Raw genomic sequence first — 144,179 nt, 5'->3', positions numbered from 1 at the left:
CGATGCTCCGCGGCTTCAGAGTAAAAGAGAAGATTTTCTTGCAGGCCAAGTCTTCTGGGCCATCAAAGTAGAGGGATTTATTTTCAGAATCGGAACTGTATACTTTGCGCTTTATTTTGTCAAAGTACCACACTCCATTGTCTTCGGTGACACGAAAGACCCCAGGCTTCTGAGGTTGGTCTTTCCCAGAAACCAGCTCCAGAGGTTGCCACATCTGGAAAGCTATCCCAAAGCCTCCATCTATAATGTAGGCTTTACCATCGATGACCACTTTAAGCAGGAGGTGATTCATGGCATCGTCGTATCTGTTTTCGTGAGGGACATAAACGTGAGCTCCCAAGAGAGTGACAGCATACCCCATTGTCTGAAAGACCCATGATAAAAGGAGGTTGTTCTCAAGACACCATCCACCCCGGTGGTTCTTCACGATCTTCTTGTAGACGGCCTCCAAGCCAAACTCAATGGTTTCCCCACAGTGGATGGTGAGATTTTCAAATGGTACCGACCGGATGTGGCGCTGGAGGATTGCTGTCGAGGTTTTCAGATCCAGGGGTCTTGTAAGACCCTTGTAAGAAATCCTTGCAAAATATTCCTTAAGTTTCATGTTGCTGTGCTGTGTTCCTCCTGCTGAAGGGGTGAAATGAACAGTTAGATTAAAACGGTCCCTTAACACATTGCACACTGTTCTGTTTCATAATAGTTTTAGTCAAGGACATTTTTTGTAGCAGGAACTCCTTTGCATATTAGGCCACATACCCCTGATGTAGCCAATCCTGCTAGAGCTTACAGGGCTCTTAGAACAGGGCCTACTGTAAACTACAGGAGGATTGGCTACATCAGGGGTGTGTGGCCTAATATGCAAAGGAGTTCCTGCTACAAAAAAAGCCCCGGTTTCAGGTGTTTTGCAGTGAAATCCTAATGTAGCTCATTTACTTTAATGGATTTATGTAATTATTTGTTTCCACCCCATTTTTCTGCTCAAAAAGAAGACCCAAGGGGGCTAACAGCTATGAAACATCCTATTAAAAATACAGGCATCAAATAATTGTTCATTTAATAGTAGAACAGTTTCCAGGGGACAGGTCTGAGCAGATAGAAAGGCTTAGTTCCCATGTGAGAAGTTCCCTCCAAGGGAATTGTGAGTTCTCCTTAATTCCAGAACATGCAGTTTTTTATTAGCATCATGATAATCCCCAAAGATGTTATTGATAGGGTCTCTGGGATACACGAGTTTCTATTGTACCTCAATAGCCTCCTCTCCCCCAACCCATGATCTTAATTGGGCAATGCTCATGCAAGGAGTGAGAAGAGTTTGGAACTCATGTGTGGTTGTGTTAGTGACCTTGAACTGAGAAGGCCATGACTCTGTTTAGGATTATTCTGCTGATCTCACACTCAGGGAAACGAATGTGGATTCCCAAAATGCCAGTTCTCTAGGGATGATATGTTTCCATGTGATTCTGTTCCAGCTTGACTTGGAAAATGTCTACAATGAAATATAGAGGGGAAGGGAATCAAGCCTAGTAGCACATTAATGACCAACAAAATTTCCCAGGGTATTGGATGGAAGACCCCAAGGAAGTCCAATTTTGCTAGAAAAATATAGAGGGGGTGGTGGAAATCAAGCCCAGTAGCACATTTAACAACTAACAAAATTTCCCAGGGTATTGGATGGAAGACCCCAAGGAAGTCCAATTTTGCTAGAAAAATATAGAGGGGGTGGTGGAAATCAAGCCCAGTAGCACATCTAACAACTAACAAAATTTCCCAGGGTATTGGATGGAAGACCCCAAGGAAGTCCAATTTTGCTAGAAAAATATAGAGGGGGTGGTGGAAATCAAGCCCAGTAGCACATTTAACAACTAACAAAATTTCCCAGGGTATTGGATGGAAGACCCCAAGGAAGTCCAGTTTTGCTAGAAAAATATAGAGGGGGTGGTGGAAATCAAGCCCAGTAGCACATTTAACAACTAACAAAAATTCCCAGGGTATTGGATGGAAGACCCCAAGGAAGTCCAGTTTTGCTAGAAAAATATAGAGGGGGTGGTGGAAATCAAGCCCAGTAGCACATTTAACAACTAACAAAATTTCCCAGGGTATTGGATGGAAGACCCCAAGGAAGTCCAATTTTGCTAGAAAAATATAGAGGGGGTGGTGGAAATCAAGCCCAGTAGCACATCTAACAACTAACAAAATTTCCCAGGGTATTGGATGGAAGACCCCAAGGAAGTCCAATTTTGCTAGAAAAATATAGAGGGGGTGGTGGAAATCAAGCCCAGTAGCACATTTAACAACTAACAAAATTTCCCAGGGTATTGGATGGAAGACCCCAAGGAAGTCCAATTTTGCTAGAAAAATATAGAGGGGGTGGTGGAAATCAAGCCCAGTAGCACATTTAACAACTAACAAAATTTCCCAGGGTATTGGATGGGAGACCCCGAGGAAGCCCAGGATCACTATGCGGAGGCATACAAAGGAAAACCAGCTCTGCCCTGACCTGGATAGCTCAAGATAGCTTGTAATCAGATCTCAGAAGCTAAGCAGGGTCCATCCAGGTTAGTAATCGAATGGGAGACCATCGAGGAAGTCCAAGGTTGCTACACAGTCCAAGGTTGCAAGGCAGTGGCAAGTGATGGCAAGCCACCATAATCAGATCTTAGATGCTAAGCAAGGTCAACCCTAGATAGTAAGATGGGAGACCACCAAGGGAGTCCAGGATTTCGACACGTAGGCAGGCAGTGGGAAACTATCTCTGAATGACTTGAGACATAGTCTGTCCAAATGTCTTCTATTTTAACTTTGAACATCTTCTGACCATCCTAGGCCCAAAGGACGTCCAGCTGGTGGAATCAGCTCCCTATGGAAATTCGGGCCCTACCGGATTTACTACCCTTCTGTAGGGCCTGCAAAACAGAGCTATTCTGCCAGAGCTATTTGGTTGGGGCAAGCGGGTGTCCTCACCTTACTGCTCCCATCATATGACAGACCACCCTGCTCTGACGAACTATTCGGATGGCTAGATATCGGGCCTACAGCTATGACATCTATGACTCTCGTGATATCTATATCTTAAATCTATAAAATGCGTTGTACCACCCATGCCGCATATTCTGATTGTTTGTTGATTGTCTTACGGTTTTTATTCTTGGATTTTTACTGTTTTATCGTGATTGTGATCCTCCCTGAGCCCATTATGGGGAAGGGCAGACTATAAATCTACTAAAATAAATGATGGATGGATGGATGGATGGATGGATGGATGGATGGATGGATGGATGGATGGGTGGGTGGGTGGATGGATAGATGGATAGATAGATAGATAGATAGATAGATAGATAGATAGATAGATAGATAGATAGATAGATAGATAGATAGATAGATAGATAGATAGATAGATAGATAGATAGATAGATAGATAGATAGATAGATAGATAGATAGATAGATAGATAGATAGAATACAGCAGTTACAGGATTCCTGTAACTGCTCCATGATTTTGCTATGTGACTTACTGAACACGGGGTTTGAATTCAGGCTAAATTTTCCAGTGGAACTTTCCTGCCTTTCCACTACCCCTCCACCTCATCCCAGGGATCTCCACAAAATGCTACTCCTGAGGGATTGGAGATCCCAAGGTATGAAGAGCAGGAGGTCTCACAACAGCCAAGGGGAATTGGCAGAAATCGCCTCTTCAGTCTGGATCCAGGTCACGGTCTGCAAATCTGGGATGGGTGACATGCCCCGAAAACGGAAATGTTCAGAATATTCGTCAGCTGACCTCGCTTCGTTTCTCACTTGGTAACTTGGCTGTATATGCAAAAGGGAATTCCGGTGCTTGTTTTTCAGATGTTGCTTGTTTTCAACTTCGCAGTCCCTAGAAGATTCCTCTAGGGCAAATGCTTTGAAATTGCTCCGTCAGCTCTTATTCACCTCTTGAGAGCTTGTTTCTGCATCCTGCTCAGATTCATGTTTTAATCAGCAACTTTGTCACACACACCCCTTCCAAAATTATGCCCTAAGTGTTGCTGGTTTTTCAACACTTCTCCCCGCCCCCCCCACATTCATTTCTAATACCCCAGGGTCCTCAGCTTCTTCAGCTAGGGTAAGCAGTTACACAGCAAAACCAGATTCCTGCACCTTGTAACATAAGAGCCCCATGGTGCAGAGTGGTAAAGCTGCAATACTGGAGTCCTTAGCTCTACTCACGACCTGAGTTCGATCCTGGCGGAAGCTGGGTTCAGGTAGCCGGCTCAAGGTTGACTCAGCCTTCCATCCTTCCGAGGTCGGTAAAATGAGTCCCCAGCTTGCTGGGGGGGGGGGGGAAGTGTAGATGACTGGGGGAGGCCATGGCAAACCACCCAGTAAAAAGTCTGCCGTGAAAACGTCGTGATGCGATGTCAACCCAGAGTCAGAAATGACAGGTACTTGCATAGTGGGACTACCTTTACCTTTTTACCTTATAACAGCTGGGTATGGGAGAAAATTTAAGCGGTCATTCTTAACGTTGCATAACAAACTGCAGCTTCAAAATGCCCCCTCTTCTACCCCCATTCCTTAAATCTATGCCTTGCATACTGTTCCTCTAGTTGGTGTAGTGGTGAAGTGTGCAGACTCTTATCTGGGAGAACCGGGTTTGATTCCCCACTCCTCCACTTTCAGCTGCTGGAATGGCCTTGGGTCAGCCATAGCTCTTTCAGAGGTTGTCCTTGAAAGGGCAGCTGCTGTGAGAGCCCTCTTCAGCCCCACCCACCTCACAGGGTATCTGTTGTGTGGGGGGGAAGGAGATAAAGGAGATTGTGAGCCGCTCTGAGACTCTTCGGAGTGGAGGGTGGGATATAAATCCAATTTCTTCTTCTTCTTCTTAAACTATTTTTCCAGTTCTTCTGCTCCCAGCTTCTTCCAGACTCCTCCCTTGTGCTCCGGTTTCACCTCTAACACAAAGTAGCTGAATCCATGGCCCAAACTTGCGAAATTCCCACTCAGCAATCCCATCGAAGGTGTTGGCAGCGGTTTCCAGAATTGTTTTTTTTTTTTTTTGTCTCTCTCTGAGCTTGTCTTCTGCCTGCAGTCTTTGGAGCTGCCCAAGTTCGATTTAGAGCAATTTAGCAGAAGCAATGTCAACCCATTGCGTAATGTTTGTTATATAAGGGGAAACTATTTTTTTTTACCTGAAAATATGGTCCCCCCCCTCCCACCAGAGGGTAAATTTAAAAGGTATCTTACCTGTGGAATGCATCCTAACAGGTGAAGTGCCCTAATGTCCCTTCCTCGGTTCCCTTTATCAACCGACTTGGATGACTGTTGTTACAGAAGGGGCACCGTTTTGAGTCTTGTGCCTCTTCTGGGAGTTTGTCTACTATTCCGTAAACACAGCAACAGTTGAGAAGGTAGAGTCCTGCAGTTCTACAAGGACAAACCTAAAAGAAAGAAAGATATATATGCAGCTAAGCCTGCCCACCCCACCCCCAGTCTGAAAATCTTGATGAACTGGTTGTTCTACAGGATTATCTCAGTCTCATTGCTTTTATTACTTTTATTTCTGACTCAAGTTCCTTTCCAAGGTCCAGATCTGAGGGAATATTAGGGCAAAGTATCCTTGGTGGGCCCCTTGCTCTGGAATAAGAGTCACGCAAACTTGGATCCGCTTTGGTGCAAAATAACGCGTGTTTCAGAGCTGGAAAATAGAAAACACTCAGGTGCGCTCGCTCCTGGTTGCACACCGAAAACCCCTGCCGGTTTGTGCCCAGGGATGCATGCACAAACGTACGGTCCTGAAAGTGGTTTTTCTTGACAAGGCAATCTACCCTCATGCCTCCTAGAGGGCCAAAAGAGAAGGCAAAATGACAAGCGGATTCTTCTGCGTCATCGTTATTTTGAAAACGTTAGGGAGATGTCAAATATTCAGGCGGGTAAAATGAGATCTGTGTGAACGACGAACAACAAACGTTTGAAACAGTTCTGCAAGACACAAGTAAGATACTTACGCTCAAATGATTTGTGTCATGTTACACTTGCATCTAGGAAGGCCCGAGTGTGTGCTCTTTGGAGCCTAGGAGAGCTAGTTGGTGTAGTGGTTGAGGGTATGGACTCTTATTTGGGAAAACCGGGTTTGATTCTCCGCTCCTCCACTTGCAGCAGCTGGAAGGGCCTTGGGTCAGCCATAGCTCTTGTTGGAGTTGTCCTTGAAAGGGCAGCTGCTGTAAGAGCTCTCTCAGCCCCACCTACCTTATAGGGTGTCTGTTGGGGGGGGGGGGGAAGGTAAAGGAGATTTTGAACGCTCTGAGATTTGGAGTATAGGGCAGGATATAAATCCAATATCATCTTCCCTTAACGCAGAAGTCTTCCATAGAAGGGGGGGGGGGCAGACTGTGAGTGCACATGCTGCCCCGTCTGCACAGATCTAGGAAGGTAAGAGCAGTGGGGCTGCATGTGTGCTCCTCTGAGCCTGCCTTCCCTTGCAAGGAAGGTGAGAGTGGTGGGGCAGCACGGTGGCATGTGTGAACATATAAAGCTGGCTTATACTGAATCAAACCCTGGATCCATCAAAGTTAGTCTATTCAGTCTGGCAGTGGCTCTTCAAGGTCTCAAGCTGAGGCTTCCACGCCTTTTTTGCCTGGACCCTTTTGAGTTGGAGATGCCGGGGATTGAACCTGGGACCTTCTGCTTACCAAGCAGATGCTCTACCATTGAGCCACCGTCCCTCCCCTTGAACAGCTGAGGTTTTTCACACCTATTTGCCTGGACCCTTTTTAGTTGGAGTTGCCAGGGATTGAACCTGGGACCTTCTGCTTACCAAGCAGATGCTCTGCCATTCAGCCACCGTCCCTCCCCTTGAACTACTGAGGTTTTTCATGCCTATTTGCCTGGACCCTTTTGAGTTGGAGATGCTGGAGATTAAACCTGGGACCTTCTGCTTACCAAGCAGATGCTCTGCCACTGAGCCACCGTCCCTCCCCTTGAACTACTGAGGTTTTTCATGCCTATTTGCCTGGACCCTTTTGAGTTGGAGATGCTGGAGATTAAACCTGGGACCTGCTGCTTACCAAGCAGATGCTCTACCATTGAGCCACCGTCCCTCCCCTTGAACAGCTGAGGTTTTTCACACCTATTTGCCTGGACCCTTTTTAGTTGGAGTTGCCAGGGATTGAACCTGGGACCTTCTGCTTACCAAGCAGATGCTCTGCCACTGAGCCACCATCCCTCCCCTTGAACAGCTGAGGTTTTTCATGCCTATTTGCCTGGACCCTTTTGAGTTGGAGATGCTGGAGATTAAACCTGGGACCTTCTGCTTACCAAGCAGATGCTCTACCACTGAGCCACCGTCCCTCCCCCTTCCCAGGCTCCAAGGACACCCCGCCGCTCTCACCTTCCCAGGTCTGCCTGATGTTGGGCTGGTGGGGGGCCCTGGGGCACCAGAAACCCTGGTTCCAGCCCTTCATCTGGGTATGCCATAAGGTTACTAGGGCTCCCCTCACCACTAGCAGGGGAAATGTGGTAGAGTTGTCAGCTCCAAGTTGGGAAATTTCAGGAGATTTTGGGGTGGAGCCTGGGAAGGACAGGGACCTCAATGGGGCACAATGCCACAGAGTCCACCCTCTAAAGCATCCATTTTCTCCAGGGGGACCTAATCTCTGTATTCTGGAGATGAGTTGTAATTCCATGAAATCCCTCGGCCCCACCTGAGGCTGATACCCCTTGTATGTCACTGTCCCACCACCCAATGCAGAAGAGGCCAGGATAGACTCCATGACATCCGTCTGCTGTGACTAAAACAGGAACAATGGCTGGAGAGTGATTCCAGTTGCCCTGTTTTGGGGCTTCCAAGTTATCTTGTTCTTGCTTGCCTATACCACCCCTCCTCAATACTGACCATAGGGTTGCCAATCCCCAGGTGGAGGCAGGGGATCCCCTGGTTTGGAGGCCCTCCCCCCACTTCAGGGTCGTCAGAAAGAGGGGGGAGGGGAGGGAAATATCTGCTGGGAACTCTATTATTCCCTAGGGAGATTTATTCCCATAGAAAATCATGGAAAATTGATCTGCGGGTATCTGGGGCTCGGGGGGGGGTGCTGTTTTTTGGGGTAGAGGCACCATATTTTCAGTATAGCATCTAGTGCCTCTCCCCAAAATACCCCCCAAGTTTTGAAGAGATTGGACCAGGGGGTCCAATTCTATGAGCCCCAAAAGAAGGTGCCCCTATCCATTATTTCCTATGGAAGGAAGGCATTGAAAAGGTGTGCCGTCCCTTTCAATGTGAGGGCCAGAATTCCCTTTGGAGTTCAATCATGCTTGTAACAGCCTTGATCTTGGCTCCACCCCTAATGTCTCCTGGCTCCACCCCCAAAGTCTCCTGGCTCCAAAGTCCCCAGATATTTCTTGAATTGGACTTGGCAACCCTAACTGACCACTTGGGCTTTTTTTGTAGCAGGAACTCTTTTGCATATTAGGCCACAGACCTACAGGGCCTACTGTAAGCTCCAAGAGGATTGGCTGCATCCGGGGTGCATAGCCTAATATGCAAAGGAGCTCCTGTTAGAATTCCACCCAGACTGGACCAAAGTCACCAGCAAGCTTTCCCGGCAGAGTGGAATTCAACAGCACATCTATTAAAATTGGAACACTTTCCCTATGAAAAAAGATTAAAACGCTTGGGGTTCTTTAGCTTGGAGAAACGTCCAAGCTAAAGAGAAATGTGACACAATAGAGGTTTACAAGATTATGCATGAGACAGAGAAGGTAGAGAAAGAGGTACTTTTCTCCCTTTCTCACAATACAAGAACTCGTGGACACTCCATGAAATTGCTGAGCAGTCGGATTAGAACAGATAAAAGGAAGTCCTTCTTCACCCAAAGGGTGATTAACACGTGGAATTCACTGCCACAGGAGGTGGTGGCTGCTACAAGCATAGACAGCTTCAAGAGGGGATTGGATAAACATCTGGAGCAGAAATCCATCAGTGGCTATTAGCCACGGGGTATTGATGGAACTCTCTGGAGCAGTGATGCTCTGTATTCTTGGTGCTTGGGGGGGGGCACAGTGGGAGGTCTTCTAGCCCCACTGGTGGACCTCCTGATGGCACTTGGGTTTTTTGGCCACTGTGTGACACAGAGTGTTGGACTGGATGGGCCGTTGGCCTGAACCAGCATGTTATCTTCTTAAGATACAGAGATTATTAGCACGGCCCCTGCATAAGAGTGGAATTCAAACCTGTGTCTCCCAAACCCCAGTCCAACCTTTGAATCATCACACCACAGTGGCTTTCAGTTTTAGGCAGGGGTCATTGCATAGAGAAAGAGGTGCCAGAGCTCATTAGCACAACTCATTTGCATACGCCACACACACCCTTGACATCACCGGAAGGTGTACACAATTTTATCAGCTCAGCATCTACCTTCAAAGGCTTCTTGAATCAGAATTTTCATAATAAAACCTTACTCACGTCCTACTTTTTGAATTACTTTCTCCCCTGTGGCCACAGTGGCATGATGAAGATTTCCATCTGTCTGCTTGATATATTTTGGTTATTTTTCTCTTTTCTTTGCAGTGGGGGGGGGGTGGGAATAGGAGAAAGTTTGTCAAATTTTGGACTTCAGCAAAATTCTCAAAGGGGGTTGGAACAATGGAGTCCAGAAGCAAATTTTTTGGGGGGTGGGATGAAAGAAAGAAAGAAAGAAAGAAAGAAAGAAAGAAAGAAAGAAAGAAAGAAAGAAAGAAAGAAAGAAAGAAAGAAAGAAAGAAAGAAAGAAAGAAAGAAAGAGCACAATAAAATTTAGAGGTCCTGGGACTCCACTCCTGTGGAGTTCTGCCCTGTGTGAGCTCCTGGTTTTAGGTATCCAATGCCTGCAGCATCCTGCTGTATATTTACCCAAAACGGAAACTGTACATTTTCCTCCTCCACACAATGAATCCCTTCCCCAAAAATGTGCACTTTTCTCAAAATGATTTGCATGCCAACAAAGGAGTATTACGCGTAGATTATACATATCAACATATAACATATACTGCACATATAACACACAGTGTGCATGCACGACAAATCCACAAAGCAAAGAGAAAAGAGCGGAGCGCTGAAGTCATTGATAAATGTAACATAACGTAAAAAGAAATGAGCAGTTGCTTGTCCCCAGTTGAACTAGAGAACTGTTGATGATAGACATGTCGTTCACACGCACGTGAGCGCTGGTTATATCTGCAAATCCAATATCCAAAGGAATCCAATATCAATAGCTGGCAAACTTTCTAAAAAAAACACTGGGAAAAAAGAAGTGCGTGGGCAGACGAGATCAGAAATATTAAAGACTGATGAGTTTGCAGTGATTGCTTGTGTTTGGCTCTATTCCCAACTGCTTTCATTAGCAAGTATTTTTGTACCATTGGCAAGCCCTCATGGCTATTGCACGGATTGCAAGCTTATTCCCGAGACTACTTCAGTTGTTCAGCCTGGTTAACCACAAAAAAAGCCAGATAAAATAACTGACTGCGTCAATGTAACTATGGATAAATGGTGAGGGCAAACCACGACCAAAACTATCGCCTATATGCATAGCGTTTATACGCGTCTGTATGCATACAGGTTGGCGGTATATGTATATACCGGGGATGGCCAAACTTGCTTAACGTAAGACCCACATAGAATAAATGTATGAAGATTTTGTACGAAAATGGCTTTTTATGGTATATTCTGTCTTTTGACCTTATATGTGGTTTTTAATTGTTGTTAGCTGCCCTGAGCCTGTTAGGGGAGGGTGGGCTATAAATATAATTTTTTAAAAAAATGTCAGAGTTGCAAGACGTGAACATCAGATGTGTGAGAGCTGGAAGGAAGGAAGGAAAATAGATGGGAGAGGGAGGGGAGGTAGAGGTGGAAAGAAAGCATCTTTAAATGCATTCTCTAAACTACTGGCTGGCTTGAATAAATGATTTAAAGAGAGAAATGTCTTCTCCAAGCCAGCTGACAGGGCAGTGGGAGCTTCAGAAGCGACACAATATGTGTGAAAGAGCTGCATTTCAGCCAATCCTGTTATATCTTTTTTTTTGTTTCATTGATTTCCCTCTTTTAACCCTTTCTAAAGCCTTTATTGTGGAGGGCAGGCGGTATGGTATAGCCTGATCTCATCAGATCTAAGAAGGTAAGCTGAGAGACCACCAAGGAAGGCTCTGCAGAGGAAGGCCATGGCAAACCAAACCACCTCTGTTTAATCCCTTGCCATGAAAGCCCCTCGCTGGGGTCACCATGACAAAATGACCCCTGCTACCAATAGATGGCGATCTGTTGTAACACAGCTGTTGAATCTCCCAACCCTATCTATCTATCTATCTATCTATCTATCTATCTATCTATCTATCTATCTATCTATCTATCTATCTATCTATCTATCTATCTATCTATCTATCTATCTATCTATCTATCTATCTATCTATCTATGTGTGCCATTGATGGAACAATAACACATGCTAGGGAGTCGACCACAGTAGGCGCAACAAGCCAGGGAAGGCCAGTGTAGATGGTCTGCTGACAAAAATATATAGAAGGATGGACTTGAGCTGGTCCCTAGTGGAATTTCTTCCAACAGTCTTTTATATGGCATTATCAATAAATCCTCAAAACATTTATAAAATTCGATTGGCAATCTATCCAAACCGGGTGCCTTGTTATTCTTTTGTTTTTTTCATTGCCTCTACTATTTCTTGCATTGTTATTGAATTTCCTAATAATTTCTTCTGATATTTGCTTTAGTTTACATTGTTCTAAATATTTTTCTCGCATGAGTTCCGGCACTACTTGTCCTCTATAAAGTCTCTGAAATTTTTTTTTTTTACGGTTTCTTCTATTTGGGCTTTCTGTGACACTTCCACCTGATTTTCGTCTTTTAAGGATCCAATAATTTTCTTCTCTCTTTGCTTTCTCAGTTTATAAGCGAACCATCTGCTGGTCTTATTTGCATTCTCAAAATAATTTTGTTTAGTCCACTTTAACTTCTTCTCCAAAGAGCCAGTTTGGTGTAGTGGTTAAGTGTGCGGACTCTTATCTGGGAGAACTGGGTTTGATTCCCCACTCCTCCACTTGCACCTGCTAGCATGGCCTTGGGTCAGCCATAGCTCTGGCAGAGGTTGTCCTTGAAAGGGCAGCTGCTGTGAGAGCCCTCTCCAGCCCCACCCACCTCACAGGGTGTCTGTTGTGGGGGAGGAAGGGAAAGGAGATTGTGAGCTGCTCTGAGACTCTTCAGAGTGGAGGGCGGGATATAAATCCAATATCTTCATCTACCTCACAGGGTGTCTGTTGTGGGGGAGGAAGGGAAAGGAGATTGTGAGCCGCTCTGAGACTCTTCGGAGTGGAGGGCGGGATATAAATCCAATATCTTCATCTCCCTCACAGGGTGTCTGTTGTGGGGGAGGAAGGTAAAGAAGATTGTGAGCCGCTCTGAGACTCTTCGGAGTGGAGGGCGGGATATAAATCCAATATCTTCATCTACCTCACAGGGGGTCTGTTGTGGGGGAGGAAGGTAAAGAAGATTGTGAGCCGCTCTGAGACTCTTCGGAGTGGAGGGCGGGATATAAATCCAATATCTTCATCTACCTCACAGGATGCCTGTTGTGGGGGAGGAAAGTAAAGGAGATTGTGAGCTGCTCTGAGACTCTTCGGAGTGGAGGGCGGGATATAAATCCAATATCTTCATCTTCTTCTTCAATTCCTCCGACAATAACAAATTAATTTGATGTTGTATCATTTGAATCTTCATTCTAATTTCTTCTGTACTTCTTTCCTTTTGTAATTTTTCTTGTTTATTTAAACTTCCGAGTAGTTCATTATACTTCAGCATGATGATGATGATGATGATGATGATGATGATGATGATGACGACGATGACGATGGTGATCATGGTCTTTTTGTTGTTGTTGTTGTTCAGTCACACAGTCGAGTCTGACTCTTTGTGACCCCATGGACCAAGTCACACCAGGCCCTCCTGTCTTCCACCATCCTCCGAAATGTGCTCAAATTCATGTTTGTTACATCAGTAACGCTGTCCAGCCCTCTCATCTTTGCCGTCCCCTTCTTCTTTGCCTTCTGTCTTTCCCAGCATCAGGATCTTCTCCAGGGAGTGCTCCCTTCCCCTTGGGTGGCCAAAGTATTGAGCTTCAGCATCTGACCTAAGAACTAAGTGGTCTTGGTTAGCATCAAAAGGAAAAGTGTAGCTGATTGGCTCTATGAGGAAGCATTCCCATGCAAAACATGATCCAAAAGTAAATAGGCAGGTAAAGGACAATTACCCCTGGAGCCTGGATTTTCAAGGAATTTGGATTCCATGAGAACTGAACAAGAGGAGTGAAGGAGTAAGCAGTTTCTGGACATTTCATTTTTGAGCCCTGTGGATCCTTTTCCTTAGTGATATTTTTGTATACTGTGTTTTTTGGTATTATTTCAAACAAACAGAGACAACAAAGAGAGACTTTATATGATTTATATCTTTTATTGTGTGGTTTGTTGTACACAGTTGCTGGTTGCTTTTCTTCTGTTGTATTGCCACTTTCTTTGGTAGGACAAAAATAGATAGAATGATAATCCGTCTCCAACAATTTTATTTATTTATTTATTTATTTATTTATTTATTTGTTTGTTTGTTTGTTTGTTTGTTTGTTTATTTATTTATTTATTTATTTTATTTAGAATTTATATCCCGCCCTTCCCACAAGTGGCTCAGGGCGGCTTCCAGCATTAGATCCAACATAAATTAAACAATATTTAAACATGTAAGGGAATAACTTTAAAACAGATAAAACAGATAAAACCATAAAATTAATAAATATTCCAATATATACAGAGATCTGGCAGGTTGCATTAAAATTCTCAAGCTAGGTGTAGGCTAACCGGAAGAGGGTTGTTTTACAGGCCCTGCGGAACTGAACAAGGTCCCGCAGGGCCCTCACCTCTTCCGGTAGCTGATTCCACCATGTAGGGGCCATAACAGAGAAGGCCCTTTCTCTTGTAGTAGCTTTCAAGCGGGCTTCTTTCGGCCCAGGGACAGTAAGGAAGTTTTGTGATCCCGACCTCAGTACTCTCTGGGGAACATGCGGGGAGAGACGGTCCTTCAGGTAGACAGGTCCCAAGCCATATAGGGCTTTAAAGGTGATGACCAGCACCTTGTACCGGACTCGGTATATCACTGGAAGCCAGTGCAGAGTCCGAAGACCCGGCTGAATGTGCTCCCACTTTGGGAGGCCCAATAACAGCCGGGCCGCGGCATTCTGCACCAGCTGCAATTTCCGAGTTCGGGACAGGGGCAGCCCCATGTAGAGGGCATTACAGTAGTCCAACCTCGAGGTGCCATAGCATGGATCACTGTTGCTTAGGTCGTCGCGCTCCAGGAAGGGGGCCAACTGCCTTGCCCGCCTAAGGTGAAAAAACGCGGACTTGGCAGCGGCTGCTATCTGAGCCTCCATCTTTAAGGAAGGCTCCAATAACACCCCCAAGCTCTTGACCTTGTCCGCCGCTATCAGCGGCGCACCGTCAAAGGCTGGTAGGGGGGATTCCCCCTCCCGGGCCTGTTCTGCCCAAGCCCAAGGAAGGTTCTTTGGACTTTAACGAAGTGAGTTCCTTGGGGCTGAAGGGACCAGCGCCTTTGTTCTGTCTGGGTGTGTCTGGGATCATCCGCCTTCTTGCTTTCCAAGAGCTTTTGGTGATGGTGGAAAGTGCACAACTGACCATAGGGTTTTCAAGACAAGAGACAAAGAGAGATGATTTGCCATTGCCTGCTTCTGTGGAGCCACCTTGGACTTTCTTGTAGCAGGAACTCCTTTGCACATTAGGCCACCCCCCCCCCGATGTAGCCAATCCTCCAAGAGCTCACAGGGCTCTTAATACAGGGCCTACTGTAAGCTCTTGGAGGACATGGTACATCAGGCCTAATATGCAAAGGAGTTCCTGCTACAAAAAAGCCCCGGTGGTCTCCCATCCAAGGGCTGAGCAGGGTTGACTTTACCTAGCTTCTGAGATCTGATGAGATTGAGTTAGGTTGGGCCACATTGGTCATTTGTAATCCTGCTTTGGCACTTTCTGAGAGCCATTCAGGGGTAGTGGTCAAGTGCATGGACTGAGAGAACCGGATTTGATTCCCCACTCCTCCACATGCCAGTGCTGGAATGACCTTGGGTCGGTTATAAATCTGTCAGAGCTGTTCTGGAAAGAGCAGTTTCTGTCAAAGCTCTCTCAGCCCCAGCTACCTCACAGGGTGTCAATTGTGGGAAGGGGAAAAGAAAGGGGATTATAAGCCACTCTGAGACTCCTTTGGAAGTGAAAGATGGGTATAAAACCAAACTACTCATCTTCCTCCTCCCTCTTCTTCCTCTCCTCCTTATTCCCTTCAGCAGGAATCATTTCAGGTCTTCGCTGCTTACTGCCAAAAATGCGGTGTCATCTACATATCTCACATTACTAATGTCCTTCCAGCATTTTCACACCACCTTAATCTAATCTAATCTAGTTTCCCTTACAGGTTCTACTTATGAATTGAAGAGATAGGGAGATAACATACCTTCTTGTCTGGCACCTTTGCTAATAGGAAACCGTTCAGTTTCTTCATGTTCTGTCGTAACAATGGCCTCTTTTCCAGAATGCAGGTTGCGTATCATACAATCAGATCTTGCGGCATGCCCATTTCTTTTAAACCGACTGTAGCTTTTCATGACCCACATGGTCAAAAGCTTGCTGATCTCTATGAAACACAAGCTGAAATTCACTTCTATGCTCCACCAACCAACGCAAATTTGATCCAAGCGGGCAGCCATGTTGGTCTGAAGCAGCTGAACAAAGCAGGCGTTAAGTTTCACCTTTAAGACCAACAAAGTTTTATTCAGAACATAAGCTTTTGTGTGCTAAAAGCACACTTCTTCAGATGAGGGGATCGGGTACAGTGAATTTGCAATATGATCTCTAGTGACTCTTTCTGAATCCAGCTTGAACATCTGTTATTTCTCATCCCGTTATGTAACAATTTGAACATCATTTTACTCGTGTGAGAAATTAACATGGTGATCCCATAGTTGCTGCAGTGTTTGATGTCTCCTCCCCACCCCCACCCCCACCCCACTCCGAACTGGACTATTAATTGGCCAGCTCTAGACTTCCAGCCTGTGAGCCACTGTTTTGTTTTCCGTATTTGTTGGCATATCCTTCTAAGATTTTGATGGACTCCATTTCCTATGGCTTGTGTTGTGTATGTGACTCGTGAATCTGGAATACTGTGTAAAAATCTGGTCACCACACCTCAAAAAAAGATATTATAGCATTGGAGAAAGTCCAGAAAAGGGCAACTAGAACGATTAAAGGGTAGGACACTTTCCTATAAAGAAAGGTTAAAACGCTTGGGGCTCTTCAGCCTTGGAGAAGCGTCAACTGAGGGGTGACATGATAGAGGTTTGCAAGGATTATGCATGGATCGTAGAAGGTAGAGAAAAGAAGTACTTTTCCTCCCTTCTCAAAATACAAGAACTCGTGGGCATTCAATGAAATTGCTGAGTAGTCAGGTTAGAACTGATAAAAGGAAGTCCTTCACCAAAAGGGCGATTAACATGTGGAATTCACTGCCCACAGGAGGTGGAGGGCAGCTACAAGCATAGACAGCTTCAGAGGAATTGGATAAACATATGGAGCAGAGGTCCATCAGTAGCTATTAGCCACAGAGTATAGATGGAACTCTGTCTGGGGCAGTGATGCTCTGTATTCTTGGTGCTTGGAGGGGCAACAGAGTGCTTCTATTGCCTGGCCCCACTGGTGGACTTCCTGATGACACCTGGTTTTTTTTGGCCACTGTGTGACACAGAGTGTTGGACTGGATGGGCCATTGGCCTGATCCAACATGGCTTCTCTTCTATGACACAGAGTGTTGGACTGGATGGGCCATTGGCCTGATCCATCATGGCTTCTCTTATGTTCTTCTGTGACAAAGAGTGTTGGAGCTGGATGGGCCATTGGCCCTGATCCAACATGGCTTCTCTATGTTCTTATGAATGTTCTTCCTCAGGGTTCCTGCCTGGCTCATTGGTGCCTGGAGGACTAAGCCTGGGGAAACTCTAGAACAATGGGCAGTAGGATTAAAATCCCTGCTACCTGGTCCAATCACAGGCACGCTGCTGGTTCAAACAATCCAATGGCGTCCAGCGTAGGAACCCAGGACTGTATATCGTTGGCCCAGTTAAGCAGTTTAGTTCAGTCGTTACCATGCTGTACTGGATAAAGAGAGCTATGATCACTGCCACCTCACCTCTTCTATGCGTTGAACCCACTATATCAGGGGTGGCCAAAGTTCCTTACGTAGGAGCCACATAGAATAAATGTCAAATGTTTGAGAAGCCACAGCGCAGCCACAGAGGTTTGAGAGCTGCAAGATATGAAGGGAGGAAGGAAAGGAAGAAAGAAAGCAAAAAAAAAAAATGAGGGGAGGGGAGAGAGGTGGAAAGAAAGCAACTTTAAATGCATTCTCCAAGCTGTTGGCTAGCTTGTTGAATTGGCTCATGGGCAATGGGGGCTTGGAGAGCCACATAATATGTGTGAAAGAGCCACATGTGGCACCTGAGCCACAGTTTGCCCACCCCTGCACTATATTATAGTTTGGAAGAACTCTTTTGGTATCTCATCTACTCTACAAAGCATTAGTTTGGAAGGAGGCATCGTTGAAAGGAATGCCAAAAGGAACAAAAAGGCTTCACTCACTGGTGGAAGATGGCAAAAAAAGGCGGCGGATGACACTCCTTGGAGAGAGAGTCCGAGAACATTGGTGCTGTGACCAAGAACGCTCTCCCTCAAGTCTGCCACCTGCCCTAATTTGAAAGGCAGGGGCAAGCCAAAGTAGGGCCTAGGGTTGCCAAGTCCAATTCAAGAAATATCTGGGGACTTTGGGGGTGGAGCCAGGAGACTTTGGGGGTGGAGCCAGGAGAAATTGGGGGTGGGGCCAGAAGACATTGGGGGTGGAGCAGGAACAAGGGTTGTGACAACCATCATTGAACTCCAAAGGGAGTTCTGGCCATCACATTTAAAGGGACCCGCACACCTTTTCAATTCCTTCCTTCCTTCCATAGGAAATAATGAAGGATAGGGGCACCTTTTGGGGGGGCTTATAGAATTGGACCCCCTGGTTCAATCCTTTTGAAACATGAGGGTGGTTTTGAGGAGAGGCACTGGATGCCTATGCTGAAAATTTGTTGCCTCTACCTCAAAAAACAGCCCTCCCAGATACCCACGGATCAATTCTCCATTATTTCCTATGAGAATAAGACTCCATAGGGAATATTAGAGTTCCCAACAGACATTTCCCATCCCTGCCCCCACTTTCTGATGACCCTGAAGCGGGGGGAGGGCCTCCAAACTGGGGATCCCCTGCCTCACCTGGGGATTGGCAACCCTAGCAGGGCCTCCAAAGATTATCATAATGGTCAGGCAGATTCATAAGGGATTAGACCAGGGTGTTGAACTCATTTGTAATGAGGGCTGGATCTGACATAAATGATACCTTGTTGGGCCGCGCCGTGTGTGTCATAAAATGTAATGCCAAGTAGTGGAGATATAGACATTATAAAGGACACAGACAAATACAATTAACAATTTAGGAAAGAAGATGATGAAGATGATATTGGATTTATATCCCGCCCTCCACTCCAAAGAGTCTCAGAGTGGCTCACAATCTCCTTTACCTTCCTCCCCCACAACAGACACCCTGTGAGGTGGGTGGGGCTGGAGAGGGGCTCTCACAGCAGCTGCCTTTCAAGGACCACCTCTGCCAGAGCGATGGCTGACCCAAGGCCATTCCAGCAGCTGCAAGTGGAGGAGTGGGGAATCAAACCCCGGTTCTCCCAGATAGAGTCTGAACACTTAACCACTACACCAAACTGGCTCTCCCCCAAAAAAAAACCCTTAAAGCATGCTTAAAAGATTAGCACACTTGCAAGATTTTGTTTATTTAACAGTTTCTAATAACTGACACCTCTTGCTCTGAATTATCCCTCAAAATCTGGAGACTATGTCTGCACTGTAGCAATCTTGAGTATGTGGTTCAAGTGTGTGTCTGCAAGTTGCAAGCCTAATTTTGGTTCATTGACATTCCTTACAGAAAACTCATGGTCAATGCTTTGAGCCTAAGACCCAGGGGGGAAACATGAAATGGCTGGGCATTGTGAGCTTTTGTACATAAGTTGCTTCGTGTGCTGGTCAGCCAGTGGAGAAAATAGAGCCTTTGATCTGCAGCTCCTGTGCAAGCCTGGCAAAGCAAGCAGTGATGCAGAAGGAAGCAAAAGAGAGAGAAGAAAGCAGATGAGAGTGAGTTGCTCATGGGCCTGATGGGAACCTTCCGGAGGCCTGTTCTGGCTCTCACTCCCCTTCAGGTATGTTGGTCCCAAACTATATCAAGCTTTGAGGGTTAAGACCAGCACATAGAATCATGTTCCCACTAGGATCTTTCCTAATGTTTCATTCCAGAGAGCCGAGACAGAGTCAAATTGCCTGAGGTATGAACTTCTCAGAATGATCAATAATATTAGCGAAATTCAGTGTGTGTCTTGCAGCTGTTTACAGATTGCCAAAATTCCACCAATACTTTCTATTATGTGCTTTTTTTGGAATGGAATTCAAGATCTAGTCAGCAGTGAAACTTGTTAACAGATTTTGAAAAGACAATATACTAGAAGAAAAATTACAGAAGCTTGTTATCTCTGTTTTTTTTTTATCAAGGTGTGTTGTTGCAAGAAGAAGAAAAGTGGGGCATAAAAACCTTCCTTTCTTTCTTCTTCTTTCTTTCTTTCTTCTTTCTTTCTTTCTTTCTTTCTTTCTTTCTTTCTTTCTTTCTTTCTTTCTTTCTTTCTTTCTTTCTTTCTTTCCTTCTTTCCTTCTTTCCTTCTTTCCTTCTTCTGCTTCTTCTGCTTCTTCTTCCAATTATTCCCTTGCAGCATAAGCAATTTGCACCATGTTGAAAGAAGAAGATCCCAAAGGAATAATATCAGGATATCTGATGAGTCCAAATTCTGTAAAGTATCAATTAACAATTACAGGCTTACTGTAACCGCTGGCAAGAAGGCAATCGCTAAAAAAATTGGCAAGATACCAAACATTCTTATAATTAAAAAATGGATGAAGAAGGTGTGGCAAATACCTAAACTGAGTGAGTGTGTTCATTAATGAGATGGTAGACAAGGTAAACTCCCGTGTGCACACGAAAGCTTATGTTCTAAATAAAACTAAGATGGTCTTAAAGATGCAATTGACTCCTATTTTGTTCTTTTGCAACAGGAAGTGCCTTTTGAAGGACGTTTCAGGTCTGGCCTTACCAATCGGATGCTATTTAAAGAAACAGATGTAGTCATACTTTGTACATGTTGCATACAATGTTCCCTTTAAGCTGCAGAGTATTGTGAGCAAAAATTCTACTTTGTGAGCTACTGGTATTAAACTTGTGAGCTACTGGCATTTAAGTAGTGAGCTACTGCATAAATTAGTGTGCTTCGGGGCCATTTTTCCTGAGCTAAGACAAAAATGTGCGAACTGGAGGTTAAAAATCTGTAAACTAGCTCACACTAACTCAGGGCGTTTTCCCACATAGCTTACCTCGGAGCGACGTCCCTCTTCACCGCGCAGCGTCTGCGTGGATTTCGCACCAACTGCTCCGCATAACCAGGAAGAGCTGCGGCTTTTGCGTCGCAGATGTAAACTGGTTTTTAGCGGTTTACATCTGCGACGCAAAAGCCGCGGCTCTTCCTGGTTATGCGGAGCAGTTGGTGCGAAATCCGCGCAGACGCTGCGCGGTGAAGAGGGACGTCGCTCCGAGGTAAGCTATGTGGGAAAACGCTCTCAGTTTAGAGGGAACACTGGTTGCATACCCCTTTACAAGTTGTACGGAGAACAGTTACTATGTCGTGCAGCTTTGTAGATGTTCTTCATAGAAGATTGTTATGTATTCAAGATATACCATCACGTTGTTATGGTCAGTAAATATAATTTATCACTTTACAAACTATAGTACATAGATCCAGGTGAGCAGCCATGTTGGTCTGAAGCTGCAGAACAAAGCAGAGTCAAGTAGGACCTTTAAGACCGATGAAGTTTTATTCGGAATGGAAGCTTTCGTGTGCTTTAAACCAGTGGCCCCCAACCTTTTTTGGCTCCAGGGACCAGTTCTGTGGTAGACAATTTTTCCACGGGCTGGGGGGGAAGGGGTATGGTTTTGGGATGATACAATTCTGCACTTTATTTCTATTCATTTGGTGTGGTGGTTAAATGTGCGGACTCTTATCTGGGAGAACCGGGTTTGATTCCCCACTCCTCCACTTGCAGCTGCTGGAATGGCCTTGGGTCAGCCATAGCTTTTGCAGAGGTTGTCCTTGAAAGCGCAACTTTGGGGGAGAGCTCTCTCAGCCTTACCCACCTCCCAGGGTGTCTGTTGTGGGGGAGGAAGGTCAAGGAGATTGTGAGCAGCTCTGAGATTCAGAACGGAAGGGAGGATATAAATCCAATGTCGTCTTATTATTACATTGTAATATATAATGAACTGGAGACCCATGGCGCAGAGTGGTAAAGCTGTAGTACTGCAGTCAGAGCCCTCTGCTCACAACCTGAGTTCGATCACAGCGGAAGCTGGTTCAGGTAGCCGGTTCCAGGTTGACTCAGCCTTCCATTCTTCCAAGGTTGGTAAGATGAGTACCCAGCTTGCTGGGGGGAAATGTAAAAGACTGGGGAAGGCAATGGCAAACCACCCCGTAAAAAGTCTGCCGTGAAAATGTTGTGAAAGCAATGTCACCCCAGAGTCGAAAATGACTGGTGCTTGCACAGGGGACTACCTTTTGTAATATATGATGAAATAATTATACAACTATAATGAAATAATTACGTAGAGGATGGTGTGGAATTGTTTTCTGTGGTCCCGGAAGGTAGGACCAGAACCAATGGGTTGAAATTAAATCAAAAGAGTTTCCGGCTCAACATTAGGAAGAACTTCCTGACCGTTAGAGCGATTCCTCAGTGGAATAGGCTTCCTCGGGAGGTGGTGGGCTCTCCTTCCTTGGAGGTTTTTTAAACAGATTTTTTTTTAAAGCAATGAAGATCTTGTGAATTTTAAGGGAAGTGTTTGTGAGTTTTCTGCATTGTGCAGAGGGTTGGACTAGATGACCCTGGAGGTCCCTTCCAACTCTATGATTCTATGATTCTAACTCACAGCTCAGTTGCTAACAGGCCACCGACTGGAACCGGTCCACGGACCGGGGGTTGGGGACTCCTGCCCTAAGCACAGTTCGTCAGACAGCAGGATGGAATGGCTAGCAGTCCTAAATATAGAGAAAGCACCCCCTTTCCCTATATTTAGGACTGCTTGCCATTCCATCCTACTGTCTGAAGTGTGCTTAGAGCACAGGAAAGCTTACATTCTGAATAAAACAATAGTACAGTTATTCAACGTGACGTTAGGGGGAGCTTTAATCACAACATTTGTCCATGTAGTTTCACTGCATTGCGCTATGAGCCATTTCTGTTAGGGTTGCCAGGTCCAATTCAAGAAATATCTGGGGACTTTGGGGGTGAAGCCAGGGGATGTTGGGGGCGGAGCCAGGCTCAAGGTTGTGGCAAGCATAATCGACCTCCAAAAGGGAGTTCTGGCCATCACACTTAAAGGGACTGTACACCATTTAAATGCTTTCCCTCCATTGGAAATAATGAAGGATAGGGGCACCTTCTTTTGGGGCTCATAGAATTGGACCCCTTGGTCCAAATGTTTTGAAACTTGGAGGGTATTTTGAGGAGAGGCATTGGATGCTATGCTGCAAATTTGGTGCCTCTATCTAAAAAAACAGCGCCCCCCCCAGAACCCCAGATACTGCAGATCAATTCTCCATTATATCCTATGGGAATCAGTCTCCATAGGGAATAACGGAACGCCCAGCAGACATTTCCCTCCCCTCTCCTCTGCTTTCTGATGACCCTGAAGTGGGGGGAGGGCCTCCAAACTGGGGGATCCGCTACCCCCACCTGGGGATTGGCAACCCTATACAGGGCCCACTGTAAGCTCTTAGAGGATTGGCTACATCCGGGGGAGGGGTGTCGCCTAATATGCAAAAGAGTTCCTGCTACAAAGAAAGCCCTGATTTGAACATGAGGCTGAGACATTCTTGAGATATAAATTGTTTATGCGTTCATATTACAAAGTTTGATATTAGTGTGACACAGTTTTTATTCATTGTTGCTAGCACTGGGAGGCTAAGCAAGCAAGCAAAAAGGAGGCACACGGCTGTAAATTACTGGTAAATCGATATAGTTGAACAAAGGGCTTTTCAGAAAGTATTCAAAAAGTAACAAAATAGAAACATTCACAAAGTGTAACAATACACGTGTATAGTATATCCGATATTCCAACAAGACTCGTGTACAAACCGCAAAAGAAGCGGACACAGAAATCTACATTGTATATCAAAATCCACCACAATTCTCACAAAATTCATATTAGGACTCAGTCCATATTTCAGAGATAGCAAGTGGGTAAGGAAGTTGCAAGAGACCCCCACATGTTTCAATGACGGGGCCGCACGCTGGAGCCGGCCGTTTCACTGGTCTGCTTTGTCGGATATTCCGATTGGGGGAGCTCCGCTTCAGTTCAATTCAGAAATGTTTCTTGACATGAGTTCTAGAATCTTGGCTCCTCCCAAACGTCCGGCTGAAAACTCTATGGAGGTCACTAGAATTTGGCTGTAACCCTCCCATTTTCTCAATGCCGACACTGGACATTTCAGAGGACCAACTCAGTCAGGCGGTTTTTCTTAATCTGGTTCCAAAAGGCCTTTCCTTCTCAATTCTAGCTGGGGGGGTGGAGGGAAGGGGGCAAATTGAGGCATGTAAATGGAGAAATCTCTCACCCAGCCTCCGATCTTCCTGGTTGCCCTTTACTAAATGAGATACATTTCCTCCCCAGCATTTCAGAGACGAAAATGGCAATGCTTTGATGTAAATGTTAATGGCCCTCATTTCCAAGCTCAGAGCCGCTGCTTAATTCTTCGTGGAGACACAATGCTGACGGATCGCTCTCTCTGCCTGGCTCACACGCCCTTTTTAGGTAGGGTTGTCAACTCCAAGTTGGAAAATTCTTGTTAGGGTTGCCAATACGGTGGCCAAATTCCCCATGGCCTCTGGCTTTGTGTGCATGGTGCGATGACATAACCCGCAAGTGATGGCATGATGACATAACCCGCAAGTGATGGCATGATGACATCACCGCAAGTGATGGCATGATGACATCACCGCAAGTGATGGCATGATGACATCACCGCAAGTGATGGCATGATGACATCACCTGCAAGTGATGTCATCATACCAGAGACATTGCGTGCTGGCCATTCAAGGCATTTCTGGGAAAGCTCTATGGTTTTCCTGGACACGCTAGCATTTTGGAAAGTACCGTAGAGTTTCCCCTCCCAAAATGCTAGAGTGTCCAGGGAAAACCATAGAGTTTTCCTGGAAATGCCTAGAGTGACTGGCATGTGCCGGTGCCGGCACACCGAAATCACTCACGGGTGATGTCACTCGTGCGCCAGCAACATTGGGGGAGGTTCTCCCCACTGGCCCAATGTGGACTGGTGGCTTGGGAACCTCACAAGTGGGAGAACCCCCACCCAGCCTGGGACTTGGAAACCCTAGTTGCCAACCTCCAGGTAGGGTCTGAAGATCCTCCACTTTTACAGTTGATCTGCAGCTGACAGAGGCAGGCCTGTAGCTAACCAGGGGCCCACAGGGCCTGGCCCCCAAACAGTGATACAGAGTTTTGGACTGGATGGGCCATTGGCCTGATCCAACATGGCTTCTCTTATGTTCTTCTGTGACACAGAGTGTTGGACTGGATGGGCCATTGGCCTGATTCAACATGGCTTCTCTTATGTTCTTCTGTGACACAGAGTTTTGGACTGGATGGGCCATGGGCCTGATCCAACATGGCTTCTCTTATGTTCTTCTGTGACACAAAGTTTTGGACTGGATGGACCATTGACCTGATTCAACATGACTTCTCTTATGTTCTTCTGTGACACAGAGTGTTGGAATGGATGGGCCATTGGCCTGCTCCAACATGGCTTCTCTTATGTTCTTCTGTGACACAGAGTGTTGGACTGGATGGGCCGTTGGCCTGATCCAACATGGCTTCTCTTGTGTTCTTCTGTGACACACAGTGTTGGACTGGATGGGCCATTGGCCTGATCCAACATGGCTTCTCTTATGTTCTTCTGTGAAACAGAGTGTAGGACTGGATGGACCATTGGCCTGATCCAACACGGCTTCTCTTATGTTCTTATGTTCATCCCATGGCCACCCCTCCCCCCTCTGCATGATTTAAATCACACAGGAGGAGCACCCAGGAGCAGCTGCTTCCCCTCCCACGCCATTTATAAGGCCAACAAACCCTGTGAATTAGATATGTGCGCTCTAAATCACACGGGAGGGGTCTCAAGAGCAGTCACCAGCCTCCTGCATGATTTAAATGGCCCACTCCTCCCATGACCTACTGGGGCCCCCTCCCCCCGCAGCTCCTAGCTATGTGGCTGGACAGAGATCAGCTCCCCTGCAGAAAATGGCTGCCCTGGAGTGTGGACTCTATGCCGTTGACTTATGCTGAGTTTCTTTCCCTTAGGGTTGCCAGGTCCAACTCAGAAAATATATGGGGATTCTGGGGGTGGAGCCAGGAGACTTTAGGGGTGGAGCCGGAGCAAAGTTGTGACAAGCATGACTGAACTCCAAAAGGGAGTTCTGGCCATCATGTTTAAAGGGACTGCGCTCCTTTTAAATGCATTCTCTTCATTGTAAATAATGGAGGAAAGGGACACCTCCTTTTGGGGCTCATTGAATTGGACTCCCTGGTCCAATCGTTTGGAAACCTGGAGGGTTGCTGAAAATTTGGAGCCTCTACCTTTAAAAAAAGAGCCCCCCTCAGAGCCCTTTCCGCCTCCTCTTCTTTTCCTTTTCCTTCTTTTTCTCTTCCTTTTCTCATTTTCCTTCCCAAGAGATGCCTGCCCAAAGACCGAACTTGGTGCACGGGGATGGATGGAAGGAGATGGTCTTTCAGATACGATGGTCCAAGGTGCTGAAGCACATTAAAGGACATCACCAGCACCTTGGCTCTGACCTGGATAGTCCGAGCTATTTTGATCTCGTCAGATCTCAGAAGCTAAGCAGAGTCAGCTTTGACTAGTATTTGGATTGGAGACCTCCAAGGAATACTAGGGGTGTGCCACAGAGGCAGTCAATGGTAAACCACCTCTGAAACATCTCTTGCCTTAAAAAGCAAGTTTAGGTTGCCAGACCGGAAGCCGACGGAGTTGTTTTAAAACGGGCAGCTTATTTTCCCAGTAACTAGGCCCTGACAACAGTTAAGCTATGCATTCTGGGCTTGTGGTTTCTGGCTAGGGTTGCCAATCCCCAGGTGGGGGCAGGCGATCCCCCGGTTTGGAGGCCCTCTCCCCACTTCAGGGTCGTCAGAAAGCGGGGGGAGGGGAGGTAAATGTCTGCTGGGAACTCTATTATTCCCTATGGAGATTTATTTCCATAGAAAATAATGGAGAATTGATCCACAGGTATCTGGGGCTCTGGGGCCCCCTGTTTTTTGAGATAGAGGCACCAAATTTTCAGTACAGCATCCAGTACCTCTCCCCAAAATATCCTCCAAGTTTCAAAACGATTGGACCAGGGGGTCGAATTCTATGAGCCCCAAAAGAAGGTGCCCCTACCCTTCATTATTTCCTATGGAAGGAAGGCATTGAAAAGGTGTGCTGTCCCTTTAAATGTGATGGACAAAACTCCCTTTGAAGTTCAATTATGATTGTCACAGCCTTCATCTTGGCTCCACCCCTAATGTGTCCTGGCTCCACCTCCAAGGTCTCCTGGCTCCACCCCCAAAGTCCCCAGATATTTCTTCAATTGGACTTGGCAACCCTATTTCTGGCTTGTCTTGAAGCAGAGCCTCATGCAGTGTGTGTTGCAGTACTCCAACAGTGAGGTGACCAGGGGTCATTTTGTAAAAAAAAAAAGGTGGTGGAGCTCATTAACATAACTCATCAGCATATGCCCTCCCCCCCCCCAGCCAAAAGCAACTGGATGCAAAAAAGGAGAGCCCAGGCAAGCGAGGCCTACTTGGGCTGGTTGAGATCCAGCCAACCCAAGCAGGCCTCACTCTCCTGGGGCTCTCCTTGGCTGCCTCCCCGCCCCCAGTCAAAAGGCCAGCAAACCACCTGCTGCCCAAAATAACATAAAAAAGTGGAGAAAGAATGATGCGGGCTTCTCCAGGGGTTAATGAGGGCTGCTGGGTGTGTGGCAAAGCTCCTGGTGGCCAGCTGGATGCCCGCTATCCTAATCCAGGGATTGTTATGCAGCTGCACCTCCTGTTCAATGGACAAGGTAGGTGGGAAGGAGGAGGAGGGGAAAACCATCAGAAAAGGTTCAGGAGCTGCGCTCCTGTGAGCTCCTGCTGAATCTGAGGCCTGGAGGTGACAGAAGTAGGCTTCCCAACCAGGGCGGGAGACCCCAGGATTTCCAGCCTCTTTCCCTGCTCCCCAAAAAAACGGAAGCAGGGGGAGGGGGGAAACGGCGCCAAGGAGCATGGCGAGCCGCCCCATCTCGGAGCGGGCAATGTCGCTACGCAGCTGCCCCCTCTTCTCCGCTTCACCGTGGCTGCTCCTCCGAGATGGGCTCAGGCTGGGCCCATCTCGGAGGAGCAGCTGGGATGGGGCGGGGAGGGGGTGGTGGCGGCGCGGTTGCATCGCCGGCTCCGCCTCTGAGGTGGAGTCAGGGGGGGTGGGGGCGGGCCAGGAGCGTGGTGGGCCGCGAGTCTGGGTCCTTCTAGGACCCGGACTCGTGGCTCGCCGTGCTCCTGGCCCGCCTCCACCCTCCCCTCCCCTTCTCTGGTTTCGCCTTGGCTGCTCCGTGGCTGCTCCTCCGAGATGGGCTCAGGCTGGGCCCATCTCGGAGGAGCGGCTGCGGTGGGGCGGGGAAGAGGCAGCAGCAGCGCGGCAGCGTCGCCCGCTCCGCCTCTGGGGTGGAATCGGAGAAGGGGAGGGTGGAGGGAAGGAGTTCAATTGTGCTTGTCACACCCTTGCTCCTAGCTCCACCCCAGTGTCTCCTGGCTTCACCTGCAAAGTCCCCAGATATTTCTGGAATTGGACTTGGCAACCCTAGACAGAAGCCAGGATCAGCATGGCCAGATCAGCTGAGTGTGGGAAAGAGAGAGCTGGCAGAGGAGAGTGATTTATAGGGTGTGAAAAGTGTGATGTGGTTTGAGGCCCCCTGGCCAACGCCCAACAGTTCCACTTGCAGAAGTTTGGCAAGTCAATTCCTGCTCACCGTTCTGTTCTTAATTGAATAGTTCTTCTTATTAAGAATCCATCGACGCCGGTCTTCAAAGCTCATTTTATCGTTTAATCCTAGCTTGTTGACTGCTCCCATTATGGTTTCTTTCACGCACAACGAATAACACGCTTTTGGTTTGCTTGAGCAATCCTTTGCCCTTGCGAATGATCGCTAAACTAGATTAAGAGAGCGTTGAAAACGCATCATCTGATGTATATGAAAGCAGCCTAGTACTACAACTGTATGTCTTTATGCAATGAGTGGTTAAAAGGTGAGATTCGTGGCCAGAGGATGTAGTGACAGCCACAGGCAAAGACAGCTTTAAAAGAGGATCAGACAGTTTGTGGAGAGGACTATTGGTGTCCAAGAGCCAAGATGACCAAAGGCAGGGGAGGAATTCTAGCAGGAACTCCTTTGCATATTAAGCCACGCACCCCTGATGTAGCCAATCCTCCAAGAGCTTACAGGGCTCTTTTTTGTAAGCTCTTGGAGGATTGGCTACATCATGGGGGTGTGGTCTAATATGCAATGGAGCTCCTGCTAGAATTCCACCCCTGATTAAGGCAACCTCCATGTTCAAAGGCAGTAAACCTCTGAGTACCAACATTAGCAGTCAAAACCAGGGGAAGGCCTCTACGAACTGTAGATGGACCTCCGGAGGAACTGGTTGGTCACCATGTGAGAAAGGATGTTGGGACTTCATGGACCACTGGTCTGATCCAGCAGGGCTCTTCTGATGTTCTTCCACTATCATTCTTATGATGAAGAGTGGGAGTGATAATAAATAATATTCTCTTTAGATAGGTAGTGCCCTAATTGATGGGGATGGGGCAGTCAACAAGATGTTCATGATAAGGCCTACCTTTTGCTGGTTCATTGACTGAGCGTCACAGTTTCACATCGAGAGCCCGTTTGGTGAAGTGGTTAAGAATGCAGACTCTAATTTGGAGAACCGAGTTTCATTCCCCACATGCAGCCAGCTAGGAGACCTTGGTTCAGTCACAGTTCTCGCCGAGCTGTTCTCTCACGAGCGCTTCTCTCAGCCCCACCTACCTGTGTCAGGTACCACTTGGCCTCAAACTTTCCTTTATTGTGTCCGGCCAACTTGGCTAACCTGCCTTCTCAGCTTGTGAACTTCCTGCCAACCTTTGTGGGAAGCAGGGCCGGCTCACCCACTAGGCAAACTAGGCAATTGCCTAGGGTACTGAGAGGCGGGGGGCGGCAAATTGGGCTCTTCCCCTCCGGGTGCCCCAGGCAAGCGCTTAATCTGCCTCCCTGCCCCGGCCGCTAGTGCCCTATGGCCCGCCACCGCTGCCCCCTGCCACTGCTGCCCTCTGCCACCACTGCGACACTCCACTCGCTCCCCTCTTCCTGCTCGCCATGACTAAAACTAAGCTCTGCCGACTGCGCAGCCCGTGCCTGTGCGTTTTGTTAAGAGACTTTAAGAGGGTTTCGTTTTAGTCGCGGAGAGCGGGGGGATGGAGCGAGCGAATGGAGGAGGGAAGGGACTGTGGCTCAGTGGTAGAGCATCTGCTTGGGAAGCAGAAGGTCCCAGGTTCAATCCCCGGCATCTCCAACTAAAAAGGGTCCAGGCAAATAGGTGTGAAAAACCTCAGCTGTTCAAGGGGAGGGACGGTGGCTCAGTGGTAGAGCATCTGCTTGGTAAGCAGAAGGTCCCAGGTTCAATCCCCGGCATCTCCAACTGAAAAGGGTCCAGGCAAATAGGTGTGAAAAACCTCAGCTGTTCAAGGGGAGGGACGGTGGCTCAGTGGTAGAGCATCTGCTTGGTAAGCAGAAGGTCCCAGGTTCAATCCTCGGCATCTTCAACTGAAAAGGGTCCAGGCAAATAGGTGTGAAAAACCTCAGCTGTTCAAGGGGAGGGACGGTGGCTCAGTGGTAGAGCATCTGCTTGGTAAGCAGAAGGTCCCAGGTTCAATCCCCGGCATCTCCAACTGAAAAGGGTCCAGGCAAATAGGTGTGAAAAACCTCAGCTGTTCAAGGGGAGGGACGGTGGCTCAGTGGTAGAGCATCTGCTTGGGAAGCAGAAGGTCCCAGGTTCAATCCCCGGCATCTCCAACTGAAAAGGGTCCAGGCAAATAGGTGTGAAAAACCTCAGCTGTTCAAGGGGAGGGACGGTGGCTCAGTGGTAGAGCATCTGCTTGGGAAGCAGAAGGTCCCAGGTTCAATCCCCGGCATCTCCAACTCAAAAGGGTCCAGGCAAGTAGGTGTGAAAAACCTCAGCTTGAGAACCTGGAGAGCCATTGCCAGTCTGAGTAGATAATACTGACTTTGATGGACCGAGGGTCTGATTCAGTATAAGGCAGCTTCTTATGTTCACAGAGGTGGCGGTGAGGGGCGACCGAGCGGCGGGGGTGGGTGAGCGAGCGGCAGTGGGGGGCGAGCGAGCAGAGCTCAGTGGGGGGGGGCACCGGGGGGGGGCACCTACCTAGGGTGCTATTCGCCCCCAAGCCCGCCCCTGGTGGGAAGCCTAATGGTTGACTGGGTTAGACCTTTGGCAAGACAGCTCTCCTGTATTGTCAGCACTGCTGGGCATTGCTGTTGGGGTGTGTGTTTGACTTCTCCACTTTTCTTTCTTCTTTTCTTTTTTAATCTTTTTCAAATATTTACATACCACGCAGGCCACCCCAGCTCCAAATAATACCTGGATGTGAGCTAACAATGGCTGACACATTCTGTTTGTTATCCTCAGCAGTGCCAAACTAGGCTGGATGCCTTCTCTTACTCAGGGCTTTTTTTGTAGCAGGAACTCCTTTGCATATTAGGCCACACACCCCTGATGTAGCCAATCCTCCTGCAGCTTACAGTAGGCCCTGTCCTAAGAGCCCTGTATGCTCTTGGAGGATTGGCTACATGATGGGGTGTGGCCTAATATGCAAAGGAGTTCCTGCTCCAAAAAAAAGCCCTGCTCTTACTCTCTTTTTCATCTCAGCTAAGGGAGACCAAGCAGCTCAATGACAGCTAGGATTGCCAGTTCCAGTTCAAGAAATACCTGGAGACTTTGGAGGTGGAGCCAGGAGACATTGGGGGTGGAGCCAGGAGACTTTGGGGGTGGAGCCAGGAGACTTTGGGGGTGGAGCCAGGAGCAAGGTTGTGACAAGCATAATTGAACTCCAGAGGGAGTTCTGGCCATCGCATTTAAAGGGACCGCACATCTTTTAAATGCCTTCCTTCCATTGGAAAGAATGAAGGATCGGGGCACCTTCTCTGGGGGCACATAGAATTGGACCCCCTGGCCAATCTTTTGTGAAACTTGGAGGGTGTTTTGAGGAGAGGCATTGGATGCTGCAAATTTGGTGTCTCTGTTTAAAAAAACAGCCCCCCCCCAGAGCCCCAGACACCCACAGATCAATTCTCCATTATACCCTATGGGAATTGGTGTCCATAGGGAATAACGGAGTGCCCAGCAGACATTTCCCTCCTGCCCCCCACCCCCGCTTTCTGATGACCCTGAGACAAGGGAGGGCCTCCAAACTGGGGGATCCTCTGCCCCCTCCTGGGGATTGGCAACCCTAGTTTTTCAGGAAATGTGTGAGGAATTGTTGGGCAAAGAAAGCAATCACATTGCAAGATTCTCTCTCTCTCTCTCTCTCCCCCCCCCTCCCACCCCTGGTCCTTTTCTTTTGGCCCTGTCTGTTATAAGGGACATTAAGCCCTGCTGTTTTCCGCCCTTGTTTCTTTCTTCTTTTTGATTGATCACAACTGGTGAGAGGATACTGACAGCCATGAGGTGACCATTCACCGCAGATCTCTGGGTCAAAAAGGCAAGGCTTTTTTTTGAGCAGGAACGCAGTTGGCTTGGTGTCAGGGGGTGTGACCTAAAATGTAAATTAGTCTCCCCTGGGCTTTTTCTACAAAAAAAAGCCCTGTGTGAAACAATGGTGACATCAGGGGGTGTGACCTAATATGCAAATATATTCCTGCTGGGTTATTTCTACCCAAAAAGACCTGTCGAAAGGAACAGTTTTGCAAGGGGAACGTTCAGTTTTGTGCCCTGTGAATGCTCAGAGGGCAAACTAACATGACCTTTGGAGGTAATTTAGTCAAAGGTTATTGAACAAGCTTGCCCTTCTAGCTGCCCTCTTGCAAAAAATGGCAGGATGTCAACTGATATGTTGATCAATTAAATAGGGCTGCCCGAGGCTGTTATTTTTGACAGGAAAAGCCCACCAGGAACTCATTTGCATATTAGGCCACACCCCTGACGTCCCCATTGTTTCACACAGGGCCTTTTTTTGCAGAAAAAGCCCAGCAGGAACTCATTTGCCTGCTAGGCCACACCCCCTGACATCACCATTGTTTCACACAGGGCTTTTTAGTTGTTGTAGAACACACCCAGCAGGGACTCGTTTGCATGTTAGGCCACACTCCTGATGCACAGCCAGCCACAACGGTGTTCCTGTGGGCTCCTGCTAAAAAAGAAGAAACCCTGGAGGGCCAATCTCCAGCTGGAAGAAGGGGGTCCTCTGCTTTAGAGTCCCTCCTTCCTGCTTCAGGGCTATCAGAAAGTGGGGAAGGGGTTGACTGTCCACTGGGCACTCCATTATACCTAGGGTTACCAAGTCCCTTGCAGCCTCTGGTACCTATTGTACAATAGAGTTTTCCCTCCCAAATTGCTAGAGCGTCCGGGGAAACCGGAGAGTTTTCCCGGAAGCAACTAGAACGGCTGGCGTGCGATGTCGCCGGTGCGATGACATCACTGCAAGTAAGGACATAAGAACATAAGAGAAGCCATGTTGGATCAGGCCAATGGCCCATCCAGTCTAACACTCTGTGTCACATAAGAACATAAGGGAAGCCATGTTGGGTCAGGCCAGTGGCCCATCCAGTCTAACACTCTGTGTCACATAAGAACATAAGGGAAGCCATGTTGGGTCAGGCCAATGGCCCATCCAGTCTAACACTCTGTGTCACATAAGAACATAAGGGAAGCCATGTTGGGTCAGGCCAGTGGCCCATCCAGTCCAACACTCTGTGTCACATAAGAACATAAGGGAAGCCATGTTGGATCAGGCCAATGGCCCATCCAGTCCAACACTCTGTGTCACATAAGAACATAAGGGAAGCCATGTTGGGTCAGGCCAGTGGCCCATCCAGTCCAACACTCTGTGTCACATAAGAACAAATGAGAAGCCATGTTGGATCAGGCCAGTAGCCCATCCAGTCCAACACTCTGTGTCACATAAGAACATAAGAGAAGCTATGTTGGATCAGGCCAATGGCCCATCCAGTCCAACACTCTGTATCACAGTGGCCAAAAATTTATATACACACACACTGTGGCTAATAGCCACTGATGGACCTCTGCTCCATATTTTAATCTAACCCCCTCTTGAAGCTGGCTATGCTTGTAGCCGCCACCCCCTCCTGTGGCAGTGAATTCTACATGTTAATCACCCTTTGGGTGAAGAAGTACCTCCTTTGATCCGTTCTAACCCGACTGCTCAGCAATTTCATTGAATGCCCACGAGTTCTTGTATCATGAGAAAGGGAGAAAAGGACTTCTTTCTCTTCCTTCTCCATCCCATGCATAATCTTGTAAACCTCTATCATGTCACCCCGCAGTCAACGTTTCTCCAAGCTAAAGAACCCCAAGCGTTTTAACCTTTCTTCATAGGGAAAGTGTTCCAAACCTGTAATCATTCTAGTGACATCATTCTAGAGACATCATTGCTCCGGTAATGTCAGGGAAGGATCCCCCCCACCGGCCCAATGCAAGCTGGGTGAATTGGGAACCTCCCAGGTAAATCACAGCCTCACCAGTACAGGTCAGCAGGAAAACATCAACTAATGGAAATAAACAGTCTGCTGGGATAGAGACGTGGCCATCAACGGCACTCCATCTTTCCTCAGAGCGCTTAGACTTCATCTCCATAGATTTGCTTTTTTTCTTTCAAGCTATTAAACAGTCAGCTTAATAACATTTGATTATTTATGCCAATTCCGGCTGCTGATCTCTTTTCTATTTTCCTTCCACTCAGAAGTGTGGGGGGGGAGTTAAAAGCTTTTCGGTTAGTGGTTATTTCTCAACTTTTCCCCAGTATCGTTCACTCTTTTAGCATAAACTGTTATCACGCCTGAGAGGTTGTACGAAGGGTTTTTAACAGGGAATTGTTACAAATGCCAGTTTCCTAGATTCTTTGGGAAATGCCGTGGCAGTTAAATTGGCACAGAATCTGCAGGACTTTTTTTGTAGCAGGAACTCCTTTGGATATTAGACCACACACCCCTGATGTAGCCAATCCTCCTGGAGCTTACAGGGCTCTTCTTACAGGGCCTACTGTAAGCTCTTGGAGGATTGGCTATATCAGGGGTGTGTGCCCTAATATGCAAAGGAATCCCTACTACAAAAAAAGCCCTGAGAACCTGTATACATGTAATATGCAGATTAAAAATTATTTATCAACTTAAATATTTGTAAGACAACTTTTTCCTTCCCCTCCCATCCCCACAACAGAAACTCTGTGAGGTAGGTGGGGCTAAGAGAGCTCTTTTGGGAACCGTTCTTGAGAGAACAGCTCTGAGAGAACAAATCACTGAATACTGATTTGGTGCTATTTGGGGCAACCATATTCGACTCCTAAATACCATCAGAAAATCTGATTTGGCTGTATTCAGAGCTGAACACATCTGAAGCAGCAGCTATTTGGGGATTTATCCGACCAAACCGACTGCACACCCCTAGAACCTATATACGTAAGCAAAGTTTATACACAGTTTTAATATTTACAACTTGATGATTCTTTGATTTCATATTATTTAAGCTCTTTTTTGGAATGGACCTTGATATTTCCACACATAAGATTTTTTCCCCTCCCCACCCCCCCCAAAAAAAATTATGATAGCATCAGCTCCATATTCCTTTTTCAAAGACTACTGAAATTTATTCCCGACCAATTTGAATATTGTTCTCCCATGGTGCAACCTTCAACAACACTATCGTGTCACCATCCTTATTTCATGAGTATCTGTTTCATTTCTTCTCCTCCCTGAGACAAAAACAAAAACAAGAAGTTGTCCCTATTTGGATATTTGGATAATTTAGCAGATTTTGCCCAGACATAGGAGCATATGAAGCTGCCTTCTACTGAATCAGACCCTCAGTCCATCAAAGTCAATGTTGTCTACTCAGACTGGCAGTGGCTCTCCAGGGTCTCAAGCTGAGTTTTTTTCACATCTGTTTGCCCAGACCCTTTTTTTTTTAGTTGGAGATGTCGGGGATTGAACCTGGGACCTTCTGCTTGCCAAGCAGATGCTCTATCACTGAGCCACCATCCCTCCCCTTAGACATATGAACATATGAAGCTGCCTTCTACTGAATCAGACACTCCTTGGTCCATCAAAGTCAATATTGCACAGGGTCAGGAGCCTGGGAGTGCTACTGGAGCCTTCCTTGACAATGGAGGCCCAGATAGCTGCCACTGCCAAATCCGCCTTCTTCCATCTCAGGAGGGCGAGGCAGTTGGCCCCCTTCCTGGAACGTGGTGACCTGGCAACTGTGATCCATGCAACGGTCACCTCAAGGCTGGACTACTGTAATGCCTTCTACATGGGGCTGCCCTTGTACTGAACGCGGAAACTGCAGTTAGTGCAGAATGCAGCGGCCAGGCTGTTAGTGGGACTACCACTGTGGGACTAACACGTACAGCCTAGGCTGCGGGAGCTGCACTGGCTGCCGATTGTGTACCGAGTTCGTTACAAGGTGCTGGTTATTACCTTTAAAGCCCTATATGGCCGAGGACCTGCCTACCTTAGGGACCGCCTCTCTCCATATGTTCCCCAGAGAGCGCTGAGATCTAGTTCCCCAAACCTACTACGAATCCTTGGACCAAGAGAGGCCAGATTGAAAGCAACAAGGGAGCAGGCCTTCTCCACAATGGCTCCCAAATGGTGGAACCAACTACCAGAGGAGGTGCGAGCCCTGCGAGACCTAAATCAATTCCCCAGGGCTTGCAAAACCACCCTCTGTCAACTCGCATTTAAGATGGCACCCGGAGATGACACCTAGCCATCCTATACACATTCTGAACTGTGGCACTTTAATTTATACTTGATAAAATTTTAATTGTTATTTAATGTATTGATGGATTTTAGTGTAATCATGGTGTAAACCATGTCATGTGAGCCGCCCTGAGCCCGCTTCGGCGGGGGAGGGCGGGATATAAGAATAAATTTATTATTATTTATTATTATTATTATTATATTGTCTACTCAGACTGGCAGTGGCAACCCAGGGTCTCAAGCTGAGGTTTTTCACACCTATTTGCCTGAACCCTTTTTAGTTGGAGATGCCGGGGATTGAACCTGGGACCTTCTGCTTGCCAAGAAGATGCTCTACCACCGAGCCACTGTCCCTCTTCATAGAAGTGCGATACTGAGTGCAGTAAATAAGTCTCCCGAGAAGGAGATTGCAGACAAACAAACAAACTTACATTTGTTCAAGTAGATCCAGTTCACATTCAGGTTGCCATCAAAAAGAGAAAGAGAGAAGCCTAATCTAAAGAGTACTTGTCTGGCATTTTGTGTGGGAATCCACAGGAGAGACCTGCAGAGATGAGTCTCTCTGTGGAAGGCCATGTGGGGAAAGTGAGAAGGCAAACCAAGATGGAGAAGAGGTCAGAGGGCAGCTCCCAAGAAAAAGAGAGGCATCCCATTCATGGAGATAACACATGTAGACCCTTTGAGTGGTGTGGTGCTCCCTTCAATGTCGAGGCATGCTGAATCTCTCTCTCCAACAGTCTCTTCAATAAGGAGCCATATGTGGGATCCGTTGATCTTCTTCGAACCGGGGGGAAGCAGCTTTTGCCACGCCTTTGTGGCAGTTTTCAAGCACCGTCTTGAAGACTGATCCCAGCGACTTCCCTTGCCAAATGAGAACAGACAGTTCTTTGGAAGTGGCAGGTTTCATTTGCATTCAGCCTGTTTAGTAATTTGCCAAAAAAAGACCTTTAACTTCTTGCGTCTTCCTCAGGTGGTAAATCTGAGCCTGGCTGAGAGCCACCTAACTTGCTCTCTGCAGTGTGAAATGTACCACTGGCAAAGATTTAAACTGTTTTCTGTTTCTTTCTGTTTCTTTCCGTCTGCTTCCCTTTTATGAAATACACATCTTTTCCTCAACACTTGAGATTTCCACAATCCCGGTGTGTTGGGGCTTTAATTTTGGTTTTATTTTACAAAATTTATATCCCTCCTTTCCTCCAACTACAGAAGCAGCAAACCAGAGATGGGAGCAGGGGTGGAATTCTAGCAGGAACTCCTCTGCATATCAGGCCACACCCCCTAATGTAGCCAATCCTCCAAAAGCTTACAAAAAAGAGCCTTGTAAGCTCTTGGAGGATTGGCTACATCAGAGGGGTGTGGCCTAATATGCAAAGGAGCTTCTGCTAGAATTCCACCCCTGCATGAGAGTAGGCTTCCCAACTTCCCACTGGGCCCCCTAACCCATCAGCATGGAGCGGACTGCTGAGAGTAGGCTTCCCAAACCCCCCGCCCTGCCAGGGGACCCCCGAATTAGCAGCCTCCTCCCCCGCTCTCCAAAAATCTGGAAGCAGAGGGGGGGGAATGGCGCGGTGTCTCTTTCCCTGCCTCCCTCCCTCACAGGCTTCTCCCTTCCTCCGGGTCACAAAGACCCACCCACCACCGGCCTGCTATTCACTCCAGTCCGGCCTCCCTTCACGAGGTGCATGCTGGGACTCATAGTCCTTGCGTCCTCTCCGGCTGCCAGGTGGCGTCTCCTCGGGGAGTCTGGCCGGCAGGGGGGAGGGAGCTCCGCCCCCAGAGGACCATGTGCATTTCTATCTCGGGAGGCTTCAGTTGCTGATTGAAAGGCTTCCTCTTGGGATGGTGTGTCTGTGTTACTTTGAAGAAGTTGACAGGAACTCGTGAGTAGAGAGGCCAATCCCTCGCTTCAGAGTGGCCAGAAATGGGGGGGGGGGAGTCTGCTGAGCACTTCATTATTCTCTATGTGGAGATTGATTCTCATAGGTTATAATGGGGAATTGATCTGGAGGTTTCGGGGGCTCTGGGGGAGCTGTTTTTTGAGGTAGAGGCACCAAATTTTCAGTATAGTATCTAGTGACTCTCCCCAAAGTATCCCCCAAGTTTCAAAATGATTGGACCAGGGGGTCTAATTCTATGAGCCCCAAAAGAAGGTGCCCCTATCCTTCATTATTTCCTATGGAAGGAAGACATTTAAAAAGGTGTGCGGTCCCTTTAAATGTGATGGCCAAAACTTCCTTGGAGGTCAATTATGCTTGTCACACCCTTGTTCCTGGCTCCGCCCTGATGTCTCCTGGCTTCACCCTCAAAGTCCCCAGATATTTCTTGAATTGGACTTGGCAACCCTAGCTGGGGGGATCCCTGCCCCCAAAGAGCTCTGTAATGTGCAGCAGCACACGGCCAATGACATCACCTGGAAGTGACATCATCATGCCAGGCACATTGTGCGAGGACACTCTAGCAATTCAGGGACAACTCTATGGTTTCGCACGAGGATGCTCTAGCAATTTGGGGTGGGGAACTCTATGGTATGGCAGCCGGTGGGGACTTGGCAACCCTAGATGGGAGGTGACATCAGTGGAAGGCCTCAACCTCTGTTGTTGGCCCTCCAGAACACCAGGTTGGCTACTGTGAGGAACAGAATGCTGGACTAGAGGGGTCACCACCAACTTGACCCTGCAGGGCTCTTCTGATGCTCTTTTGTAGTAATTGCTAGGAAATAATCTCAGATGGAGTTGATGCACCTACTGGACTGGACAGGACCTGAATTTCCAAATACATGGGAAGATTAACTGACACCTCCCTACAGCTTGGCCTAACAAGAAAGAACAATTTGAACTCTTTCAAGTGATGTGCAATGGAAGAATGGTATGTACCCTCCTACAAGTTTCTACCAGTCTCATATTGCGGCAGCTACGCCTTTCTCAATCCTTACTTGCAACGCACATTACTGCATCCACTTTCTCCAATATTACAGACGTTCATTCATAAATTGGGTCCCAGTCTTTCCACGCTAACGGGCAATGCCTCGCCCAAGTTCAACAGCTGGTTCCATCACAGCTGGGACAGAGAAGGTGGATGCAATAATGTGCGTTGCAAGTAAGGATTGAGAAAGGCGTGGCTGAAACCGGTCTCCATTTTTCTTCTCCGTGATCCTACATGAGAAACTGAAGGTTACATTTCCAACAGATATTGAAGTACAATGGACTATTGATGACTGGGACTTTTATGAATATATATTTTTGTATACTTTTGTATTAATGATATTGATTTTTACATTGCATGTGAGTGCTACTCGATTCTTTGTTTCTTTTCCTGCTTGCAGCATTAGATACTGAGGTCTATATTAGCACAGATTGGCCTGTCTTGCAGTTTAGGTATCAGCAGGGGTGGAATTCTAGCAGGAGCTCATTTGCACAGTAGGCCACACACCCCAGATGTAGCCAATCCTCCAAGAGCTTCTGAAAAAGAGCCTTGTAAGCTACATCAGGGGTGTGTGGCCTAATATGCAAAGGAGCTCCTGCTAGAATTCCACCTCTGGGTATCAGTCAGAACTGAACCACCTTTTGTCACTCGCATGCCTTTGATGCTTCAAGTTTCTGCGACCGGTGATCTCTTCAACCAGTGCGAATCATCTTCACAAGCCATCCAGTGCCCGTACAAAATTATTTTTTGTTGCCTGGAAGTCGGCCGACTCTGCACGTGAAAGTTTTAACAAGATTGCTGGCAATCCAAAAATAAAAGACACAGGGACTGTTATTTTTTTGTTTTTTTCTTTTTGGTACAAAAAAACCTCCCCCCCCCCCTTCTTACATTCGTCTGTGTTGAGCAAGCGAGCATCACACATTTATATAAAAAATCAAAATAATTAGATCACATTTGCTCTGCTTGGTTCCTTTTCCCTTCTGTCACACTTTTAATTAAATCGTTACTATGAGAAATATCTCCTCGGGGCTGTAGCCTGTGGATATGCTTTAAATAAACTTGTAAAGATGTTTTCCCAGATTATGGGGAAGCTTTAATTATGATTTGCAGCACTTGCTGTGAACAGTCGAAAGTACATCGTGATCATCTGGATCCTGCAATGCATTAAAGCGATCCACTTGTAAGGTGTGCTTGTGGTTTTCCTCTGTCTCGCACCTAAACAACAACAAAATACCCCCGATAGAGATGTTCTTTCACTGTGTTAATTAATGTGCCCCAGGTGTATTTACCTGCCATAAATATTCAACATTGAATGAACTGATTAACAATGAGTGAATCACCACTATCATCAAGATAGCTTCAGAAGGCAGCTGTATTTAGGTGGAAGTTTAGTAGCACACCAGGCCTCATTTTGGGCAGAAGCTCACAGGAGCGGAGCTCCAGAACCCCTCAATGTTTTCACACTCCCCCGTCCCCTAAAAAATTACTTGCTTCTGGGCTCTCTCATTCAAACTCCCTGTGAGAATTTTGCTGAACTTTAAGATTTGCAAACCAAGAGGGAGAAACACAGCGAGGTTAGGAACAGGAGAGAACTGTGTTCTACTAAAGAATAAATTAGTGATGTGAAGTCATTTCTGAACAATGCTGAAAGCCTTTGCTTCTGGATATACTTCTGAAAACGAGATGCAATCAATGCAGGATGTCTCATCATCTTCAGTGCTTAGCACTACATAGCTTATAATGTACAATATACATTTACATAAAGGCAATTGCCAATTTGCAATTTAACGAAACAGTCCACTCAGAATGAAGACTCCAGAAGATGCAAAGTCCTGATAGATGCGAAAAAGTCTCTTCAAATCAGTAATGATGTTGCCAATGAAGTCAAGGTTACTTTGCAGAAAATTAAGGCAATGTCTTTATACGTGTAGCTGATATGAAGTGCAGCAGATAACACGTTCCCTAGGTTTACAAAGCCGTGTTTCGGTGTCAGCCTTCATCTGATCATTCACTTCATATTATCTGGTGCTCACAGCAGTATAAGTGCAGTTAGTCAGTTTCTCCAATGGGGAAATAACCAAAACATATAAAGCAGACAGATCGAAATCTTCCTTATGCCACTGTGGCCACGTAGGAGAGAGTAATTTTAAAAGTATGATGAGTAAGATTTTATTATGACCATGATAATTCCAGAAACATTTGAAGGTAGATGCAGAGATGATAGAAATTAGTATACCTTCTGGTGATGTCAGGGGTGTGTGACAAATGCAAATGAGTTCTGCAAATGAGTTGTGCTAATGAGCTCCAGCACCTCTTTTTCTACAAAATGACCCCTGAGTAGCACCTTAAAGATCAACCAGGTTTTCAGGGTATGAGCTTTTGAGAGTCAAAATTCCGAAAATCTTGTTGTTTTCTACGATGTCACTGGACTCAAATCTAGCCATTCTGCCCTGACATCTACTTTGATCAGTGTGGACTGAGAGCTGGGACATGCATGAAAATCTAACTCCTCTGATGTAGGGGAATCAGTTTGGTGTCATGGTTAAGTGCACAAACTCGTATCGGGAAGAACTGGGTTTGATTCCCCATTCCTTCACATGCGACCGCTGGAGTGACCTTGGGTGAGTCATAACTCTCCCAGACCTGATCTCTCAAGAGCAGTTCTCAAAAGAGTTCTCTCCATTCCACCTACCTCACAGAGTGTCTGTTGTGAGGAGGGGAAGGGAAAGGAGATCGTAAACTGCTCTGAGACTCCTTGGGGTAGTGAAGAGCAGGGTATAAATCCAATCTCCTTCTCCTGCTGTTACAATCCTTGCAAGTAACATATTTAAAAATCGAACATACTCTCCTTGCAATACCCCTCTTTTCCAGCGTTTGGCACTCCATGCTATCTAACTGCTGCGTGGTTCGTTGTTTTGTTTGTCGAATCATATGTGGATCTGTGCAATTGCCCTCGCTCATCATCACCAAGATAGACGCTGCAGGAGCATTTGGAGAACTTGCTGAATTGCTGGGGAATTCTAGTTCCTCGGCATTCCTGTTCAGTGTTCGAGTTCCTGCCAATCCCATCGGGAAGGCTAGGGAGCGCAATCCTAAATAAAGCTATATGCTCTTAAGTCACGATTTGAGGGTATACCTGTGCTTAGGGTGGCCCTCCAAGTAGTGTAGCTTTTGAGGAAAATAGGAGTCAGTTTGGCCTAACAAATGTTTAGAGCAGGGGTGGCCAACGGTAGCTCTCCAGATGTTTTTGCCTACAACTCCCATCAGCCCCAGCCATCGGCCATGCTGGCTGGGGCTGATGGGAGTTGTAGGCAAAAAAAAAAACATCTGTAGAGCTACCATTGGCCACCCCCGGTTTAGAGTTATCCCAAGCAGGGTTTTTCTTGGTGGAGGGCTGGCGGGGGCCATTTTAGCACAGTGGAGCTTACTTCCAAGGAAACTAGCTAAGTGGATCAGGCTGTGTGAAGGAATAGAGAAGTTGCTCTTGTTTTGTTTTGACTGAGCAGCAGAGCTCACCCTTTAGAAATGCTAATGACCAGGGCAGTTTTTCAAGCAAGAATGCACAAGAACGTGGTTCCGGATGGCTTGGCGTCAGGGGTGTGCGGCTTAATATGCAAAGGAGTTCTTGCTGGGCATTTTCTACATTGTGTGGAACAATGGTGATGTCAGGGGTATGTGGCCTAATATGCAAATGAATTCCTGCTGGGGGTTTTTTCTACAAAAACCCTGTGTGAAACAATGGTGATGTCTGGAGGTGTGGCTTAAAATGCAAATGCATTCCTGCTGGACTTTTTCTGCAAAAAAAAAAAAAGCCCTGCTAATCGCCTCCCTGGCCAGAGACAGTGCCACCCAGTCAGACTTCCAGCTAGAAGCTGTCAGCTAGCAAGAAAATGAAAACAGCTTTTACCTACCAAAGGGTTTTTCTCCCTGTCAGTTTCTCTGTCTCTCCTACCAGAGCAGATCTTCTGGGCAGGCTGGACAAATTAGGGAGGGGGTGTTCCTGATGACAGCTCTCTTGTAGCTATGGGTCTGGTCATCCCACAAGTCAGGTCTCAGTTGGTTTGCTTTATTTTATTTTATTTACTTTAAACTTATATCCCACCCTCTCCGCAAATGGACTCAGGGAGACTAACAACGACCAAACAGATTACAAGTTAAAACCACTAAAACAATAAAAAACTAAAAGCTATAAAATATAACGTTATAGTGCCCATGGAACAGAGTGGTAAAACTGCGGTACTGCAGTTGGAGCCCTCTGCTCAGGACCTGAGTTTGATTCCAGTAGAACCTGAGTTTAAGTAGCCGGCTCAAGGTTGACTCAGCCTTCCATCCTTCCAAGGTCGATAAAATGAGCACCCAGCTTGCTGGGGGGAAAGTGTAGATGACTGGGGAAGGCAATGGCAAACCATCCTGTAAAAAGTCTGCCATGAAAACATTGTGAAAGCAACGTCACCCCAGAGTTGGAAACAACTGGTGCTTGCACAGGGGACTATCTTTTTACCTGTTATTTGCAACTTCTGATGGCATTCATGGTTTCTTCAGTGGGCCGGTTCAATTTCTATTCATTTCTTAATGAGTGTATCCATCAGTGGTTCTTGAGAAGTTATCTAATTTATCATAGCTGGTATTTGCTCAGTTATAAGGGTGGCAGCACTCTCCACTCTGTCATAGGCTCAGGGCTCTTTTTCTAGCAGGAACTCGTCTGCACATTAGGCCACACTCCCCTGATGTAGCCAGTCCCCCAAGAGCATAGAGGGCTCTTAGTATAGGGCCTACTGTAAGTTCCAGGAGGATTGGCTACATCAGGGGGGCATGGCCTAATATGAAGAGGAGCTCCTGCTAGAAAAGGAATCCTGCATGGACTAATCAAAATAGTTCTGTTTTACGGGTTCTGCAGAATCGGGAAAGATCCCGCAGGGCCCATGTATCCTCCGGAAGGATGTTCCACAGCATCGACGCTGCCACTGAGAAGGCTCTGGCCTTTGTGGAGCTCAGTCTGCCCTTCCTTGGTCCGGGGATGAAGAGAAGTTTTTGCTCTCCTGATAGGGCTGCCAATCCCCCTGTCCGGGTGGGGAATCTCCCACCTGGGAGGTTCTCAACCTGCCGGCCCACATTGGGCTGGTGGGGGGGGGGGTCCTCCCCCTGTGTCGCTGGTGCGATGATGTCACCCGGAAGTGATGTCATCATAATGGTGGTGCCCCCTTGCGGGGCTGCTCTAGGCATTTCTGGGAAAACTCTATGGTTTTCCTAGATGCTCTAGCCATTTGGGAGGTAAAACTCTATGGTACAATAGGAACCATAGAGTTTTAACCTCCCAAATAGCTAGAGCACCTGGGAAAACCATAGAATTTCCCCAGAAACACTTAGAGCGGCCCCACACGGGTGCTGCCATTTTGATGACGTCACTTCCAGGTGACGTCATTTTGTCGTGCGCACATCTTACACGCGAATGTCTCCCGCCGGGGGATGAAGAGGACTTGGCAACCCTATCTACCGAACGCAGTGCTCTTTGGGGGGCCTATGGGAAAAGGCAGTCTCATAGATAGGCAGGCCTCCAGCTATACAGGGCAGCCCGTATGATTTTCAAAGCAAGAGATGAACAGAGTTGGTTGCCCATCGCCTGTCTCTGTATAGCAACCTGGGACTTCCTTGGTGGTCTCCCATCCAAGTGCTAACTTGGTGCTGCTTAGTTTTGGAGAGTTTATAAGATAGTCACTTCCCCCCACAGATGTCTTGCGGGCCCATGCCCTTCACAAATGTAATAACAAGGCCCCCGATTTCTCCTTAACCAGGGCTTTTTTTGTAGCAGGAACTTCTTTGCGTATTAGGCCACACACCCTGATGTATCCAATCCTCCTGGAGCTTACAGGGCTCTTAGTATAGGGTCTACTGTAAGCTCCAGGAGGATTGGCTACATCAGAGAGGTATGTCCTAATATGCAAAGGAGCTCCTGCTACAAAAAAAGACCTGTCCTTAACAATGTGAGTTTTCCCCTCTATTGAACTCTTTTAACAAGTCCACATCTCCCACCCAAGTTTCCTTTATAAATATCATTTATCAGTTCCTGTTTGTTTGCTGTTTTCTTTAACCTGAAATTAAAAAAAACAACAACAAGAAAAACTCTTTTTTAAAACAATATATAATCCCTTTGCTTGCAATCGTTAGAACAGAACAGAATGACTGGAAATGCCCTAAGTTATTGTAATAATGGAATCATGCGCACAGATAATAAGGGGGGGAGGAATGTATTCAAGGTAGCAACGGTATGGAAACCGGTGAACAAATTCCAGCATGTTACTAAAATGTGTCTCTTTATTTGTTCTCCCTCCTCATCTTTCATCTTGATTAATTGATGTTCTTTGCCTTTGGTACAGCTATGCCTTTCATCCGTAGCGCCTTTTATCTCAGCATCTCCAACGTCAGAAATCAGGAGTTTAAAGTCTTCCATTATGTCGTTCCTCTGAGAACGGAGAGCGCCGGTCACATGTAGCGACGGAGTCTATAAGGCAGCACGGAGCAGGCAAAGTCACAAAACAAGCATGTGCTTTCGGAATCAAACTACTCGGAGGCTGAGCCGCATCCAGTCGTAATAGCGTGGCCGTGACTAATCCGAATTGGGAAACTGAGGAATTGCAGAAAATTGTGAAGGGGTGTGACGGAACAGGCCCCCTTGGACTTGCAGACCCTGCTGTGCCCACCTTTCCTTGGCGCTGCCAACTCCTGGCGGGGTTTGCCCAGGGCTCTTTTTCTAGCAGGAGCTCCTCTGCATATTAGGGCATGCCCCCCTGATGTAGCCTACCCTCCAAGAGCTTAGAGGGAGTACAAGGCCTACTGTAAGCTCCAGGATTGGCTACCTCAGGAGGGTGTGGCCTAATATGCAGAGGAGCTCCTGCTAGGAAAAGAGCCCTGGCAACCGTTTGCCGCTTCCTTCCACTAAGGTACTCATGGCCACTTCCTGCTCGTTTAAGGCATTTCTCACTTGGAGGAACAGGACCCCCGAGATTTCACACTAGGCTTGTTCCAGGTGGAGAGCGCTTTTGCTCCCAGCGCTTCTCTGCTGCGAGCTGGTGCGCCGCTGTTCCACAACAAGTGATAGCCTCTTACAAGCAGTTTCTGCTTGCCGTGGGAAAGCCATGCGCCAACTCATAGCTCCGGGGCAGCTTGTACGAAAACCGAGAAAAGTGCTGGGGGCAAAAGGGCTCTCCACCCGGAACAAGCCCTAGTGTGAAATTGGTCCCAGTTTCTCTTCCCAGTTCTGAGGCCTGGCCTCTGCGTCTCCCGCTCCCTAATGAATGGTTACCATGGAAACCAAAGACAACTTTGGGGCTCCCCTGGAAAAATAGCCATGTGCACCCCGTCTGCTTTCCTCCCAATCCGATGGCCCCTCTTGCAATAGTGTGTCCAGTACTGGCCCCTAGGGCACATGATGCCCCAGGCAGGCTCCCCGCCCGCCACTGCCGTCGCCCCTCTCCCTCCCTCCACAGCTCTGTTGCTCCTCCCCCCCTTCCGCCGCCCTGAGGCTTAGCCCTACCAGTGGCTGGCATCGGATCGTTCTTTGAAGAGAGCGCTGGAGGAGGCTTCTCCCCCCCCCCCTTTCCGGAACTGGAAGTCAGAGGGGAGCGAAGCCTCCTTCAGCGCTCTCTTCGAAGAATGATCCAATGCCGGCTGCGTTGAAGTCGGTAGGGCTGAGCCTCGGTGCAGCACACGCCTTTGCTCATACCGGGTGGGTGGGTGGAGTGTGGCACTGCCCTGCGCTGTGAAAGGGAAGGGAGGAGGCAGGCACTGGTGGCGGTGGGGGGGAAGAGGCAAATTCAGGTGCTTGTCTCGGGCACTGGGGGGGGGGGGAGCCCAATTCAGCCACCCCCTTCCTGGCGCCTTCGGCAACTGCCTAGCGGGCGAGCTGGCCCTGAGGGTGTCCAAGATGGTGGGAGAGACTAGGTGCTACAGAGACTGAGAAGCAACCTCCAAAGTAAAAAAAAAAGAGATTTATTGAAAAGAAAACTCTTATTATTGTTGTTGTTCTTGTTGTCAACAAGAATAATAATAAAAATTGTGGATTGCCCAATCCTTGTTCCTGCGGCCCTATTATGATATTGTAGGCAAGATGAAAAAGATGGGGAGGGACGGTGGCTCATTGGTAGAGCATCTGCTTGGGAAGCAGAAGGTCCCAGGTTCAATCTCTGGCATCTCCAACTAAAAAGGGTCCAGGCAAATAGGTGTGAAAAACCTCAGCTTGAGACCCTGGAGAGCCGCTGCCGGTCTGAGAAGACAATACTGACTTTGATGGATCCAGGGTCTGATTCAGTATAAGGCAGCTTCATATGTTCATACAACCCTAATTATTTCTGGTACAGTGTATCTTTCTTCTGTTTTCTGCATCTTTACCATACCTCATTTTTCTTGTTAATCCTGAAAAGATTTATCTCTTATTCGAAGGACAGCATCTCATTAGAGAGATATTGTTGCTGCTTCCTGGTTGTATAATTTCATATATTTCTAGGAGCATTGAACATATGAACATATGACACTGCCTTCTACTGAATCAGACACTCCTTGGTCCATCAAAGTCAGTATTGTCTACTCAGACTGGCAGCGGCTCTCCAGGGTCTCGAACTGAGATTTTTCACACCAATTTGCCTGGACCCTTTTTTGGAGATGCCAGGGATTGAACCTGGGACCTTCTGCTTACCAAGCAGATGCTCTACCACTGAGCTACCATCCCTCCCCAAACTAGCAATGTCACTAACAATGACACTGTGGAAGACCAGGGTTGGTGTTCATTTTCATTGGTCTCACACGCCCCCCCCCCCGCCCCGATCTCAAAGCTCCAACAAAGAGTTGGTCAACCTTCTTAGCATACGTTACAAGTTGGGTCCACTCTATGACAAAGGTGTCATTCCAGAGCTCAAAGCATTCCTCTGAGAGCCAGTTTGGTGTAGTGGTTAAGTGTGCGGACTCTTATCTGGAAGAACCAGGTTTGATTCCCCACTCCTCCACCTGCTGCTGCTGGAATGCCCTTGGATTAGCCATAGCTTTCTCAAGTTGTCCTTGAAAAGGCAGCTTCTGTGAGAGCTCTCTCAGCCTCACCCACCTCACAGGATGTGTATTGTGGGGGAGGAAGATATAGGAGATTGTAAGCCGCTCTGAGTCTCTGGTTCAGAGGGAAGGGTGGGGTATAAATCTGCAGTCTTCTTCTGCCATGGCTGAGTACAGTTCCACATCCAGACTATGAAAGTGAAAAGCAGACAACAGCACAGTCCCCATTGATTCTCAATGTACTATAGCTATAAAATCCCAATATTTGGGCCATTCGTTAAGACTTTACTGAATGGAAGCAAGAAATAATTAGCCTTTTTAATTAGCAAGATGCTAAATGACAAAGGAAACCATAGCTGCATTTTCCTACGTCTGTGTGAACTTACACTCCGTTTTCTAACCTGTTTCTTCACAGCATCTCCCCGGCTCATTTCAATGTGTTACCTATTGCTAGGGTTGCTATTGCAAGGAGGGCAGAATTTGGGTGTGGCGGGGGGAGGGACTTCAATGTGGTATGACGCGGAAGAGCCTCCCTTCCAATTTCCTAGCCGTTTTCTTCAGGGGATCAAAAAACAAAGAACAAAAAATCCATGAAAAAATTACTAATGACACTCATACCCTTGTTAGAATTAATTACACAAGATTTTTAGTATAAAGTTCATAAGCAATTCATCAAAATTCTTAGAAAGAAGTTCCTTAAAGTAGCCACAAAGCTATAAATTGATTGGAACAGAACAAAGTGTTAGGAAAAGTCCAAAGTCCTTATTTCACATATTCCAGTCGGAGTAGTCGTTCCAAACAACCCTCACATAGCCGCATATTCTACGCATTTCAATGTAATGCATCTTCATCCAGGAGGGAAAGGTTTGAACAGTAAAGTTAAGGAACTTTTTTTCTAAGAATTTTGATGAATTGTTTATGAACTTTACACTAAAAATCTTGTATAATTAATTCCAACTAGTGTATGAGTGTCATTAGTAATTTTTTCACTGGATTTTTTCTTGGTTTTTGATTGCCTTCTTGTCCGTGATTCTCTCTTGCATTGTATTTTCTTCAGGGGAACTGATCCCTGTCACTTGGAGATGATTTGTAATCCCAGGAGACCTCCAGCCACTACCTGAAGCCTTGAACCGTTTGGGAGCATAAGCCCTAATTGAGAGAGCATCTTGTGGAGACTTCGGGTCCCTATGTATTTTGTCTGAGTAGTGCAAATTGTGCATTGTATAAATATTGTGGAATAGCCCTCGTTGGTAAAGACTTGAAACAGGTGAGGCAGAAGTCGATGACCTGTCCCGGGGAATTCCAACTCCTTTCTGCTTCTGAAAACTGAATGCCTTTGCATCTACTGGAATTGGCACCAAGTCCTTTTGGATAGAAGAAGAAGAAGAAGAAGATGATGATGATGATATTGGATTTATATCCCACCCTCCACTCCAAATTTCAGAGTCTTAGAGCAGCTCACAATCTCTTTTATCTTCCTCCCCCACAACAGGCATCCTGTGAGGTGGGTGGGGCTGAGAGGGCTCACACAGTAGTTGCCCCTTCATGGACAACCTCTGCCAGAGCTATGGCTGATCCAAGGCCATTCTAGCAGGTGCAAGTAGAGGAATGGGGAATCAAACCTGGTTCTCCCAGATAAGAGTCCGTACACTTAACCACTATGTCCAACAGGAAGGAAGGGAGGGAGGGAGGAAAGGAGGGAGGAAGGAAGAAGGAGGAGTAGGGGGGAGGAGGAGAAGATGAAGATGATATTGTATTTATATCCTGCCCTCCACTCAAAATCTCAGAGTCTCAGAGCGGCTTACTATCTTCTTTATCTTCCTCCCCCACAACAGACACCCTGTGAGGTGGGTGGGGCTCAGAGGACTTTCTCAGCAGCTGCCCTTTCAAGGACAACCTCTGCCAGAGCTATGGCTGACCCAAGGCCGTTCCAGCAGGTGCAAGTGGAGGAGTGGGGAATCAAACCCATTTCTCCCAGATAGGAGTCCGCGCACTTCACCACTACACCAAACTGGCTCTTTCAACTACCCTTTCAAGGACAACCTCTGCCAGAGCTATGGCTAACCCAAGGCCATTCCGGGAGGTGCAAGTGGAGGAATGGGGAATCAAACCCGGTTCTCCCATATAAGAGTCAGCACACTTAACCACTACACCAAACTGACTTTCAGACAATTGACACTTTTTGGTGTTCTTTATTACGGGACTTGTTCTCTTTATTGCATTGTAAATGTATACAAATATTAGCCATTTGTCACTATAACCTTTGGCTTGTGCTTGTGTTTGTACTACCTGAAGATTGGCAGCCCTATCTATTGCTGATCTTTTTTTGAGGAGTTGTTAACAGGGCTTGTGGTCGAAAGACTTGTTCTTGTGCTCTCAAGGTACCTGAAACCCTGACACACTTTTTTTCTTCATGGGCAAATTCTATTGCAGTTTAAAGAGCTTCTCTGATAACTCCCCTTCTTGTTACTTTTCCCAACCATTTGGAGAACTATCATTTACTTTAATCATCTGTTCAGAAATGAAAAATCACTTTGACAAACTGTTATTAAGAGAAGAGGAGAAAATAATTAAGAAAGTTTATAATTATATTCTGCAAATTAAATTAGAAGATGAAATGGTTAAAAACTCTATGGTGAAATGGGCGCAAAATTTACAACGTAATATCAGCCTAGAACAATGGTCCAATTTCTGGAAAAAGAATTATAAAGTGATAAAGCCAATCAATTACAGGGAAATTTTTTTTAAACTATTCCATAGATGGTATCTTACCCCGGTACAAATAGCTAAATTTAACCATGCAATGTCACCTGTATGTTGGAAGTGCAAAGTAGATATCGGTTCATTTTATCATATGTGGTGGAACTGTAAAGTGGCCAAAACTTTCTGGAAAAAGATACACTGTATGATAAAGGAAATATTAACTAGAGATTTAGTCTTCGAACCAGAAGTGATGTTATTATCATTTACTAAGAACACAGTTCCACAAGCAGATGAACACATGGTGATTTATATTATAACTGCGGCGAGGATAGTGTATGCTAAATACTGGCGTCAGGAGAGGGGCCCGGACTTGAGTGAAGTTACCGAAAAAGTCTTGGATGCCGCCGAAATGGATGTACTTTCAAACATGTTAAAAGGAGAGTCCAAAGATGACGCTGTTAGAAACTGGGGCAAGTTTTATGAATGGTATCAGAAAAAAGAATGTACTTCTATCACTGATAAAACTGAAAAAATTTAAGAAATGATTTGCCGTATTTATAATTTGTTTTCAATTTCATAGAGTAGATAAAAAGTTATGTAATGTAATGATTCAAAGTTAAATATTTTCTGTATCTAAGTTAAGATAGAAGCCGCTGACACCCTCCTCAAGGAAGTTTAATCAACTCTATTTATGTAAACACTATGTGTATATACTATGTGAGTATAAGTTGATGAAGTGGGTGTATTATTGTTATTGTCACTGATACAAATAAAATGAAAAACTATTACGCAAAAAAAAAAAAAGAAATGAAAAATCACATCTCTCTGGCAGTTGCCATATATCTCAGCTGCACTAAAAATTCGAGCTACTGCCATTCATTCTGGGTCTTGTTAAATACACAGTGGCTATTTTATTTTAATCCTGGGATTTTTTTTGTAGCAGGAACATCTTTGCATATTAGGCCGCACCCCTCTGATGTAGCCAATCCTCCTGGAGCTTACAGTAGGTCCTGTACTAAGAGCCCTGTAAGCTCTTGGAGGATTGGCTACATCAGGGAGGTGTGGCCTAATATTCAAAGGAGTTCCTGCTACAAAAAAGCCCTGCTTTAAGTCAATATTTTAAATTATGTGTTCAATACTCACTTTTCCCTAAACTTCTGAATGTTTCATTTTGTCATGTATTTCAATTTTTGTTATATTCAGGGGTGAAATTCTAGCAGGAGCTCCTTTGCATATTAGGCCACACACCCTTGATGTAGCCAATCCTCCAAGAGCTTACAAAAAAGAGCCATGCAATCTCTTGGAGGCTTGGCTACATCAGGAGTGTGTGGCCTAATATGCAAAGGAGTTCCTGCAAGAATTCCACCCCTGGTTATATTATTTTGTCCACAAGGCTATGCACTATGTAAACTTCCTTGTAGAAACCGAACATTTCACAACATGCTCTTGAATGTCAGCTCACTTACACACCTGACACCACGCTTCTTTTGGCTGTCAACCAAGTCCTGACCATTCGAAATGTTTTTGTCAAGTTCTAAAGTCTGATGTGAACTTCCTTCTCTTGCTGAATGTTCCTAGAGAGGCCGCCATCGCTTGGCAACAGTGTCAATGGCACAAACCTAGATAAGGGTGTGAAAGCGGTCAAATTTCAGGAAGCTCTTACATAAGTGCCACCTGGCATGCAAAGCAATCTCTCGAATCATTAACTTGGGTTACCGTGACCTGGACAAAGTACTGATAAGTCACAATGACATAAATACAGTGGTTAAATTTCTCTCCTTCAGCACAGCAAAACAAACCTGGGATCTGTGTTGATGTCTACTTGAAAAACATTCCCTCACGAACCTGTCTATAGTCATAAGATCATAAGAGAAGCCAAGAGAAGTCATAAGAACATAAGAGAACATGGGATCAGGCAAATGACCTGTCCAATCCAACACTCTGGGTCACACAGTGGCCCAAACCCAGGTGCCATCAGGAAATTCACCAGTGGGGCCAGAACTCCAGAAGCTCTCCCACTGTTGCTCCCAGGCACCAAGAATTCTGAACATCACTTCCCCAGGCATAACAAGATAAGAGAACCCATGTTGGATCAGGCCAATGGCCCATCCAGTCCAACACTCTGTGTCACAGAAGAACATAAGAGAAGCCATGTTGGATCAGGCCAATGGCCCACCCAGTCCAACACTCTGTGTCACAGAAGAACATAAGAGAAGCCATGTTGGATCAGGCCAATGGCCCATCCAGTCCAACACTCTGTGTCACACAGTGGCCAAAAAAACCAGGTGCCCTCAGGAGGTCCACCAGTGGGGCCAGGACACTAGACGCCCTCCCACTGTTGCCCCCCCCAAGCACCAAGAATACAGAGCATCACTTCCCCAGGCATAAGAACATAAGAGAAGCCATGTTGGATCAGGCCAATGGCCCATCAAGTCCAACACTCTGTGTCACACAGTGGCCAGGTGCTATCAGGAGGTCCACCAGTAGAACCAGAACTCTAGAACCCTTCCCACTGTGCCTTCTTGGGCCCCTCCCACTATTATAATATCCATATGAAAAAAAAATATTTTTAATATAACTTTAAAAAATGTCAATGTCAATTCTAGGCAAAATGCAGTAGATTTTTTGTGGACCCTAATATTTTAATATTCTTATTGATGTGAGGGGGAAAAATCAAAACATTTTCTTCAGTCCTAAAAGCTTATTGTCTTCTGCTTTAAAATGAAATTAATTTTTTTTGTGGCCCTCTAAAAGTATTGTGGGCCCTCGACACTGTGCCTAATGGATTGAAAAAGGGAGGGGAATCTGGTGTGGAAAGAAATGATCACAAGATACAGTGAAGCATTTGACTTAGCACTAGCCGTAATCCAAGGGACTGGCAGTGAAACGGGTTGATTTTAACAGGGGTGGAATTCTAGCTGGAGCTTCTTTGCTTACAAAAAGAGCCTTCTAAGCTCTTGGAGGATTGACTACATCAGGGGTGTGTGGCCTAATATGCAAAGGAGCTCCTGCTAGAATTCCACTCCTGATTTTAATGCTGTTAAAGGCCACACACCCCTGATGTAGCCAATCTTCCTGGAGTTTACAAAAAGAGCCTTCTAAGCTCTTGGAGGATTGGCTACATCAGGGGTGTGTGGCCTAATATGCAAAGGAGCTCCTGCTAGAATTCCACTCCTGATTTTAATGCTGTTAAAGGCCACACACCCCTGATGTAGCCAATCTTCCTGGAGTTTACAAAAAGAGCCTTCTAAGCTCTTGGAGGATTGGCTACATCAGGGGTGTGTGGCCTAATATGCAAAGGAGCTCCTGCTAGAATTCCACTCCTGATTTTAATGCTGTTAAAGGCCACACACCCCTGATGTAGCCAATCCTCCTGGAGCTTACAAAAAGAGCCTTCTAAGCTCTTGGAGGACTGGCTGCATCAGGGGTGTGTGGCCTAATATGCAAAGGAGCTCCTGCTAGAATTCCACTCCTGATTTTAATGCTGTTTCCCAGTGCCAGGGGTCCCATATGTGGTACCCATAGATGTCAAGATGCCAAGAATGTTTATAAAATAGAGTCCAGTGGCACCTTTGAGACCAACAAAGTTGTATTAATGTGCTCATAACTTGGATAAAACATTGCTGGTCTTCAAGGTTATCCTAGACTTGAACTTTATTCTATTGCTTCAGACCAACACGGCTGCCCACTTTGATCTTTTATAAGATGATGCATGGCTGGTCTATGTCTCCAGAGAAACTGGCTAAAATGTATAAAGACCCTTGTAGTTTACGCTGCAATTGTGAGCAGCACGAAGGAACGTTTTTGCCCTATGTGGTGGACATGCAAGAAATTAAAAAAAAAAAAATTCTGGATACAGACACGATTATTAATTCAGAACATTTTAAAGACTAACTCTAAAGAGAGTGCGGGAAAAAACCCTCTGGTTTTTCTGCCCACCTCCTTCTGATCTTCACCCCCTTCAAGCAAGGTAAGACAGTCAACTACTTGGCACCCAGTCTGTAGGTATGTGTCTCACGGTAGTCTGAGGGAGAGTTGAAAAGGTCAACCACAAGAGAAAAGTCACGTCAAAGGAACCGCAGAAGCAATGGTAGCCCTTGTAAAGGTCAGATATCCTTCTAGATGCAGAAATAGAAACACATCTTTTATTTAATAACTGTTTATATGTACAGCATGCTCACCTTGTATTTAAAAGCATTTCGTTCACGGGTGGAATTCTAGCAGGGGCTCCTTTGCCCATTAGGCCACACACCTCTGATGCAGCCAATCCTCCAAGAGCTTACAAGGCTCTTTTTTGTAAGCTCTAGGAGGATTGGCTACATCAGGGGTGTGTGGCCTAATAGGCAAAGGAGCTCCTGCTAGAATTCCACCCCTGGTTTCAGTCATTCTTTAATAATATTCTTTAAGACCATTTCGTTCATTCTAAAAGACAAATTATTTTGTATGAGGGTTTTTTTCAGTATTCCCTCAAATTTCCATTTTTTTCCATTGGAAGGCCTCAGAAAAGAAACCAAATTCCCCCCAACACACATTTTCCACCTGAATTCCACCCCCCCTTTCCCCTGAGCCTTAACATCTCTAGCTATTGTATCTATTATGTTTTAAATAAACAGTGGAGTGCACTTAAAAAGTCAAGATCCTCTTCCTCCCCTTGACTTCCATTGGCTGAATGTGTCTTCTCTTGATTTTGAGAAAGATGCCACGTCTCCTCGGAATCCTATGATTTTTTCTCCTTTGTCTCTGTGGCTCTGAGAGCCTTCGGTGTAACCTGAACCCTTCCAATGTTGCTCATGCAACGGTCATAAAACCAGAGTGGGAAAAAGTGGAAGATGAAGAGGTATTTATAAGCATTCTTGCCAGGCGTGTATAACCCATGGGGGCTTTTTGCCAGTAACGCATGTAAAACATCTGAGAGGACAGGTGACAAATCAGGTTTAGAGAGATTCGGTAGTCTGGACAGCATGTTCTTCAGCGCAAGGAGGTACTCTTCGCCGTAATCTTCCTTCACCTCTGGTGTGAGCTTCTCAAGAAGATTCTGTTCTAACTTGTTCCACTGCTCAGGTGTTCCCTGGATAGCTGGAAAAATATTATACAATTTATGAATGTCTGGACTCCTTTATGATCGATCCAGGTGGGCAGTCGTGTTGGCCTGAAGCAGTAAAACAAAGCAGGAGTCAAGTTGCACCTTTAAGGCCAACAAAGTTTTATTCAGAATGTAAGCTTTTGTGTGCTAGAAGCACACTGATGAAGTGTGCTTCTACCACATGGAAGCTTGCATTCTGAATAAAACCTTGTCGGTCTTAAAGGTGCAACTTGACTCCTGCTTTGTTGGGCTCCTTTATTTTATATTCCATTCCATTCTAGCAAAGTTAAATACGGGCAGGGCTTTCTTTTTAGCAGGAACTTGTTTGCATATTAGGCCACACCCCACTGATGTAGCCAATCCTCCAAGAGCTTACAGGGCTCTTATTTCAGGACCTACTGTAAGGTCTTGGAGGATTGGCTACATAAGAGGGGTGTGTTATGCAAATGAGTTCCTGCTACTACAAAAAAGCCCTGAATACGGGATAAGAGAATATGACAGAAAGGAGAGATAGAATTTTTGGATAACATTTTCTCCAGGTAGTGGGTTGAAAATAAGAAGAGCTCTGCTAGATCAGGCCAGTGGTCAATCTAATTCTGCATTCTGTCTTACATGGTGGCCAACCAGTTCCATTGAACAGCCAACAATGAGGCATGTGGCCAAAGCTTTTATAAGAACATCATAAGAGCCCTGCTGGATCATACCAGGGGCCTATCTAGCCCAGCATCCTGTCTCATACAGCGGCCAGCCAGCTCCTATGGACAGCTAATAACAGGGCACAGAGGCTGAGGCCTTCATAAGAACCTCCCTGCTTCATCAGACCAGTGTTCCATCTAGTCCAACATCTTGTCTCACACAGTGGCCAACCAGTTCCTCTGGAGGGCCAACAACAGGGCAAAGAGGCTGAGGCCTTCCTAAGAACACCAGTAGAGCCCTGCTGGATCAGCCCAGTGGTCCATCTAGTCCAGCATCCTGTCTCACACAGTGGCCAGCCAGTTCCTCTGGAGGGCCAACAACAGGGCACAGAGGCCAAGGCCTTCCTATGATGTTGCCTCCTGGCTCTGGGATTCAGAGGATTAGTGCCTCTGAATGTGGAGGTTCCCCTCAGCCACCATGGCTAGTAGCCTTTGAGAGACTTATCCTCCATTAATCTATCCTGTCTCACACAGTGGCCAGCCAGTTCCTCCGGAGGGCCAACAACAGGGCACAGAGGCTGAGGCCTTCCCCCAACTGTTGCCTTCTGGTACCGGGATTCAGAAGTTGACTGCCTCTGAACATGGAGTGGCCACTGATAGACCTATCCTCCATGAATCTATCTAATCCCCTTTTAAAGCTGTCTGTTAAGAAAGAATACAGAGGTGAATTGCCATTGACTGCCTCTGCAATAACAACCCTGGACTTCCTTGGTGGTCTCTCATCCAAGCACTAACCAGGGCCAACCCAGCTTAGCTTCTGAGATATGGTGAGACTGGGCAAGCGCAGGCAATTCAAATCAGGTCATGAATATCCAATCTGACCACTGATATTGCCCACTAAGGCAAGCAGCAGGTCTTCAGAGCTTCTGATCGTGGTTTTTCACATCACTTCCAACCTGATCCTTTAAACTGGAGATGCTGGGGATTGAACCCATGGCCTTCTGCATGCAAAGCTCATGCTCTACCACTGAGTTGCTGCCACTGTAATTACAGCTCTCAAACTAAGTGTGTATGATCTGAAAGGGAGACCACTGGAAGTTCTTCCTCAGTGAATTTACATCTGTTCTTATCAGAGCTTTTTTTTTGCTGCAGGAACTCCTTTGCATATTGGGCCACACACCCCTGATGCAGCCAATCCTCCAAGAGCTTACAGCAGGCCCTGTAATAAGAGCCCTGTAAGCTGTTGGAGGATTGGCTGTGTCAGGGGGATGTGGCCTAATATGCAAAGGAGTTCCCGCTACAAAAAAAGCCCTGGCTCTTATAAATGATATCACACCTCTCAAATGTAAATCCAGTATACCCTAGATTCCTTTTTAAAAATTTATTTCATACTGATATGGGGCCATGTGTTTTTGGAATATGTGTAGACACTCAGCCACTCACATCACTAGTTCAGCTGGGAGCTAATCCACTGGGGGGAAACAAACTGATTACCGCTGACTTCGACATGCTAATATAAACTTGACCTTCTGCGCTACGCCTAAGATCAGATTCACAATGAAAAATCCTGGGTCCCGTTTTCCATCTGTGCTGTCTGATGTGTACGTGCATGCACTTAGACCAAATACACACATTATTAAAGAAGTCACCTGAATGCACAGTCACACATACAGGTGTGCCAATTGCCCACAGGTACCAATCGGCCACAGCAAGGCAATTACTTCCAAAAGCATAACATGGGACAAAATGATAATAATGGACACTGCAATCCCAGGGGACAGCGGAATAGAAAAGAAAGAACAGGGGAAGATCGTGAAAGACTAAGACCTATGAATAGAGTTAGAACATCTATAGGAGAAGAAGGTGACCATTGTGCCAGTTGTCATTGGATTCCTTGGAGCAGTCCCAAGAAGTCTCAAGAAACACTTGGATATTTTGGGCATTGAGCAAATCACACCAGCCCAGCTTCAGAGGGCAGTGTTGCTTGGAACAGCAAGAATCCTGAGAAGATCTATCTGCAATTCCCAAGAACTGGGATAGATCTCGAACTGCAGAAAATCATCCAACAGTCAAATATTGGACGGTGACAATTCATAATAATAACAATAATAATAATATGCCACACACACAAGATGAATCCAGCAATTGCATCCCCTTATACACATTCCATTTAGCCTGTGATGACAGAAAGTCATCAGAGATTGAAAGAGATCACGTCAATCAGTTTCCCAAACAGCATCTCATAATTTTGAGGACGTTGTCTTCACCTCTCAAGGGAATCCTCCACCTCCAGCTACTGGTATTTACAAGAAGAAAACAAACTCTCGGGGCCCAGAAGACGAATGGAAGGAGAAATTAAGGCCCCTGTCAAGGATGACTGACGAGCTTCTATAAATGTCATCCGACACATTTTACGGCGAAGACAAAACTCCACCTGGAATCCTAACCAGCCAAAGTCATTTCTGAGCATCCCTACGGGTATCGCTGCGGGCCATTTGCAATTTCTGCTGGAGAACATTGGTCTCGAAGGAGTTTCACCCCACCACAGGTGTTACAGAACAATATGAAATGTCAAGGACTTACATGTTCGGAAGCCCGACGGATGAACAGCAGCTACTTTGACACCCCATTTGGAAAGCTCCTGCCTTATCACTCCGGTGAACATAGAGAGGGCTGCTTTGGATGCTCCATAAGCTGCAAACCTCAGCATCGGGATACCTCCTGGGGGAGCAAGAGGGACACAATTAAGCTTTGGACTCCTTCGTCTTGCCAGGCTGGTGGTTTAAGGAGGAGGAGGAAGAAGATATTGGATTTATATCCCACCCTCCACTCTGAATCTCAGAGTCTCAGAGCGGCTCATAATCTCCTATATCTTCTCCCCCCACAACAGACACCCTGTGAGGTGGGTGGGGCTGAGAGAGCTCTGACAGAAGCTGCCCTTTCAAGGACAGCTCTACCAGAGCGATGGGTGACCCAAGGCCATTCCAGTAGGTGCAAGTGGAGGAGTGGGGAATCAAACCCGGTTCTCCCAGATAAGAGTCTGCACGCTTAACCACTACACCAAATTGGCTCTCAGCCAATTGATACTTTTTGGTGTTTTTCATTACGGGACCTGTTCTCTTTATTGCATTGTAAATGTATACAAATATTAGTCATTTGTCACTATAACCTTTGGCTTGTGCTTGTGTTTGTACTACCTGAAGATTGGCAGCCCTATCTATTGCTGATCTTTTTTTGAAGAGTTCTTAACAGGGCTCGTGGTCGAAAGACTTGTTCTTATGCTCTCAAGGTACCTGAAACCCTGTGAGGTGGGTGGGGCTGAGAGGGCTCTCACAGCAGCTGCCCTTTCAAGGACAATCTCTGCCAGAACTATGGCTGACCCAAGGCCATTCCAGGAGCTGCAAGTGGAGGAGTGGGGAATCAAACCCGGTTCTCTCAGATAAGAGTCTGCACACTTAACCACTACACCAAACAGGAGAATGGTAGGGGTCCCTAAATTGGCACCCACGAATGCCATAGCACCGGCTCATGCCTTTCCTGGTGTGCCCGAAGTGTTAGAAAACATGTGGGGGTTAGATAGAGGCTCTGGTCCAGCAGGGTTTCCGATTGTCCACTAGAGGTAGGACCGGCTGTGTGGATTAAAATAACACTGTGTCAGCAGTAGTCGCCATCACAATATTGGTTTTATTCTCTCCTGCTCCCACTTCCCAGTGTATTCTGCAATTAATTCTCTTCTCCCCTGCATTTGGGCTTCCTCTATGCCTCTGGTTCCACCTGCCGCAGCAGCCGTTTTGTGGCTGGCTCGAATTAATATAATAATAATAAATTTTATTTGTATCCCGCCCTCCCCACCTCGGCAGGCTCAGGGCGGCTAACAACATTTCATAAAAACATACAATAATATGCAGCAGCCATTGAATGGATGTCAAATATTGGGTCGTGACACTTGGATATTCGGACACTTCCCTGTGTCCGAATTCCAAAGGTGCTCACCGGCTTGAAAAGGCTAGGCCCCTTGGGATATAGCATCATTGAAGATGGTGCCAAGATTAAATACAAGGCAATGTGGGGGGGGGGGCGGTTTGGACTGTTTGCTAGTTTTTTTGTGTGTGTGTTTTTTTTAAAAAGCAAAAAAAAATTGCCAACACTCAGCCAACATTTGGCAGTAGGGATGGGCACAAACCACATTTTTGCAGTTTGGTTTGTGGTTCGTTGCTGAACCACAGACAGAACAAGGAACCATTACAACAGTTCACGAACTGAACTGGCTCGTATCGGTTTGTGAGCCACTTAAAGTTTAAGCGCTCCTGCTTTCTGCTCCCCGTGGCTTTTTGGGGGGAGCAGAAAACAATGGTTTGAATGGCTCCAGCCATAGCATTCCTGTAAACAAAACTATGGCTCTTAGATTCTCATTTTTATTGTACTGTATACTCTCTCTGACATACAGAGCCACTCCAGCCCTGACCCTTTCCCCCTTGTCCTTCCAATATAATTTATATCCAACAATCACTGTATCCCGCTGGTTATCCTCATCCCACAAAGTTTCTGAAATGCCCACGTCTATGTTCTCTTCGAACACTACACATTACAGTCCTCCCATTCTACGTCAGACATGTCTAGCATTTGATATAAACAGCTATAATTCCAATTATATAGTGAGTTCGGCCAGCTTGAGGTAAGCAAGAACATTTATTGAACAAGAGCAGAACTGAACACAAACAGGCCACCCCACTCCTTATATCCATTTGGCCTGAGTTAAACACGCCCCCTTATGTGAGCAGCAATCCACCCTATTGGTCTCTCCAGGATCCTTCATTTGCATTTCCTGAGAGAAATGCCTCATATCTTGATTGGCCAGTTCTAAAAGAATGGCCAATCGGAATGTAGGCATCAGGGCCCTGGAAGGCAAAGAAGTATACTTCAAGGTCAACTAACCGACATAACAAACCAGCAGTTAAAATAATCAATACACAACAATTCTCCAGATACATTAGGCCTACAACCTTCCTCCTATGGCCTCTAGACTTTGTCTAGACTTTGTCTGGACCTTGTCAGGCAGTCCAAATTGTTGGCCAATTCTCATTGGCCAATTCTGCTCCATTTTCCTCTTGAAGAGTAACTGCTACCTCCTCCTTTCTTAGAGATGAGCTATCCCAAACCAGAGATGTTTCCCCCAGGATTTAGTTTTAAAAACTCCTCCGCCACCTTTTTGATTTTAAACGCCGGAAGCCTGATTTCTTCTTGGGACAAGTTCCTGCTTCTTCCAAAAAGCATCCCAGTGCCTAAGAAATTTAAACCCTTCCTCCCTACACCATCAACTCATCCATGCATTGAAATTCCTAATTTGTGTCTGTCAAGCTGGCCCTATGTATGGAACAGGATATATATATCACACAAAAAATCTGCGTGTTAAAATTTAATTAGTTGAGGGTTATAACAGTAAAAAAGAAGAATTTAAAAGATTATTATTTAACCCTTTAAACTATTTTTAAAAGTCATTTTAAAATTTGTTAAAAGATTTACATAAGAACATAAGATCAGGCCAATGGCCCATCCAGTCCAACACTCTGTGTCACATAAGAGAAGCCATGTTGGATCAGGCCAATGGCCCATCCAGTCTAACACTCTGTGCCACATAAGAACATAAGAGAAGCCATGTTGGATCAGACCAATGGCCCATCCAGTCTAACACTCTGTGTCACATAAGAACATAAGAGAAGCCATGTTGGATCAGGCCAATGACCCATCCAGTCCAACACTCTGTGTCACAGAAGAACATAAGAGAAGCCATGTTAGATCAGGCCAATGGCCCATCCAGTACAACACTCTGTGTCACATAAGAACATAAGAGAAGCCATGTTGGATCAGGCCAATGACCCATCCAGTCCAACACTCTGTGTCACAGAAGAACATAAGAGAAGCCATGTTAGATCAGGCCAATGGCCCATCCAGTACAACACTCTGTGTCACATAAGAACATAAGAGAAGCCATGTTGGATCAGGCCAATGGCCCATCCAGTCTAACACTCTGTGTCACATAAGAACATAAGAGAAGCCATGTTGGATCAGGCCAATGGCCCATCCAGTCCAACACTCTATGTCACAGAAGAACATAAGAGAAGCCATGTTGGATCAGGCCAATGGCCCATCCAGTCTAACACTCTGTGTCACATAAGAACATAAGAGAAGCCATGTTGGATCAGGCCAATGACCCATCCAGTCCAACACTCTGTGTCACAGAAGAACATAAGAGAAGCCATGTTGGATCAGGCCAATGGCCCATCCAGTCCAACACTCTCAGTCACAGAAGAACATAAGAGAAGCCATGTTGGATCAGGCCAATGGCCCATCCAGTCCAACACTCTGTGTTGCACAGTGGCCAAAAAAAAAAAAATCTCTCTCGGCTTGACTTCGCGAATGAAGATTTAAGAAGGGTGCAGTAGTCCACGTCTGCTGCAGGCTCGCTGGTGGCTGACAATGCGGGACAGGCAGATCCGGCCACAGTGGCTGCAGGGAAAAGTCTGATTTGGGGTTGGTGCTGTAGCAGTACGATTCTTCCTCAATCTCCTTTTGTCCTCAAGACCAGCTATGCATGCGTTCTTAAAGGAAGAGACAGCCTGGTGGATGGTGTGCCTCCATGCTTTGCGATCTGAGGCTAGGTCAGACCACTGGTGATGGTTGATGTGACAGGTGCCAAGGGATTTCTTCAAGGAGTCCTTGTACCTCTATTTCGATGGCCGGTGGAAAGTTCGCCATACAGAGCAATCTTGGGAAGGCGGTGGTTTTCCATCCTAGAAATATGACCTGCCCAGCGCAGCTGCGTCTTCAACAGCAGTGCCTTGATGCTTGTAACCTCCGCCCTCTTGAGGACTTCAGTGTTGGTCACAAAGTCACTCCAGTGGATGTTGAGGATGGTGCGAAGGCAGCGCTGATGAAAGCGCTCAAGGAGTCGCAGGTGATGACGGTATAAAACCCACGATTCGGAGCCGTAGATGAGGGTTGTCATCACAACCGCTTTGTAAACATTGATCTTTGTGCCTTTTTTCAGATGCTTGTTGCTCCACACTCTTTTGTGCAGTCGGCCAAATGCACGGTTTGCCTTTGCCAGCCTGTTGTCAATCTCCTTGTTGATCTTGGCATCTGAGGAGATGATGCACCCCAGGTAGCTGAACTGCTGGACTGTCTTCAGAACTGATTCACCCACAGTGATGCAAAAATTATACACACACACACACACACTGTGGCTAATAGCCACTGATGGACCTCTGCTCCATACAGTTTGGTCTATTTGTCTTGCTTTTTGCATTCTTTATAAACCTGGGAACAGAACCTAGCCACCTGTCTTCTTGTAATCCTCATGTTGTTTTTTAAAGATCTGGAAGCTGCAAGGGAAATTTGAGGGAGTCGTGGGTCAAAATGTGCCTGTGCAGCAACTGGTGGGGAATTGATCGCTTGAGCCGGGGAAAGCAGAAGTTCAGGGGTGGAGCGACTGCTAGTGAGGAATCAGTCTAAATTACTGAAGCTGGGGGTGGGGCTGCTACCTCACAGAGTGGTGGTGTTGGTGGGAGTTAGGATCCCCCCGTCATGAGTCTTGTGGTATTCACTTGTTTCTTATTGTTTTTGGACTGCAAGAATAAATGTAATTCAGAAATGGAGTGTGCCACAACAGTCGGTATTTGGAGGGCTATGGGATTATGGAAGCATTATTGACAACTCTGGACTCCCCAGTTTTCCCAATGCGAGAGCCCCAAACAAGCAACATTAGATAAAAGTTGGATAACAGTAGATTCCTGTCTTAGAAACGAAGAACTCTACTTAGGATGGTACTATTGTTACCTTGTCAGTGGCCTGTCTTGATTTATCAGCCATTACAGGTCTGAATCAAATCTAAATTTTCTTTCATTAAGTTAGAGATTTTAATTAGAGAAATCTGTACGCATGTGAGAATGCAGCATAATGAGATTGCACTCAGCAACTATAAAACCTTGTTGAAAACATTATACGATGGGAACATCCATAAATCAACCATCTAGACCACTGGAACACCTAATTGTTGCTATTAGATCTGTGCAGCTTTCATTGTTGCCTTTCATTTCATTCACACTTTTAAAATGCTACTTGCCTGCAGGTGATGCCAAAATTATGCACTCATTTAAATTGGGAAATATTTGGAACCAAGGAAGCAGGGAGAAAAGATGGCATGCAAAAAAAAAAAAAAGTGTTAAGGTAAAGATGGTCCCCTGTGCTAGCACTGAATTGTTACCGACCCATGGGTTGATGTCATATCACATTTTTTGGGCAGATGTTTTTTGTTACAGGGTGGTTTGCCATTGCCTTCCCCAGTCATCTACACTTTACCCCCAGCCAGCTGGGTCCTCATTTTACCAACTTCAGAAGGATGCAAGGCTGAGTCAACCTTGAGCCAGCTACCTGAACCCAGTTTGCGGCAGGATCACACTCAGGATCACACTGAGCAAAATAAAGGTGGGTTCGTTTCTCACAAGAAGAAGTGAAACCAAACAGGAAATATTGAAACTGAACAAGTAAGCGCTAGAAAGTTGCTAGTTCAAATCTCGCTTCAGCATGAATTGATTTCTCCACCCTCTATCTGCAACAGGAGAACGTAAAATTGACTTTAGAGGGCTGTCATGACTGAGATAATTCGTACAGGGCACTTGAAATAGCAATATTTCACTTCTATATTACAGATTTAATGCATCTCACCCATTTAGGCTGTGACACCTTCCAAGTAATAATTCATGGGAACACAAAATATCCGTACACTGCTTTAGATCGTTCAAAGTGCTTCCTGCACGTTGATTATTCCTTATTTATTTATTTCTTGAGCTTTCTATCCCACCCTCCCCTGCAAGCAAGCTCAGCGTGGGTTACAGTAATCAATGGCTAATAAGATGGCTAAAAACAGTTCTGCATTTTAAAAAAAAATCAAAATATAAAAATTACTTGATAAACCAAGATGGCGAGGTAGAAACCAATAGAATCAAGAAGTCCCATGGGTGTACTGCAAATGTACACAAACGCCTGCATATCAGCGGGTGGGCAAGTTCCATCACCTATCATGTAGCTGGTACAATGTACAGCATAGGCAGGTCAGAGCAGGGGAGACCGATATAGCCAGACACCTGTTGCCTCAACCCAAGGCCTGGTGGAACAGCTCCATTTTACAGGCCCTGTGAAATTGTACTAGGTCCCATAGGGCCCTGGTCTCACTTGAGAGCATGTTCCACCAGGCCAGAGCCAGAGCTCAAAAAAGTTCTGGCTCTCTCGAGGTTAAATAGATGTCTTTGTGGGCCGGGGATTACCTGGTGATGTAGTACTGAAGTATAAAGCTCTCCGGGGAATACATTGGGAGAGACGGTTCCAACCAGCCACAACCTCCAGAATTCTGGATCAGGTGTAAGGGATTGAATTTGTTTGTCCATCAACAGATTCAGCTGGACATCATCAGTGTACTGGTAACCACCCAGCCCAAACCTTGGGGTATGGGGCAAGGGGGCACATTGGGAGAGGATCGCCCCCTGAGAGATGCCACATACCAAGGAGTAACAAGGAAAAACCCTCTCGTCCAGCTAGGGTTGCCAATCCCCAGGTAGGTGCAGGGGATCCCCCGGTTTGGAGGCCCTCCCCCCGCTTCAGGGTCGTCAGAAAACGGGGGGAGGGGAGGGGAATGTCTGCTGGGAACTCTTATTCCCTATGGAGATTTATTCCCATAGAAAATAATGGAGAATTGATCCACGGGTATCTGGGGCTCTGGGGGGGGCTGTTTGTTGAGGTAGAGGCACCAAATTTTCAGTACAGCATCTAATGCCTCTTCCCAAAATACTCACAAAGTTTCAAAAAGATTGGACCAGGAGGTCCAATTCTATGAGCCCCAAAAGAAGGTGCCCCTATCCTTCATTAATTCCTATGGAAGGAAGGAATTGAAAGGGTGTGCTGCCCCTTTAAATGTGATGGCCAGAAATCCCTTTGGAGTTCATTACGTTTGTCACAGCCTTGATCTTGGCTCCACCCCTAATGTCTCCTGGCTCCACCCCCAAAGTCCCCAGCTATTTCTTAAATTGGACTTGGCAACCCTACCTCCAGCACTACTCTTTTCCACCGACTATGGAGAAAGAAGATTAGCCATTGCAAGGCTATCCCCTGTATTCCCGTGTCGGCGAGGTGGAGGGGTCATAAAATCATAATCAACCACGTCAAACACTGTCACTAAGTCAAGCAACAACAGCAGTGCTGACCTGCCTCAATACAGGTGTCTCTGGAGGTCATCTGTGAGACTGACCAGTGCCATTTTCATCCCATAGTTAAGGTGAAAGCTAGATTGGAATGGGTCCAGAATAGAGGTGTCATCCAGAAGAACCTGGAACTGTTCAGCTGCCACGCATTCAACTACCTTGCCCAGGATACTGGCCAGTAGCAGGGCCAGCCCTAGAGTTTGCAACACCCCAGGCAGACTTGCCAGGGGCCATGCCCCTGCAGCCCACTGCCCCTCCCCTTTTCTCTTCCTGAGAGGCCCACCTGTGCCATGCCCCCTCCCTCTCTTGTGTTATTCACAGCACCGCAATATGGCACCGTGCTCCGCCCCCGGCACACTTAGAGGAGTAACAGCAGCCTTCTCCTTGCCCACTACTTCAACGGGCAGTCCCGCATTCTCAAGAGAGCGCCGACAGGGGTCGTTTTGTAGAAAAATAGGTGGTGGAGCTCTTTCAGGGAATGTTATGCAGCTGCACTTACTAGTCAATGGACAAGGAGGTGGAACTCTCAGAAGGAGGAGGAGGAACTCTCAAAAGGAGGAGGAACTCTCAGAAGGAGGAGGAGGAACTCTCAGAAGGAGGAGGTGGAACTCTCAAATGGAGGAGAAACTCTCAGAAGGAGGAGGTGGAACTCTCAGAAAGGTTCAGGAGCTGTGCTCCTGTGAGCTCCCACCGAATCTGAGGCCTGGTGCCTGACGAGGCTTTGCTCCCCCCTCCCTTCCGAGCACTCTCTTAAGAGAAAATGTGGTACTGCCCGTCCAAAGCCAGTTTGGTGTAGTAGTTAAGTGTGCGGACTCTTATCTGGGAGAACCGGGTTCGATCCCCCCACTCCTCTACTTGCACTTGCTGCAATGGCCTTGGGTCAGCCATAGCTCTGCCAGAGGTTGTCCTTGAAAGGGCAGCTGCTGCGAGAGCCCTCTCAGCCCCACCCACCTTACAGGGTGTCTGTTGTGGAGGGAGAAGATATGGGAGATTGTAAGCCGCTTTGAGTCTGTGATGCAGAAAGAAGGGGGGGTATAAATCCGCAATTCTTCCTCTTCAAATGGGTAAGGAGAAGCCTTCTATTGCTCCTCTGAGCACACCCCCGGAAGGGCATGAAAGGTGGTCTGCCCCCCACCACCACTGCTATCGCTGCCAAAGGGAGCCAGCAAGCTGGCAGACAAGCGGAGCATTTACCTGGGGTACCAGGAGGCGGGGGAGCCCAATTCGGCACCCCCCTCCCAGCACCACTAGCACAAATGCCTAATTTGTCTAGTGGGTGAGCCAGCCCTGGTCGGTAGTTGGCTAGAATCACAGAGTCCAGAGTTTTGTTTTTTTCTCTCTCAAGAGCAGCCTCCCCACCACCTCCTTTAAAGCACCAGAGAAAATCCCTGGTGTCAAGGATGAGCTGATAATGATTATCTCCAATCATCTTTACAATCTCCCTGTAGGTCTGTTTTCACATTCACGCACAGCAGAGATAGGCCACCAAGATTTCACAAATAAACATAGGAATGCACTTACAACAGGCCTGCTCTTGTACCGAGAACACACCCCTTTTGCTCTTACAGACTGCTGAACGCTCTTCACCTGCAGGCTAAATTCATTCATTCTGCCTTGTTCATCTGCTGATATTAGATTAAGTAACCCCGACACAGTCCTAACTGAATACTGCTGTCTTTCGCCTCAGCCCTTTTGGAGGCAAGTAGGGTTGCCAAGTCCAACTGAAGAAATATCTGCGGACTTTGGGGGAGGAGCCAGGAGACTTTAGGGGTGGAGCCAGGAGCAAGGGCGTGACGTCACCCCAGAGTCAGAGACGACTGGTCCTTGGACAGGGAACTACCTTTACCTTTAAGGGAGTACACACCTAAAAACACATGACGGTGCCTTATGCTGAATCAGACCCTTGGTCCATCAAGGTCCATATTGTCTACTTAGAGTGGCAGCAGCTCTCCAGAGGTCTTTCATGCCACCTCCTACCTGATCCTTCTAACTGGAGATGCCAGGTATTGAACCTGGGACCCTCTGCATGCCAAGCAGATGCTCTTCCACTGAGCTGTGGTCCCTCCCCTCCAAGTTGAATGGACCCAAATTTCCTGCCCATTGAAACTCAGAACAATATATTGAGTCCATCTCTTGACTTGTTTATGTTTTTTTCTGTTTCCATTTCTATTAGTTACATTCCAGGATTCTCAGCTGGTTCTCCACTACGCTTTAGTAAATCCAAAATGTTGCAGACGCTTTTGACAAACCCGTTTTTCTCCCCCCTCTCGAAACTGATAAATGCGTATGCCATTCAGCTCCGTGACTGGATGCCTGCCATGTCGGAACCAGAGGTCAAAGCTGCTGAAACAAGATGACGGAACGTTTTTTAACATGTTCGCTATTGCCTTGGCTTCATCAATCCCAGCTGTCAGAAAAGAAACCAGGCTATCTGACAACAGATCAGAACAAAGGTCCTCGCTTACTGAATCACGGCAGATCAAACCGACTCATGTTTCCACTATAACAAATGTCTTTACAAAGAGGTGGGGTCGTTAACGATGCATGCAGAAAGCATCACATTAGGCATCTCAGAGCATGGCCATGGTGTGGATGTGAACCGAGGCTCAGTTGGCACAGGGCGAGTTTTTAAGGGACGCAATTTGCGAGGATAGCAATTGCTCTTTATCGAAGTCAATGGAAAGTTGAACAGCAAAGAAATCAACTCATTAACGGTTTGTCCATCCAAACTGCTTTTACATAGTTGTGTATAAAGTCTCTCTGAGTTGTAGCACGCTTATGGCGACCTTGTAGGGTTTTAATGGCAAAAGAGGTACAGAGGTGGGTTGCTATTGCCTGCTTATACATATAAAATCTGGGCTTTCTTGATTGTCTCCCACTAAAATACTAATCAGGATCAACCCTGCTTAGATTCCAAGATCTGACAAGATCAGACTAGCCTGGGTCATCCAGGTCAGATCTTTAACATAAGTAATAAACTAGTGAAGAAGAAGAAGAAGAAGAAGAAGAAGAAGAAGAAGAAGAAGAAGAAGAAGAAGAAGAAGAAGAAGAAGAAGAAGAAGAAGAAGAAGAAGAAGAAGAAGAAGAAGAAGAAGAAGAAGATGATGATGATGATGATGATGATGATGATATTGGATTTATATCCCGCCCTATACTCTGAATCTCAACATCTCAGAGCGGTCACAATCTCCTTTACCTCCCCACCCCCCTACAACAGACACCCTGTGAGGTGGATGGGGCTGAGAGGGCTCTAACAGCAGCTGCCCTTTGAAGAACAACTCCTGCAATAGCTCTGCTTGATCCAAGGCCATTCCAGCAGCTGCAAGTGGAGGAGTGGGGAATCAAACCCGGTTCTCCCAGATAAGAGTCTGCACACTTAACCACTACACCAAACTGGCTCTCTATGATAATATAGTATTTCAGTTCAGAGGGGTAGCACTGTCAGGGCAAATGTTAAGCAACAGCAAGGTTGAGCACCAGCCAAGACCCATGATCAAGTAGAGGGCCCACCAGTCGGAGATGTTTCCTTCTACCAGGAAACAAGGAATTATCCCAAAGGCCATACAACATTGTAGGGCTCTTTAGAATGGTCTCTAGTGTCTGGCTGATGAGGGTAGGGATTGTCCTGTAACACATTTTTGTGGTTCATCGCTGAACCATGAACTGAACCATGAACCCATACAAACAGGGAGGTTGGTTCATGAACCAACCCGTTTCGTATAGGTTCTTGAGCTATTTTAAGTTTAAACACCTACTTTCTGCTCCCCACAAAAAGCCACAGGGAGCAGAAAGCAGAGGCTTTAATGACTGGAAACTATTTAAAACCCTGTTTTTCATGACTTTTCACAGAGAACAAAAAGCAATGGTGGGTATTCCCTTGCTGGACCCTAGGTTTAGGGATTCTTTACATATGAGTACCGTATAACCTTAGAAGAGATTCATGTGGCAATTAATTCATTAAAAACAGGCTCTTCACTTAGTTTAGATGGATTCACATCAGCGTTTTACAAGCATTATAAAGATATTTTGCTCCCACCCTCCCAGTCTTCTTCCTTTATTTAATGAGATCATCGAAGGATCCCATTGCCTCTTTCTTGGCTGGAAGCTAAATTAATTTTTATACTTACATCAAATAAAGATTCCACATCTACAGAATCTTATCACCCAATTTCATTGATGAATACCGACTATTTTTTTTTTACTAAGATATTAGCTTTCAAATTGAGAGTTTGCATTCAAACATTAGTAAGGCCAGATCAATCTGGATTTATTCCTAAATGTTTAATTGTTGACACAGTTAGGAAGGTTGCGAGTCTTCTGTTTCACTCCAAAAATGAGGGGAGAAAAGAATTAACATTAATAGCTTTGGATCTTTATAAAGCCTTTGATTCAGTTTAATTGGGATTATTTTTAAAAAGGTATTTTTAAAAATTAATTTGAAAACAAATTTAATAATTCCATTTTGGCTATTTATTTGCCATACAGTGCTAGCTTAAAAATAAGTAAGTTTCTGGCTTAGTAAATATTAATTGTGGTACCAAACAAGGATGCTCACTCTCCCCTCTGCTTTTCAGAGCCGGTTTGGTGTAGTGGTGAAGTGTGCGGACTCTTATCTGGGAGAACCGGGTTCGATTCCCCACTACTCCACTTACAGCTGCTGGAATGGCCTTGGGTCAGCCATAGCTCTGGCAGAGGTTGTCCTTGAAAGGGCAGCTGCTGTGAGAGCCCTCTCCAGCCCCACCCACCTCACAGGGTGACTGTTGTGGGAGAGGAAGGTAAAGGATTGTGAGCCGCTCTGAGACTCTTCAGAGTGGAGGGCGGGATATAAATCCAATATCTTCTTCATCTTCTTCTTCATCTTAGCTTTGGAAACTTTAGCAAATAAAGATCTAATCAAAAATTAGAGGAACTAAACATGAAAAAAAGAATATCTGTTAACGATGTATGCATATAATACATATCTCATAAATTTGACAGTAGCTATACAACCTTTAAAGGAAGATATTTTAAAATTCAATCAAATTTCTGGCCTCAGGGTAAAATTTTACAAAATTTAATATGCTATGTTGTAATATTCCATCTACAGATCAATTGAAAGCCTCTCATACTTTTAATATACTATTTGTATATAAATGTTTTAGATACTTTGGAATATCCATCCCAAAAAACCTAAACAAAATGTATCAATATAACTCTAAAACAATGTGGACACAGATAAAAACGGATCTGATTAGCTGGTCAAAGCAGAAAACAGTTGTTTCCCTCTAAGCTGCAGAGTCTTGTAAGCAAAAATTCTGTTTTGTGAGCTACTGGCATTAAAGTTGTGAGCTACTGCATAAATTATTGTGCTCTGGGGTCATCCTTCCTGAGCTAAGACAAGAATTTGTGAGCTGGAGGGTAAAAATCTGTGAGCTAGCTCAAGCTAACTCAGTTTAGAGGGAACACTGGTTGTGGCTACTCAAGTTGCAATGATTAAAGTATCATTTTTTTCCCAAAAATTATCTTTTTTATTTCATTTGTTACTTCTTCATATCTCAAATAAAGTTAGACTAGCCCACCTAATGAAAATAGTCACTAAAAATTGCTGGAGGAACTAGGAATGCTTATTCATATGTGGTGGTTTTGTCTAGTTATTTTAATAGTAGTCAGGATGCTTACTGCTCAGTACTCCAATTTTTTCTGCATTTGAAACTGTTATTTTCCCCCTGAGACTGACATTGCTGTTACTTTTTGTCCCAAGAAAAAAAACTGATATCTTGATTGGAGCAGGTTCGTTCTAGATAGCTAAACAAGATTCTGTAGATCCATGTTCTGCCGAAATGACAAATGCAGAGTCAAGATTCTATCTAAACGGATTTCCTAGGATAGATGGCATGCTAAATTAAGGAATATAGCAGAACTTGAAAAATTAGCAAATAAGATTAGATTAATTCGAGGAGAAAAAAAGAAAGAAAGATGATTTAAGGTAACTTGGAATAGTTTTACAAAAAAATTTTTGGGAGGGGCGTATTTGTGTGAGTGTGCCTGAAAGTTGTGGTGACCTCTGGTGATTGACCCCCTACTGGGGGCCTGGAGGATATTCAGAGAGGTGGCTGAATAAAGCCTACCTCTGTCCTCTTGACTGCTGGTATTCCAAGGAGGTCTCCCATCCAAGGACTTGCCAGAATTGACCCTGCTTAGCTTCCGAGATCTGAAAAGATTAGGCTTGTCTGGGCTATCCAGGTCAGGGCAGTTTTACAGTTTATTTAATGGGAATCTCCAGACCATAGCTCATTAAAGAGTTTTCTTTAATGGATGGAGACCCTTTACCTGAAAATTTGAATAAGGCATTGTAGTGGAAATTACATGAGGAGATAACTGATAAGCCATACAGCCCTTCTCCACGTGAATGGAAGTCCCAGGGCATCAGGGGGTTAAATCCTATACAGCACTACACAGAACAACACCTGGGATAAAAGAGCTGGGTAGATAAAAAGCAGGCAACTTTGGTGAGAGGGGCAGATGGCTTCAGTGGTGGCTTCAAGGGCAGCTTCAAAAGATGGTAGCTTCAGATGGCAGAGGGAGAACGGCTTTAAGCACAGAAGACAGTGGGGGGGGAGAGAAGAGGCCTTGGTAAGGGAGGACAGACTTCTAAGCTGTGTGCAAGCTGTAGAGAAACCCTGCACTCTGGCCCTTTTTCCTGGACAGACTGCTAGCCTTCTGAAGTAGACTTTTCTTTCTCCTTATAAAGCTCACTGGGTGGGTGAGGGATATTTTTACTGTTACTCATTGTTAAAGCTGAATAAAGTTGCATTCTTTGGCCACAATTTATTGCTTGTAGGAATTGATAGAATTATGAGTAATACAGGCATTGAATAGTTGTATTAGTTATAATAATTACATACTATTTCAGAGAAACAAGTTCCCTCTTCGCAACATGTCTCCCACCTTCTGACTGAGGCAGAAGGACTCAGAGATCTCCATTCTGACTTGAATCTGATAAAGGGAGGTTCTCAAAAGCTTATAGCCTCAAAATCTTGTTGGTCTCTATGCTGCTATTGGACTCTTCTCTGGGAGAATCAGGTTTGATTCCCCACTCCTCCACATGCGCCTGCTGATGTGACCTTGAGTCAATCACAAGTTCTCACAGAGCTGTTCCTCTTAAGAGCAGTTTCTGTCAGAGTTCACTCAGCTCCACCTACCTCACAGGGTATCTGTTGTGGGGAAGGGAAAGGAGATTGTAAGCCGCACTGTGACTCCTTCAGGTAGTGAAAGGTGGGACATAAATCCAATCTATTCTTCTTTGTTGCGGTTGTTGTGTTATTCTAACTTTTCCATGTTCTCCCTCCTCCCTAGGTTTCTCCAATCTGTATGTTGAGAAAGGTCATGGTACACTGGAAGAGCCTCTGCTTGGCATGCAGAAGTCAACCCCTGGCATCTCCAGTTAAAAGGACCAGGCAGGAGGTGATGTGAAAGATCTCTCTCTGAAACCTTGGAGAGCTGCTGCCAGTCTGAGAAGATGAGACTGACCTTGACAGAGGAAGGGTCTGGTTCAACATAAGGCAGTGTCATGTGGGATCCTGCATATATGTTCCTTTTCAGCCACTTCCCCATCACTTTAGTCTACTTTACACTATTTACATGTTATGGATCACTTATATAAGAACATAAGAGAAGCCATGTTGGATCAGGCCAATGGCCCATCCAGTCCAACACTATGTGTCACACAGTGGCCAAAAAACCCAGGTGCCATCAGGAGGTCCCTCAGTGGGGCCAGGACACTAGAAGCTCTCCCACTGTTGTCCCTCCCAAGCACCAAGAATACAGAGCATCGCTTGCCCCAGACAGAGAGTTCCAACAACACGCTGTGGCTAATAGCTACTGATGGACCTCTGCTCCACATGTTTATCCAATATATGTCACTGACAGGGAAATAACAGTATCTGTTGTGTCAAATGAAGGTGGGAGGAATCATCATGAAGCAGAAGATGGTGAGAAAATAGCAGTTCAACTTGCACAAGTCAGAAATGGGATTTTTTTTTTCTTTAAACCAAAGAGCAGGGCCATAACATTCACTTGCATCCCTACCTGTCAAGGAGACAAAATGGCTGAGGTCTACAGGAAACACATAAATGACAACCATTATCTTTAAGAACTGCAGGAGCACCTCTCTTTGACTCACCCGCCATGCTCGATATATTAATAATCCTTCCTTTGGCTTTCCGGATTAAAGGCATGAATGTCTTGGACACTTCAACGGGACCGAAGAAATTCACCTCCATGCATTGCTTGTAGTTGCTCATGGGAAGCAATTCGGCATCAGCGGGGAACCCCAATATCCCTGCATTGTTGATAACGCCCCAAAGACCTGGCCAGAGCAAAGAAAGACCTGCATGAAACCAGCCAGTACCTCACTCCTTCAGTAAATCAAGTCTTTGGCAAGCAAGTCGGCCCTTGACTCTTCTATTTATTTTTCCCTTTTATGTATTTTGCCAGTAAATTGACCCTTCTGCTTATCCACTTGCTGGATTTTCATAAATCAAAAACATGAAGCAGCAGCACAAACCTAGTTGGTGAAGGGGGGGGGGGGAGATTTGCCGAGAGGAACATTCCACCAGTATACATTCAGTGAGTATTAATGGATTAAGGGGGTTATGAGACCCATCCATATTTGGGAGTCACGGCAGCAGAGGACAAGATAGCACTAAGAATTCATGATGGATGGACCGAATTCATAGCCAAATACAGTACTCGACAAGTAGCAGCAACCGATATTAGGCAGGCATGCAAACAGACTGAGTCAATCTCAATTGTCTTTACGTTGCCTCTTCGCACATTACAGAGGACGCCAATTGAGTCTGGGGTCCCCACCTGTGCGCCAGATGTGCAGGAAATGAGAAGAGCTCACAGCTCAAGGGCTACATCTAGAACAGGGTGGTCCATACTCCACGACGTGTGGAAACATCAGAGAACTGTCCTGTCAGATTTTGATTCGAAAATGTGAATCTTGAAATCTCCGGTTAAATTTCAGCGTTGTAAACACACAAGTGGAGTTTACTTTCTATATTCGGGGTGGCTGGGCGGTGCAGAACAATCCTGTATTACAGTTTTCAATGGCTAAATTAATACACTCAATTCAGAGCTGCAAACCTCCAGGAGGGGCCTGGAGATCTCCCCAAATTACAACTGATCTCCATGCGACAGAGATCAGTCCCGCTGGAGAAAACGGCTGCTTTGGAGGGTGGGGGTCTACGGCATCAGTGCTGGTTGGCCCCTAGGTAGGCAAAATCTCAGGGGCCCCCTTGCAAATTATCTCAGAGTTGAAGTGCCTGCTTCACCACCCACTGCAGCCTGCAGGCCCCTTCTCCAAAGCCCCTTTGGCAAAGCTGCGGGGGAGAGGCAGAGAGAGGCAAACTTGGCGATGATGCCAGCAGCAGCCTCACCAGGCAAGTCGGGCAAAGAACGGCTCAGTTGTTGGCTGCACATGCAGGCTGGGAGGGCTGCAAGCAGGAGGGGAAATGGGAGGGAAAGGGGCCCTTAAAGGTGTGGGGGCCCATAGGCCAGGGCCTACTTGGCCTAATTGTTAATCCGGCTCTGTACAGCATTGTACCCTGCTGAGGCCTCTTCCATCCCCAAACCCCACGCTCTCCCAGGAAAGGAAAGGTTCCCTGTGCAAGCACCAGTCGTTTCTGACTCTGGGGTGACATTGCTTTCACGTTTTCACGGCAGACTTTTTACGGGGTGGTTTGCCATTGCCTTCCCCGGTCATCTACACTTTTCCCCCAGCAAGCTGGGGACTCATTTTACTGACCTTGGAAGGATGGAAGGCTGAGTCAACCTCGAGCCATCTACCTGAAAACCCAGCTTCCACGGGGGATTGAACTCAGGTCGTGAGCAGAGTTTAGGACTGCAGTACTGCTGTTTTAACACTCTGCGCCTCTCCCAGATCCACCCCCAAATTCCCAGGTATTTTCCAACCCAGACCTGGTCACTCCCTATACGATGCTTGTTCTCATGAGCCAAAAGATCCCACGGAAATATATGTGGCGCCAACTGAAGCAGTTACAACATTCAAAGCCAATTGACTTTAATGGACTTAGGAGGGTGTAACTGCTTAGGAAGGTATACAGATTTTATTTCCATCATCAAAAACACACCTGAGTGCAAACAGAAAAAAGTGGGTGAGGGTGGGAAGATAAGAGTTTATAACAAATGGCGGTCAGGAGGTCTTGCAATGCAAGAGGCAAGTCACCTCAAGGGAGGTGTGTCTCATTTTATGTGGAGCAGAAGCGATAAGCACAGCAGAACATTGAAGATCTCATCCATGGGCGTGGGCTACTTTCAACCACAATAGACTGACAAAACAAGACGAAGATCCCTATATCTAATAGCAAAGCGATTGGCCACTATATGGAAGTTGAGGGCGACGAAGATGGTGAGGGGTCTGGAGACCAAATCCTATGAGGAAAGGTTGAAGGAGCTGGGCATGTTTAGCCCGAAGAGGAGGCGGCTGAGAGGGGATATGATCACCATCTTCAAGTAGTTGAAAGACTGTCCTATAGAGGATGGTGTGGAATTGTTTTCTGTGGCCCCAGAAGGTAGGACTAGAACCAATGGGTTGAAATTAAATCAAAAGAGTTTCTGGCTCAACATCAGGAAGAACTTCCTGACCGTTAGAGCGATTCCTCGGTGGAACAGGCTTCCCCGGGAGGTGATGGGCTCTCCTTCCTTGGAGGTTTTTAAACAGAGGCTGGATGGCCATCTGACAGCAATGAAGATCCTGTGAATTTAGGGGTAGGTGTTGGTGAGTTTCCTGCATTGTGCAGGGGGTTGGACTAGATGACTCTGGAGGTCCCTTCCCACTCTATGTTTCTATGAAAGGTAGAAAAACAGGCAAATCAGAGACAAGGCTGGGATTTGCAGGTAAACCCCCCAACCCCAGAAGGCGAAAAAAAAATGTGGTGGGAAGTGCTTTCAAGTTCTAGACAACTTATGGCGACCCAGTAAAGCAGAGGTGTTGAACTCATTTGTTGTGATGTCCGGATCTGACATAAATGAGACGTTGTCAGGCCAGGCCATGTTGCGTTGGGCCGAGCTATGTCGGGCTGAGCCATATGTGTACCTATTTAAGATTACGTAGCAGAGATATAAACTTTATATAAAGGACACAGACAAACACAACTGTTTTTTTTAAAAAAAAAATGCTTAAAACAGCACTTGTTGGGCTTAAAGGTGCTTTCTTTGTATTTCTCCCATGGGATCCAGGAAACTGGGCAAAAGAAGATGTGGCTCTTTCCTTCCTTCCCCAGGGAACTGGGGGAGGGCGGAGAAGCCTCAGCCAATAGAAGGAGGAGAGGCTAGGCTCGGTAGCTCTGCTGTGTGATTGAGAAAGCCTGGAAAAACTAGCCCTGCCTTCCTCCTCAAGGGAGGAGGCTCAGCCAATGGAGAAAACAGAGGTTTTGCTCTGTAGCTCCTGTGCTATTGAGTGAGCTTTGTAAAGCAAGCTGTTATGCAGAAGGAAGTAAGATATAGGGAGAAGGAAGCAGATGACAGCCAGTTGCTCAGGGGCCTGATAGGAGCCCTTCGGGGGCCTGATTCAGCCCCTGGACTGCATGTTTGACACCCCTGCTAAAGTTTTCAAGGCAAGAGACACTCAGAGGTGGTTTGCCATTGCCTGCCACTGTGTCACAAAACTGGACGTCCTGGGTGGTCTCCCATTAAGAATTGTATTAACTGGACTCAATAGGGCTGCCGACCTCCCAGGCGAGATGGGGGTTCTCTCGCTCCGGAGATCCCCAACCTGCCATCCTACATTGGGCTGGTGGGGGGGGATCCCCTTCCAATGACGCTGGCACAATGACGTCATTCGCAAGTTGCGTCATTACACCGGCGACGTCACACACCAGCTGCTGTAGGAGCTTCTGGGAAAACTCTATGGTTTTCCCCGCTCTAGCAATTTGGGTCAGAAACTCTATGGTATCAGAGGCTGCGGGGGACTTGACAACCCTAAGATGCCACCTTACTTAGTTGGCTAAATCTGATCTAAATCTAGCCCGTCCAGGTCAAGGCAACAGATGTTCCGAGGTGGTTTGTCATTGCCTGACTATGCAGAATGACCTTGGACGTTTTGGGCGGACTCCCTTCAGATACCAACCAGGGCCGATGCTGCTTAACTTCTGAGATCTGAGAAGATCGGGCTAGCCTGGGATGTGCAGTAAAATAATTAGCAGGAAATAAAGGGAAGAAACCATTAAAATGGCCTGATGTATACTGAACATGTTCCATTAGCCAAAGAATGGAGTAGAACAGAGTTGGAACAGAAGTCCATCAGTGGCTATTAGCCAAAAGGTATACATGGAACACCATTACTGGGACATTTCTGGTGTTGGGGGAGCGGCAACAGTGGGAGGGTTTCTGGAGTTCTGGCCCAGTCGGTGGACCTCCAGATGGCACCTGGGTTTCGGCCATTGTGTGACACAGTATGTTGGACTGGATGGGCCATTGGCCTGATCCAACATGGCTTCTCTTATGTTTTTTTGTCTGGGTAGTGATGATCTGTCTTCTTGGTGCTTGGAGGGTAACAGCAGAAGGGTTTCTGGAGTTCTGGCTCCATAGGTGGGCCTCCTGATGGCACCTGAGTTTCATCCACTGTGTGACACAGAGTGTTAGACTAGATGGGCCATTGGCCTGATCCAACATGGCTTCTCTTATGTTCTTCTGTGACACAGAGTGTTGGACTGGATGGGCCATTGGCCTGATCCAACATGGCTTCTCTTATGTTCTTCTGTGACACAGAGTGTTGGAGTGGATGGGCCATTGGCCTGATCCAACACGGCTTCTCTTATGTTATTTTGGCTAAAGGGCAAGGGGGAGAAGCGGAAGAAATAAATCCATTTAATTTCTGAAGAGTTTTACCATCCTGGAAGGGGAGATATGGATGATCCTGTCGGGATTGTCCTTCTCCTGCCATTCCTTGGAAGCCTCAGTGGATAAACTTTTTAAAAGAAAGGTAAATATATATTTCTCTAGTGAAGCAGGTATTCTCATTGAGGGTTGCCAATTGGCCTGGAGGGAAATATATATAGATAGATACATCCTGTCTCTTTTAAAGAGGCTTATGTGTATAAATAAAAGAGACAGGAGAATTTCCCTCCCCAGGCTGTAGCGGGGGTGGGGGGAGGGGGAGGCTTGATGTCACAAAGCACAGAGATGTGCATGTGGGCAGCTGAAGCTTTTCATGGTTGGCAGATAAATGACTTTGCATGACAAATAACTAGGGCTGCCAAGTTCCTGGGCCACGCAGGGGTTCTTCCGCCCTGGAGGTTCCCAACCCGCCGGTCCATATTGGGCTGGCAGGGGAATCCTCCCCCAATATTGCCTCACTGGGAAGTGACATCATTGTGCCAGTGATGTCACACGCTGGCCGCTCTGGGAGCATGTGGGAAAACTCTATGGTTTTCCCAGACGCTCTAGCAATTTGGGAGGAAGACTCTACAGTGCCATAGAGTTTCTCTCCCAAATTGCTAGAGTGTCTGGGAAAACCATATTTTCCCCAGATACTCCTAGAGCAGCCAGCACGCAATGTCGCCGGCACGATGACATCACTTCTGAATGACGCCATTGCGCTGCGCGCGCAAAGCACATACTAAAACACCAGAGGCCATGGGAGACTTGACAATCCTACAAATAACACACCATGATATATTTATTAAAGGGACTGTTGTTTTTACCAGGCTTTTGGCAACCTTACTCCTAGTCCCTACTGAGGGTAAGCTCCAGGGGTGGAATTCTAGCAGAAGCTCCTTTGCATATTAGGCCACCCCCCAAGAGCTTATAAGGCTCTTTTTTGTAAGTTCTTGGAGGACTGGCTACATCAGGGGTGCGTGGCCTAATATGCAAAGGAGCTCCTGCTAGAATTCCACCCCTGGTAAGCTCAATAGTATTAAATTTATATATGAATTCCTCTTTCTGGCGAAGCAGTTTAGGGTAGGATAAGGTAGGGTAGGGTAGGTTAGGGTGGTGGTGGTGGAAAGTCCCATCAAGTCCCAAGCGGCTTACATTCAGGGCTTTTTTGAGCAGGAACACAGTTCCGGCTGGCTTGGTGTCAGGAAGGGTGGCCTAATATGCCAACGAGTTCCTTCTGGGCTTCTTCTATAAAAAAAAATCCCTGTGTGAAACAACGGTGTTATCAGGGGGTGTGGCCTAATATGCCAATGTGTTCCTACTGGTTTTTTTCTACCAAAAAAACCCCCTTCTTACGATGACCCCATAGGGTCCTCAAGGCAAGAAATGTTCAGAGGCAGTTGGTCACTATCTGCTTGAACATATGAAGCTGCCTTCTACTGAATCAGACCCTCGGTCCATCAAAGTCAGTATTAGGGTTTGTAGAATCTTTCGGGATCAAGTGCCGTGTTCTACTGGAGAAAGTTTTCCTTCCAGACGTTTCGTTCTCAGCTGCGGAGAACATCCTCAGTGGCGTTGCAGCCGGAGCAGGCGCTCTGACCTTCTTGGCTGCTGTGCGTTGAGTGGGGCCAGGGCTGCTGGAGAGCTGCTATTTCTAGGCTGGAGGGGGTGTGATGAAAGGGCAATTGGTTTGTGGATGTGCCCATTGTTTGGTGGGGCTTCCTGGAAGGGTAGTGATAAGGAAACTGGCTGTTGAATGTGACCATTGTTCCGTGTTAATTGCTGGGAGGGTTGGAAGGGGTTTGAAGATAAGGAAGATGGTTGTTGACTGTGCTGATTGTTCTGTGGAATTTGATGGTTGTTCTGAGACTTTCTGCAATTTATAGTCTGTAGGGTGTTTTGCAGAGCTGGGTACCAAGAGAACGAAACGTCTGGAAGGAAAACTTTCTCCAGTAGAACACGGCACTTGATCCCGAAAGATTCTACAAACCCTAATGATGTTACCAGCCGTGAAAACCTGAAATCTTTGAAAGTCAGTATTGTCTACTCAGACTGGGAGCGGCTCTCCAGGGTCTCAAGCTGAGGTTTTTCACACCTATTTGCCTGGACCCTTTTTTGGAGATGCCAGGGATTGAACCTGGGACCTTCTGCTTCCCAAGCAGATGCTCTACCACTGAGCCACCGTCCCTGCTTCTGCGTATGGACCCTGGACTTCCTTGGTGGTCTCCCATCCAGATATTAATCAGGGCCAACTCTGCTTGGCTTCTGAGACCTGACGAAACTGAGCTCGTCAGGGCTATCCAGGGCAGAGCAGGGCAGGGCAGGGCAGGGTGGGGGTTGGGGGTGGAGACGTCAAAAGTTTGCAAAGAACCCCTTCTGCTCTCAACTGTATCTCCCATCAATCACAGAGGTGCCACAGATACACACTCCGTCCTTTCAAAGGATGAGCTGGAGCCTTGTGAGGAAGAGACAGGATTTCTGGGTTCCACTTAAAAGCCATCAGTCTTGAAAAAGGCAACGGAACGTTTGACACCGGCTAAGGTGGACTGGCTTCATGTGGATGAACTTATTCTTTATCCTACACCTCACTGAGAAAACAGTGGACTGAAGAAATAAGACAGTGAAGTGGCCAAGTTTGCAGATGACACTAAAGTGTTCAGGGTGGTGAGAACCAGAGAGGATTGAGAGGCACTCCAAAGGATTTGTTGAGGCTGGGTGAGTGGGTGTCAACGTGGCAGATGCGGTTCAATGTGGCCAAGTGCAAAGTAATGCACATTGGGGCCAAGAATCCCAGCTACAAATACAAGCTGATGGGGTGTGAACTGGCAGAGACTGACCAAGAGAGAGGTCTTGGGGACGTGGTAGATAACCCAGTGAAAATGTCAAGACAGTGTGCGTTTGCAATAAAAAAGGCCAACGCCATGCTCGGAATTATTAGGAAGGGAATTGAAAACAAATCAGCCAGTATCATAATGCCCCTGTAAATCGATGGTGTGGGCTAATTTGGAATACTGTGTGCAATTCTGGTCACCGCACCTCAAAAAGGATATTATAGCATTGGAAAAAGTGCAGAAAAGGGCAACTAGAATGATTAAAGGTTTGGAACACTTTCCCTATGAAGAAAGGTTAAAATGTTTGGGGCTCTTTAGCTTGGAGAAACGTCGACTGCGGGTGACATGATAGAGGTTTACAAGATTATGCATGGGATGGAGAAAGTAGAGAAAGAAGTACTTTTCTCCCTTTCTCACAATACAAGAACTCATGGGCATTCAATGAAATTGCTGAGCAGTCAGGTTAGAACGGATAAACGGAAGTACTTCTTCACCCAAAGGGTGGTTAACATGTGGAATTCACTGCCACAGGAGGTGGTGGCAGCCACGAGAATAGCCAGCTTTAAGAGGGGATTGGATAAAAAAAAGGAGCAGAGGTCCATCAGTAGCTATTAGCCACAGTGTGTGTGTGTGTGTATGTATGTATATATATATGTGTGTGTGTGTGTGTGTGCATATACACACACACATATATTGGCAACTGTGTGACACAGGGACTGGATGGGCCATTGGCCTGATCCAGCATGGCTTCTCGTATGTTCTTATGATTGTGAAGTGAAATAATTGGTTTCTTTAAGTGTCTGTGTGCAATCTGGATGACAGAATTCATTACAGACTGTTCTCTTATGATTTTGCTTTATGAGTCAACAGCAGACTCTTAACCTTCTAAAAGTGCCTAAGCGCACTTTAAAAGTGCCTGTGTACACTAGGGTTTATTTTCCTGCAGACTGTTTGGAATTCATTTTGGTGCAGACTGTTTGCGAATAATGTCTAAGTGCCTGCGTGCACTCTTTTGTTTCATATTGCATTCCGTTTACAGTGAACATATGAATATGAAGCTACCTTATACTGACTGAGAGCCTCGGTCCTTCAAAGTCAGTATTGTCTACTCAGACTGGCAGCGGCTCTCCAGGGTCTCAAGCTGAGATTTTTCACACCTATTTCCCTGGACCCTTTTTAGTTGGAGATGCCAGGGATTGAACCTTCTGCTTACCAAGCAGATGCTCTACCACTGAGCCACCGTCCCTCCCCAATTTAAAGGTAGAAGCTTTGGATTATTAAAGTGCCTTTTGTGCACATTCATATTGTTCATCTTAGATTATTTGGGAGCAGAATCTACTCAGAAGCAGAGGCCAAAAGGGCTTCCCCTATTACCTATATACTTTGTTAGTATAGTTTTACCCTGACGTTTTTTCAATTATAGTGCCACAGATACCTTCATTTCCCAACTTCTTTTTCACTTCAAGAAAAGCCTCTTGTATTTGCTGAGAGCTGGTGACGTCCAGCTGCAGAACGGAAAGTCTTTCCGAGCAGGTTTTCCTCAGCTCTTCTGCCCCAGGTCCTCTTTTGTTCAAGACGCCCGCGAACACAACAAAGCCCAACTGGTCAAGGAATTTGGCCAGCTTGTGTCCGATCCCAGAGTCACTTCCTGAAGAGACACAAAATCAAAGATACGTTTAGGCCAGACTTCCGTCGTACGGTTGTTGGGTCTCCCACTACATGATCGTATTGTAGAGGTTTTTAAACCCTAGAGTATTCCATGACGTCACTTCCAGTTTTTGCCTGAAGTGACATCAGCTTGCCAGGGTGACTCTGACATTCCAGTGTCCCACCCCCTAATTACTCTTGGGGGTTACTGGCAACTCTAGTCTTCCTAATTTGCTGTCGCAAGTGATCTTGATGCACGGGCTATGGCCTTCTTGGTGGTAGCAACAGAAATGTGGAATGTCCTCCCGGAGGCCATAAGGGTCCTGTGGGATCTTTCTCAATTCCACAAGGCCTGCAAAACTGAACTATTCCAACAGGCCTTCAACATAGGGTTGCCAAGTACAATTCAAGAAATATCTGGGGACCTTGGGAGTGGAGCCAGGAGACATTAGGGGCGGAGCCAGGAGCAAGGGTGTGACAAGCATAAATGAACTCCAAGGGAGTTCTGGCCATCACATTTAAAGGGACAGCACACCTTTTCAGTTCCTTCCTTCCATAGGAAATAATGAAGGATAGGGGAACCTTCTTTTGGAGCTTATAGAATTGGACCCCCTAGTCCAATCTTTTTGAAACTTGGGGGGTATTTTGGGGAGAGGCACTAGATGCTATACTGAAATTTTAGTGCCTCTACCCTACAAAAAACAGCCCCCCCTCTCAGAGCTCCAGATACCCACGGATCAATTCTCCATGATTTTCTATGGGAATAAATCTCCATAGGGAATAATAGAGTTCCTAGCAGACATTTCCCTCCCCTCCCTCTGCTTTCTGACGACCCTGAAGTGGGGGGAGGGTCTCTGAACCAGGGGATCCCCTGCCCCCACCTGGGGATTGGCAACCCTACTTCAACACCTAAACCGGGAGAGGACTGCCACCTAACACTGCTGAGGAGCTATGAACATTATAGGATCACTAACAGCAAAAAGAAAGATCCCATCATATCAAAGTTGTATAGCACCACAAAATGTTTTAAATTGTATTTTATTGGTTTAAAATGGTATTATAGATGTTTGAACTGACTGTTAGCTGCCCTGAGTCCGCTTGCGGAGAGGGTGGGATAAAAATCTAAAGTAATAAATAAATAATAAATAAATAACAAATGGGAGCAGGAAGAAACATCATTCATCTCCCCCATAGACAGGGGATTCTGCAGTTGGGGATGACTCCCATAGCAAATCCAGATTGAGGCCTACAAATTCAAGAGAAGAAGAAGAAGACTGGAGATTTATACTCCACCCTTCTCTCTGAATCAGAGACTCAGAGCGGCTTACAATCTCCTATATCTTCTCCCCCCACAACAGACACCCTGTGAGGTGGGTGGGGTTGAGAAAGCTCTCACTACACCAAACTGGCTCTGGGAGCAACGTTTCTGTTGCTACCACCGAGAAGGCCCTAGCCCATGCATCATGATCACTTGCAATAGCAAATTAGGAAGACTAGCATTGCCAGCAAGCCTCAAGAGTAATTAGGGGGGGGGGGGGGGGACACTGGAATGTCAGAGTCACCCTGGCAAGCTGATGTCATTTCGGGCAAAACCTGGAAGTGATGTCATGGAACACTCTAGGGTTTAAAATGGGCCAACGAACTTGAATATGAGAGCAGAATATGACAGTATTTATAAATAGATAGATAGATAGATAGATAGATAGATAGATAGATAGATAGATAGATAGATAGATAGATAGATAGATAGATAGATAGATAGATGATAGATGATAGATAGATAGATAGATAGATAGATAGATAGATAGATAGATAGATAGATAGATAGATAGATAGATAGATAGATAGAGAGACAGACAGACAGACAGACAGACAGACAGACAGATTATTACAAGAGCCCCATGGTGCAGTGGTAAAGCTGCAGTACTGCAGTCAGAGCCCTCTGCTCACGACCTGAGTTGAATCCCAGCGAAAGCTGGTTCAGGTAACCGGCTCCAGGTTGACTCAGCCTTCCACCCTTCCAAGGTCGGTAAAATGAGTCCCCAGCTTGCTGGGGGGAAAGTGTAGTTGACTGGGGAAGGCAATGGCAAACCACCCCGTAAAAAGTCTGCAGTGAAACTGTTGTGAAAACAACGTCACCCCAGAGTCGAAAATGACTGGTGCTTGCACAGGGGACTACCTTTACCTTTTTATATATACTATTATATACAGAATTTTCATATATATATCTCACCAAATTATGGTTTCCAATGTAAAATGTTGTTTCCATGGTTTGGCACTGAATGTCTCTGAGCAGGGCACACTGTAGCTGTTTTATACCACTCGATCCTTGTTTGTCTAGCTCAGCATGAACATAAGAACATACGAGAAGCCATGTTGGATCAGGCCAATGGCCCATCCAGTCCAACACTCTGTGTCACACAGTGGCCAAGAAACCCCCCCAAAACCAACCAAGTGCCATCAAGAGGTCCACCACTGGAGCTAGAAGTCCTTCCACTGTGCCCCACCCCCCGCAAGCACAAGAATACAGAGCATCACTGCCCCAGACAGAGAGTTCCAACAATAAGCTGTGGCTAATGTTCTACTTTGTCTCACAGCAGAAGTTCAGGACCACAGGAAAAGAAAGAGCTTCTCCTGGTACCTCAAAGCCATGAACTGGTGACCCTTGGTGGGGAGGGATTGGTGAGTTTCCTGCATTGTGCAGGGGGCTGGACTAGATGACCCTGGGGTACGTTCCAACTCTATGATTCTATGGGGTTGCTGTTGGGTAAATAAGGCATGGAGGGAAATGATCATTACTTAAAAATAGAGCTCTTTATCAACGTCAGAGGGAAACACTGGATTGTTCTAAAGAAAATAACAAAAATACTAAAACTACGCATTTACTCTGGAAGGTAGGCTTATATAAAATAAGGGGGGGGGGGGGCGGCTGCCGCAATAACTACCAATTACAGACAAGTAGGAAGAAGAAGAAGACTGCAGATTTATACCCCGCCCTTCTCTCTGAATCTGAGACTCAGAGCAGTTTACAATCGCCTAAATCTTCTTCCCCCACAACATACGCCCTGTGAGGTGGGTGGGGCTGGAGAGGGCTCTCCCAGATGCTGCCCTTTCAAGGACAACTCTTGCGAGAGCTATGGTTGACCCAAGGCCATTCCAGCAGCTCCAAGTGGAGGAGTGGGGAATCAAACCCGTTGCTTGCAGATAAGAGTCCGCGCACTTAACGACTACGCCAAACTGGCTCTCAGCAGGCAGGTGAGGCTGATAGACCATTAACCTCTTTTCTATATTCTTGACCAGAAGAAACTAATCTCGCTAGCCAACCGAAGCACTGATAAGTTAAAACCATCCACCCAGTTTGACAAACACACCAATGAACACACAGGATTGGCTCTGAGCCAGGTTGTACTTCGAGGTCAGGTCTGCGCTGAAATCGAAACATGTACGTTAACCCTATAATGACTGACTTAGGTTTTGCCATATCCCTCCCAACAGTTGCCACCACCTTCCCTCCCGGCCCCCCCTCCCCCAGTTCGGGCAGGGGTTGCCCTGCTTGTTGTGGGCTTCTTCCCACCCACAAATGCTCTTAAACACAGCATGATGAGTCACCAAAAACTGATGTCATCATGATGCCCTAGGTTTTAGCGAAAATCTCTATGGTAAATTTGGGTTCAAAACCAAATTTTGAGTACTTTGAGGACCCAGGAGTAGGTTTGCCAATCCCCAGGTGGAGGCAAGGGATCTCTTGGCTTGGAGGTCCTCCCCCGGCTTCAGCGTCATCAAAAGGAGGCAGGGGGAGGGAGATGTCTGCTGGGCACTCCATGATTCCCTATGCAGACCGATTCCCATAGGGGATAATGGATAATTGAGCCACAGTTATCTGGGGCTCGGGGGGGCTGTTTTTTAAGATAGAAGCACCAAATTTGTAGCATAGCATCCAACGCCTCTCCCCAAAATACCCCCCAAGTTTCAAAACGATTGGACCAGGGGGTCCAATTCTATGAGCTCCAAAAGAAAGTGCCCCTATCCTTCATTATTTCCAGTGCAGGGAAGGCATTTAAAAGGTGTGCGGTCCCTTTAAATGTGATGGCCAAAACTCCCTTTGGAGTTCAATGATGCTTGTCACAACCTTGCTCCTGGCTCCACCCCCAAAGTCTCCTGGCTCCACCCCCAAAGTCCCCAGGTATTTCTTAAAATGGACTTGGCAACCCTATCTCTGCCTTTTTTAAAAAAAATGTATTTGGGGAATACTATACTGCAAATTTGGTGCCTCCACCTCAAAAAAACAGCCCCCCAGAATCTCAGATACCCGCCGATCAATTCTCCATTATTTCCTATGGGAATTGGTCTCCATAGGGAATAATGGAGTGCCCAACAGACACACACACCCCACTTTCTGATGACCCTGAAGTGGGGGGAGGGCCTTCAAACCGGGGGATCCCCTGCTCCCGCCTGGGGATTGGTAACCCTAGTTGGAGATGCCAGGGATTGAACCTGGGACGTTATGCTTACCAAGCAGATGTTTTACCACTGAGCCATTGTACTCCCCAATAGGGTTGCCAATCCCCAGGTGGGGGCAGGGGATCCCCCGGTTTGGTGACCCTCCCCCCGCTTCAGGGTGTTCAGAAAGCGGGGGGGGGAGGGGAGGGAAATGTCTTCTGGGAACTCTGTTATTCCCTATGGAGATGTATTCCCATAGAAAATCAAGGAGAATTGATCTGTAGGTATCTGGGGCTCTGGGGGGGGCTGTTTTTTGGGGTAGAGGCACCAAATTTTCAGTATCGCATCTAGTGCCTCTTCTCAAAATACCCCCCAAGTTTCAAAAAAATTGGACCAGGGGGTCCAATTCTATGAGCCCCAAAAGAAGGTGCCTCTATCCATAATTATTTCTAGTGGAGGAAAGGCCTTTAAAAGGTGTGATGTCCCTTTAAATGTGATGGCCAGAACTCCCTTTGGAGTTCAATTATGCTTGTCACAGCCTTGATCTTGGCTCCACCACTAATGTCTCCTGGCTTCACCCCCAAAGTCTCCTGGCTCCACCCCCAAAGTCCCCAGATATTTCTTGAATTGGAACTCCCCAACACTATCTGGCAATCCTACTTCAAACTCCCTTCATCAGTCGCAAGTAGCTATGGAGAACCCCCAAGGCCTTATATCCCAGTCTGACTCGAGTGCATTCACAAATTCTCAACAATGGGCCCCTGAGAATAGAACAGGGGTTTAGGATTTTTAACTCGCTGCAGCATTTCTTTCCTGCTGTAATCAAGCTGGATTATGTTTTGTGTTGCACCTCTGCAAATCTGGTTGATCTCTGAAGTACTGCTGAATTCAAATCTAGATGGTCTACTGTAGGCCATTCCAGTTATCCACTGAAGTTAAGTTCAAGAGATGAAAAGAAGGGTTTGCTGTTGTTGTTTGTTTTTTTAAAATCTGCTTTTCTCTGCTTTAAGGAGTCTTGAAGCAGCTTCCCATCTCCTTCCCTTCCTCTCCCCACAATAGACACCCTCTGTGGTAGGCGGGGCTGAGAATGTTCTAAGAAAACTGTGAGTGACCCAAGGTTACCCAGTTGGCTGCATATGGAGGAGTGGGAAATCAAACCTGGCTCTCCAGATTAGAGTTTGCTGCTCTTAAACTACAGCAGGGATATCAAACATGCAGATAAGGCTCCTATCAGGCCCCGGAGCATCTGCTTCCTTCTCCCTATATCTTGTTTCCTTCTGCATAATAGTTTGCTTTGCAAGGCTTCCCCAATCACACAAGAGCTACAGAGCAAAACCTCTATTTTCCCCATTGGCTGAGGGCGGCTCCTCCTTTGGGGAGGAAGGGGGGAAGGCAGAACTTGTTTTCCCAGGCTCTCTCAATTGCACAGCAGAGCGACTGAGCCAAGACTCTCTTCCCTTTATTGGCTGAGGCTCTTCCCCCTCAGTCCTCTGGGGAAGGAAGGAAAGAGCCACAGCTTCTTTTGCCCAGTGTTCTGGATCCCATGGGAGAAACGAAGAAAGCACCTTTAAGACCAACGAGTGCTAACATTTTAAGCATGCTTTAAGTTTTTAAATATATATATTTGTGTCTGTGTCTTTTATAAAGTTTATATCTCTACTGCCTAATCTTAAGTAGGCACACATATGGTCTGGCTCGACACGGCCCAGCCCAACCCAACCCAACATGGCCCGGCCCGACAAGATCTCTATAATATAGTGGGTTCTATGTAATGATGAAGCAAGGGGGTAGTGAACATAGCTCTTTTATTGAAAACAGCATGGCACTGCCTTAGACGACTAAAAACTGGGCCTACAGGGTAAGGTTACCAAGTCCAATTCAAGAAATATCTGGGGACTTTGGGGGTGGAGCCAGGAGACATTGGGGCAGAGCCGAGAGCAAGGCTGTGACAAGCAGAATTGAACTTCAAGGGAGTTCTGGCCATCACATTTAAATGCCTTCCTTCCATAGGAAATAATGAAGGATAGGGGCACCTTTTGGGGGGCTCATAGAATTGGACCCCCTAGTCCAATCTTTTTGAAACTTGGGAGGTATTTTGGGAAGAGGCACTAGATGCTATACTGAAAATTTGGTGCCTCTATCTCAAAAAACAGCCCCCAGAGCCCCCGATACCCGCAGATCAATTCCCCATCATTCCCTATGGGAATCATTCATGGAGGTGCATGATGGCTGTGGGGGTGGGGCTTCCCCCGCCAGCCAGCTGGCTGGGGGAGGGGGGAAACCTGTAGAACCGGGGGATCCCCCTCTGGTTCCTGGGGATTGGGAAGCCTACTATTGGCAACTATATAGACACACAAAGTTCCCACGCTAGCATGCTATTGGATCATTCAAACCAGCAGGGGGATCATGATTGGAGCAGGGCAGTAGAATTTGCATCCTGCTGCCTATTGTTCCTGAGTCGCCAAGGCTCCAATGAGCCGGGCAAGAACTCCATATAATAGATACAATTCAAGTCACGTCTACAACAATCTCATTTATGTCCGATCCGTCCCTCATAACAAATGAGGTCAACTCCCCTGCACTGCACTATGCCAGCATGTCGGCAACACTCTCATCGAAGTTTGCTGCAGTCCTGGTGAAGAGAAAAACCCGCAGATAGACTTGTCCGTAGCTTTGTCTAGCAATCTTTGGGGAGGGACGGTAGCTCAGTGGTAGAGCATCTGCTTGAAGAGAAAAACCCGCAGATAGACTTGTCCGTAGCTTTGTCTAGCAATCTTTGGGGAGGGATGGTAGCTCAGTGGTAGAGCATCTGCTTGAAGAGAAAAACCCGCAGATAGACTTGTCCGTAGCTTTGTCTAGCAATCTTTGGGGAGGGATGGTAGCTCAGTGGTAGAGCATCTGCTTGAAGAGAAAAAACCCGCAGATAGACTTGTCCGTAGCTTTGTCTAGCAATCTTTGGGGAGGGATGGTAGCTCAGTGGTAGAGCATCTGCTTGGTAACCAGAAGGTCCCAGGTTCAATCCCTGGCATCTCCAACTAAAAAAAAAAGGGTCCAGGCAGATAGGCATGAAAAACCTCAGCTTGAGACTCTGGAAAGCCGCTGCCAGTCTGAGTAGACAATACTGACTTTGATGGACCAAGGGTCTGATTCAGTAGAAGGCAGTTTCCTATGTTGGTATGTTCTAACTTCAGCCTAAAGCTCAGAAGTTTAACTAATCCCCACCCCCACCCCCACCCCCACCCCTCCACACACACCCTGATCACTGCTGATTTAATAGGTCTCCCTCTTTGGACCAGTGTTCCCTCTAAGCTGAGTTAGTGTGAGCTACCTCACAGTTTTTTAGCCTCCTGCTCATACATTTTTGTCTTCGCTCTGGGGGGAAATGGCCCCAGAGCAAACTAATTTATGCAGTCACTCACAACTTTAATGCCAGTAGCTTACAACGCAGATTTTTTTTTTTTTTTTGCTCACAAGACTCCACAGCTTAGAAGGAACATTGATTTGGACACTGAAGGGAGAACTCTGGACACTACTCCGTATGTGGAAAAGAGAGACGTAAAGAACAGAGTGTATAGAAACCATGTACTTTGACCCCTAGAAGTGCTCCTAGGGTACAATATAACCATGTGATTACTATAAATCATTCACACAGAATGATTTATAGAGGTATAAGCCACTAAAACTCACTGGCATCACTCATAGGAAATGATGGGTGTAAAAAGGTAAAGGTATACCGTTGTCGCACGCAGCTTCAAGGTATTTCTTGAAATGGACTTGGCAACCCTATCTCTGACTTCTTTTTAAAATGTATTCTGGGGATACTATACTGCAAATTTGGTGCCTCCACCTCAAGAAACAGCCCCCCAGAATCCCAGATACCCGCAGATCAATTCTCCATTATTTCCTATGGGAATTAGTCTCCATAGGGAATAATGGATTGCCAACAGACATCCCCCCCCCACTTTCTGATGACCCTGAAGTGGGGGGAGGGCCTTCAAACTGGGGGATCCCCTGCCCCCATTTGGGGATTGGTAACCCTAGTTGGAGATGCCAGGGATTGAACCTGGGCCATTATGCTTACCAAACAGATGTTTTACCACTGAGTCACACTCCTGTTCCTTCCGCAGCGTCTTGTCGGATTTCCCACCATCTGCGCCGAAGTTACAGGAAGTGCTGTGGCTTTTGCGTGGCAAACGTAAACCGCTAAAACCCAGTTTACATTTGCTACGCAAAAGCCACGGCACTTCCTGTAACTCCGGCACAGATGGTGGGAAATCTGACTGGACGCTGCGTAGGGAACAGGATTGTGACTGCGTGGTAAGCTGTGTGCGAAAACGGTAGTAGTCCCCTGTGCAAGCACCAGTTCTTTCCGACTTTGGGGTGATGTCGCATCACAACATTTTCATGGCAGACTTTTTACAGGTTGGTTTACTATTGCCTTCCCCAATCATCTACACTTCCCCCCCCCCCCCCCAACAAGCTGGGTACTCATTTGACCGACCTCGGAAGGATGGAAGGTTGAGTCAACCTCGATTCGGCTATCTGAACCCTGCTTCCGGAGGGATCGAACTCAGGTCGTGAACAGAGAGCTCGGACTGCAGTACTGCAGCGTTACCACTCTGTGCCACGGGGCTGCTTATGATGGGCGTAGATTAATATAATACTGCTGAATTTTAAAAATAGCAAAATAGAAGTTGAATATGAATGCGTCAAAAATTAAACACAGTAAATGCTTAAAAACAGAACAATAACAAAACGCTTGTCAAGATTAGCATAAGAACATAAGAAGAGCCCTGCAGGATCAGACCGGTGGTCCACCTAGTCCAGCATCCTGTCTCACACAGCGGCCAATCAGTTCTTCTGGAAGGCCAACCACAGGCTACAGAGGCCAAGGCCTTCCCCTCTCCTCTATGAATCTATCTAATCCCCTTTTAAAACTGTTTATGCCTGTGGGAGTAAAAAATTCATCCTTTCATCCTCTGTTAGCAAATTCCACATTTTAATCCCTCACTGTGCAAATAAGTGCTTTTATATGGATCCAGAGAGAGAGAGAGATTGACTCCAATACCAGATTAGGGGTTTTTTTCCATAAAAAGAGGAGGAGGAGGAGGAGGAGAAGAAGAAGATGATATTGGATTTATATCCCACCCTATATTCTGAATCTCAGAGTCTCAGAGTGGTCACAATCTCCTTTACCTTCCTTCCCCCCACCCCACAACAGACACACTGTGAGGTGGGTGGGGCTAAGAGAGTTTTTACAGCAGCTGCCCTTTCAAGGATAACTCCTATGAAAGATATGGCTGACCCATGGCCATTCCAGCAGGTGCAACTGGAGGAGTGGAGAATCAAACCCAGTTCTTCCAGATAAGAATCTGTGCCCTTAACCACTACACCAAACTGGCTCTCTGGTTAATCTTACATTTGCGCACAAGTTAGAATTGCAACCAGTAAAACCTTTTTGGAGGGTGTACAACATTTTTTTAAGGTGGTCACATTCAGGGTTGCCGTCCTTTCATGTAAATACGGTAATGTTTGTTTATTGATGCACCAGTAAGATTGGGGGGAAATGCATACATTTCCCAGACAATTTTAGTAGCAAGAAACTGAAAATGCTGCGCAAATAATTAGTCACATGGTTTGAGTCACACATGGGAAAGATGATATCAAAAAGAGGGATGTTTGAGTCTGGACAAGAAAATCACCTTTATTTATAATCTCGCTGGCAGAGTAACAAGCATTTTGATTGAACAGGAGCTGAAGAAGAGGGTGTTTAGGTAGCTCTAGCTATCACCAAAAACTCTATGGTCATTTTACTATAGAATTTCTTGCAATTGCTAGACCTACCCTTGTCATTTTGAGGTAGCTCTAGGAATTCTCAAGAACTCAATGGTCAGAACTTCCTGTAAGCAGACAATACCCTATTTTTTACTCCCACAACTCAGCGCCCCCCCCCCCAAAAAAAACCCTTCCACCAGTTCCCGGGCATTGCCTGGCAAGCCTAGCTCTTATCGATAAACACACCATCATATTGTTCACGTCATAGCTTTTGAATAGCCTTCAAGGGCATCTTTACTTCTTTTTGAGAAGTTATAATTCACCCGTCCCCTTTTTGGTCCTTGAAAGGAAACGACTACATCACATCTATGGTAACGCACTGAATCCCATAAATATCTGGGCTTGGGCAGCTGTTTAGCAAGGAAACACACTAATAATCCAATTATCCAAAACTTCTTTTGTCCTTTACCAAATTGGTCTAATTGCTGAGATTCATTGGCAATGACTTAGAATTCTCCAGGCAACAAAAATCTGCCCCGTTGTCTCCCGCACCACAACAGCACACACACATAATTATCAGAGGAGGAAGAGGAAGGATTTAAGAATCCAAAAGACAAGTATTTTTTGATCTTCAACATACAATTCAGAATATCTCAACTTGCTCTATCTCTAATTCCCCCCCCCCTTTGAAATATCTTCTTTCCTCTTCTGTTTGTGCTAGTCGTGGTCTACATCTTGCCAAAGGTGCATACTACAGTTGCAGAAGGTACTCTTTATAATAGTAATAGCATACATTACTCTTTGCACTGATATTCTTTAAAAAATAGGGTATTGTCTACTTACAGGAAGTTCTGACCATCGAGTTCTTGAGAATTCCTAAAGCTACCTCAAAATGACAAGGGTAGGTCTAGCAATTGCAAGAAATTCTGTAGTAAAATGACCGTAGATAGCTAGAGCTACCTAAACACCTCCTTCTTCAGCTCCTTTGTGCCTGGTGTGGTCTCCCTGATTGTATTAAGGTCCAGCGATTAATTTTGTGTTGTAACTCATAACTTTTTAATGCTTCCTGTTTTCTTGAGTCTGCAATACTACTGTTGCAGAAGGTACTCTTTATAATAGTAATAGCATACATTACTCTCTGCACTGATCTTCTTTAAATTCCGTAATTGATTGATTATGGCATCTTGCATAACTTGATGCAAATCTACTTGCTAGGTTTCCTCTCTTTTATTTCCTTTTTTATACATAATGTGGCTGTTATGTTCTTGTCCAATATGGTTTACAGCTTGTTTATACCTACTTCTTTCTTAGCTATGGTCAATATTCTTTACTGCACTGCAATGATATTTACAATGTCATTTACATCCTTGTTCCTTTGCAAGCTTGTTTGTTTTTTTGTATTGGAAAACTCCAATAAAATGTTCCAAAAGTCAAGTATTTTTCAAGACTGTGGCGGTGTTGGGACATGGCAAGTGCGCATGGTGACCCCACAGGGTTTTTAAGGCAAGAGATGTTCAGAGGTGATTTGTCATTGGTTGACCTTGGACTTCCTGGGTCGTCTCCCATCTAAGTACCAACCAAGGGTAGGATTGCCATTCATCCCCCCATGTATGTGGGGTTCTCCCACTGTTGATTGGCTGGCCAGCAGGAGCACTTACCAGGAAAAAGAGGAAGGCCCAAGCCACACTGTCAGTGTTTCACAGGAAGTGATGTCATCGCACCAGCGACATTTTTATAACAGTGTGATGTGGTGGCTAAAAAGGCAAATGCAATTTTGGGCTATATTAACAGAAGTATAGTGTCCAGATCATGTGATGTGATGGTATCACTTTCCTCTGCTCTGGTAAGACCTCACCTGGAGTATTCTGTTCAGTTTTGGGCACCACATTTTAAGAAGGATATAGACAAGCTGGAAGAGGTCCAGAGGAGGGCGATGAAGATGGTGAGGGGTCTGGAGACCAAGTTCTATGAAGAAAGCTTGAAGGAGCTGGGCATGTTTAGCCTGGAGAGGAGGCGGCTGAGAAGTGATATGATCACCATCCTCAACTACTTGAAGGGCTGTCATATAGAGGATGGTGTGGAATTGTTTTCTGTGGCCCCAGAAGGCAGGACCAGAACCAATGGGTTGAAATTAAATCAAAAGAGTTTCCGGCTCAGGAAATTCTTCAACTTTTTCCTTTGTGCCTGGTGTGGTCTCCCTGATTGTATTAAGGTCCAGCGATTAATTTTGTGTTGTAACTCATAACTTTTAGTGTTTCCTGTTTTCTTGAGTCTGTAATCTGAATTAGGAAAACTATTAACTGATTAATTTAGTTTTGGCCGGTTTTACAATTGTTTTGACTGCTATTTCTTAAAAAAAATATGCAACATGTTTTTTACTTTTGATATGCCAATAAAGGTCAGTCTGTCTGTCTGTTAAATAAATAAATAAATGAGCGCCAGTCTGGTGTAATGGTTAAGTGTGTGGACTCTTATCCGGGAGAACTGGGTTTGATTCCCCACTCCTCCACTTGCAGCTGCTGGAATGGCCTTGGGTCAGCCATAGCTCTGGCAGAGGTTGTCCTTGAAAGGGCAGCTGCTGTGAGAGCCCTCTCAGCCCCACCCACCTCACAGGGTGTCTGTTGTGGGGGAGGAAGGGAAAGGAGATTGTGAGCCGCTCTGAGACTCTGATGCAGAGAGATGGGCGGGGTATAAATCTGCAATTCTTCTTCTTCTTCTAAAATAAATCTGATTCAGACTGATACAACAACAACAACAACAACAAAAGGTGGGGAAAACCCCAGCCCAAACATGAGGAACTTCGAAAACTGATCAGGAACAATATAAAAATATATCAATATATTATACAGTGCACTTAAAATGCAAATGTACAAACAAAGGAATTGAATTTACCCTCTAGGCTGAAAGCCATTGGACTTAGTCCTCAGTACACAATATGCAATATACAATATGCAATATATATGAATATCCCAAAGTTGATGATGTGCAAACAAGAGAACAATCACAGCAAACAAGAACAAACGCGTTTCAGCCCTAGGGGTCTTCAAACCAGTCGGATCGCTGGTTGATGTATACTTATACACACGTTGTGATGAAACAAACTGTCAAAATTAGAAAAAATTTACAGTTATGCATTTAAAATAAAAGTGTGAGCATGAAAATCATGGAACAAAATCTGTGCACTTAATAACATCTGTATTTGGCCACCAGGAACAAAATGTGAATTAATCAACACCCAGTTTGACATAGTATATCAACACTTGTTCTTGGTGTGCATGTGTTTGTATTTGTCACCGCTGGTGACACTGAAGGAACCCCAAAGGGCTGAAGCACATTTGTTCTTGTTCACTGTGACTATGATTTTGTTCATACACAGGTTTTTTTTTGGTAGCAGGAACTTCTTTGCATATTAGGCCACACCCCCTGATATAGCCAATCCTCCTGGAGCTTACAGTAGGCCCTGTAAGAAGAGCCTTGTAAGCTCTTGGAGGATTGGCTACATCAGGGGTGTGTGGTCTAATATGCAGAGGAGCTCCTACTACAAAACAAACCCTGTTCATACATCATCAACTTTGAGATATCCATGTATTGTGCATTGAGGACTGCTTGCATTTTAAGTCCCCTGCATAACGCATTGATTTATTTTGTTTAATTCGTTTTTATACCATTTTCCCTCAACATTAATGGGACCTGATTCAGGGTGAGTCAATTTCATGCACGAAGTCGATTCTTGCTTTCACACGTGCGAAATCATGAAGTTTCAATCCACTTCAGTGACCGTCCGCAAATGGGTTTTGCCATTGCACACTGCAAAATCCAGTTGCAAAGGGCATGAAAAGTGGATTGAAAGTGCGTTATTTAATGTGTGAGAAAGTGCCCTATGTCTGCAGAAGATTTCAGACAAAAGACCTTTCCCAGACTGGTAGCTAGGGAGTGTTTAGGTTTCCTAGCCTCCAATTGGGGACCGGAGATCTCCCAAGATTACAATTGATCTCCAGGTGACAGAGATCGGTTCACCTGGAGAAAATGCCCATTTTGGAAGGTGGCCTCTATGGCATTAGACCTGACCCTCCCCAAACCCCACTCTCCTCAGGTTCCACCCCTACAATCTCCAGGTACTTCCCAACCTAGAGTTGGCAGCCCTAGCGAGTGTTTGAACTGCAGATAGATTCAGGCGGGGTGTCGTGTTGTTCTGAAGCTAGAGAACAAAGTTTGAGACCCGTGGCACTTTTAAGACAAACCAAGTTTAATTCCGGGTGTCAGCTTTCGTGTGCATGCACTAGGATTGCCAATCCCCAGGTGGGGGCAGAGGATCCCCTGGTTTGGAGGCCCTCCCCCCCGCTTCAGGGTCGTCAGAAAGCAGGGGGAGGGGAGGGAAATGTCTGCTGGGAACTCTATTATTCCCTATGGAGATTTATTCCCATAGAAAATCATGGAAAATTGATCTGCGGGTATCTGGGGCTCTGGGGGGACTGTTTTTTGGGGTAGAGGCACCAAATTTTCAGTATAGCATCTAGTGCCTCTTCCCAAAATACTCCCCAAGTTTCAAAAAGATTGGACCAGGGGGTCCAATTCTATGAGCCCCAAAAGAAGGTGCCCCTATCCTTCATTAATTCCTATGGAAGGAAGGAATTGAAAAGGTGTGCCATCCCTTTAAATGTGATGGCCAGAACTCCCTTGGAGTTCATTTATGCTTGTCACACCCTTGCTCCTGGCTCTGCCCCTAATGTCTCCTGGCTCCACCCCCAAAGTCCCCAGATATTTCTTGAATTGGACTTGGCAACCCTAGCATGCACCCTTCTTCGGAATTAAACTTTGTTGGTCTTAAGAGGGGCCACTGGATTGGAGATGTGATCCACTGAACCGTGGACCTTCTACACTGTCAAGCAATGCCAACTCTGTGAGGTAGGTTAAGACAAGTCACAGGGGTTGGGCCAAGAGAGCTCCCTGGAGCATTGAGTGATCTGAAACTAGGACTGTTATGTTCAAAGCCCATCCGTGACACTATGTCTGCCTGAGGAAGCCACACAAAGTGGTGTGGGTGTTAAGAGCAGGCCTCAGATTCAGCAGGTGAGCGAGGCCTGCTTGGGCTGGCTGGATCTAGGGTTGCCAAGTCCAATATCTGGGGACTTTGGGAGTGGAGCCAGGAGACTTTGGGGGTGGAGCCAGGAGACTTTGGGGGTGGAGCCAAGATCAAGGCTGTGACAAGCATAATTGAACTCCAAAGGGAGTTCTGGCCATCACATTTAAAGGGACGGCACACCTTTTCAATTCCTTCCTTCCTTAGGAAATAATGAAGGATAGGGGTACCTTCTTTTGGGGCTCATAGAATTGAACCCCCTGGTCCAATCTTTTTGAAACTTGGGAGGTATTTTGGGGAGAGGCACTAGATGCTATACAGAAAATTTTGTGACTATACCCCAAAAAACAGCCCCCCCCCAGAGCTTCAGATACCTGTGGATCAATTCTCTATTATTTTCTATGGGAATAAATCTCCATATGGAATAACATAGTTCCCAGCAGACATTTCCCTCCCCTCCCCTCGCTTTCTGATGACCCTGAAGCGGGGGGAGGGCCTCCAAACCAGGGGATCCCCTGCCCCCACCTGGGGATTGGCAACTCTAGCTGGATCTCTGGATCTTTCTTGCATCGAGTTGCCTTTGGCGGGGTGGGGGGGGAGGTATATGCTAATGAGCTCCACCACCTATTTTTCTACAAAATGACCCCTGGTTAAGAGAATTAGATTAAGTACAAGTAGCGTTGCCAGGTCTAAAGAACAAGATGGCGGGGGGCTTACGGGAACACTCTGGGAGAGTGACCTTCCTAAATGCAATGTGCCCACCTCACCTGGAAGTGATAGCCAAGTCGGTGGCAACAGGGGTGACACGCAGGTTTTGGGGCAAAACTCTGTTTTGAAGCTAATTCTACCATTGAGTTTTGCACCAAAACCAGAGCACACCACTCCAATGTCATCAACATGCCTATGTCACTTCCGGGAGAGGTAGGCATGTTCTGTTTTGGGCAGTCACTCTCCCCTGCCAGCCAGCTGGCTAATACCGGAGGGGAGTGCCAGAAACTGGGGGATCCCCCATGTGTCGGGGGGACTTGGCAGCCCTAGGTACAGGGTTACCCATTCTCAAATTCCCCTCTGCCATAAAGCTGTTTGCATGACCCTTGGACCAGTCCCTCTTGCTCAACCTGATCTACCTCAAAGGGTTGTTGAGAGGATTAAAATATCTATTAGGACAGGGATGTCGAACATGTGGCCTGGTGGTCGAACCAGGGCTTCAGAGGACTCCTATCAGGCCCTGGAGCAACTGACTGTCATCTGCTTCCTTCTCCCTCTCTCTTGCTTCCTTCTGCCTCACAGCTTGCTCTGCCGGGCTTGCTCAACAGCACAGGAGCTACAGAGCAAAACCTCTATTTTCTCCATTGGCTGAGGCTCCTCCCTTGGGGAGGAAGGGAGGGGAGGGATAGCTTGCTTTGCCAGGCTCTCTCAATCACATAGCAGAGCTACTGAGCTAAGCCTCTTTTCCTTCTGTTGGCTAAGTCTCCTCACCTTCCTTATTCCCTGGGGAAGAAAAAAAAGAGCCAGAGTTTCCTTTGCCCAGTTCTCTGGATCGCATGGGAGAGATACAAAGAAAGCACCTTTAAGACCAACAGTGCTAATGTTTTAAACATGTTTTAAGTTTTTTTCCCCCATAAAAACCTTTACTTGTGTTTGTCTGTGTCCTTTATAAAGTTTATATCTGTGCTACCTAATCATAAATAGGTGCACACATGGCCCAGCCTGACATGGCCTGGCCTAACAAGGTCTCATTTATGTCAGATCCGGCCCTCATAACAAATGAATTTGACACCCTTGTAGTAGGACAACCCTGAACTCCGCGAAGAACAAGATAAACATGTAATAAAGTCTTTAATTTTAGATAGAATAGGTCTGCTTGTGGTTGATTTGTAGTTAGCTCAGAGGTATTCTTGCTAATTACTTCTTGTGCTTCCAAAATGACCTCCAACCACAGTTAAGAAATACCAGTTCCAGGTCTGATATCTAATTTCCTACACATAACTAAGGTTGCCAAGTCCAATTCAAGAAATATCTGGGGACTTTGGGGGTGGAGCCAGGAGACTTTGGGGGTGGAGCCAGGAGACATTAGGGGTAGAGTCAAAATCAAGGCTGTGGCCAGCATCATTGAACTCCAAAGGGAGTTCTGGCCATCACATTTAAAGGAACGGCACACCTTTTCAATGCCTTCCTTCCAAAGGAAATAATGAAGGATAGGGGCACCTTCTTTTGGGGCTCATAGAATTGGACCCCCTGGTCCAATCTTTTTGAAACTTGGAGGGTATTTTGGGGAGAGGCACTAGATGCTATACTGAAAATTTGGTACCTCTACTCAAAAAAAACAGCCCCCACAGAGCCCCAGATACCCGCAGATCAATTTTCCATGATTTTCTATGGGAATAAATCTTCCTAGGGAATAACAGAGTTCCCAGCAGACATTTCCCTCCCCTCCCCCCCCCCCCCCCCGCTTTCTGATGACCCTGAAGCGGGGGGAGGGCCTCCAAACCGGGGGATCCCCTGCCCCCACCTGGGGATTGGCAACCGCATAACTGCCTGGTGTTACCATATATGAACTTGTCCTTCATGGTGGTGGTGGTGGAAACAGCCATGCAAACACAGCCAACCTATGACCACCATTCAAGGGGTTTTCAAGACAAGAGACAACAGAGATGGCTCGCCATTGTCTATCTCTTTGTAGCAACCCTGGACTTCCTTGTATTGGGTTAAATGGGGAAAAAAATTATCTTAGAGGTACAGAAACTTTACACACTATCCCCAATCCTCCTTGTTTCCAAGCTCCGTTCAAACGACTTACAAAGATGTTCTGACTCCAACGACAACAAGAGAAAGAGATTTTACTTCCAAAAACAGAAGCACATTTGACATGACATGTTCACGTCGGTACATTTAACTTGTTGTGAACAGATTCGCTTCAAACAAGGTTACCAAGCCCAGGTAAGAGAGAGATGGGGTCCTGTATAAGATGAAACACAGAAGGCAAGCAACGGTCAAAGAGGCTCGACATCTCACCCATGAGGGGGTGAAACCAACCTAGGGTTGCCAGCCTCCAGGTGGGGCCTGGAGGTCTCCCATTTTTACAACTGATCTTCAGCTGGTGGAGATCAGCTCCCCTGAAGAAACTGGCTGCTTGGAAGGGTGGGCTCTATGGCATTGCACCATTGAGAGCCAGTTTGGTGTAGTGGTAAAGTGTGCAAACTCTTATCTGGGAAAACCAGATCTGGGTTTGATTCCCCACTCCTCCACTGGCACCTGCTGGAATGGCCTTGGGTCAGCCATAGCTCTGGCAGAGGTTGTCCTTGAAAGGGTGGTTGAAAGAGCCAGTTTGGTGTAGTGGTAAAGTGTGTAAACTTTTATCTGGGAGAACTGAGTTTGATTCCCCCCTCCTCCACTTTCAGCTGCTGGAATGGCCTTGGGTTAGCCATAGCTCTCACAGAGTTGTCCTTGAAAGGACAGCTTCTGGGAGAGCTCTCTCAGCTCCTAGAGAGCTCCTTTCCTCATAGAGTGTCTGTGGTGGCCGACTGCACAAAAGAGTGTGGAGCAACAAGCATCTGAAAAAAGGCACAAAGATCAATGTTTACAAAGCGGTTGTGATGACAACCCTCATCTATGGCTCCGAATCGTGGGTTTTATACCGTCATCACCTGCGACTCCTTGAGCGCTTTCATCAGCGCTGCCTTCGCACCATCCTCAACATCCACTGGAGTGACTTTGTGACCAACACTGAAGTCCTCAAGCGGGCAGAGGTTACCAGCATCGAGGCACTGCTGTTGAAGACGCAGCTGCGCTGGGCAGGGCATATTTCTAGGATGGAAAACCACCGCCTTCCCAAGATTGCCCTGTATGGCGAACTCTCCACCGGCCATCGAAATAGAGGGGCACCAAAGAAGAGGTACAAGGACTCCTTGAAGAAATCCCTTAGCACCTGTCACATCAACCATCACCAGTGGTCTGACCTAGCCTCAGATCGCAAAGCATGGAGGCACACCATCCACCAGGCTGTCTCTTCCTTTGAGAACGCACGCATAGCTGGTCTTGAGGACAAAAGGAGATTGAGGAAGAATCGCACTGCTACAGGACCAACCCTAAATCAGACTTTTCCCTGCAGCCGCTGTGGCCGGACCTGCCTGTCCCACATTGGTCTTGTCAGCCACCAGCGAGCCTGCAGCAAACGTGGACTATTGCACCCTTCTTAAATCTTTGTTCGCGAAGCCAAGCCGAGAGAGAGAGAGAGAGAGAGAGAGAGAGAGCGTCTGTGGTGGGGGAGGAAGGTAAAGGAGATTGTAAACTGCTCTGAGACTCTGAGATTCAGAGTGAAGGGTGGGATATAAATCCAATATCTTCTTCTTGAGGCCCCTCCCCTCCCCAAACCCCACCCTCTCCCAGATCCACCCCCCAGAGTCTCCAGGTATTTTCCAGCACAGATCTGGCAACACTACCAATGACCAAGTGTACCCAAGTGACAGAAATCTCTTAACCAGTTTTTTTTTTTTGTAGCAGGAACCTTTTTTGCATATTAGGCCACACATCCCTGATGTAGCCAATCCTCCAAGAGTTTGCAGGGCTTTTAGTACAGGACTTACTGTAAGCTCCAGGAGGATTGGCTACATCAGGGGTGCGTGGCCTAATATGCAAAGGAGTTCCTGCTACAAAAAAAGCCCTGGTCTTAACCCTTTCCCTCCCACATCCTCTTACACACACAGTTGCAATATCCAACACCTTGGTCGTCTCCCATCCAAGCACTAACTAGGGCCAACTCCGCTTAACTTCTGAGATGGGCTAAGAGTAGGCTAGCCTGGGTAACGTATGGCTGTGAGAGCTGGACCATAAGGAAGGCTGAGCGCAGAAGAATAGATGCTTTTGAGATGTGGTGCTGGAGAAGACTCTTGAGAGTCCCTTGGACTGCAAGAAGATCCAATCAGTCAGTCCTAAGGGAAATCAACCCTTTCTGTTCCCTGGAAGGTCAGAGGCTGAAGCTGAAGCTCAAATACTTTGGCCACCAAATGAGAAGGGAGCACTCTCTGGAGAAGATCCTGATGCTGGGAAAGACAGAAGGCAAAAGAAGAAGGGGACGGCAAAAGATGAGAGGGCTGGACAGCGTTACTGATGTAACAAACACGAATTTGAGCAGACTTTGGAGGATGGTGGAAGACAGGAGGGCCTGGTGTGACTTTATCCATGGGGTCGCGACTGAACAATGACAAAGCCTGGGTCACTCAAATCATGGTTTGTTTAATAGCCTATCCAATTACAATTTAAGAGTTGACCTTCCGGTCTACAGGGCCTGGCAGAGTTGAGAGAAACTCCCTTGTTGACCTAAGAGCAGTCAAAATCAACTGCTGGACAGAAATCAAAAGAATTTATGAGTCGTGGATATCCAATGCCCTTGCTAGACGAACACTTTTTGCATGACTTCTGGATGAAGGAAACCCATGATATATTTGATAAACCATAAAGCAAGCATGGGAGGAAAAAAAAAAAGACTGGTGTGGATGAAGGAAGCTGTGATAGGCTTGCCATCCTCCAGGTGGGGCCTGGAGTTGTCCTGGAATTATAACTGTTTTCCAGAGTACAGAGATCAGTTCCTTAGGAGGAAACAGCCACTTTTGGAAGAGGGCCCTCTGTGGAAAACCAAAGATTCTAGGAAAATAGGAGGACATCATAAGAACATAAGAGAAGCCATGTCAGATCAGGCCAATGGCCCATCCAGTCCAACACTCTGTGTCACACAGTGGCCAAAAATCCCAGGTGCCATCAGGAGGTCCACCAGCAGGACAGAACTCCACAAGCCCTCCCACTGTTGCCCCCCCCCCCAAGCACCAAGAAGAACAGAGCATCACTGCCACAGATATAAGAACATAAGAGAAGCCATGTTGGATCAGGCCAATGGCCCATCCAGTCCAACACACTGTGTCACACAATGGCCAAAACCCAGGTGCCATCAGGAGGTCCACCAGTGGGGCCAGAACTCCAGAAGCCCTCCCACTGTTGCCTCCAAGCACCAAGAATACAGAGCATTACTTCCCAGACAAAAGAACATAAGAGAAGCCATGTTGGATCAGGCCAATGGCCCATCCAGTCCAATACACTGTGTCACACAGTGGCTGAAACCCAGGTGCCATCAGGAGGTCCACCAGCGTGGCCAGGACACTAGAAGTCCTCACCTTGTTGCCCCTCCCAAGTACCAAGAATACAGAGCATCACTTGCCCCAGACAGAGAGTTCCAACAATACACTGTGGCTAATAGCCACATTGCATCGCTACTGGACCTGTTCCCCTCCCCAAACGCTGCCCTTCCCTAGGCTATTCAACCAATCTCCAGGAATTTCTCAAGCCAGTACAAAATGCCTATTCTTTGCTCCACCCTTTATTTGCTGGATGAAGTCCTCTGAATATTTATTTATTTAATCATATTTATATCCTGCCCTCTCTTAGCGGGCTCAGGGTGGCTACCAATAATTAAAAACAACATGAGTTTAAAAGACAAAATATATGATAAAAACCATTTTCATACAGATTTACAGCCACTCAAAGTCCAAGATGCACGTCAATGTGCCTGATTATTGTTTTGCGCTACATTCATTTATATTATTATACAGGGGTGGAATTCTAGCAGGAGCTCCTTTGCATATTAGGCCATACACCCCTGATGTAGCCAATCCACCAAGAGCTTACAAGGCTCTTTTTTGTAAGCTCTTGGAGGATTGGCTACATCAGAGGTGTGTGGCCTAATATGCAAAGGAGCTCCTGCTAGAATTCTACCCGGTTATTATATATTATTTAGTGCTCTACAGATACAGTTGTTGTTGTTGTTATTTTAGACTTTTATCCCCCCCTCTCCGCAAGCAGACTCAGGGCAGCTAACAATCAATTAGAACATAAGAACATAAGAGAAGTGATGTTGGATCAGGCCAATGGCCCATCCAGTCCAACACTCTGTGTCACACAGTGGCCAATATATGTATGTGTGTGTATGTATGTATACACACACATACACACACACACACACACACACACACACACACATATATATATATATATATATATATATATATATATATACATACTGTGGCTAATAGCCACAGATGGACCTCTGCTCCATATTTTTATCCAATCCCCTCTTAAAGCTGGCTATGCTTGTAGCCGCCACCGCCTCCTGTGGCAGTGAATTCCACATGTTAATCACCCTTTGGCGAAGTACTTCCTTTTATCTGTTTTAACCTGACTGCTCAGCAATTTCATCGAATGCCCTTGAATTCTTGTATTGCGAGAAAGGCAGAAAAGTACTTCTTTCTCTACTTTCTCCATCCCACACATAATCTTGTAAACCTCTATCATGTCACCCCGCAGTCGAGTTTCTCCAAGCTAAAGAGCCCCAAGCGTTTTAACCTTTCTTCATAGGGAAAGTGTTCCAACCCTTGAATCATTCTAGTTGCCCTTTTCTGCACTCTTTCCAATCCTTTTGGAGGTGCGGTGACCAGAATTGCACACAGTATTCCAAATGAGACCGCACCATCGATTGGTACAGGGGCATTATGATACTGGCTGAGTTGCGTTCAATTCCCTTCCGAATAATTCCCAGCATGGCGTTGGCCTTTCAAACATATATTAATACAATTTGTAAATGATAAAATACAATTTAAAAAACATTTTACGATGCTGTTAATATTGGTTTCGGTTAGATTGTCAACGCTGCGGAATAGCAGCCGCCTCCCTTGAACTGTTGAAAGCAAGTTTAAACAGTTCGGTCTTTCATACCGCTGACCAAGCTCTATTTTTCACATCTATCACTTTCTAGCTCGACGTCTGTCTGCCTCTGGAAAGATCCATGCGTTGTTATCTATTGCACTACTGCTGCAGTCTTCATTCAGCCATGGCTTCAGACCTTCACCAGCAAGGTTGTTGTAAGCAGGGGTCGTTTTGTAGAAAAAGAGGTGCCGGAGCTTATAGCACAACTCATTTGCCTATGCCATGCACCCCTGATAACATCAGAAGGTGTACTCAATTACACCAGCACAACATCTACCTTCAAATGCTTCTTGAATTAGAATTGTCATAATAAAATCTCACTCCCTCTCATACCGTTTAAATTACTGCCGCCACTGACCACCGTAGACTTATACCCGGCCCTTCTCTCTGAATCAGACTCTCAGAGCAGCTTACAATCTCCTTTATCTTCTTCCCCCACAACAGACACCCTGTGAGGAGGGTGGGGCTGAGAGGGCTCTCACAGCAGCTGCCCTTTCAAAGAACACCCCTACTAGAGCTACGGCTAACCCAAGGCCATTCCAGCAGCTGCAACTGGAGAAGTGGGGAATCAAACCCGGTTCTCCCGGATAAGAGTCCGCACACTTAACCACGACACCAAACTGGCTCTTTCAACCACCCATTCAAGGACAACCTCTGCCAGAGCTATGGCTGACCCAAGGCCATTCCAGCAGCTGTAAGTGGAGGGGTGGGGAATCAAACCCCATTCTCCCAGATAAGAGAGCTATGGCTGACCCAAGGCCATTCCAGCAGCTGCAAGTGGAGGAGTGGGGAATCAAACCCGGTTCTCCCAGATAAGAGTCCGCACACTTAACCACGACACCAAACTGGCTCTCTCACTTTCTCCCATGTGGCCGCAGTGGCATGATGAAGATTTCCATCTGTCTGCTTTATATGTTTTGGTTATTTCCTTATTTTTTTTTGGGGGGGGGGATATTAGAAAGTTGGCCAAATCTTACAGTTCAGCAAAATTCTCACAGGGGGTTTGAACGATGGAGCCCAGAAGCAAGTATTGGTGAGGGGGGAGGGTATGAAAGAAGGAGCCCAATAAACTTTAGAGGTACCAGAACTCCACTCCTGTGAGCTCCTGCCCCAAATGAGGCCTAGTTGTAAGCCACCAATTGTTGTAGACATTGGAAGGACTTGCTGCTAGGGCAACCAGCCTCCAGGTGGGACATGGAAACCCCCTGGAATTACAGCTCATCAGAAGACTTTGTACCCCCACTGAGGTCCCTGCCCTCCCCAGGTTTCACCTTCAAATACCCAGGAGTTTCCCAACCAGGTTCTGGCAACCTTATTCCCGATCCCTGCTGGTTCCCAAGGGGCTGGGAAACCTGTCAACCCTAATTGCACATGGACAAGCGGCCTGGCCACTGGGCAATCCCAGATTGACTAGCGCTCCGAAGGGGCGGGGGGCACGAGGCATGGCAAGCAGTGCCTGAAGCCCCAACGCTGTCACTGACAGCATTCTCACCTGGCTGGCCTTCCCCACCTCTGCCCCAATGAAGGAAGGCGAGAGGAAGGAAGAGCAGATGTTCGCCTGTTGTGATGCCACTGCCGAGGTTTCCACCCCACCATCTTACAGCACGGTGGTACCTCCTCTCCCACTTGAGTCCCACACCTGGCTAGAGTGCGGTGGCTGAAGGTGTGCCTGGACTCGTGCACGCTGGACTTAGCAGTCAAACAACATTTTGCACATGTAGGAAAGAGATAACCATCAGGATATTTGACTGCTTGCACGTAAACAGATTTGGGATTTGTTCCCACACTTCCCTTTTGTTCCCTTTTCCTAAAACTGTCTAAAAGCTTTCGTTCTTAGAAGGATGGGGCAAATCAGACCATGTCTTCATCTTTCCTGCAAACACTCAGGCTAGGGAGGGGCACACATGGCTAGTGAGGGAGGCACCTGATTAGCTGCTGGCCCATGCGCGGAGCCCAATGATGTTCTGTCTCCTGCCTCTCTTTGTGTGTATGCTGGGGAGAGAAGCAGGTTGAACCATTGTGCAATTATGTGTGTATGAGTGTTGTCAAGTCATTCTTGACTTATGGCGACCTTATGAATGAATGTCTTCCAAAACCTTGCTCAGGTCCTACAGAGTGAAGGCTGTGGATTCCGTGTGCTGTTTTGCTGTCCATGGAAATCCAAGGCATGAAAGATGAGAGAGCCAGTTTGGCGTAGTGGTTAAGTGTGTGGACTCGGGGGAGTGGCTTTGACCAATATCCGGTCAAGAGCCTTTGCCTAACACTCGCCCAGCTGGCTCCAAAGTTATATTCTTTTTACCCCTTTAAATTATATTTTTTGAATCTTTGAGAGATGCCTCCTAAAGGGGTGAAAAAGTGTAAACAGAAGGAAAAAAGCGTTCAGCTTTTAACTGACTTCTTGGAATTGCCATCCACCTCCCACACAAGGTTGGAGAGATACGAGGAACCAGCTGGAGGATGTCCTCTCACATTGAATTTATTGACGCAGGCAATGACTAAGTTAAGACAAGAAATACGAGAGGACATAACCTCTATGTTACAACCATTGTGTCAGCATCTGGATGAATTATTCTTATAAACAAGTTACCCAGACAGCACAAGAAGCTTTAAAAAGAGCTCAAGAGTGTGAAGGGAGAATATCTGAAATAACAGCAGATGCATGGACGAGGGAACGGGTTTTAATAATGGACTTTCGTAACCGGGAGCTGTGTTTAAAGTTTAGAGGTTTTAAATCTGATGAGGAAGCTGAAATGGACTTTTATGTACTTATGGCAAATTGGCTTGCTGAAGCAACTTACCTGGAGGCCGAAGTTCTCCCACTCATTCAAAAAGTATATCTTGTCAGCAAGGTATGTGAAGACAATTTGTCTTATACTAGAGATATTTTGGTGCAGTTTAAGGACTATCAAATGAGGCAAAGAGTCTTTGCAGAGGCCAGGGAGAGGGGAGCTTGGACTATCAGGGGTTAAAGATTCAGGTCTTTCCAGATCTCCCTCCTGAATTTTTAAGATTCAGAAGAGACCTCAAGGATATAACTGCCAAACTGCGGGACTTAAAAATTAAATATAAATGGCTACAATCAGGCAAATTATACGTCCAAAAAGGCTCCACTTCATATACAGCATATGATGCAGCCTCGGGTGAATTATTACTCTCCAAGTTAACTCCCTCCTCCCCTGCATCAAGAGTAAACAAGAGAAAGGAATGCTCTCCTCTCGTCTCTTTAAGGACAACTCATACTTGTATTGAGGAAGATCATGTAAACTTGGAAGAACGGAAGATTTGTATCACTTACCGTGAAGCTTCCTTCTCGGTGGACTGGCAGTGGGTCGGTCCGACTACAGGGTATAGGCTCCTCCTCCTCATCACAGGGTCGGGTCTTCCAATTGATCCAGAGGGGGGGAGTGGCCTATACTTCCCAGAACTCTCCAGTTGTATCCAAACCGCATCCCCCTATAGAAAATAACTTCCAAATCCTCCCCAATAAACATACTCTAGTACCAAGTAAATGAGGAGAACAATTTTATTATGCTCCAATGTACCATACAGAATGGATAATTGAACTAGAGCATTACAAACCACAGTACAGTAACTTATTCCAAAGGAAGGAACAAGCTCCAGAATCCATCTCAAAACCCAGGAAGCTGTTCAACCACCAAAGGGCGGGCCGGACCGACCCACTGCCAGTCCACCGAGAAGGAAGCTTCACGGTAAGTGATACAAATCTTCCATTCTCCGGTGGTCTGGTCAGTGGGTTGGTCCGACTACTGGGACGTAACCAAGCTGTACATCCCTGGGCGGGACCGGCTTCCCTGTTTAAAGTGCATTTTGCAGCACACGCCTCCCAAAGGCAACCTCTGCCAAAGCCCACTTATCTACCTTATAGTGCTTGGTAAAAGTATGCACCGACCTCCAAGTTGCTGCCTTACACACAGCTTCCAAGGAAGGAAAGGACCTATACACTGCTGATGTAGCAGAACCCCTCAAAGAGTGATCCGTGATCCCATCTGGAGGGATTTGACCTTGGGCCTTGTAAGCCAGTAAAATAAATTCCCGCAGCCATCTACTAAGTGGAAACCTGTCGCCCCTGTGACCCTTTACTGAAAGACACAAACAAGGAGTCAGACTTTCTCCAGTCTTTTGTACATTCAATATAAAAACTAAGTGCCCTCTTAACATCTAGACAGTGCAACTCCCTTTCCTTGGGAGACTTAGGATTGGGGCAAAAATTTGGAAGCACCAACTCCTGAGATCTATGAAAAATAGAATTAACTTTAGGGATGAAAGATGGGTCTGGTCTAAGCACAACCTTATCATTATGAAAGTCACAGGGTTCCTTATCAACAGGGCCCGTAACTCAGACACCCTACGTGCTGTGGTGATTCCCACTAGAAAGAGTGATTTTAAAGTCAGTTCTTTAATCCCACATGATGCCATAGGCTCAAAGGGATGTCTACACAAGGCATTCAGCACTACATTCAACTTCCATGAAGGGAACCTATGAACCTGTGGCGGTTTGAGAAGTGCAGTACCCCTCAAAAAACGCCTAATATGCGGATGCATGGACAAAGCCTTACGCCCCCGCACCCCTTGGATAGCAGAGATGGCTGCCACTTGACGCCACAGTGTACTAGTGGAAAGCCCCTTGTCCGCCCCCTCCTGTAGGAAGCAAAGAACACCTTGAACCTTCACCTTCAATGGATCCCACCCCTGCTGGGCCTACCACTAAGAGAAAACCTTCCAAGTGGTGTTATACACTCTGTTAGTGGAGAATCTACGTGATGCCAACATAGTGTCCACCACCCTCTTGGCATAACCTAGACCTTCAAGTTGCAACTGCTCAACCTCCAGACTGTCAACTGTAACAGGTCCGGCTGAGGATGTGACATGTTGCCCTGAGTCAAGAGATCGTCCCTCCTTGGCAGTCACCAAGGGGGTTGAACTGACAGCCTCAGTAGTTCCTGAAACCACGCCCGTCTTGGCCAGAAAGGAGCCACAAACACCATCTCTGCCCTTAGCTCCACTACCGTCTGAATCACCCTGGGCAATAGTGGAGTGGGTGGGAAGGCATACAGTAGCTCTGTCGGCCACTCGCCACTGAGCGCATCGGTCCCTTCTGCTTTTACATCTCTGCTTTCGGTGAAGAACCTGTCCTCTTCTTGGAGGCCAGGAAATCCTGCAGCTGAATGGCTAGCAACACTGACCATAAGGTCTCCATCTTGAAATGTTTCGTTTGTACGAACTTATTGAGCCATTTCAGATTCAGAATGGTTCTGAACTCCCCATTCTTCTTTGGCACTAAGAAAATTACTGAATAAACTCCCAGCCCCTGTTGGGGTGTTGGGACTAACTCCGCAGCCCTGATATCCACTAAATCCTGAATGGCTGACAACATTGCTCTGTGAGCGGCCAGATCCCGCTTCCGCGGGACCCAACAAAAGCGGTTGGGAGGGAGGGAATGAAACTCTATAGCATAGCCCTGTGTCACCACCTCCAATACCCACTGGTCTTGAATAGAATGATTCCAGATGTCTGCAAATAGAGAGAGACGACCCCCTATTCTCCCTGTTGTCTGGTGACTAGCATAGCCATTGGGATCCCCCTTTTTTTGAGAGGGGTTTAGCATTCTGGTCTGACTTTCCAGAATAGTAGGGTTTAGATTCTGTTCCACTTTCCTCTAAAGGAACCTGGTCTAGAAGGCTTCTTGGAGTCTCGAAAGGAGGGAAAAGATTTCCTCTTTTTTGCCTCTTTACCCTTAGAAGGTAGGACCTTCTTTTTATCCCTGTTCTCAATGAGATACCTATCTAAGCCCTCACCGAACAACAAGGCCCCTTTAAAGGGTACCGCTGCCACCCTAGCCTGGGCTGCAGCATCTACCTCCCAATTTTGAAGCCAAATGTTGCGCCTAGCCGCCACGCCACAGGCCATGGCTCTAGCCGCTTGCTGCATGGTATCTAATGAACCATCTGCCACAAAGGCCGCAGATAAGGCAATCTTTTTCAGCTCGTCCTTGAACTCCTTAGGAGCTCCACTATCCGCTGCTGCTAAATTATTAGCCCAAGTACGCATTGCTCTGGCAAACAATGAGAATGTCGTGGCCGCCTTAATGGCCCAGGCTGCCACCTCAAATTCCTTGCGCAAAGCCTGCTCTATTCTTCTATCACATGGATCCTTGGGTAAACCATCTGTGTCCATAGGCAGGACCGAATTAGAGACAAGACTAGTTACAGGGTCATCTACTGCTGGTAACTTTAGCCTCTTAGTGGCCTGCGGAATTAGGGAATAGAGCTTAGAAAAAACTTGCTGGGTGGCCTTGGGTTTAGCCGGCCGTTCCCACTCTGCCTTAACCATAGCAAAAAAGGCAGCTGGCAAAGGAACCCGTTTGAGAACTGCTCAGTTTCGGCATCATTTCCCCTGAGCCTGTGGGAAGGTCAGGATCCAGTTCTTCCTTTTCTTTAGGAGTTGCCGCAAAGTTAAGGGTCCTTAAAACCTTAGGGAGCAACTTTGAATAATATTCGAGGGGGGAAAGCCTAGATTGCACTGTAGCAGGCTGTTCTTCCTCTTCTGAAAACTCCCCTTCCTCCCTGTCTGACTGCTGATCAGAGTACTCCGACTCCTCAGCTGAACTTGGGAGAGGCGAATCTAAGCCTAAACGAAATCTGCCCTTAGGTCACCATTCCAGAGAGTCACTAGGGCTGGTATCTCTTTTCCTTCCCTCCTGATTCCTTTTCAGTGTCGAGGAAGCAGGGGAGTCCAGGTGCTGATGGAGGTCCTGCCCCAGCTCCTTTAACATTTCTTGCTTAAGCCACTGCAGCAAATTTGCCTTGGCATCATCCCCTGAGAGATCTGGTTTCTGAGCCTCTTGCTGAGAGGCCAGTGTCCCTGATAGAAGAGGTAGGTCGAACTCACTGGGGGAATTGCTCTTTGAACTAGCTGCCATTTCGTTACCTCCACGTGTCACTGGAAACAAAAGTGAAAGTAGAGGCATTAAGAAAATAAAAGGGCGGGAAGAGCATAAAATGGAAGGCAACATGCCTTCACTGAGCCCCCTGTCGGATCTTAAGGCATCTTCCACCCTTCCCTCGGTCCCTCTAATGGCCACCGTGAAGGGTTTCTCCCCACTGCCATGCGTCTCACCGCAACGCAGTTTTGGGCTCCAGACAATTCTGTCTGCACCATGCCTCTTCCCAGGGCTCTTCAGTCGAGCTTCCCGACCATGCCAGGTCCCTTTCCACTGCCGGGCAACTTACCGCGCTACAGTTTTCGGGCTCACATGGCTTTGTGCTGCTTTCCTCCTGCTCTGTTCCTGTCGCATCAGCGAGGAAACGAAGCTCCAGAGGGCTCTGCCGTCTCTGACGATTGGGCCTACTCACGAGTAGCCCTCCGACAGCTTGCCTCTATGCCAGTTTTGTTGGGGACCAACCCCTATGCTCCCGGCCTTCGTTCCTCTTCTTCGTCCAGATCTCCTGCGCTTTTTCCAAAGGCGCTCAGAAGAAAGCCGTCCTGCTTCATGCAGGGCCGGGAAAAAACTGGAGAGTTCTGGGAGGTATAGGCCACTCCCCCCCCTCCGGATCAATTGGAAGACCCTGTGGTGAGGAGGAGGAGCCTATACCCAGTAGTCGGACCGACTCACTTACCGGACCCCCGGAGAAAGTATGGATTCTATCTAAAAAGAAACTGAAGCAACAAGAAAATGGAAAAGTTGATGAAATTTATAATTTATATCTAAAGACTTTTCTTTCGGAATTTATGGTTGGGTGGGGTCAGCTGGCATGAGCAATTGGGTAATATCCCTCAATAGCTAATTCAGTCCAGGTGGAAGGAGGGAAGTATCTCTTTTAGACCTTAACTCTTGAGGTCTCCAGGGACTGAGATATTTTGTTAGAATTTAATCTTATTGTTTTTTTTGATTTTTTTTTAAGAGTAGAAGGAATAATGAAGTTATAGAAGAAGAAGGAAATATTGAATGCTTGTGGTATTAAACTTTAAAAATGTGTTTGGGAAGATAGTATTGCTAAGCTTAATTATTCCTCTACTAATAATAATAATAATAAAAAATATATAAATAGACATACAAATATACATATTAAGACATGTGGAATGGCAACACATGAATTAATCTCGAAAGAGATAGATCAGCTTTAGTTGATGTTAACTCAGGTGAGATGTAAAGTTGTGTTGTTTTTGATTTGTTATTGTTGTACACTTTTCTGTTGGAGTAGGTATGAATTATAATGAGTCTATAATAAAATTTGATTTATATATAAAAAAAGTGTATGGACTCTTATCTGGGAGAACCGGGTTTGATTCCCCGCTCCTTCCACTTGCACCTGCTGGAATGGCCTTGGGTCAGCCATAGCTCTGGCAGGGGTTGTCCTTGAAAGGGCAGCTGCTGTGAGAGCCCTCTCAGCCCCACCCACCTCACAGGGTGTCTGTTGGGAAGATATAGGAGATTGTAAGTCACTCTGGGTGTTTTCGCACTCACCTTCAGCCGGCGCCGCGACCCTCTTGACGACGGAGGATCTGTGCTGATTTCCCACACGAAGCGCAGGAGCAACCAGAAGAGCCGCCAATTTCCGGCGCGAAGCCCGCTCAAGCGTTTTCCTGCTTCTTGGCGATTTACGTTTGAGCGGGCTTCGCGCCGGAAATTGGCGGCTCTTCTGGTTGCTCCAGCGCTTCGTGTGGGAAATCAGCACAGATCCTCCGTCGTCAAGAGGGTCGCGGCGCCGGCTGAAGGTGAGTGCGAAAACACCCTCTGAGTCTCTGATTCAGAGAGAAAAGCGGGATATAAATCTGCAACTCTTCTTCTTCTGCTGTAGCACAACAATGAGCAGATCCAGCTTAGTGTTAATTTACTCTCTGGTTGTCCTGAACAAGGGGATCCTAAGCTAATTCAGCCCATAAATGAATTGGACCATTTCAGTTCTTGGCTTGGCACTTCTGCAAATCAATCTTGACAGCTTTTTTGGCAGCAAATGGGTTCCATGCTGAGGGAATGTTTGCAGGTCATTCCTGCATGGTTGTTTTGTATGCTGTTTTCGCTTGCATGGATAGTCACGTATAGCAGAGGTTCCCAACCCCTGGGCCATGGACCGGTACTGGTCCATCACCTGTTAGCGACCGGGCCACACAGGCATGGTGCTCTCAGCTTCCTGGGTCACAGGAAGTAATATTTTGTACTGTGCCCAAGTTCAGTTGTATACCTTGGGTTTTTTTTTTTAATGGCACTTGTTACCTATTTTCTTTTCTTTTCTTTTTTGGATGGGTCTCTGACCATATTAAACTAAACTTGACTTGACCTGGGAAGCTAAGAGTAGTAGGACGGCACGTTGGTGTGTGCTCTCCTCCGAGCCCAGCTTCCCAGCTCTCCTTCCAAGACTGGCCTAGTCTCTCCCCCCCCCCCCATTTAAAGACCCCCGTGAAGGGCAGGGACAGGAGCACAGGTGGGGGGGGAGGCAAAAACCCAAGTGCCACCCCCCTCCCCGGTCCATGAAAAAACTGTCTTCTATGAAACTGGACCCTGGTGCCAAAACACTGACTGTATAGGATAGTGTGCTTGACAGGAGAAACTGTTATGCACTTGTCAAAGGCATAAATCTTGCCTATTAAAAAAGGAGGCTATATAAGCTTAATTGCAGGCGTGGAGCCTTTGGTATGTATTAATTAGCAATTTTTCCCCCCAAGTTGTTATTTGCAAACCAAAGCCTTAGAGGAGTGCTAGAAACTTATTGAAAGAGAGAGGGAGGGAGGGAGAGAGAGAGAGGATGGGAGGGAAAGAGGGAGAGAGAATCTTATGAACAATGAGAAGAGACAATTTAATTAGAGTAATTTCTCAAAAGCAGGACTGCCTGGAGTGTTTCAAAGGCAGAACTGCCCAAGAGTTCAGCTTATGCAACAGAGTCTAGCCCTCAGGCTGGGCAAGGTTTTAAACTTATTGTATTCCTCTGCAATCCCTTTAACTTCACTTTCTCTGCCAGTCGGTTCTGCAAACCTCTGTGAGGGGAAAGGGGGTGGGGGGGGAATCCAGACAAAACTGAGCTGTTGGAGAAACAGCAAATGGATTACGCCTGTCTGCTTTCTGTACAGACCTTCTCGAGAGCGCCCACCAGCCCAAGTTCAATTACTCTCTAAGCCTCTCTGCCAGATTTACAGTTGCCCGTGACTCAAAGCCAACCTTTTTGAATGGAAGAAACACATACAGGCATGTAAACGAAATCATTTGCAGAAGAAGCAACAAGCTATCTTGTAACAAGAGTTTTCTCGACCTTTTACCTAATGCAACCCCCCCCCACCCCCGCACCACCAACAAACACAAAAATCTCCCTGGAGGAAGAATTGTCTACTGGTCTTCCTTCTGAATGAACATTATCTTTAGAAACCAGTTATAAGTTTTATTCCCCCAGAATACCAGCATTCTTCTTTCTTTGGCAAAACACCATGCTGGCAGATAAAATAACCCATTTACAGTACACAGCCATACCCATTCATTCCGTAAAATGGTTTCCTACACCTCATTAGGACAGGTGCTTTCTTTGGAAATAAATAATTTTTTCGTTGCCCACACTTTGTTTCTTTAGTGTCTGGGAAACAAGGCAAAACTGAAAATTCGGGTGATATATGCTGTTTGCAGGGAGAAAAATTCCAATAAGGGCTCCAATCAAACGTCACCAAGTAGTTTTACATCCACAGTAAGTCCGATGATGAGAAAGCAGCAATCTGCTGTGATTTCCACTTGACGCACGGAGAATTTAATGTCTCGTCCTACAAAGCTTAGGTTTTTTCCCTTCCTCGTTTTCACAAAAGGATAAAGCAGAAAAAAATCCATGCTAATAAAGGCAAGGGAAAAGTACAAAGTATTTGAATACCAACAGCTCTATTTCAGAGGAAATGAACACTTTCAAAGTTGGCCAGGCACCCTTGATCATATCAAATGGGTCTCACAGCATGTCTGTCCTTACCTGTGATGAGCACGGCTTTTCGATCCACAGGTAGCATTGCCGGAGCAGGTAGATAAAAACAGCAAAGGAGGCATGCCAGAGAGAAGATAAGCAAACCCAGGTAACTCTGCAGGGTGGCAAAACACACGATCTCCAGAAGAAAAAGCAAGACGAGACCGCAGTAGAAAGAGATCTCCTTCTCTGCACGCTTCTGTTTGGCTCGATAAAGGATCACTCCTCCAAAAAACAGCGTCACACCCAAGTAGATCAGCAGTGGACTGCCAGCTTCAGAGAGGTACATGACCATGATTATAGACGAGAGATTGACCAGACTGTACACACAAAGGTGAACACAGAAATACACACCACCACTAACCCTCAGTGGCTTACGAAAACTATGTCTCGCTATAAGGCAGCATATCTTATATAGGAACAGGATGAAGGGAGGGAGTAGAGGGTACAGAGGAGTGGGCTGGGCATAAGGGTGGGAAGATCTCTCTTAGGGTCTGCGATGATGCCGGTGAACCAGAGCAAAAATTTGTTTGCACAGAGCGGCTCGTCTGAGCCGCTTCCACTTCCTCTTTTCCTATTATTTTTTTTTATGGCAAGAGGACTCCACCTTCTAAGGGATTCACGGCTCGGATAATGATTGACAGAAGTGGACATGAAGATGTGAGCTGGGGCCTCGGGGATGTTAAGAACAGCCACACGATTGACGGAGTTAAGAGGAAAGGGGGGGGGGGGGGAGAGAATGTATTTCTGCAACAGAGAAGAACAGAGAGTCTTCTCCCGCTGATGCACTTTGATATATGCCCTTCCAATTTAACAGGCTATTCCACTATGCAGTTGCTGCTCTAGACTCAGTTTGTTTGAAGCGTGCCCTCCAATGTTCAGCGGGGAGGATCCAAATGGATGCCAGAACGAATACGCGAGGAAGTCCAGCCACTGTAATCGCTAGATTCGAGTTCAGTTAGCACCTTAGAGATCAACAAAATTCTGAGGGTATAATCTTTCAAAAGTCAAAGTTCCTGACAAAGGGAGCTTTGAATGATTAAAAGCTTAAATCCTGAAAATATCACTGGTCTCTAAGGCGTTTGTCATCAATCTCTCTGTCTCTCTCTCTCTCTCTCTCTCCTTATCCAAATCTCCTGGTGATGAGGTAGAGGTCCTAACCCTCTGCCTGACTCCTGCATTTCAATGGCTAAGAGTAAACAAATTGGAACTCAACCCTGGAAAGCCAGAACGAACACTGGTTAGAAGGTCGAGGTTTCAAATGATGGTACGCTCTCCACATTCGAATGAGTTCAGCTGACCTTGGCTGACTCAGCTAAGAGCCTCAGAGTTCTAGTGGACCCAATGTTATTGCTGGAGAACCAAGTTACGGCTGTTGTAGAAAAAGGCATTCTTCCAACTCAGCCTAGCTTGAAAAAAATGGCCCCTTACCTTGGCTTGGCTGATCCGGCCACCTGGATCCATGCCACAGCGACTCGACTACTGGCATGCAATATGGAAACTCCACTTGGTGCAGAATGTCACAGCTAGATGGAGCTAGATAGGAGCTCGATGGAGCAATCATATTACTCCCATTCTACAGTCACTCCACTGGCAGGCTATCAGTTACCAGGCTCAATGTAAAGTTATTGGCAGAGCCCTTCATGGCTCTGGGCCCTTATATCTGTGAGACCATCTCTTCCCCCCGTGCTCTGCCTCAACAGTGTCATTCATCTGAGCAGGGCATTTTGCAGATGCCAAACAAAATCAAAAACTGTCTGTATAGGTGCCTTCTCTGTGGTGGCCCCGACCTTGTGGAACAGCCTGCCCGAGGAGGTCGGGAAGGCTCCCACTCCCCTGGCTTCTCACAAACTACGCAACACTGAATTATTTGAGAGGGTTTTTCTACCCAGGCAATACAGCTGCACTGTAGTGTGTGTGAGAGAGAGACAGAGAAAGAGAGACAGTCTTTTTGACATGCAAGGTGGGAGAAAACCCTTCATTTTTGAAGGGTCTTTCAGAGCTCCTCTTGAGAATGTCCAATAACTGCCCTCTCTCAGTGTAAGTGCACACAAAAGCTCACGCCTTGAGTAAAACTCACTGAACTCAATCTTTGCTCTCACTAGCCGTCATTGATGTCATTACCCGGCTCCCCTATCAAATCACTTCCATAGCTTCAGTGATCCCCGGTGAAGTGAGATCAGAAATGTGACTGGGACTACAGTCACAGTCTCGTGAAACTTCTGGCTCACGCCATCGATTGGCTTCTCTTCTAGCAGAGATGTTATCACCGAGTCGCATCTGCTTGCCTAGGCAATTCATTTATCTAGTATTCCCTGACTGGACGAGATCAGCTATGCGATTATGGGCACTTTACACAGACAGCTCAAACTCCAGGTGGGGACAAGACAACACAAGAAAACACGATGGATAGGCCGGTAAACACAGAAACAACACTGTGTAATTATCATTAATGTAATTATTATCAATCAATTATTAAGAACATAAGAGAAGGCATGTTGGATCAGGCCAATGGCCCACCTTGAGAGTCCCGTGGATTGCAAGAAGATCCAATCAGTCAGTCCTAAGGGAAATCAACCCAGACTATTCCCTGGAAGGTCGGATGCTGAAGCTGAAGCTCAAATACTTTTGCCCCCAAATGAGAAGGGAGCACTCCCTGGAGAAAATCCTGATGCTGGGAAAGACAGAAGGCAAAAGAAGAAGGGGACGGCAGAAGATGAGATGACTGGACAGTGTTACTGATGTAACAAACACACATTTGAGCAGACTTCGGAGGATGGTGGAAGACAGGAAGGCTTGGTGTGACTTTGTCCATGGGGTCACAAAGAGTCGGACTCAACGGTGCGACTGAACAACAACAACTCTCTCTCTCTCTCTCTCTCTCTCTCTCTCTCTCTCTCTCTCTCTCTATATATATATATATATATATATATATATATATATATATATACATATATATACATACATACTCCATCAGTGGCTATTAGCCACAGTATATATACTGTATATATATGTATACATACATACACAATATATATACTGTGGCTAATAGCCACTGATGGAGTATTCATCAATATTGTTGCAGAACATTTGTTAATAATAATTACACGGTGTTGTTTCTGTGTTTACCAGCCTCCAGGTGGGGCCTGGGGATCTCCCACTTTTACAACTGATCTCCTCCAGCTGGCAGAGATCAGCTTCTCTGGAGGGAATGGCTGCTTGGAAGGGTGGACTCTCTGGCATTTGTGTCATGTTAAGGCCCCTGCCCTCTCCTGGCTCCACCCCCAAAGTCTCCAGGTTTTCTCCAACCCAGACCCGGCAAACCTAGCACCTACAAGCAACACGTCGAGGAACCGTGCCTTAGAGGTTTATCAGGACCAAGGCTTTTTTTGAGCAGCAACGCACAGGAACACAATTCAGGCTGGCTTGGCATTAGGGTATGTGGCCTAATATGAAAAATTAGTTCCTGCTGGGCTTTGTCTACAAAAATGTCCTGTGTGAAACAATGATGATGTCAGGGGGTGTGACCTAATATTCAAATGAGTTCCTGCTGAGGTTTTTCTACAAAAAATGCCGTGATCAGGACATTCAGAAAAACGCTCCCCTGGGAATAAGCCCCACTGAACAGACCTGTGTAGACTTCTGAGTAAACCTGTTTAGGATTGCTGATTAAATTTCTGGCGTGTTTTTTTTTTTTTTTAACCGGGGGCGGCAGGGAAGAAGTCTCTAGCTCAAGGGTGTCAAACTCATTTGTTATGAGGGCTGGATATGACATAAATGAGACCTTGTCAGGCTGGGCCATGTGTGGACCTATTTAAGATGAAGTAGCAGAGATAGAAACTTTATAGGAAATGAAAGGTCCCCTGTGCAAGCACCAGTAGTTTCCGAATCTGGGGTGACGTTGCTTTCACAACGTTTTCATGGCAGACTTTTTTTTTCTCTTTTCTTTTTAAATATTTATTTGCAACACAAAAATTACAATCATACGTTTTCCATTACAACTCCATCATATTACATAACTACCATTCTGTTTCAAATTGTCTGACATTCGCGAAGAAAAAGAAAGGGGGGAAAAACACACTGAGAGGCATAGGTGGATATAACACTTTTTAGCATATTAACAATCTTACTTTATATATCATTATTTCTTTCCGGAACTTATTTTCTTAAATACCATTTAATCATCATTATTATTATTACCTATTACTCCCTTTTCTCCAACTTTTCCAACCCTATTATTAATCCAACTATAAAGCTTTCCCAATTTTTTAATTGCCTGCGCTTTAGATTTCCCGTTCATAATTGTAGTCAAAATATCAGCATCTATTGCTTGAAAGACCTTTTCTATCACTTCCTCCAAACTTGGGCATTTTATTTGTCTCCAATATTTGGCGTACAAAATTCTTGCAGCAGCAAGAACAAAACTTATCATATAAGTATCCTCTTTAGGGATTTTCTGACCATTGACAGCAACATTACTTCCAGTTTGAACTGGCAATCAGTTTTTAAAAACCCTTTCAAAGATTCATAAATTTCAATCCAATACTTTTTTGCCACTCTACATGTCCACCATATATGAAAGAAAGTACCGATTTTTTCGTCACACTTCCAGCATTTAAGGGAAATACTAGGGTTAATTTTTGCCAACTGAATCGGTGTTATATGTCATCTATGAAACATTTTAAAGAGATTTTTTCTAAAATTAACCGCTTTGATTTTATAATTTATTTGCCAAATTCGTGACCCCTGCTCCAACTCAATAGGCCTCCCCAAATTTTGTGCCCATTTTATCATCGCCTCTTTAACAACCTCGTCTTCCAATTTAAACTGTATCAAATAATTATAACATTTTTTGATTAACTTATTCTCCTTAGACATCATTAACTTGTCAAAATCAAAATTGTCTTTGGTGAAGCCCTTAAGTTTATCTTTATTAAATTTTGCACTAATTGGCATATTTAACCACCAATCCATTTTTTCCCAGTGGCTCCATTTCCTCCTTTGTCAAAGTATCATCCTCCTTCAATAAATCCTGATATCTCAGAACTTTTGAGAAATCAAATAATTGCGGTTGCATAGAGGCTTCACCGGGAGATATCCATCTAGGAATCTTGTGATAAATTATTCTCTTAACTTTTAACCAAGTATGATAAATAGATTTACGAACTAGGTGGTTTGTAAAATATTTTTGCTCTTTTTCAATGTACCACATGTTAGCATGCCATCCTGACTTGAGGTCATGCCCTTCTAAGACTAAAACTCTTTTATTCTCTAGACCTACCCAGTCCTTCAACTATATCAAAACATTTGCCATATAATACGTCTCCCAGTCAGGGAGGGCCAGCCCACCATTTTCTTTTCTGTCCCAAAGGATTTTCTGTTTAATCCTAGGTTTCTTACCTAACCAGACAAAATGCATCACAATTTTGTTCAGTTTTGTAAAAAAATCTTTTCTTAAACTTAAATTAACTGTCTGAAAAAACAACAACATAACTTTTGGGAGAATAGTCATCTTAATAACAGCAATCTGTCCCATGAATAACAATTGCAGTCCTTCCCACTTTTTAAAGAGAATCTCAAGTTCTTTTAGCAATGTCTGATAGTTATTTTCATAGGTATCACTACATTTATTCGTTAGAGTTATCCCCAAATATTTAACTTTTTTTTCTCTTTTAAAACGAGCCTTTTTTTCTAAATTCTTTACCTCCTGTTCTGACATATTTTTTGTCAATAATTTTGACTTCTGATCATTTATTTTTAAGCCAGCTACCTGGCCATATTCTTTTAGTTCTCTTAACACTTCTTAAATGGATTCCATTGGATTTTGGAGAATCAATACCAAATCATCCACATAGGCTAATAACTTATAATCTTCTCCCCTTATTTTGAGACCTTTCATTTCTGAATCCCCTCTAATAGTATTATTTAGGATCTCTAATGATAAAATAAAGAGAAGCGGTGATAACGGACAACCTTGTCTGGTGCCTTTAAATAACTTAATTTCCTCTGTAGTTTCTCCATTTATTATTATTCTAGCTTTCTGATTTTTATATATTGCCTTTATCGTGTTTATGAATTTTTCTCCAAAGTCCATTAATTTAAGTTGAAGTGTCATAAAATTCCAGTTCAAGTTGTCGAAGGCCTTTTCAGCATCCAAAAAAATCAACGACAGTTGTTTATCCGTATTTACCTCAAAATACTCCAAAATATCATGGCAGACTTTTTACGGGGTGGTTTGCCATTGCCTTCCCCAGTCATCTACACTTTTCCCCCAGCAAGCTGGGTACTCATTTTACCGACCTTGGAAGGATGGAGGGCCGAGTCAGCCTCGAGCTGGCTACCTGAAAACCCAGCTCCCACCGGGGATCGAACTCAGGTCATGAGCAGAGCTTAGAACTGCAGTACTGCAGCTTTAACACTCTGCGCCACGGGGCTGTTCGCAGAAACTTTATAAAGGACACACAAACAAAGCCACCCTGAGCCTCCCTTGCAGGGAGGGCGGGATATAAATCAAATAAATAAATGTAAAGGGGTTTTTTAAACTTAAACTAAAACAAACTTAAGACATTAAGGTGCTTTCTTTGTATTTCTCCCATGGGATCCAGGGAACTGGGCAAAAAAAGCTCTGGCTCTTTCCTTCCTTCCCCCATGGAACAGGAGGGGGAGGAGCCTCAGCCAATAGAAGGAAGAGAGGCTTGGCTCAGTAGCTCTGCTGTGTGATTCAGAGAGCCTGGCAAAGCAAACTCTGCCTCCCCCCCCTTCTTCCCCAGGGGAGGAACCTCAGCCAATGGGGAAAATAGAGGTTTTGCTCTGTAGCTCCTGTGTGATGGAGTAAGCCTGGCAAAGAAAGCTGTCATGCAGAAGGGAGCAACGGAGTGGGAGAAGGAAGCAGATGACAGTCAGTTGCTCAGGGGCCTGATAGGAGCCCTCTGGGGGCCTGATTCGGCCCCTGAGCTGCATGTTTGACACCCCTGCTCTAGCTCCTCTCCTTATGGAGAGCCTAAAACCCTCTACATAGAGGATCTGGGGTTTCAATATTCCAACATGTCTCATTCGTATTTTCAAAGAGAGCGCTGGAGGAAGCTTCACTTTCCCCTCACTTCTGGTTCTCTTCAAAAAAACGTGCAGATTCTGGCTGCCTTGAAGCTGGTAGGACCCAGTCTTGCCATACTTCTCTGAGAGATGAGGGGGGGCACTGTGAAGGGAGGGCGGGAGGTGGTGGTGGGGCAGCAGGCAGAAAGCCTGCCTAAGGTACCAGGTGCTCTCCAGATGGCAAACATCCGCTCCTCTTAAGGCGGGGGGAGTGAATGCCTTCATTTGGGTGGGTGGGAAGACAGCAAGGGGGGGTGGAGGCACTCTCCTTTACTCCCCCCCCCACAACAGACACCCTGTGAGATAGATGGGGCTGAGAGAGCTCTGACAGAAGCTACCCTTTCAAGGGCAACTCTTACAAGAACTATGGCTGTTCCAAGGCCATTCCAGCAGCTGCAAGTGGAGGAGTGGGGAATCAAACCCAATTGAGCCTGGAAACAGCTGAATTAGTCAGTTAGGAAATCTGATTGCATTTCTCAAGGCTTGAATATAGATCCGTCATTTCCCACGGTTTATTGAAACTAAAGAGATTGCATCACCAATTGCTGTTCATGGGAATGAATGGTTACCATGCTTTACTTGTGTATATTTGTACACTGAAATGCAGCAACCCTTTGATCCTGCTGTTTCAACTTCCCCGCACTTGAGCCATATGCATAACTAGAAAAAGGCCTGTTGTGAAGAACAATACAACAGACTCTAGAAGAAGGCTCTGGGGAAGTGCCTCCACCCCCCCCCCCTTGCTGTCTTCCCACCCACCCAAGTGAAGGCATCCACTCCCCCCACCTTAAGAGGAGCGGATGTCTGCCATCTGGAGAGCAGTTGTAATTCTGAGTGCTCTCCAGCCCTCACCTGGAGACTGGCCACAGTGGCTCCCCAGGAGGAAAGGCCTCTCCTTCGGAGGCCATCTGAAGAGCAGTTGTAATTCTGAATGCATTTGGAATAAAACTTTGTTGGTCTTAAAGGTGCTACTGCACGCCTGTTGTTGTTGTTCTGAGTCTGACTCTTTGTGACCTCATGGCTGAGTCTGACTCTTTGTGGCCCCACGGACCAAGTCACGCCAGGCCCTCCTATCTTTCACCATCCTTAGAAGTCTGCTCAAATTCATGTTAGTCCAGCCATCTCATCTTCTGCCGTCCCCTTCTTCTGCCTTCTGTCTTTGGCGGCATCAGGGTCTTCTCCAGGGAGTGCGCCCTTCTCATTTGCTGGCCAAAGTATTTGAGCTTCAGCTTCAGCATCTGACACTTAACCATTACACCAGATGCTGGGGAATGAACCTTAGACTCTCTGCATGCCAAGGAGACGGTCTTCCCTGCCCTCAAGTGTCAATATTTACTTGAGAGGGAGGGGGAAGAAGGATACCCAGTCTGCAAAACCTTTTCTTTCAACACAGCTCTCCAGTAAATGAGTGATTTCTCCGCCTGCATCTTTGCTGAGAACCTGGTTGCCCGCCTGAGATGCTACTCAAAGAGGAGAACCATCTCTTTCTGATTTCTCTCTTTCCCAAAGGAAGCTTTCTCATGGCATTTGGTTGTTGTTCAGTCGCACAGTCGAGTCCGATCTTTGCAACCCCATGGACCAAGTCAGGGCAGGCCTTCTTGTCTTCCACCGTCCTCCAAAGTCTCTTCCGCTCTTCCCCAGTAGCATATTGGGCACCTTCCGACCTGAGGGGCTCATCTTCCAGCGCCATATCATTTAGCCTTTTGTTACTGTCCATGGGAAGAGCCCTGTGGCGCAGAGTGTTAAAGCTGCAGTACTGCAGTCCTAAGTTCTGCTCACGACCTGAGTTCGATCCCTGGTGGAATCCCGGGTTTTCAGGTAGCCGGCTTGAGGTTGACTCAGCCTTCCATCCTTCCGAGGTTTGTCAAATGAGTACCCAGCTTGCTGGGGGGGGGGGGAGTGCAGATGACTGGGGAAGGCAATGGCAAACCACCCCGTAAAAAGTCTGCTGTGAAAACGTTGTGAAAGCAACGTCACCCCAGAGTCGGAAACGACTGGTGTTTGGACAGGGGACCTTTCCTTTCCTACTGTCGATGAGGCTCATCTTCCAGCGCCGTATCTTTTAGCCTTTTGTTACTGTCGATGGGGTTTTCTTGGCAAGGATACTGGAGTGGGTTGCCATTTCCTTCTACAATGTGGATCGCATTTTGTCTGGGTTCTCAGCTGCAGCCTGTCCATCTTGGGTGGCCCTGCCTGGCATAGCCCACAGCCTCACTGAACCGTGCAAGCCCTCTCGCCATGTCAAGGCAGCTATCCATTTTTGTTGTTGTTGTTCAGTCACACAGTCAAGTCCGACTTTCTGTGACCCCATGGACAAAGTCACGCCAGGTCCTCCTGTCTTCCACCATCCTCCGAAGTCCGCTCAAATGCATGTTTGTTATATCAGGAACGCTGTCCAGCCATCTCATCTTTTGTCATCCTCTTCTTCTTTTGCCTTCTGTCTTCCCCAGCATCAGGATCTTCTCCAGGGAGTGCTCCCTTCTCATTTGGAGGCCAAAGTATTTGAGCTTCAGCTTCAGCATCTGACCTTCAGGGAACAGTCTGGGTTGATTTCCCTTCGGACTGACTGATTGGATCTTCTTGCAGTCCAAGGGACTCTCAAGAGTGGCATTTTTAGTCCACCAAAATTGTTCTACAGAAGACAAAAATCCCCAGCTCAATGAGGCCTCTACAGAGGCAAAGGGTGTTTTTACACTGAGTTTGATCCAGAGCTTTAGAGTCTTCAAATCGCTTGCCACCGTTCCTCTTTAATTATTTTCCTTTTACATTGGTGAATTTGCTCTGCTCATTTTGCGTAGCCAAACTTCTATATTTCCTGCTGAAAGCGTTTCAGTTTGGGGCGGTGTGTGTGTGTGTGTGTCTCTGATCAGAGGGCAGAAGGAATACTAGTGCTTACTTAAATGTATATAATTGCTTGGAAATCATGTGAACTCTGCAAAAACAATATACATTTAAATTACAAGATGAGGCAAGCAATGATATGTAAAAATTTCAAGTGCTGTCTGTTCTCATGCAAATTACTGCACCTTGTGGCTTTTGGAGGAGTCTTTTAAAACGCAGGAAAACTTCTACAAGTTTGAAACGCCTGTAGAGAAATGACCGGATCAAAACTAGTTTCGAGAAAAACGTTGCAGCAGCAGTGCTGGAACTCATCTCACCAAAACAAATGTAAATCCTTTGGGCAGCAATGATGCAAAACAGCTGTGAGAACGTTAGGTAATGTGAAAGGTGAGTTTCCAATGCAGTGATAGAGTCACAAACTGTCAGTGTAAAAACACCCAAAGACTCTTTCATGTTAGAAAGGAGGGTGTGCGTGTTCTACTTTAGATTAATAGACAGATGTTGCTTCAAAGGACTTCGGATGACATTTAATGTGCTCTCTACAGAGGGTTGCTTGCTATGAAATCAACCCTAAGTAGTGGCCAGAAACTAGGATATTGGGCTGAGAAACTGGGGGAGAGAAATCAGTGAGAACGGCGCAATTATAAGTGGGAGCTCTCTGAGAAGAACTCTGACCTGGGTGGCCCAGGCTAACCCGATCTAGTCAGATCTCAACAGTGAAGCAGGGTGAGCCTGGGACCTGCCTACCTGAGGGACCTGCCTACCTGAGGGACCGTCTCTCCCCACATGTTCCCCAGAGAGTACTGAGATCGGGAACCCAAAACCTTCTCGCTATCCCCGAGCCAAAAGAAGCCCGCCTAAAATCCACCAGGGATAGGGCCTTCTCTGTTATGGCCCCTACATGGTGGAATCAGCTGCCGGAGGAGGTGAGGGCCCTGAGGGACCTTGTTCAGTTCCGCAGGGCCTGCAAGACAAAGCTCTTCCGGCTAGCCCACACCTAACTGATGAGAAACTAAACGTAGCTTTACCAGACTCCTGTTATATATTCTGTTGTGATGTTTAATGTTTCTAAGGTTTTTAATGTTTTAAATGCTTATATATTTAAATGTTAGGTTAATTTTATGTTTGATTCTTTGTTGTAAGCAGCCCTGAGCCACTTTGTGGGAAGGGCGGGATATAAATCCTAAATAAATAAATAAAAAAAATAAAAATTGGACAGAAGACCCCCAGGGAAGTCCACGGTTGCTACACAGAAGCGGGCAATAGCAAGCCACTTCCTTGAAAACTCTACAGGATGGAACAAAGTTTGCGGAGATGTGATGGCACTTCCCACCACCAATCGATCTGTCCTGACCTGGATGTCTCAGTCTAGCCCAATCTCATCCATGTTCAGCACTCAAGCGGGGCTGACCCTGTTCATACTTGGATGGGGAACCCACCAAGGAAGCCCAGGGTTGCTACGCAGAGGCAGGCAACAGCAAACCACCTCCGTCTCTTTCCTTGAAAGCCCAGTGGGTCACCATAAATCATCTGCAACTTGACCGCAGCCCTTTCTACCACCATCAGAATTCTTCGTATTCCTGCTTATCAGGGGTCGTTTTGTAGAAAAATAGGTGGTGGAGCTCAATAGCATAACTCAGTAGCGTATGCTGCCTCTCTCCCCCCCACACCAGCCAAAAGCAACCCGATGCAAGAAAAGAGAGTCCCGGGTGAGTGAGGCCTGCTTGGGCTGGTTAGAAATCCAGCCAGCCCAAGCAGGCCACGCTCACCTGGGACTCTCCTTGGTCACCCCGCCCCCCGCGCAGTCAAAAGGCCAGCAAGCCAACTGCTGCCCAAAATCACATAAGAAGTGGAGAAAGGGTGGTGTGGGCTTCTCCAGGGGTTAATGAGGGCTGCTGGGTGTATGGTAAAACTCCTGGTGGCTGGCTGGCTGCCCGCTCTCCTAATCCAGGGATTGTTATGCAGCTGCACCTCCTATTCAACGGACAAGCTAGATGGGAAGGAGGAGGGAGAACCCTCAGAAAGGTTCAGGAGCTGTGTTCCTGTGAGCTCCTGCTGAATTCGAGGCCTGCTGCTTAGGAAATCTCCGTTGATTCTTTTCACAAGATTTCCTTCTTTGAACCTGATGCTTTCCTCTCAATTAAATGAACCAAACTGAGAACGTCCAGGGTTGCTACAGAGGGGCAGGCAATGACAAACCACCTTCATTTGTCTCTTGCCTTGGAAACCCTAGTAGGGGTGTCAAATATGCAGCTCAGGGGCTGAATCAGGCCCCCGGAGGGATCCTATCAGGCCCCCGAGCAACTGCCTGTCGTCTGCTTCCATCACCCTCTCTCTTGCTTCCTTCTGCATCACAACCCACTTTGCAAGGCTTGCTCAAGGTTAGCCAGCTTGGAGAAGGCATTTGTTTCTTTAAATCGCTTCTCCAAGCTAAGCCATCCTATGGCTTGGAGAATGCATTTGAAGTTAAAGTTGCTTTCTTTCCACCGCTCCCTCCATCCCCCTCCCCCATCTATTTTCCTTCCTTCCTTCCAGTTTGGTGTAGTGGTTAAGTGTGCAAACTCTTTGATTCCCCACTCCTCCACTTGCACCTGCTGGAATGGCCTTGGGTTAGCCATAGCTCTGGCAGAGGTTGTCCTTGAAAGGGCAGCTGCTGTGAGAGCCCTCTCCAGCCCCACCCACCTCACAGGGTGTCTGTTGTGGGGGAGGAAGATAAAGGAGATTGTGAGCCGCTCTGAGATTCTGAGATTCGCTGTGAAGGGCAGGATATAAATCCAATGTCGTCGCCTTCCTTCCTTCCTTCCTTCCTTCCTTCCTTCCTTCCTTCCTTCCTTCCTTCCTTCCTTCCTTCCTTCCTTCCTTCCTTCCTTCCTTCCTTCCTTCCTTCCTTCCTTCCTTCCTTCCTTCCTTCCTCCCTCCCTTCCTTCCTTCCTTCCTTCCTTCCTTCCTTCCTTCCTTCCTTCCTTGTGATTCCCAAACATATGATGTTTATTCTACATGGCTCTTACATTAAGCAAGTTTGTCCACCCCCGAATTAGACAAACCAAGTTTCTACAGAAAACCACATGCTGACCCATCCATCAATGGGGGGGGGGGGGGGGCGTGTTTCCAAAGCACTGCAGATGACATAGGGGGCCTTCAGAGCTTTCCTTTCAAGCAAAAGATCCTTGAACGTCTCAGGTTCTTTCCCCAAAACAGGAGGATTGACTGCTAGACTGCATCATTTTAAATCAGGGATAAACATTCCCTACACTGATGGCTTCACTTTCTTAAGACTGTATTTTGTTTGCTTGCACTATTGCTCCCCCCCACCACCACCCAGTTCTTCATTCCGAGGCCCACTGGATTTGGTTAAGAATCTTAGCTGTTACAGCAAATTGTTCATCAAATTTTGTCCTTGCCCGACACCCGTAACATGCCCAGCTCCGATGCATTATTCTGTTTGACTCAGAGTCTTTTATCGTGCTTTGCAATTCACTTGCTGATTGACTCAGAGAGAAAGGCAGATGATAAACAAAGCTAATAATAATAACAGTAATCCTTTGACAAGCTATTGGTCCCTTGTTATCACTTTCAGCCAGGGCTTTTTTTTCTGTAGCAGGAACTTCTTTGCGTATTAGGCCACAGCCCTCTTATGTAGCCAATCCTTCAAGAGCTTACAGGGCTCTTCTTACAGGGCCTACTGTAAGCTCTTGGAGGATCGGCTACATCAGGGGTGTGTGGCCTAATATGCAAAGGAGTTCCTACTACCAAAAAAAAAGCCCTGGTTCTAGTTGGAGCAGGTATTCTCAAAAACCTGAGAAGCGACTGACCTTCGGCGCCTGGTCGCACCACACAGTAGAAAGTTACTTATGCAAAGTTACAGACATAACACAGTAGATTAGCAAGCCAGCAAACCTTCTAAACAGAACAAATCATCGTGGTTACAGAAGGGAATTCAAAACGGATGTCCTCATGACAAGAAACATTTTTGACAGAAGGGCTTTCAGTCAACGATCAAGGTATGCTGGAACTGAGCCCTGCTGCACACAAAGAGCTGTGACAAGGAAATCATGCCCAGGAGCTGGGTATGTTTAGCCTGGAGAGGAGATGGCTGAGAGGTGATACGATCACCATCTTCAAGTGCTTGAAGGGCTGTCCTATAAAGAATGGTGCGGAATTGTTTTCTGTGGCCTCAGGAGGTAGGACCAGAACCGATGGGTTGAAATTAAATGAAAAGTTTTCGGCTCAACATTAGGAAGAACTTCCTGACCGTTAGAGCGGTTCCTCAGTGGAACAGGCTTCCTCCTTGGGAGGTGGTGGGCTCTCCTTCCCTGGAGGTTTTTAAAGAGAGGCTAGATGGTCATCTGACAGGAATGAGGATCCTGTGAATGTAGGGGGCGGGTATTTGTGAATTAAGCAGCCCCGTGGTACAGAGTGTTAAAGCTGCAGTACTGCAGTCTGAGCTCTCTGCTCACGACCTGAGTTCGATCGTGGCGGAAGCTGGGTTCAGGTAGCCGGCTCAAGGTTGACTCAGCCTTCCATCCTTCTGAGGTCAGTCAAATGAGTACTCAGCTTGCTGGGGGGGGGGGGGGGAGTGTAGGTGACAAGAAGGCAATGGCATACTACCCCGTAAAAAGTCTGCCGTGATGCTACGTCAACCCAGAGTCGGAAATGACTGATGCTTGCGTGGGGGACTACCTTTACCTTTATTTGTGAATCTCCTGCACTGTGCAGGGAGTTGGACTAGATGACCCTGGGGGTTCCTTCCAACGCTTTGATTCTATGATTCTACATAAGAACATAAGAGAAGCCATGTTGGATCAGGCCAATGGCCCATCCAGTCCAACACTGTGTCACACAGTGGCCAAAAATCTATGCTTGTGGCCGCCACCACCTCCTGTGGCAGTGAATTCCACATATTAATCACCCTTTGGGTGAAGAAGTACCTCCTTTGATCCGTTCTAACCCGACTGCTCAGCAATTTTATCGAATGCCCACGAGTTCTTGTCTTGTGAGAAAAGGACTTCTTTCTCTACCTTCTCCATCCCATGCATAATCTCATAAACCTCTATCATGTCACCCCGCAGTCGACAAGCTAAAGAGCCCCAAGCGTTTTAACCTTTCTCCATACACAAAGGGATGTGGTAGGGAAAGCCACAGGTCGTGTCGCAAAGGAACTTTGGGTACCCAGTCAAAACATTCCCCCCACATCCTGCCAGCCCACCCAGTTAGCTGTATTTTAAAACCTATCAGTCCCTATAAAGCCTGATGAACACGGTGAACTACCTGCCCGGAAGGGGTCCCCAGTAATTCCAAAGTGAAAAGCCATGTCGATCTGGCGCTATCATGTCAATCCAGCTGTACATAAACAGTCCAACGTTTGTGCAATGTCTAGATCAAAGTGACCTATCGGCCTTCGAAATTCCTTTCCACCGGGGAGCACAGGTGACGCCTCGAAGCTGGAATGCTGACAGTCGAGAGTCTAAGACGGTGCCTCTCCCGGCATCGGCAAGAACAGCCAAAGGATTCCTTTCCCGCCAGCCAAGCAGACAGGGAGGCATTGTTGGAAATATGGGCCGGGGGCCCATTAGGTAATTAGTCACTTTTGTGAATGATGGGAAGTTATGCGACAACAGGAAGAAGCAAAGGAGGACATACCACTGGGGCAATCTGTTTCTTGCAGTTCAGAGCACCTGCGTACCCCACAATTTGGATTTTAAGAGACCGTCACGGAGATTTAAGAGGCACGCCTGAAGCGCCGAAGAGCCTGCAAGTCTATATTTCAAAATGTTGACATCCAGACCATACCCAGCCCTAATTTAGACGGCCCAGGCTGCCTTGCTCTCTTCAGATCACAGAAGCTAAGCAAGCTTGGTCCTGGTTGGTCCTTGGATGGAAGACCACCAAGGAAGTCTAGGGTCCCTACTTAGAGGCAATCTAAGTCCAGGGTCCCTACGGAGAGCCAGTTTGGTGTAGTGGTTAAGTGTGCGGACTCTTATCTGGGAGAACCGGGTTTGATTCTCCACTCCTCCACTTGCACCTGCTGGAATGGCCTTGGGTCAGCCAGAGCTCTGGCAGAAGTTGTCCTTGAAAGGGCAGCTGCTGGGAGAGCCCTCTCCAGCCCCACCCACCTCACAGGGTGTCTGTTGTGGGGGAGGAAGATAAAGGAGATTGTGAGCCGCTCTGAGACTCTTTGGAGTGGAGGGCGGGATATAAATCCAATATCTTCATCTACCTCACAGGGTGTCTGTTGTGGGGGAGGAAGGGAAAGGAGATTGTGAGCCGCTCCGAGACTCTTTGGAGTGGAGGGCGGGATATAAATCCAATATCTTCTTCTTCTGCTGCTGAACATCTCTTGCCTTGAAAACGCAACGAAGTTGCTATAAATCACTCAACGTTTTGTTCCAGAATCGTGCAAAAAGGGAAGAAGTCTTCTGCTCCCCTACAAGTCACAGCTCGTGTACGGGATGAGTCCTTCCTCCAACAACTTGACCTTCACAAATCCACCCTACCGAATTTGAAACAAGATAATGCTCCCAATTTCCTGCTCAAAAAATAAAATAAAATAAAAGCCCTAGGCAGCCTCCAGGTAGGACCAGGGGAACACCTGGGATTACAGCACCATAGAGTCCACTCTCCAAAGCAGCCATTTTGGTGTAGTGGTTAAGTGCGTGGAGAGAACCGGGTTTGATTCCCAACTCCTCCACTTGCAGCTGCTGGAATGGCCTTGGGTTAGCCAAAGCTCTTGTAGTTGTCCTTGAAAGGGCAGCTGCTGTGAGAGCCCTCTCAACCACACCCACCTCACAGGGTGTCTGTTGTGGGGGAGGAAAGTAAAGGAGATTGTGAGTCGCTCTGAGACTCTGAAATTTGGAGTGGAGGGGGCAGGATATATATCTGGGAAAACTGGATTTGATTCCCCACTCCTCCACTTGCAGCTGCTGGAATGGCCTTGGGTTAGCCAAAGCTCTCTGAAATTTGTCCTGTCGGCTCCAGGCTCCGTCAGGGAATCTTCAGATATATTCCTTTTGGAAGAAAAATCTGCACAGGCACTTTGACGTGCAAGCACTTCGTAGCACTAAGCACTTTGGACCTTTTGTTTTGATGTACTGTGCTTAGATGTGTTTTGTAAATGAATCATATGTACTTACCTCATAATATTAATTATTGAAATGGATCATGATAATAAAATACTTCAAAGTTTCACATACAAATAATTACAAGAATATTTTTGATTGCATTCGTTATTTGTCACGGTTTTTTTCCCTGGTTTTTCATCCCCAGGTGGGGGCAGGGGATCTCCCGGTTTGGAGGCCCTCCCCCCCCCCCCGCTTCAGGGTCATCAGAAAGGAGGGGGGAGGGAAATGTCTGCTGGGCACTCCATTATTCCCTTTGGAGACCGATTCCCCATAGGGTATAATGGATAATTGATCTGCAGGTATCTGGGGGGCTATTTTTTGAGGTAACCGAATTTGCAGCGTAGCACCCGGTGCTTCTCTTTAAAGCACCCTCTAAGTTTCTAGAAAGATTGGACCAGGGGGTCCAATGCTATGAGCCCCAAAAGAAGGTCCCCAATCCTTCATTATTTCCAGTGGAGGGAAGGCATTTAAAAGGTGTGCGGTCCCTTTAAATGTAATAGCCTGAACTCCCTTTGAAGTTCAGTCATGCTTGTCACACCCTGACTCCACCTCCAAAGTCTCCTGGTTCCACCCCCAAAGTCTCCCGGCTCCACCCCCAAAGTCCCCAGGTATTTCTTGAATTGGACTTGGCAACGCCACCGGCATCTCCAGCCGGCAAGTCATGTTTTAGAGCAGCCCACAGGCAAAGCAGCGCATTTTGCACAGGACATTTCTGCACCGCATCTCTTCTTTCTCTTCCCTCGTCGTCCAACTCCGCACCGTTTGGCCGTACAGCCGCGCCATCTTGTTGTACGGCACGGCGAGAGCCCTGTCGGGTCTCCCGCAAGGCGCCATGTCCGCACGACGGAACCTCGAACGGTGCAAAACGCGTTCAGTCTGCAGGGATTGGAGCGAGGCGGGTCTCTCTCGCGCTGCAAAAGCGGGTCCTTTGCTCTCGGCGGCCGATTTGCTTTGTGGGGGGAGGGAGGGGGGGTAGACTGGCCCGATTTGCTTTTGGGGTGCCGCTGGCCGATTTGCTCTCTTGCAAAAGGGAGGAAGGGAGAACTATGGCCAACGACGCTTGCTCTTCCCAGTAAGGCGAGGGTGGGGCGGAGCTGCCATAGGGCGAGGGGGCGGGATCGGCCGGATGCAAACCTCGAGATTGACAGGTGAGAGTTTTGGGGCTCCCGGGGTGAGCGGGCGGGGACGCTGAAAAAGCAACGGCTGGTCCTTTGGGGTCGTGCAAGGAAGCGACTGGGCTGCGCTTTTGCAAACTGCTCCTTCCCCTCGCCTCAGCTTTTCATTGTTAGCTCTGCTCCCCAAATCTGTGCTAAGAGGGGCTGGGGCTCAGGGGCAGAACATCTGCGTGGCATGCAGAAGGTCCCAGGTTCAATCCCCGGCAGCATCTCCAGTTAAAACGACCGGGCCCTAGATGCAACATTAGAATTACTTCTCTCTCGGCTTGGCTTCGCGAACGAAGATTTAAGAAGGGTGCAATAGTCCATGTCTGCTGCAGGCTCGCTGGTGGCTGACAAGACCAATGCGGGACAGGCAGGTCCGGCCACAGTGGCTGCAGGGAAAAGTCTGATTTAGGGTTGGTGCTGTAGCAGTGCGATTCTTCATGCTGCTAGAATCGCACTGCTAGAATTACTTAACACATGCATAAAGGGGTGGGGGGGTGGGATCTAGTATACTTAGGGTTGCTAAGTCCAATTCAAGAAATATCTGGGGACTTTGGGGGTGGAGCCAGGAGACATTGGGGTGGAGCCAAGAACAAGGGTGTGACAAGCATAATTGAACTCCAAAGGGAGTTCTGGCCATCACATTTAAAGGGACAGCACACCTTTTCAATTCCTTCCTTCCATAGGAAATAATGAAGGATAGGAGCACCTTCTTTTGGGGCTCATAGAATTGGACCCCCTGGTCCAATCCTTTTAAAACTTGGAGGGTATTTTGGGGAGAGGCACTAGATGCTATACTGAAAATTTGGTGCCTCTACCCCAAAAAACAGCCCCCCCCCAGAGCCCCAGATACCTGCGGATCAATTCTCCATGATTTTCTATGGGAATAAATCTCCATAGGGAATAATAGTTCCCTCCCCTCCCCCCCACTTTCTGATGACCCTGAAGCGGGGGGGAGGGCCTCCAAACCGAGGGATCCCCTGCCCCCACCTGGGGATTGGCAACCCTAAGTATACTGTATATGTTTTATACATGCATTTGCTGTAACTTGTGAGCAGGAGGGAGGGTAAGGCAGTTTCATATCTGTATGCACACGTGTGCTTCATACAGATGCATACACACTCCATTAGTACCCCCAGGAGACTTTGGGGGTGGAGCCAGGAGCAAGGGTGTGGCAAGCATAATTGAACTCTGGCCATCACATTGAAAGGGACTGCACATCTTTTAAAAGTCTTCCTTCCACTGGCAATAATTAAAGATAGGGGCACCTTTTGGGGCTCATAGCGTTGGACCCCCTGGTCCAGTCCTTTTGAAACTTGGAGGGTGTTTTGAGGAGAGGCACCAGATGCCAGGCTGCAAATTTTGGTGCCTCAACCTCAAAAAACAGAACCCCCCACCCCCCGAGGCCCAGATACCCGCTGATCAATTCTCCATTAGATAGATAGATAGATAGATAGATAGATAGATAGATAGATAGATAGATAGATAGATAGATAGATAGATAGATAGATAGATAGATAGATAGATAATTTTATTTATATCCCGCCCTCCCCGCCGGAGCAGGCTCAGGGCGGCTAACAACATCATTCAGTTATACAAAAAACAAAGTTACATTTAACATTAAAATTCTGATAAGTTTAAAATTAATTAATTAAGTGATAAAAGTGCTAATGCTATTTGTTCTTTTATGATGGCGGTAATCATTAGCAATTACTTTCTTCGTCAGCGAAAGCCAGTCGGAAGAGGAAGGTCTTGCAGGCCCTGCGGAACTGTTCAAGGTCCCGCAGGGCCCGCATTTCCTCTGGAAGTTGGTTCCATAGGTTCGGGGCTACAGAGGAGAAGGCCCGATTGCGGGTGCATTGCAGCTTCACCTCTCTCAGTCCGGGAGTAGTCAACAAGTTTTTCCCGGCTGACCTCAGTGCTCTCTGGGGTTCATATGGGGAAAGACGGTCCCTAAGGTAGACAGGTCCTCGACCATATAGGGCTTTAAAGGTAATGACCAGCACTTTGTAACGAACCCGGTATATAACTGGCAGCCAGTGCAGCTCGCGCAGTCCAGGCTGTATGTGCTCCCATTTAGGGAGCCCCAGCAACAGTCTGGCCGCTGCGTTCTGCACCAGCTGCAGCTTCCGGGTTCGGTACAGAGGCAGCCCCATGTAGAGGGCATTACAGTAATCCAGTCTCGAGGTGACCATTGCGTGAAGTACCGTTGCCAGATCTTGGCGCTCTAGGAAGGGAGCCAGCTGCCTTGCCCGCCTCAGGTGGAAAAAGGCTGACTTGGCAGTGGCTGCAATCTGGGCCTCCATTGATAATGAAGGCTCCAGTAGAACTCCCAGACTCCTAACCCGGTGCGCCGCTTTCAGTGGCGCCCCGTCGAAGACCGGAAGAGGTATTTCCCCTTCCCGGGCACCCCGACCCAGGCAAAGGACTTCTGTCTTAGCTGGATTCAGTTTCAGCCCGCTCCCCCTCAACCACGTTGCCATATCCTGCAAGGCCCGGTCTAAATTCTCAGGGACTTAGCCATTATACCCTATGGGAATCAGCCTCCATAGGGGATTATGGAGTGGCCAGCAGACATTTCTCTCCCCCACCCCCGCTTTCCAATGACCCTGAAGCGGGGGGAGGGCCTCCAGACGGGATCTCCTGCCTCCGCCTGGGGATTGGCAACCCTAACACTCATGCTGGAACCAAACCAAAGGTGTTTCCCTGCGTGGGAGGTATTCTATGTCTAACAAACCCCAAAATAAACCTTAAAAGAAGGGAGGCACATTCTATGCATTTTAATCCAGGAAGTAATGTGATGCAACTGATAATGTGATGGGGAGGGGGGGGGGTCTGTGGCTCAGAGGCAGAACATCAGCTTGACATGCAGAAGGTCCCAGGTTCAATCCCCGGCATCCCCAGTTAAAGGCAGTGAGTGCATCCCCCAGCATTCTCAGGCAGAAAGTGATGGGAAAGACCTCTGCCCGAGACCCTGGAGAGCAGCTCCCAGTCTGAGTAGACAGGCCTGACTTCGATGGACCAAGGTAGTCTGATTCAGTAGAAGGCAGCTTCTTGTGACCTGGGTGCTATTATTACTGTATCATCATCATCACTATTACTATTATCTCGTTCAACATCTTGGCTCCCATAGTGGCCAACCAGTTCCTCTGGACAGGCAACAACAGGGCAGAGAGACCAAGGCTTTCCTCTGATGTTGCCTCCTGGCTCTGGGATTCAGAGGGTTTGTGACTCTGTGGAAGTTCCCCAGTTAGAAGTCATTGGTAGACACATCCTCCATGAAACCATCTCATCCCCTTATGAAGCTGTTTATTCCTGTGGCTACCACTGCCTCCTCTGGTGGCGAATCCCACACTGGAATCATTCTCTGTGTAAAATAGTATTTCCTTTCGTCCATCCGGAATGTACCGCCCGTTAGTTTCAGTGGATGCCCTCGAGTTCTAGTATTTGGGGAAAGGGAGAAAAAGTTTCCTTTGTCAGCTGTGTCTCCCCCTCCCTCATAAATTATCTCTTTTCTAAACTGAAAAGCCCCAAACTCTTCAACCCTTCCTCATAGGGAAGGCGCTCCAACCACATAATCATCTTTCTTGCCCTTCTGAGCACTTTCCTGAATTTTTCTTATCTCTTTTTACATAGATGCAGACGTTTCTATATAGCAAGGCATTTGGAAAGCAATTTTTTAAACCATTGTTCTGACCTTATTTTATTTTATTTATTTCATTGCTTCTGTTATTTGAATTGGGTTGCTTTATATCAGCTCCCTTCTTTCTTTCTTTCTTTCTTTCTTTCTTTCTTTCTTTCTTTCTTTCTTTCTTTCTTTCTTTCTTTCTTTCTTTCTTTCTTTCTTTCTTTCTTTCTTTCTTTCTTTCTCCCTCCCTCCCTCCTTTCTTTCTCTTTCTTTCTTTCTTTCTTTCTTTCTTTCTTTCTTTCTTTCTTTCTTTCTTTCTTTCTCTCTCTCCCTCCTTCTCTCCCTCCCTCCCTCCTTCCTTCCTTCCTTCCTTCCTTCCTTCCTTCCTTCCTTCCTTCCTTCCTTCCTTCCTTCCTTCCTTCCTTCCTTCCTTCCTTCCTTCCTTCCTTCCTTCCCTCCCTCCCTCCCTCCCTCCCTCCCTCTTGGGTACAGGTTTCTTTTGAAAGAAGGACCACTGGTGAAGTTGAAAAAAAACCCCATCTCTCAAAGCATGCATTGTTTAGCTTCCAATACAAGGAATATTAAAAACCACGTTAAAAATACCCCATAACGCTTCTGTTATGCTTTCTTTTTATTTATAGATCCATTTGCTTACGATAGCACCAGGAAGCCAAATATGGATGCAGGAAACTCCGCCAAGGAAACGGTCCTCATTACAGGAGGAGGTGGTTATTTTGGCTTCCGGTTAGTGCCCGTGATGTAAAGGATTAACGTTATTTTGCGATCAATGGAGTCATAAAGCTCCAGCCATATTTAGCAGCAACGCAATTTGGTGGAGAGAAGGGGGCGGGGGAAGCATTTCAGTGATTTTGGTCACTTAGTGGTGACTCCAAATGCTAATTGTCTTGCTGGAAGTCTCAAAAATACCACTACATCTCCAACTTCATTAAATCATTGTAACTGCCTTGGCTCCTGTGTCTTTGCAGGGAGCAGGGCTTTTCTCTTTTCTTGTAGCAGGAACTCCTTTGCATATTAGGCCACACAGGCCTGATGTAGCCAATCCTCCTGGAGCTTACAGTAGGCCCTGCACTAAGAGCCCTGTAAGCTCTTGGAGGGTTGCCTGCATCAGGGGTGTGTGGCCTAATATGTTGTCATGATCCTGGACATAGTGAGGCCTGCAGGCCCCAGGGAAGCCTGCTTAGGAGTACTGGGAAGAGCCTACATTTCACAGGATTCCCTCTATCCCTCTGATTGGGTGGCAAGGGGTTTGGAGGGAATGTGGCCCAGAGAGGGGTGGGGCCAGGGAGAGAAGATAGAAGAGCCAAGCTCAGGAAGTGGGTGTTTTTTCCCTGGAAGGCTGAGCTGGAGGCAGGCTGTAGTCTGGATAGCTTGAAGCAGGGGAAAGACCCTTACCCAAGGGGGTAAGTGTTGGCATTTGAGTAGGGACTGTAAGATAGACAAGTTAGGGCATTTGTTTATTTTCCCCTTCACCCTTTTACTGTTTTATGCACCTTGGTTGTTATATTGCACTGACCTTTTAAATAAACCTTTTTATCCCCTGTTGTTAACTCTGCTTGGTCCTCACACCCATTATTTGGCCTAAGCTAAGGGAGGCATGGAAGGATATGGGAGGGTACTCTGGGTCTTCTCAAGGGAGACCCTTAACCCAGAGTGGTGGCAGCAGTTGGCAAGACCCCCCTGAGTCGTGACGTATTCAAAGGAGTTCCTGCTACGAAAAAAGCCATAACAAACAACTGTGAAATGAATAATGAAAAAAAATTCAAAACAATATATCTATTCGAACAATTCGTCAAAGCAATGCAATACTAATACTGCAGAAACTAAAGTACAAAAATCAACCTGTGATTACAATCTTAATATAAACGCCCAAAATTTCAGTCCAAGTTTATTCAAGTCCATGTGCAGACATTGAGTTCAGGTTTTTTAAAATTTAAGGCGATTCACCCGCTCCATCGGCTTACCTTAAAGTGCTGGCGCTCCAATTATTTCGTTGTAGAAAAACCTTACGATTTTCGAATTCTTAAACACCCAAATCCAAGGCTTCTAGTTTCTATAAAAGAACCATTCATAAGGTAAAGAATGTACTCCCTTAGATGAGGCTAGATTAGTTGCGGGGGATATCTTCGAGTCCAGACAGAACTTACATCCACCAGCGGGTTTTTTTCTCATGGAATTAATAGACATAGTTTTCGAGAAGAACTATTTCAGATTCGACAATGATTTTTTAAAATTCAAAAACGGGGTATAGCTGTGAGAAGTCGTCTAGTGCCGTCAGTTGCCAATTTATGGTGTCTGGAGAAGGAATACATTTGCGATCCACGGAACCCGTTTTTCTGAGGAGATATTGATTTATTTCAGATTTATTGATGATTGAATTTTTTTTTCATTACTCATTTCACAGTTTGTTTGTTTTTGCTCCTTACTGTGATACTCTAGGCTTGTTGACAAAAAAAAAAACCTGCGAAAAAGCAAAGAAAGCATATTTTTTTATAGCTGTACAAACTAGGGTTTGTCATTTGACTGCTCAAAAGAAACTTGATCAGCTGGGAGGTGGGGTGGGGAGAAGTTATGGCTCTGTGGCTTTGCATGCAGAGACCCCAGATTCAGGCGATGGCTACGTTTAGAACTTCTGTTTTGTGTGCAGAATGCACTAAATTCAATCCTTGGCATCTTCAGTTGAAGGGACCAGGAAGTAGATGATGGGAAAGGCCTCTGCCTGAGACCCTGGAGAGCAGCTGCCAGTCTGAGTAGACAAGACTGAATAGGAGGGACCAAGGGTCTGATTCAGTAGAAGGCAGCTTCATGTAATCACGTGATCTCACATGTTGTGAAAGACCCCTCTCGGGCCAAGATTGTGGAGAGATGGTGCCAATCTGTGAGGAAAGTACCGAGCTAGAAGGACCAATATAAAACAGCCCAGTGTTTTTAATGCACAAACCGGAGAGCCAGTTTGGTGTAGCGATTAAGAGTGCGGACTCTCATCTGGAGAGCCAGCTTTGATTCCCCGCTCCTCCTCTATGTGCAGCTGCTGGCGTGACCTTGGGTCCGTCACAAGTTATCTCAGAGCTGTTCTCTCCAGAGCAGTTCTCGAGAGAGCTCTCTCAACCTCACCTACCTCACAAGGTGTCTGTTGTGGGGAGGGGGACAGAAAGGAGATCGTAAGCGGCTCTGAGATTCCAAGTGGAGAGTGGGGTATGAATCCAAGCTCTTCTCTCCTTCTCCTTCTTTTTCTTCTCCTCCTCCTCCTCCTTCCTCTTCCTCCTTTGTAATAATAGCCTAGTATCCCAGACTTGACTCATCAGAGCTTGGAAGCTAAGGTTAGCAATGGTTGGTAGAAACTTGGGTGTGAGATTACGAAAGAAGAGCAGGGCTGCTATGTAGCGGAAGGCAATTGCAATCCGCCTATGAGTGTCTCTTGCATCAAAAACCCCACAGTCTGGAGGTCTCCATAGGGCAGCTGCGACTTCATGGCATAGAATTTTTAGCAGCCCAAATATCCTAGCTTAGTCTGAGCTTGTCCTAACTCGGAAGTTAAGCAGGGCCAGACATGGCTAGTGCTTGGATGAGACACCACCAAGGAAGTCCACGGTTGCTGTACAGAGGCCAGCAATGGCACACCACCTCTGCTTCTCTGATTTGAAAACCCAATGGTCCTGGGGTCACCATGACTTGGGTTTGGTGTAGTGGTTAAGTGCACAGATTCTTATTAGGGAGAAACAGGTTTGATTCCCCACTCCTCCACTTGCAGCTGCTGGAATGGCCTTGGGTCAGCCAGAGCTCTCTTATCTGGGAGAACCGGGTTCGATTCCCCACTCCTCCACTTGCAGCTGCTGGAATGGCCTTGGGTCAGCCATGGCTCTCATAGGAGTTGTCCTTGAAAGGGCAGCTTCCGGAAGAGCTCTTTCAGCCCCACCTACGTCACAAGGTGTCTGTTGTGGGAGAGGAAGGTAAAGGAGATTGTAAGCCACTCT

The 144,179-nt window shown here is 46.5% G+C and overlaps 3 protein-coding genes across 4 annotated transcripts in view; 1 reads left to right on the top strand and 2 right to left on the bottom strand.

The window, feature by feature from the left end:
• LOC132582417 (arylamine N-acetyltransferase, pineal gland isozyme NAT-3-like) overlaps positions 1 to 626 on the bottom strand; it is a 954-nt gene extending 328 nt beyond the window's left edge. Inside the window, exon 1 of the mRNA XM_060253979.1 lies at positions 1 to 626. This exon is cut by the window's left edge and continues 328 nt beyond it. Coding sequence (XP_060109962.1) covers positions 1 to 604 — 604 coding nt within the window. The 5' untranslated portion in view covers positions 605 to 626.
• Positions 627 to 55,738: 55,112 nt separating this feature from the next.
• Positions 55,739 to 118,699, bottom strand: HSD17B2 (hydroxysteroid 17-beta dehydrogenase 2). Its single transcript, XM_060253741.1, has 5 exons — positions 118,358 to 118,699; positions 84,141 to 84,353; positions 75,154 to 75,339; positions 59,323 to 59,460; positions 55,739 to 56,097 (listed from the first exon to the last, which is right to left on the bottom strand). Exons 1-5 carry the CDS (start codon positions 118,641 to 118,643, stop codon positions 55,739 to 55,741), a joined length of 1,182 nt encoding a protein of 393 aa, XP_060109724.1. The 5' UTR covers positions 118,644 to 118,699.
• Positions 118,700 to 136,045: 17,346 nt separating this feature from the next.
• Positions 136,046 to 144,179, top strand: part of SDR42E1 (short chain dehydrogenase/reductase family 42E, member 1) — a 9,817-nt gene continuing 1,683 nt past the window's right edge. The window contains exons 1-2 of one of the 2 annotated variants that reach the window (XM_060253739.1): positions 136,046 to 136,257; positions 140,829 to 140,931. In XM_060253739.1, the coding sequence (XP_060109722.1) occupies positions 140,864 to 140,931 (68 nt within the window). In that variant the 5' untranslated portion in view covers positions 136,046 to 136,257; positions 140,829 to 140,863. Of the gene's footprint in view, positions 136,258 to 136,532; positions 136,548 to 140,828; positions 140,932 to 144,179 lie in introns of those variants that run through there. The other variant, XM_060253740.1, reaches the window with a different exon arrangement.

This window comes from Heteronotia binoei, chromosome 14 (assembly GCF_032191835.1).
Source record: "Heteronotia binoei isolate CCM8104 ecotype False Entrance Well chromosome 14, APGP_CSIRO_Hbin_v1, whole genome shotgun sequence".
In the NCBI taxonomy this organism is placed as follows: domain Eukaryota; kingdom Metazoa; phylum Chordata; class Lepidosauria; order Squamata; family Gekkonidae; genus Heteronotia; species Heteronotia binoei.
This window is presented reverse-complemented; position numbering and strand designations above follow the sequence as displayed.

Bases quoted from the DNA above. Each gene is read 5' to 3' on its own strand.
- HSD17B2 (XM_060253741.1), bottom strand. From the start codon at position 118,643: ATGGTCATGTACCTCTCTGAAGCTGGCAGTCCACTGCTGATCTACTTG. The intron at 59,461-75,153 runs GTGAGTCAAAGA...TTGCTCCCCCAG, and splicing joins TAATATATCGAGCATGGCGG to GAGGTATCCCGATGCTGAGG. The intron at 56,098-59,322 runs GTAAGTCCTTGA...ATATTTTTCCAG, and splicing joins TCCGTCGGGCTTCCGAACAT to CTATCCAGGGAACACCTGAG.